This window comes from Oncorhynchus tshawytscha, linkage group LG16 (genome assembly GCF_018296145.1).
Source record: "Oncorhynchus tshawytscha isolate Ot180627B linkage group LG16, Otsh_v2.0, whole genome shotgun sequence".
NCBI classification, from domain to species: domain Eukaryota; kingdom Metazoa; phylum Chordata; class Actinopteri; order Salmoniformes; family Salmonidae; genus Oncorhynchus; species Oncorhynchus tshawytscha.
Window position 1 is genome coordinate 55,133,988 of NC_056444.1, and position 144,179 is coordinate 55,278,166.

At 42.7% G+C, this 144,179-nt stretch overlaps 7 protein-coding genes across 14 annotated transcripts in view; 2 read left to right on the forward strand and 5 right to left on the reverse strand.

Annotated features, from left to right (window-relative positions):
• LOC112215941 (serine/threonine-protein kinase 38) overlaps positions 1-1,583 on the reverse strand; it is a 14,121-nt gene extending 12,538 nt beyond the window's left edge. For both annotated transcript variants that reach the window (XM_024375453.2, XM_024375452.2), the window contains exon 1: positions 1,413-1,583. The gene's annotated coding sequence lies outside the window, so the exon portion shown is untranslated. The remainder of the gene's footprint in view (positions 1-1,412) is intronic.
• Positions 1,584-6,415: 4,832 nt separating this feature from the next.
• On the forward strand, positions 6,416-25,690 carry LOC112215942 (choline/ethanolaminephosphotransferase 1). Its single transcript, XM_024375454.2, has 9 exons — positions 6,416-6,681; positions 7,289-7,822; positions 13,873-14,020; positions 14,465-14,606; positions 16,482-16,566; positions 17,044-17,175; positions 17,578-17,736; positions 18,144-18,269; positions 22,605-25,690. Exons 2-9 carry the CDS (start codon positions 7,403-7,405, stop codon positions 22,851-22,853), a joined length of 1,461 nt encoding a protein of 486 aa, XP_024231222.2. The 5' UTR covers positions 6,416-6,681; positions 7,289-7,402; the 3' UTR covers positions 22,854-25,690.
• Positions 25,691-25,868: 178 nt separating this feature from the next.
• Positions 25,869-30,921, forward strand: LOC112215943 (DNA damage-regulated autophagy modulator protein 2). Of its 2 annotated transcripts, none has more exons than XM_024375455.2 (8): positions 25,869-26,452; positions 26,736-26,910; positions 27,303-27,370; positions 28,455-28,597; positions 28,991-29,168; positions 29,530-29,612; positions 30,006-30,098; positions 30,330-30,921. In XM_024375455.2, the coding sequence occupies exons 2-8, from the start codon at positions 26,780-26,782 to the stop codon at positions 30,450-30,452; spliced, it is 819 nt and encodes a 272-aa protein (XP_024231223.1). In that variant the 5' UTR covers positions 25,869-26,452; positions 26,736-26,779; the 3' UTR covers positions 30,453-30,921. The 2 variants fall into 2 exon arrangements, with proteins under 2 accessions (XP_024231223.1, XP_024231224.1); XM_024375456.2 differs by having other exon boundaries at positions 26,775-26,910.
• A 104-nt stretch (positions 30,922-31,025) lies between these two features.
• Positions 31,026-65,344, reverse strand: LOC112215944 (DENN domain-containing protein 2D). Of its 2 annotated transcripts, XM_024375457.2 has the most exons (17): positions 64,981-65,344; positions 61,389-61,461; positions 60,978-61,064; positions 60,743-60,847; positions 47,709-47,768; positions 47,041-47,130; positions 40,330-40,505; positions 39,720-39,832; positions 39,537-39,606; positions 39,354-39,431; positions 38,155-38,295; positions 35,013-35,161; positions 33,866-34,037; positions 32,519-32,569; positions 32,249-32,330; positions 31,538-31,786; positions 31,026-31,376 (listed from the first exon to the last, which is right to left on the reverse strand). In XM_024375457.2, the coding sequence occupies exons 2-17, from the start codon at positions 61,444-61,446 to the stop codon at positions 31,309-31,311; spliced, it is 1,749 nt and encodes a 582-aa protein (XP_024231225.1). In that variant the 5' UTR covers positions 61,447-61,461; positions 64,981-65,344; the 3' UTR covers positions 31,026-31,308. The 2 variants fall into 2 exon arrangements, with proteins under 2 accessions (XP_024231225.1, XP_024231226.1); XM_024375458.2 differs by lacking the exons at positions 60,743-60,847; positions 60,978-61,064; positions 61,389-61,461; positions 64,981-65,344 and adding an exon at positions 53,861-54,084.
• Positions 65,345-96,659: 31,315 nt separating this feature from the next.
• On the reverse strand, positions 96,660-105,813 carry igf3 (insulin-like growth factor 3). Its single transcript, XM_024375460.2, has 4 exons — positions 105,314-105,813; positions 103,620-103,764; positions 99,233-99,420; positions 96,660-98,462 (listed from the first exon to the last, which is right to left on the reverse strand). The coding sequence occupies exons 1-4, from the start codon at positions 105,368-105,370 to the stop codon at positions 98,208-98,210; spliced, it is 645 nt and encodes a 214-aa protein (XP_024231228.1). The 5' UTR covers positions 105,371-105,813; the 3' UTR covers positions 96,660-98,207.
• A 3,300-nt stretch (positions 105,814-109,113) lies between these two features.
• Positions 109,114-113,599, reverse strand: si:dkeyp-110g5.4 (uncharacterized protein LOC561637 homolog). 5 transcript variants are annotated; one of them, XM_024375461.2, is made up of 4 exons: positions 113,449-113,599; positions 111,210-111,836; positions 110,782-110,964; positions 109,114-110,353 (listed from the first exon to the last, which is right to left on the reverse strand). In XM_024375461.2, the coding sequence occupies exons 2-4, from the start codon at positions 111,807-111,809 to the stop codon at positions 109,730-109,732; spliced, it is 1,407 nt and encodes a 468-aa protein (XP_024231229.1). In that variant the 5' UTR covers positions 111,810-111,836; positions 113,449-113,599; the 3' UTR covers positions 109,114-109,729. The 5 variants fall into 5 exon arrangements, with proteins under 5 accessions (XP_024231229.1, XP_042155304.1, XP_024231232.1 ...); XM_042299370.1 differs by having other exon boundaries at positions 113,541-113,557; XM_024375464.1 differs by lacking the exon at positions 113,449-113,599 and adding an exon at positions 113,212-113,442.
• A 9,594-nt stretch (positions 113,600-123,193) lies between these two features.
• Positions 123,194-136,571, reverse strand: lrif1 (ligand dependent nuclear receptor interacting factor 1). Its single transcript, XM_024375465.2, has 4 exons — positions 135,813-136,571; positions 125,933-127,757; positions 125,061-125,324; positions 123,194-124,868 (listed from the first exon to the last, which is right to left on the reverse strand). Exons 1-4 carry the CDS (start codon positions 135,878-135,880, stop codon positions 123,423-123,425), a joined length of 3,603 nt encoding a protein of 1,200 aa, XP_024231233.2. The 5' UTR covers positions 135,881-136,571; the 3' UTR covers positions 123,194-123,422.
• Positions 136,572-144,179: the final 7,608 nt, after the last annotated feature.

The following is a 144,179-nucleotide window of genomic DNA, read 5'->3' on the forward strand; positions in this document are numbered from 1 at the left end:
AGCTCCAAGCATATACAAAGCCCTTGATTTGTCTCTTGCCGATGCTAGAAGGTCAGGGTAATTCAATTCTGTCAGACATTCCGTTTGGCACTGAAAAATGTCATTAAAAGGAATGACTGGTGTCCTATAAAACGAGAATTAAAGTCGCCATGTGTATAGTACTACAATAAAGCCTGGTCAATAATATTGTGACAGAGCAGTTAAAATGATGGTGTGTAAATCAACTTCGTGCACCCAACTCTGGTGCGCATTACTGTGACTCAGACGGGTAGGCTGTGTGCACAATCATGGAGTGTAAACTGTGCAGAAAGGATACGTCACCTCGTCTGTCCAAGCGGTTTAGAAAGTCCTACAAGACATGCAAACAACTCAAGCATGCCTTACTCACAAATAGCTACTTAATATATACAAATAAAATAGGCTAGCCAGCTGCAAGTCTGTCGTGTAGCTAGCTAAGCCAGAAATAGCTATGAATCTACTAGCTAACTAGTTAGCTAGCTAGTCTGGTTTAGGTTGACTGTCTGCCCTGGATAGATGCATTCGTTAACTTTAGCTGCATGTAAATAGCTAGCTAGGTAACAGCAAGCCGTTTAGAGTTATTGGCTAGCTCAATGACAAGTACAAAGTGGAGAGCTTCATCACATATGAATGACAATTGGCTAAATAGCTTAAGTAAAATACCATCCAAGTTAACCAACACTATCAAACTTGTCACAACAAGGTAAGCGTGTCTAGTTAGGTAACGTTAGCTAGCTAAGAGACCAGCCTACAACCAGTCCACCCGGCTAGTTATCAGTATCTTTGACCAAGCCAACAAAACCCATTTTTGACTTTGCACACGTTTGTATGTCTATTGATGTGATGTAGTCATCTACATCGTGGAGTTGAGGGAACACGCTTGGATAGTTAGCGGTATATAACTAGCCTGTGTTGTTGTGGCATTAAAGACAGCTTGCTAACTAGCCTAGCAGTTTACTGCTGCCAGGTAACGTTAACTAGTTCCGCAAACCCAATCAGAACGTAACTAGTAATGTTAGCTAGCAAACAAAACGTACTAAATTCCACACCAAAGTACATTGTATATGCATTTCTTTTTTTTTTAAACCACAGCCAGGTAGCTAGCTTAATCTAGCTAAGGTTAGATGGCATAGCTTCAACCAAGGTAGCTAGCTAAAATAGCACAGCGTAAAAGTGGGAAAATATCACTTAGATAACTGGCTACACTACAACTGATAGTTAGTCATTGATGCCTGGCTGGTACTACTGTAACGTAACTAGCCCAAGAGACAACTAGAAGATAAGACGGGAGGGGACATATTGACCATAACATTTAATTTCACAAAACTAGTAGACGTGTTATCGTATAGAAATTATATTCGGTTTCTCAGCAGGTTTGTCTTCTGTTATCTTACCTTCGCAGGGACGTCTCTCCTCTCTCTATCTGCTCCGCTGTGTGTGGCTCAACCTTGTGTTTCCCTTTCGCTTTAAACTCATCATGACGCTTGGTGGCCAACAAGGCAAAGCGCAACGATTTGATATTTGCCACACCGCTTCTTCTTCCGGTCACTCTCTCTATTAGTCTCTGCCGACTCACATTGATCCTCACCCTGTACCCATCTTCCTCTACCTCTCTCTACACTGCTTCAGCATACGACACATCCTGTACTACCTGACCCTAGCAACCTCAACATGACTTTCTCTCAACGGACACCTCTGATCTCCAGCCCCATGGGTACCCCCACAACTAACACACAACTTTCTCCACCGAAACTACACATTCCTTCGTATCATTTCAACGTTGAAATGCCTGAGTTAGATGACCTGGTGACAATATAATTTAGAATGGGCTTTTTTAAGAAGGAAACTCGGTAGTAATAACCATGTTATTGTTTTGCCCCTACTTTTTAATAATATGGTTATTATGTTCTAAAAGAGCAAGTATTTCCAATCCCTATAATGATCTAATACACTCGTTCAAACAGGCGTTACTGCGCACTCACGTTTATCAATCGAATAATCTAATAACTGGACATTTCAGACTATACGCATACACTATTCTAACCTTCATTGTGCGTTAAGAGAACAAACAAAAACACGTTATTGGAACTGTCACTGAATGCTAAGAAAACTGGGGTTCAGTCCCTGTCAGTCTGCCCTCCAAATTCGCTACAACGTTCTGCTGTGTAGCCAAGGCCAACACCTTGCATAATGGCAACTATTAACGATCTTGTCCATGGTGCTTTACTGACAGTAGTATTTCCCTCTTATGGAAACTGTCCTTCTAACAACTATAGGCTAGTAGACTACGTGAGCACACCAAATAAAACACGATCCTGGAAAAAGTGTGTATGTTCCATGTCAAGCAAGCTGCTCTCCAAATTCGCTACAACGCCACTATTTTGCAGCCCATTATAAAACTAAAGTGGCCCACTAGATTGAGTACCTTGACCTGTAGGCATATCGTAAATTACAGTGGGAGAATGAAAGTAAATTATAGGCCTATCCAACGGCTGCGGGAGAAATTAACAATTAAGCAGGGGTTTTACGCATGTGTCTGTGGGAGGAGAGGCAACTCAACGACCACTCCTGCATGCGCATCTAAAATGCTAAAATGAGGCGCTGTTTGATTGTTTCGTTACAATATATTCATGGATGCATTCTCCCTTTCTTGAAATAATCATTGATCTAAATATACTGCAGGCCTATTAGATAAATTATGCTAGGCTATATAGGCTATAAATAAATAATAACTGATCTGACATGACTTGGTTCGTAGCCTAGCGTAATTTCTCACTTCACTATCCATCTATCGGTCATTATGGATGGGAGGAATGAAGGATTCATAGGTTATCCCAAAACAGGGGCATCGTCTACGTTATAGGCTATTTGTCTCAGTTATAACGTTAATTTAGTACACCACTTTCCCCCTTATAGAGACTAGTGGCTAGACCTGTTGGCTTTTAGGTTAAAATAATAGGCCTTTACCCAAACCCCTGCTCTCTGCTCAGTGACACGGTCCATGACAGGGGTTTAGGGGCAGCCCTTGAGCCCGACAGGAAGCGCAATTCTTCTCCATGCAATCAGTGACCTACATTCATAAGATAATAAGCATAGGCCTACGAGGCTACTTCATTGAAAGTGTAGCCTACATAAAACACTGTGCCATTACACACACATTTGTAAGTTAACCTTTCATTTCGATATACATTATATATACAAAAGTATGTGGACACCCCTTCAAATTAGTGGATTCGGCTATTTCAGCCACACCTGTTGCTGACAGATGTATAAAATCCAGCACACATCCATGTAATCTCTACAGACAAACATTGGCAATGGAATGGTCTTACTGAAGAGCTCAGTGACTTTCAAATTGGCACGTCATAGGATGACAAATGTCCAACAAGTCAGTTCTTCAAATGTATGCCTTGTAAGAGCTGCCCTGGTCAACTGTAAGTGGTGTTATTGTCAAGTGGAAATGTCTAAGAGCAACAACGGCTCAGCCGCAAAGTAGTAGGCCACACAAGCTCACAGAAAAGGACCACCAGGTGCTGAAGCACGTAGCATGTAAAAAGGGTCTGTCCTCGGTTGCAACACTCACTACCGAGTTCCAAACTGCCTCTGGAAGCAACGTCTGCAAAATAACTGTTCAACGGAAGCTTCATGAAATGGGTTTCCATGGCCGAGCAACAGCACACAAGCCTAAGATCACTATGCACAATGCCAAGCATCAGCTGGAGTGGTGTAATGCTCGCTGCCATTGGACTCTGGAGCAGTGGAAACGCGTTCTCTGGAGTGAATAATCATGCTTCACCATCTGTCAGTCCAAATGACGAATCTGGGTTTGGCAGATACCAGGAGAACACTACCTGCACCAATGCATAGTGCCAACTGTAAAGTTGGGTGGAGGAAGAATAATGGTCTGGGCCTGTTTTTCATGGTTCGGGGTTAAAAAAATCAAATAAAAAAACACCTTTATTTAACCAGGTAGGCCAGTTGAGAACAAGTTCTCATTTACAACTGCAACCTGGCCAAGATAAAGCAAAGCTGTGTGACAAAAACAACAACACAGAGTAACACATAAATAAACATACAGTCAATAACACAATAGACAAATCTATGTACAGTGTGTGCAAATGTAGAAGAGTAGGGAGATAAGGAAATAAATAGGCCATAGAGGTGAAATAATTACTATTTAGTATTAACACTGGATGTGCAGATGATGTAGAGACACTGGGGTGCAAAAGAGCAAGAGGGTAAGTAATAATATGGGGATGCGGTAGTTGGGTGTGCTATTTACAGATTGGCTGTGCACAGGTACAGTGATCAGTAAGCTGCTCTGACAGCTGATGCTTCAATTTAGAGAGGGAGATATAAGACTCCAGCTCCAGTGATTTTTGCAATTCGTTCCAGTCATTGGCAGCAGAGAACTGGAAGGAAAGGCGGCCAAAGGAAGTGTTGGCTTTGGGGATGACCAGTGAAATGCTGGAGGGTGGGTGTTTCTATGGTGACCAGTAAGATGAGATAAGGCAGGGCTTATCTAGCAAAGATAATGACCTGGAGCCAGTGGGTCTGGCGACGAATGTGTTGTGAGGGCCAGCCAACGAGAGCATACAGGTCGCAGTGGTGGGTAGTATATGAGGCTTTGGTGACAAAACGGATGGCACTGTGATAGACTACATCCAGTTTGCTGAGTAGAGTGTTGGAGGCTATTTTGTAAATGACATCGAAAAAGTCAAGGAATGGTAGGATAGTCAGTTTTACGAGGGTATGTTTGTCAGCATGAGTGAAGGAGGCTTTGTTGTGAAATAGGATGCTGATTCTAGATTTAATTTGGGATTGGAGATGCTTAATGTGAGTCTGGAAGAAGAGTTTACATTCTAACTAGACACCTAGGCATTTGTAGTAGTCCACATATTCTAAGTCAGAACTGTCCAGAGTAGTGATGCTTGTTGGGTTGGAGGGTGTGGGCAGCAATCGGTTGAAGAGCATGCACTTAGTTTTACTAGCATGTAAAAGCAGTTGGAGGCCACAGAAGGAGTCTTGTATTGCGTTGAAGCTTGTTTGGAGGTTTGTTAGTGTAACGGATGTGAAACAGCTAGCTTAGTTAGCGGTGCCCGCTAAATAGCGTTTCAATCGGTGATGTCACTTGCTCTAAGACCTTGAAGTAGTGGTTCCCCTTGCTCTCCAAGGGCTGCGGCTTTTGTGGAGCGATGGGTAACGATGCTTCGTGGGTGACTGTTGTTGATGTGTGCAGAGGGTCCCTGGTTCGAGCCCGGGTATGGGCGAGGGAACGGTCTAAAGTTATACTGTTACATTGATGCTGTTGACCCGGATCACTGGTTGCTGCGGAAAAGGAGGAAGGTCAAAAGGGGGGTGAGTGTAACGGATGTGAAACGGCTAGCTTAGTTAGCGGTGCGCGCTAAATAGCGTTTCAATCGGTGACGTCACTTGCTCTAAGACCTTGAAGTAGTGGTTCCCCTTGCTCTGCAAGGGCCACGGCTTTTGTGGAGCGATGGGTAACGATGCTTTGTGGGTGACTGTTGTTGATGTGTGCAGAGGGTCCCTGGTTCGAGCCCGGGTATGGGCGAGGGGACGGCTTAAAGTTATACTGTTACATTAGCACAGTGTCCAAGGAAGGGGTAGGCCCCTATGAAGGGAAATCTTAACGCTACAGCATAAAATTACATTCGAGACGATTCTGTGCTTCCAACTTTGTAGCAACAGTTTGGGAAGGCCCTTTCCTGTTTTAGCATGACAATGCCCCTGTACAGCAAGCAAGGTCCATACAGAAATTATTTGTTGAGATCGGTGTGGAAGAACTTGACTGGCCTGCACAGAGCCCTGACCTCAACCCCATCGAACACCTTTGGGATTAATTGGAATGGCGACTGATAGTCAAGGCCTAATCCCCCAACATCAGTGCCCGACCTCACTAATGCTTTTGTGGCTGAATGGAAGTAAGCCCCCACAGTAATGTTCCAACATCTAGTGGAAAGCCTTCCCAGAAGAGTGGAGGCTGTTATAGCAGCAAAGGTGGGACCAACTCCATATTAATAGCCATGATTTTGGAATGAGATGTTTGACAAGGAGGGGTCCACATACTTTTGGTCATGTAGTGTATCTATACAAAGATGTTGTGTCTCAATCCAAAAGCAAAAGCAATTTGGATTAAGGTACAAAGTAGTTGACTTTGGGTATTTCAAAATAAGAGTCCATAATACCACAAGGCCTTCATTTGACATACCACTGTTCATTCCATTTACAGTTCATTTAAGTTATTTTGATATAAAACTAATGCAATGGTTTATTAATATATTATTGTAATATATTGTATGTCATACTAAATGATCATAAAAAGATATTGAATGCAGTCAAGGAGCCGGTCTTTTTAAATTGTGCGACGGAAGTGGGAAATCCCTACGCCTGCCTGTCAAAAATATTTCCGCTCTTTCTCAAAGCCGCGGTCGAGTTTCGTGATATTCACCTGCATCAGCTGATCCTAGTCTTCCCGAAAACGGTTCTAACTCGTTGGGAACTAGACTGCTGTCGCTGCTCTATGCACTTGTTAGCTACATATAAGCTGACAGAAGAGGCCGAGGTTGCCGTAGTGTAGTAGGCACTAGCTGTTAGCCAGACAACCGTAGAGGCCACCGCTTCCGTGTAACGGAATCAAGCTAGGTAAGAGATTTCCGAAGGACAACTGCATGTCAACTCAGCTCTTTATAACATTATTGTGTTGACAACCTATGTTAAATTTTATACATATGGTAATATGATAAAAATATATGTTGTGACAGTTGCCTTTAGTTAGCTACAGATAATATTGATAGATAGATAGCTAGCTTAGCAAGGGAACGTTAGCTAGCCAGCCAGTTGATTTTGTTGGTAGCTAGCTAACGACGTTACCTAACAAGTATTGTAGGGCAACATGACATGAACCTCCTAACTAATTATTCAACATTGTTTTTTAAAATGTATTTTTCGTAGACATGATTTGGTTATTATTCACTATGAGTAAGCATACAAATATCTACCCAAGGTATATACCCTTGTAATTCAATGCTTTAACTATGCAAGTCTTGCATTTATTTATTTATTTTGTCTCACTGACTGCTGTTTGCAGTATTAGCAGAATCTATCAGGAACATATGATAAGCATGTATGGTTGATGAGTTCCTGTTTTACCAGCCCTCCCACTGCAGCTTGTGCTCAGTGTGCTGCCACAGTCAAATTATGCTTAACATTACGGTCAAATAAAAGATAAATATTTCTTTCTCCTCATTAGGCTTAAACCCAGTAAAACGGTTGTGGCCCCACTGTGGATTCCCTGGATTGGACCGGGGCGGAGGCAGTCGTAGGCAGAGCAGGTGCCACGTGAAGTGCGGTTTCGACTTCCCCTATGAGTAGCAGCACCGGTCAGAGAGCACCACGGACCCGGGCGGCGAAGGCAAGCCAGGGGGCAGGGGGGACAACGACATGGACCCCTCAGGACCAGAGTGTGGACCCTTCATACAGGCCTACTACCACTGCAGGTCCAACTACAGCCTGCAGTGGTGGGGGGAGTTCCTGTGTCCTGAGTAAGCTCATCCAACTGCCAGCTCCGCCACTGTCGCGCCACCAGCTGAAGAAGTTAGAGGAGCACAGATACAGCAGTGCAGGTCGCTCACTTCTGGAGCCCTTCATGCAGCACTACTGGGAGTGGCTAGTGGCATGTGTGCCAGCATGGATAGCCCCCAACCTTATCACTATTGTGGGCCTGGCCATCAACATTCTCACCACATTGGTGCTGGTGTACTACTGCCCCACTGCCACTGAACAGGTAGGTCTATGCAGGGGCACGCTTTGCTTTTCCTTTCTCTTGGTCACTGTGGCCAGGCTTGCACAATGCTCCATGTCATGTATGCTTGTTTTGCTGCAGTACGTGGAGGATGCCTTACAGGGCTCTTGGGGACAGGCACCCCGTGTCCCCGTCCTCAGGTTTCACATCTAGCCTCAGGCCCCTTCTCCCGCCTCCCGAGCCGTAGAGGGTAGGAATAGGCATTTAGAATGGTCTCCATCAGACTAGCTTACTCAAGCTGGCTTAATTGTGAATCGATTAGAATCGGATGTGGGTTGTTATGTATTTTTTAGCTACACAGTCGCATGGTCTTTAGTATTTGAGTCATATACATACATACAGTACATTCAGAAATTATTCAGACCCCTTGACCTTTTCCACATGATGTTTCGTTACAGCCTTATTCTAAAAGGGATTAAATCTACACACAATACCCCATAATGACAAAGCAAAAACAGGTTAAAATACATTTTTGCTAATTTATAATATACTGAAATATCACATTTTACATTTTACATTTTACATAAGTATTCAGACCCTTTACTCAGTAGTTTGTTGAAGAACCTTTGGCAGCGATTTATCGCCTCGAGTCTTCTCGGGTATGATGCTACAAGCTTGGCACCTGTATTTTGGGAGTTTCTCCCATTCTTCTCTGCAGATCCTCTCAAGTTCTGTTAGGTTGTACTCTCTGTACTTTGCTCTGCTCATCTTTGCCTTGATCCTGACTAGTCTCCCAGTCCCTGCCACTGAAAAACATCCCCTCAGCATGATGCTAGCACCACCATACTTCACCGTAGGCATAGTGCCAAGTCTGACGTGACGCTTGGCATTCAGGCCAAAGAGTTGAATCTTGGTTTCATCAGACCAGAGAATATTGTTTCTCATGGTCTGAGAGTCTTTAGGTACTGTATGGCAAACACCAAGCGGACTGCCATGTGCTTTTTACTGAGGAGTGGCTTCCGTCTAGCCACTCTACCATAAAGGCCTGATTGGTTGAGTGCTGCAGACATGGTTGTCCTTCTGGAAGATTCTCCACAGAGGAACTGTAGAGCTCTGTCAGAGTGACCATCGGGTTCTTGACCACTTTCCTGACCAAGGCCCTTCTCCCCCGATTGCTGTTTGGCTGGGCGGCCAGCTCTAGGAAGCGTCTTGGTGCTTCAAAACTTCTTCCATTTAAGAAGGATGGAGGCCACCGTGTTCTTCGGGACCTTCAATGCTGCAGAAATATTTTGGTACCTTTCCCCAGATCTGTGCCTCAACACAATCCTGTCTCGACGCTCTACGGTCAATTCCTTCGACTTCATGGCTTGGTTTTAGTTCTGACATACACTGTCAACTGTGGGACCATATATATAGACAGGTATGTGCCTTTCCAAATCATGTCCAATAAATCTTATGTACCACAGGTGGACTCCAAGTTGTAGAAACATCTCAAGGATGATCAATGGAAACAGGATGCACCTGAACTCAATTTTGAGTCTCATAGCAAAGGGTCTGAATACTTCCGTAAATAAGGTGTGTGTATATATATATTTTTTTAAATAATTGTGCAACGTTTCTGAAAACCTGGTTTTGCTTTGTCATTATGGGTATTGTGTGTAGATTGCTGAGGATTCAAAAAAATAAACAAAACTTTTTTTTCTTTTTTTTAGAATAGAGCTGCAACAAAATGTGGAAAGTCAAGGGGTCTGAATACTGTCAGAAGGCACTGTATGCCATTTATCAGACACTTTCATCCAAAGCAACTTAGTCATGAGTGGAGATTTTTCATAATGGTGGCCCCATTGGGAATCGAACCCAAAACACTTTCTCTACTGACTGAGCCACACAGGATCAGTGGAGAAATCAAGTTCATGGGTTTGTTTTGATCGTCTAAAGCTTTGGAGCTGGAGGCTTGACTGTAATATAGGCAAGGTTGTTAAGTTATCTTGTTTCTGAAAATGAGATCACTTGAGGATATTGTTTAATCTGCAACTGACTCAACCTCCCCTCCATAGTGTTACATTTCTTAGTCTACTGTATGTTGCGTCCAAATATTATCAGCTACAGTTTGTTATCAGGGAAGCTTGCACAACGGATACTAGATCCCTCCATGTATTCCTCCTCCCACGGCTAGTTAAGGGGCAGCTGTTCAAACAAACTGGCACTCTTAGTCTGATATTAAACACACTTTTGTCAATACTGTATGCTGACACATGGGAAGGTTTCGGTTACTTTCAACCCAATCAGTTGAAAAATATTTTTAATGGATCTGTTGTTGTCAGGGGTTAAATTGGGCCGGGTCAAATGAAAGCCTGGTGGCTTTCAAATTGTTGCCATTTAATTTTCCTCAGCCAACAACACAAATAAGCAAAGGCAAAATCAGACGACCCCATCTTGGAATAGTTTACCTTTTCAATTGGCCAGCTTGTCACATTCTATGCGAGAAGTTTCTCTCCGGAGCTTTCAAACAGTGAGTGCTGCACAGCGCATAGGGAGAGAAACATGCATGCCCAGTTATTGCACAACATTGTTAATGCAGTCATAAGAGAACACACCTTCTGATAGCAGTTTTGATGGCCACTGTATGACCTGAGAACTTTCTAGTGTTACTACACTTTTCTTTCTCAAATCCCCAACATTTGTGAACTGCAGCTTTTCAGAACTAGAGTTTTAACAGCGTCAGCGCTTGCCAATGTCGTTTTAATGCATAGGGTAGACTGGGGCTAAATGTAACACAAGTCAGGTGCAACTGGTAGGCCTACATTAAAGTAACTGTACAGGGAAAATGTCATATTCTGGTAACTCCTTCCCAGGTAATGTTGTCAACTCATCCTATACTTGTATTTGTGGCCAAAGCATACATTGGGGAAAAAACACAACTCAAACAGACCCGGGACACACTTTTCACAGCATTCCACCTGGTGGGAGGTACTATACATCATGGTGGGCTTAGATTTCAGTGCGCGTACGGGGGCACACAGTATCGAGTCCGAACCGAGTACTCGCTCATGTCCGGATTGTGGAATTTAGTCAAATATATCCAATTTTCTCTGAAGATTTACCTCGGTGTTTTAGCTTCTTGTGGTCAATTTGCAGTTTTGTAGTTATGTTTGCAGTTATATTTGTAGTTATGTTCTATATCGTGGAGCTTCGGCCCATAGGGGAGCTCTGCTCCTAGTTGTTTACCCCACTGCCTAGGCAGTGAATAGCCTGAGAGAGAACTATGCACACACCTGCAGCCAATGGGAGTACAGGTGTCCCTATATAAGGGGATGCTTCCCCTCAGTCAGCCTCCCATTATTTTCAGCGACTTGGACTAGACTGAAGAAGCCGAGAAGGGAAGATAAGTCTTAGGACGAACCCGCCGTCGATATCCAAGTGTTCGACGTCGTCCCTCTAGAATGAGCATTCCAGATTTTCCACCTAACTCAGAAGCTCTTGAGCTCAGTGTCGCTGCCCCACCATGGCGGCTGTGGACTCACACGACTTGTGTTTCGTGTGTCTAGGATCACAGCACTCTGGGGGCGGCCTCACAGACCCCCGGAATGCACAAGCTGCGTCCTCCTATCTTTTAAAGGAGAGGAAACAGTGATGGGTGTTCTTTAGGGAGGATATCCCTCGAGGACGCCATGTCTGTGCTAGCCTCAGGTTCTGAGGCATCATATGATGATGCAACCTCTAGAGAAGACGAGGATATTGGGAAGTGTGTGGATGTTTCTCCGGAACAGTCTAACCCACTGACTGATTTTGATCATAAAAAAACAGAACTCCCTATGGAGAGTGCAAGGATGAGACGGGCTCTGAATTTTCAGCAGCCCTCTCCTATGCAACCGCCTCTTTGCGCTCTGATTTTCCAGGGCTCGTTGAGCGGGCTGTGAGTCGGCTTGAGATCATGCTGCCCTCCAACCCGGAAGTGGACATGATGTAGGGCAGCCCCTACTCTCTAACAAGAAGGGTGGCGGTGCCACTGGCACCAGCTATGCCCTTGCTCTGAAAATATGTGGATGGTTCATGGGGGTCACCTTTTGAGGGTGAGAGTGCCGGTAAAAGCTAACACCCCATTCACCAGAGGGATTGCAGATGGCCCCAGGGGATCCCCAGGCTCGGGCACACCATGGCTGCGTACCTCGTCCTGGTTAGAGCTCCTGGCAGTCATCCAAAAAGCCCACTCTACCTACTACAAAGGACAGGCTCACAGCTCAGCTGGTAGAGAAGTCCTTTGCATTAGGTGTCCAGGCTGTAGCAGCAGTGAACAATATTGCCAACAATATCCTGGCAGCCTCTCTATCCCGTCTCACCACGGACAAGACTGAGCTGTCATGAGAGGAGATAGGAGCCGTACTTCATCTCACCCAGGAGTCGGCTGTGTATGCGGGGAGGTCGGGAAACGACACCTTTGGCTGTCTCTGACGGCCATGAAGGAATCTGACAAAGCCACCCTGTTGAACGCCCCCATCTAACAGCGGCCTCTTTGGAGCCGGCGTCAAAGAGGCAACAACGCGTTTCGGAAAGCTGGAGGAGGGGAGGGAACAACTATCTAGATACCTGCCATTGGCAGGAGGATCTAGATCGCTTTCCAGAGAGCCACCTAGTTTCACCGTCTCCAGTAGATCCTGGTCTATGGCCAGACGGATAGCCCGAGGAACAGCAGCATCCAGCTCACCGAGAGTGGGCCTTTCCACTCCCGCAGCGCAAGAGAGAGCAGCTGCTTCACCGGCGAGAGAGGTGGTCATGACGTCACCCTGGCGACAACCTAAGGGCAGCCAGAAGCGACCATGACAGGATGAGGGGGAGAAGAGAGGGAAGAGCGCAACGCTCTGTTCAACAGCGCCTACTACCCCCCCCGCTCCCCTGCAAAGAGATGGGGGAGCCAACGTGTTTGTTGAATAAAGACTAGATTCCAATTGTATTTGTCACGAGAACCTCTTTTCCATAACAAACCAGAGATCGTTCAGGTTCTCTCTCTCCACTCTGTGTGTAGTACAGCCCACCATGGGTGCGTAGCTGAGCACACACATGAGGACGCTATGAATGGCAATGATAAGAGGGAAGCAAAGCGGACACTCTTGATGAGCCGCCATGCTATACCTCATAAAAACCCTAGACCCCAGACTCCTAGGAGTAATGTGGCTCAGGGTTTAAAGAACAGCCTGTGTACACAACCCCGTGTTGGGTTGATGACTCAATCGCTGTTGGAGACTGCGCACTAACTCAGACAATAGCCTCAGTGCAGTTCAGACCCGTGCTGCGTTCACGGAGTGCTGGAACCACAAGGTTACAAGTGTAACCGTGTTGTCGCTCCCTTTTCTCACAGAACGCGCTAGATATTTCCTCCCCCCTGGTATTACAAAACTATTATACCAATTGTTTAATATTGAAGTATCATCTATCTGCTTGTACAGATTAGTATGGCTCATATTGTGTTTTATCTGCCCACTAGTCATTGGCAATGCCTTTAGACTGAGTAGGGCGGATTGGACTGAGGACGCAGTATATTGGGACAGTGTGTTACAGTACTGCGGGACTTAGTCGCAGCCATGGCTGAGCCCGACCTTTTCATTAAGTGGGAAGTGTTAGGCTCGGCAGGAGTACATTTTGGAGCGTTGTGCTCCGCCTTAAACCGCTAGGAGCGGCGCTCCCCTTTGGGGCGGGTTCCACGATATAGAACAATAGTTACCAGAGTTGTAACTCCAGTTCTATGAGTGGAGCGGAGCCCCATGGGACTTATTTCTAGAGGGGGAAATTATATTTTAGATGTCAGTATAATTTTATTTTAATTCATTTTGGAGTAGAATGTCCTTTTTAAAAAGTCACCTGAACTGACCTGTCTTTCTCACAAAAATGAAAAGCTCCACCCCCCCGGGTGTGGCTATGAACTAGTAGGGACTTCCCAATTCCAATTTGACCTATGGATTGGACATAACATCCTATAACCCAAACATAGAAATTGTGTTCATAAAGGCCGAAACCCATACTTTTCTGTGGAAGTCGAGGAGCACTAGTAGACCGTCTATTGTAAATGTTGAATGTTTGTTCCCTTTACCTTTCAGGCACCGCTGTGGGTGTACCTGTCTTGTGCAGTGGGCCTCTTCATCTACCAATCACTGGACGCCATCGATGGGAAACAGGCACGGCGCACCAATAGCAGCACCCCACTGGGAGAGCTCTTTGACCATGGCTGTGACTCCCTTTCAACAGGTGTGTGTGTGTTGGAGCGTGTGTATACCGTCTCAAACTACCATAAACAACACACTCACAGGCTACAAATTACATGGAAGACTGACACAACAAATATGCACTTAAAGACAGACACAATATACCCATAAATGTACACAACACACTTACAGATGTAAACAACATTAATGATTTAAGACTGAGAAACATCATGTTGTGTATTTGAACTTTCTCTCTATCACTCTCTCTCTCCCTCTCTCTCCCTCTTTTGCATGCATTGATGTCACTGGTACTAATATTTTTTTCATTTCCACACACAATTAAGACAAAGTGAGGAATCAGAATATACCTGCCTCTTTAACTCTTACTTTCTATCACCCACCTACTCTCTTTCTCTATGTCTCTGTCTCTCTCTCATATTCTCTGTCTCTCTCTCATTCTCTGTCTGACTTCTCTCCCCTCTCTTAGTGTTTGTGGTCTTGGGCACCTGTATCGCCGTCCAACTTGGAACTAACCCTGACTGGATGTTCTTCTGCTGCTTCGCCGGCATGTTCATGTTCTACTGTGCTCACTGGCAGACCTACGTGTCAGGAACCCTGCGCTTTGGCATGTGAGTGGGTGTGCACCCCCATCTGAGCTTTCCTTTAAACTACAGTCTAGTCAAGAGTTTAGACACACCTACTCATTCAAGGGTTTTTCTTTATTTAAAAAAAACTATTTTCTACATTTTAGAATAATGGTGAAGACATAACTATGAAATAACACATATGGAATCATGTAGTAACCAAAAAAATGTAAACAAATCAAGATATATTTGAGATTCTTCAAAGTAGGCACACTTTGCCTTGATGACAGCTTTGCACACTCTTGGTATTCTCTCAATCTGCTTCACCTGGAATGCTTTTCCAACCGTCTTGAAGGACTTCACACATATGCTGAGCACTTGTTAGCTGCCTTTCCTTCACTCTGTGGTTCAACTCATTCCAAACTATCTCAATTGGGTTGAGGCCAGGTCATCTGATGCAGCACTCCATCACTCTCCTTCTTGGTCAAATAGCCCTTACACAGCCTGGAGGTCATTGTCCTGTTGATAAACAGATGACAGTCCCACTAAGCGCAAACCAGATGGGATTGCATATCGCTGCAGAATGCTGGTTGTGTGCCTTGAATTATAAATAAATCACAGACCGTGTAACCAGCAAAGCACTCCCACATCATCACTCCTCCTCCATGCTTCACGGTGGGAACCACACATGCGAAGATCATCCATCCGTTCACCTGCTCTGCATCTCACATAGACACGCCGGTTGGAACCAAAAATCTCACATTTGGACTCATCAGACCAAATGACAGATTTCCAAGTCTCTTCTTATTATTGATGTCCTTTTAGTAGGGGTTTCTTTGCAGCAATTCAACCATGAAGGCCTAATTCACACAGTCTCCTCTGAACAGTTGATGTTGACATGTCTGTTGCTTGAACTCTGTGAAGCATTTATTTGGGCTGCAATTTCTGAGGCTGGTAACTCTAATGAACTTATCCTCTGCAGCAGAGGTAACTCTGGGTCTTCCTTTCCTGTGGCGGTCCTCATGAGAGCCTGATTCGTCATAAGGCTTGATGGTTTTTGCGACTGTACTTGAAGAAACTTTCAAAGTTCTCGACATTTTCTCGATTGACTGACCTTCATGTCTTAAAGTAATGATGGACTGTCATTTCTCCTTGCTTATTTGAGCTGTTATAATATGGACTTGGTCTTTTACCAAATAGGGCCATCTTCTGTATACCACCCCTACCTTGTCACAACTGATTGGCTCAAACGCATTAAGAAGGAAAGAAATTCCACAAATGAACTTTTAACAAGGCACACCTGTTAATTGAAATGTGTTCCAGGTGACTACCTCATGAAACTGGTTGAGAGAATTCCACGAGTGTGCAAAGCTGTGATCAAGGCAAAGGGTGGCTACTTTGAAGAATCTCAAATATGAAATATATATTTTTTTTGTGATTACTACATGATTCCATATGTGTTATTTCATAGTTTTGATGTCTTCACTATTATTCTACAATGTAAAAAATAAAGAAAAACCCTTGAATGAATAGGTGTTCTAAAACTTTTGACCGGGTGTGTATCAACATTTGCTTATCTGTTTGGCTTTTGGGAACCGCCACAACAAGGACAAGGGACAAATGTCCTGGGAGTATGGTTGATTTGATATGATGTAAGCCCTTGACAGAGTAAGTAAGAGGTATAGGTTGTCCGCCAGAAAAAAACCTTATCAGATCAGGTTCCTCTCAGCCTTTTGAGGGACATGTTCTCTACATCCCCCCCCACACACACTCACAACTAACCCACAACCCAGAGGAATGGATGGTGTTTGTGCAGGACCTGCTAGGGGGTGCTATGTGCATGTTGATTTTGATAACTGTGTGAAATGTGAAATCACTTAACCGTTTGCATATGATTCCTCTGTCTCTTTGCCTGTGCAGCATTGATGTGACTGAAGTGCAATTCTTCATTATAATCATGTATTTGCTGGCTGCCATCGGAGGACCAGCTTTTTGGCAGTTCTTGGTAATTAATTTAACCCATTTGATTCACCAAATTATGGCCTGTTCCTACTGCTTGGAAATGAAAGAAATGACCTTAATGCTAATTGTTACATGCATTGTAGTTTGATGCATTTTCTATCCTTTTTGTCCTGGTATTGAATCTAGTGTAATACACTGTTATACATGCAGTTAAACATTTATAGCCTCAAGAATGTCAAGACTTTTGAAAGTAATGTAGGGAAGTTATAGCATGTTGGTTAACGTGTTAAGACTCGTGTCCTTGTTGCCGATTTTGCTGAATGCATCCTTTCCTTGTTTCCTGGAGGTAAGCACAGATCTATAAGGTATTGGATAGGTGAAAGCCCAGTTGCCGCCCTATTACTTCCACCAATCCCACCAATTGAGGTCTGTGTTTACTTTAAGGAAGGTAGGAAAGATGGATGTGTTTCTAAAATATTGAAACAGGGCTATGCTACTACTAATCCCCCCAAACACACAGATCCCTGTGGTGAACATCCAGATTAAGCTCATTCCAGCCATCCTCACTGTGGCGGGAGCCATCTTCTCCTGCACCAACTACTTCCGGGTCATATTCACGGGAGGAGTAGGAAAGAACGGATCCACCATAGCGGTGAGGATGACGTGATCCGTCCTGACTAACGAGGGTTGAATTGTATGGCTGATAAAAGATGACTTGTTGTGTGGAAGTATACAGTGCGTGGGAATTTGTCACAAAACCGTACGATTGGTTATTTCAACTTTGGTTTATAATATGATCCATATTACATATTACAATTTTGGGTGAAGTAGCCAGTCTTTTCTATTGCTTAAATACCAAAGCACTTGGCATGCTTCATTTCTAGGCCTCCATAAAATAGTGACATGGATGACTATCATGCCCGTTTCATTGATATCAGCCAAGCTACTAGTCAGAACTTTACTTTGTGGTTTATTTATCACTTTAGAGACAGATAAGGATAGTGGCATTTTCAGCTGTACAGTGATTGTGACAGCCGTGTCCCTTCTTCCTCAGGGAACGAGTGTCCTGTCGCCGTTCTTCCACATAGGGTCAGTCATCATTCTGGCCGTCATGATCTACAAGAAGTCTGCGTCCCAGCTGTTTGAGAAGCACCCCTGTCTCTATGTCCTGGCCTTTGGGTTTGTGTCGGCCAAGATCACCAACAAGCTAGTGGTGAGGAACCAGGTGACCTGGATCGTGTCCGTTAGGGCACACTGTAGCGAAGTGTTGTGTAACGGAACACAAGCGTTTTTTGATTGGACAAGTTCAGATAGTACCTCTGTTTCGCATAGATTTCTTCCATTCTGTGCCTACTGAACATGATCGTGAAACATGAAATGCTGAAAAAGCCAGTCTACATTCCAATATCCACACCCGCCACTTGTTTTGGTATAACTGTCGGCTCAAGGGTAAATTACTTTTAAGTCTGTTATAGTGCGCTGCGCTATAACGTACCTTGCATTGAATTTCAGCCCTAGTCCAATGTCTTTAACTGGACTCAATATAGTTATTTGGTCTTTACTCTATTTACTCTATTATACGTTGCCGATTCTCTCGTTTTTTGTTTGTTTGTTTTACAGGTAGCTCATATGACAAAAAGTGAGATGTATCTCCATGACTTGGCTTACCTGGGGCCAGGGCTGCTGTTCTTGGACCAGTATTTTAACAGCTTCATAGACGAGTACTTGGTCCTCTGGGTGGCACTGGTAAGTCACCATAGCCCTTAATAGCTTCATCCATGTGCACGTATAGTACCAGTCAAAAGTTTGGACACCTACTCATTCAAGTTTTCATTTATTTGTACTATTTTCTACATTATAGAATAATAGTGAAGACTACCTCGTGAAGCTGGTTGAGAGAATGCCAAGATTGTGCAAAGCTGTCATCAAGGCAAAGGGTGGCTGCTTTGAAGAATCTCAAATATATAAAATATATTTTGATTTGTTTAACCTTTTTTGGTTACTACACGATTCCATATGTGTAATTTCATAGTTTTGATGTCTTCACTATTATTCTACAATATAGTAAAAAATAAAAACCCTTGAAAGAGTAGGTGTGTCCAAGCCTTTGACTGGCACTGTACGTGCCAAGTAGGGGTGTGATTGTTTAAACGTTTAAACAACATTTTATCGTTAATGTTAAGAAAAAACTGTGTTTTCGCCACAGAATTTAAATCACAGTGCAGTTATCACAAAACTAACACTAACAGGTCCCGATCATCATCAAGGGAAAAATGTAACAAATAGGCCTACCTAACGCATCAATGCTGTAACTTTATTAAGGGGGATATGCATCTTTCAAATTATTTGCCTCGGATATGAAGTGCTCTGCACGTCATCATTGTTAACAGTTAGGGTTTAAAAAACACTCAATACAGAAATTGCTGCAGTTGATATGCAGTCATTGTCAATGGCCTACTTGAGTTGAGGTCATTTCCTAAATGAAAGACTGCAAGCTTCATTTGAGCCGCGACTCGCGCTACTGAAAATGTTGCCTCGTTCTCGTCAATATCACTGTTCACCATTTACTCCATTTTCTAAATGGGACACTATAGCAGTTCGCAAAAAAAACAGAAAATAAACGAGACAAATGTATTATTCCTAAACTGTAGCTCATAGTTGGAACACGTTTCCCTACTTTAATCAACCAGTCCGTTTTTAATTTGTGATGAGGCTGTCATGATTTAGCAAGGAATGTAGCTTGTTTACAGTGTTGTTTGTGCCCATCGGCCCATCAGTTGGATACATTTTTATAGGCACTAATTTCTATAGGCCTAATGGGAGCTTGTGGTCGCGGCACCCGTGTGTGTGTGTGTGTGTGTGTGTGTGTGTGTGTGTGTGTGTGTGTGTGTGTGTGTGTGTGTGTGTGTGTGTGTGTGTGTGTGTGTGTGTGTGTGTGGAGGGAGCGGTCGGATCGGAATTGGGGTGAGAAACGCGTAACGGAGGTAAAGGAGAAGAACTGTGATAACTTGGCTAGGTTTATTTTTTTTGTTGCGAGTCGCTAATGTATGTAACAAATGGAAAGAACACTAGAGTGAATTAAATGCTTTTCTTCGGGACAAAATTTCACCTGCCTGGAGGACGGGTGCAATTGTGGCCCATAATTCGGCGTGTTTCTGCATGTTGGCATTCCTGCATCTGCAGGAGCCCTTCATACTTTTATTGATCCATTTTTAAGCCGGTACACAGGCGGGAGGCAAGGGTGCTCCTGTACAGTAGGTGGCGGTAATGCACCATAACGTTGGATATCAACCAACAGAAGAAGAGGCAGGGGTGACAACGGTAGCTAGCTTGCTAGGACAACGGTCGGGTTCTGTTAATGAGGGCAGTTGTAAGGCAGTCGTTTAATACACTGGATGCTAGCTAGTTAGCAAGCTAGGACTCCAGTACATGGTGGGTGGGATAGGTAGCTAGCTATTTTGCCATGAGGCTGAGTGAAAATGTTGCTGTATTTAGAGCGCAGAGATTCTTGAAAGACGGGACAATCTCAACTTTTTCCCCACAAATATTTGTCTTACTAACTAGAATGACACTCTATGGAAAGATGAGACTCGCAACATGTAAAGTGTTGGTCCTATGTTTCATGAGCTGAAATAAAAGATCCCATAAACTTTTCATATGCACAAAATGCTTTTTTCTCATCCCTGTTAGTGAGCTTTTTTGTCACACAACACAATGCCACAGATGTCTCAAGTTTTGAGAGAGTGCAATTAACATGCTGACTGCAGGAATGCCCACTGTTGCCAGAGAATTGAACGTTCATTTCTCTACCATAAGCCCAGGACCTCCACATCCGGCTTTTTCACCTGTGGGTCTGACAGCTGAGGAAACTATGGGTTTGCACAACTGAAGAATTTCTGCACAAACTGTCAGAAACCGTCTCGGAGCTCATCTGTGTGCTTGTAGTTCTCACCAGGGTCTTGACCTGACTGCAGTTTGGCGTCGTAACGGACTTCAGTGGGCAAATGCTCTTCGATGGCCACTGGCATCTTGAAAAAGTGTGCTCTTCACGGATTAATTCCGGTTTCAACTATACCGGGCAGACATTGTGTATGACGTTGTGTGTGTGAGTGGTTTGCTGATGTCAAAGTTGTGAACAGAGTGCCCAATGGTGGAGTTATGGTATGGGAAAACATAAGCTATGGACAACGAACATAATTGCCTTTTATCGATGGAAATTGTAATGCATAGAGATACCGATTCTCATGCCATTCAACCGACGCCATCACCTCATGTTTCAACATGATAAACGGTTGTCATGGCCACATGTCGCAAAGATCTGTACACAAATCCTGGAAGCTGAACATTTCCCAGTTCTTCAATGGCCTGCATACTCACCAGACATGTCACCCATTGAGCATGTTTGGGATGCTCTGGATCGACATGTACGACAGCAGGTTCCAGTTCCCGCCAATATCCAGCAACTTCGCACAGCCATTGAAGAGGAGTGGAACAACATTCCACAGGCCATATCAACAGCCTGATCAATTCTAAGCGAAGGAGATGTCGCACTGCATGAGGCAAATAGTTGTCACACCAGATACGGAAAGGTTTCTGGATCCATGCCCCTACTTTTCTTTTTCAAGGTATCTAAAGATACAAATCTGTATTCCCAGCCATGTGAAATCCATAGATTAGGGCCTAATGAATTTCTGTCAATTGACTGATTTTCTTATAGGAACTTTAACTCAGCAAAATCATTTAAATTGTTGCATGTTGTGTTCATATTTTTGTTTAGTGTAGATATAGGTACAGACACATCAACATTATTCCTTATTATTTATTTTTGACTGTCACCATTTATGATTGTGTTATTCAATGTGTTTCTATGGGCTATAGTAGTAAAGGCCAAATTAAATATTTGATCAAATAATATAAAACATGTTTGGGGGGAATACCTACAGGGGTCCTAAAATTCAAAATCAAATAGCTAAAGGATGGATCCATGGTATGAACATCTTAAAACAATTCCATATCTTAGCTTAGTATAATATTTGATTAATCAAATATGTTATGCAAATCTCAACTTATTTTTGTTTTGTCTTGTCTTCTATTAAATGTTCCAGAGCTAATTTCTTTAGACTTTCACTTCTCTGGAAACAACTTTGATGGACATTCCTGTAGTCAGTATTTCAATTGCACACTCCATCAACTAGAGACATCTGTGGCATTGTGTTGTGTGATACAAGTGCACATTTTAGTGGCCTTTTATTGTCCCCAACACAGGGTGCACCTGTGTAATGATCATGCTGTTTTAATCAGCTTCTTGATATGGCACACCTGTCAGGTGGATGGATTATCTTGGCAAAGGAGAAATGCTCACTAACAGGAACAAGAGAAAGCTTTTTGTGTGTATAGGAACATTTCTGGGATCTTTTATTTCAGCTCATGACACATGGGACCAATACTTTACATGGTGCGTTTATATTTTTGTTCAGTAGCTAGGAAGACTCCGGTACATAGCAGGGGAGGTGGGAGTGACACCGTGCATTTATATTTTTGTTCAGTAGCTTGGAAGACTGGAGTGACACCGGTAGCTAGCCAGCTAGGACACTATGTCCTTCACGCCTGAAAAACTCTGATGCTTTTATTTCCCTTAGACCCACATTTTAAATTGCATAGACAATCAGGGGTGCGTTCCTGAAGATTCAGGAATAGCCACATGCAGGAACGCCCCGCAATCACACTGTTGCCTGGCAGGTTCAAAGCAGATTCCAGAAGCCTAAGCCTACTGTAGGACTGCGAGAGAACTTCATTGCCCCCTATCGGTCATACCACACACAATAGAATTTCACGAACATGACAAGGAAATTGTCATTTTGCAGATAAACATTTGACTTCACAGACTGATTCTAGCCAAAGTAAGATGTCAAAACCCCATAGTTGAGTGGTAAAGTAGTATACCAAAGTCCATCACTGTTGTGTATATTCATGCAATTATTTTCAGGGGCAAAAGAGGATTGACATTCAACAAATTCTGTAAATAAAGAGCCTTAAATGTACTTTATTTGACATCTATTCTGTCTCTTGTTTTATCTCCAGTTCCTGTCCATCTTTGATCTAGTGCGCTACTGCGTTAGCGTCTGCAACCAGATCGCCTCTCACCTGCACATCTTCGTGTTCAAGATCAAACCCCCAACCTACGGTCCGCCTCTGCCTCCCGGTCAGGCAAAGACGTCTGGTGTAACTGGTCTGGTGACACTACTGACAGGTGGTGACACCGTCCGGCTGGAGCTGGTGGAATTACCTCAACCGCCTCCCCCTTGTCTCCACAGGGTTCCCATTGGATGAGACGAATTGGAGGCAGTCTTTCTACGAATGTATAATGCTGCGTTCACAACATCTCGTCATTTCGTAAATACCAGCATACAACTGGGAAAAATCCACATGAACGCCCCACCAACTGGTAATTACTAGTGAGAAACTATCATCCCTGTGCTCAGTTTCCCACTTGCACCTCTCTGACGTCATTTGTCAACAAACAAGACAGCAAGCTTGTCGGTATTTTCAGCAGTTGTTTATGGTAAGAACAAAATACAAAATTGTTAATACAAAATTGATCTTCCTTTAGATTTAGAAAGTGAAATATGGATATACTTTTTATGGGCAAAAAATAGCGAAACAATCAGAAGCCTTCTAATAACCTCCATGTTTGATAATATTTCCCAGTTCAAAACGTGAATACACCCAACTGATAATTACTACCTTCCCACTTGGTTATGAACGCAGTATTAGCCAATTAAATTATGAATACATTGAGGGCGGGGAAAATTAGATTTATTTTAATGAAGATAATTTATTTCAGCCTGGTGTGCAATAGTGATCAGTTTTTGCAGATGTGTGGTGTAAAAGGTACCTAGCCGAACAGGAGAATGAGGAATATGTTTTCTGTTGAGGTTTAGTTTGTCATAAAAGAAGAACCTGGTTATTTGGTAACAAACTATTTGAGATTTAGAAGTTATCTAACCAAAGGTTATGGATAGGGGTTAATGTTGCTTACTATAACCATGCTACCACTATCCAAATGCACTGAAAATAAAATGTTATCCATAGGAAGGAGCAGGTTATACCTAACCAAATGATATACTTAGCTATGAGAAAAACGCTTAGTGTATTCGCGTGTTTCTGTCCGAGCAATATGACTTAAATGCCGGTCTGTTCTTTCAGTAATGGTACTTGTTCAGCACATCTACATACAATTCCCACCTGTATTCCACTCCAGAGAAAAATGCTAGTTCTCTGTTTAAGGTGTAGCACAGAGTATTTCTTTATAGTATTTCTGCATTCTGTTTGAACCATCTGAAAAGCTGTCATTAGAGATTGCGAATAGCATTGTGGAAGAACACATGGTCATGAGCGAAGACTGCCTTGCATTTCTGTTATTGATCCTATGTCATCCTTGTCCTGTATAGCCTACATCAGGGTTATTCAACTCTTACCCTATGAGGTCTAGAGCCTGCTGGTTCTCTGTTCTACCGGATAATGAATTGCAAACACCTGGTGTCCCAGGTCTAAATCAGTCTCTGATTAGAGGGAAACAATGGGGGGAAAAGCTTTGGAACTGGCTGCAAGCTCCAGGGTTGAGTTTGAGGGGCCTGCATGATCTATGACACTGAATTGTATTATGTTCAATAAGCCCCAAACAAGGGGACCATTGTCTCATCATGTTTACATGATATGGCTATTTACTTCATTTTCTCCCATGTGATTGCAGTACAAATGGACCTGCATTAATACTACTGTTTCTGAGATGGAACACAGTTCCTGCTGTATGCTTCCAGTTAACTTGTGCCATATGTGATGCAAGTCAATGGAGCACTTCTCGTTATCTGTTACATGCGTTCAGACTCTTAACCGTTAGGAATCTAGCTCATCATTATGATATTCAAGCAACAGTTATGAATACCGGTATGTGTTCTGTCCACCGCAAGTCATTTTTGTCACCATGGATGACAAAAAATATGTGTTTGGAATGTTTTAGTGATACGTGTTACTCCAACCTCCTCACACTCCTTTTACAATATTCATCTGTTTTTTCTCTTTAAAAAACAAACATTTTATATATATATATTTTTTAAAATTAATTCAACTGTGTTGCTTTTTAGTTGAGCTTTGGTTATACTGTAGCGTTGATGAAATAGGAGTCGATCAGGCTGGCACCAGTGTTAATCAGTTCCTCCAAGTGGGGATGTATATGAAAAATGCAATAGTCGGTATGCAGCAGTTGCCTTAAATGCTAAGTATTTGCATTAGATGGGAAGGTTTCAAAACTACGGCCTGAAAAGGCTAGTGTTAGACCTAAGTGTTGTGCTATAAATGCTTGATTAGTAACTGATGAATACAATGATGGGGGTGTTTAGATGTTCTCTTCTACTTCACTCCCTGATGTTACCCCTACAGCCACTCCAACTCCCCCAGAGCAACACTGGTGTCATGGCAGCTGCATCCCCATTTAGGTTTCTCTCTGTTCATAGTTAGTGAACTTTGGTCTGTTACACAATAGCCCATCAGTTATCTCTCCTGTGTGGAACAGTTCAATCCACCCATTTTGTATGGGGTCTTATCATTAACCAAGTATTTAACTATACCTGTAGGGACGCAGTACCGTCCATGGTCAAACATAAGGAATGTTTTTTTTTAAAGCAAAAATTAAGGAATGTCTACCCTACCAATTTAGCTAATATCAAACAGTGATGCACAGAGTATTAACATGTCTACCGTTTAATGTCTCTTCATAACAAGAGAAGAGCTTGTCAATGTTTGTATCCGATGCATGGGATGGGCATTACAACCCACTGTAATGTTCAGTCAATGGCCACATGGATATGTAACTGATAGTGTTCAACCAATTGAAACACCGCCTCAAGCATAACAAATTTTCCCTTGGATTGTTTATTTTCTGTGCAATGCAGAGTTTTAAGATGACTTGCAAAGGGTGCATCAGTGGTCAGTGTAAAAAAAAAAAAAAAAAAAAAAAAAAAAAAAAAAAAAAAAGCTTTTTAGTGTTTAATGATGTTCAATGGTTTTAATTTGTTGTTTGGTCAAAATTGTTACTTTTCTGTAAAAGAAAACCATTCATTTTTGAATAAACAAGCCTGTAAAATAAAGATTGCTATATTTATAACAGGGGATCTAGTCTATTGCTAGCAGCCTTTTGTGTCTATCATGACCTCTTCTTTAGTATTCTGCAATATTGTTCTCCAGTACAAATGTATTAGTGTGATGAAGATGGACAAAGTGACTAATGATCTATGTAGTCCTTTGACCTTTTGACAGACTCCGCAAAATTGGAAACAGACTTGGGGTTTGATGTGTAGCGTTGTGATATTCTACTTGTGTTTTAATTACCATATGTATAAGTGCCATAATGGGGCAGTTTCCCTTACACAGATTAAGCCAAGTCCTGGACTAAAAAGCACTTTAAATGAGATGCTACGCTTAATCTGGATCTGGGGAACTGCCCCACTATTTTAACTCTTATTAGGGATAATTTATGTATTTTTTGTCATAATGTGTATGCCTCTTTGGCACATGCGTGCGTGTGGGGTCAGCCAGCACTAAGTTAAATGAAAGTCATACTGTCTGGGAGTCAGCTGGTTTTAGGCTGCGCAAAGAACAGCAGACTAGTCACAAGTCCTGTTTGAGGGGAGGGGTGTGTCTGAGTTCTTAGACTGTCTGTATGGAACAGACAAACACACATTCTCTTGCTCTCACACACACATTTCTGTGCTCTTCATCTCCCATCAAAGCAGTTTCCCAACTGACTAATAAAAGCAGGGTTTCACAGAGACCGACCAACTTTTCTCACGCTTGAAACCCGTGTCTATCTAGAGCTATACTGCTCTTGCTGCGTTGAATGGCGTCCTGAGTCTCTCGCTCTGCCTACTACTGTGAGTGATACCACCATTGAGATTATGTGCTGCGATTGAATGAAAACAGTGGGACTAAGATTGTGACTGGTTGTATGGTGTCAGTAATGGGTTAGTGTGTGTAGTAGGATGTTGAAATCTGTTTGGTTGAGAAAGTGTGGGTTTTTAAGAAGATGTGATTTGTATAGTGGTGTGTGTGTGTGTGGGGGGTCTTTTCAACAGGAGGTTGACTTAGTGACTAATAGTGGAATTTGGAGTTTGCACATGATTATGTGATCTGTGTATTCACTTATGTATGTGTTAGGGACTGCTCTGACAGGACCCCTTCCTCCCCCTGTCCCAGGGGGTATGTGGTGGTTCCAGAGGGGGGTATGTGCCCTCCCTGCAGCCTTGGTCACCTGGTCCTTGTCCACCTTTGTCGTCAGCTATGTCACCGCTGTGCTGCTGGGCCACGTCGACCTACTAGTGCCCTACATCAGGTACTGGACCAGGGCCTGCCAAACTGTGTGTGTGTGTAGGGCGAATCCTAACTTCTACTTAGTCATGCATTGATGTCTGAAGTTGGGATTCGCTCCTATGAGAGGAAGATGAGATGCTTTTGGACAGTGCACCACAGTCGAGACAACTTCTGGTGTGTGCTATAAATAATTACAGGATGATTCCAATACCAAAAGGTTTGAAGAACGCAAAAAAATGTTTACCCAGTAACGGAAAGGTTGCTGGTTCGAATCCCCGAGCCGACCTAGGTGATAATTCTGACAATGTGCACTTGACCCTAATTGCTCCGGATAAGAGCCTCTGCTAAATGACTAAAATGTTGCCCTTTTGGTCCTGTGTATAACAGAGATGATTGTGGTGTGTTTCCTTACAGTGATGCCAGCGCAGTGGTTCCCGAACGCTGTGTCTTTGGGTTCATGCTGAGCATCTCTTCCTTTTTAGGTAAAACAAAATGGACACACCATATCAGGTATAATAGTTAAGTGGTCCCAAAATAAAAGGGGAATGCAAACTCCTTTCACTAGAATTTAGTGGCTGAAAATATTAAAGTGGGTGACAGTTTGCAGGACGACTACGTCTCCTCTGTGACCTAGTTCAACACGCAGCTCAAACACTGACTTGATTGTATTCCAGGTTCAACATTTCCAGGGATTTGTCATGGTTGGAGAAAGAGTGCCTTTGAATGTCAGCCAATGAAATGACTGCTACATACAAATCTAGTTTCATGGATGTTATTTGTGAAGCAAAAAGTATGTGTTGGCCCTGTCAGACCTAGCAGGGGATTGTGGACGAATTAGTGTGATCTGTGGTTTCGTTGTTAAATCAGTTAAGTGGGGATTTTTGTCAGTGGTTCACACATCAAAGACCAAGTAAGAATCACTTAAATTCATATTCTGTTAACTACTACCCAAATAATGTTGTTGAATCATCTGCTGGTCGTAATTGTGGTCAAAATTAAACTCCACCTCAGACAGTTTAAAAAATGCTTACCATTTCCTCATGATCTGGCCAATCAGTGGACTACTCGCATACATTTTATTCATGATTTATACGCCCACACCATTCCAACACAAAATCTTGTTTTGAACATACTTAAAGATGTTGTAATCGCTCCGCCATTTCCTGGTTGCAAAAATTGTAGTTTGTGACAAAGCAAGTAGAGTGTATAAATCATTGTACCATCTAAAACGCGGTGAAATATATTTTCCATAACCAGCTGTCGAAACTGGTGTACAAGGCCGGAAGTAAATTACGCAAAAACGAAATTTAAGAAGGCGAAGCATAGAAATAGCACACAGAACAGATCTATTGCCTCTTAGACTTACTTTCAATTAATGATCTATAACACGTGAATTTGGTCAGGTTACTTATTTCAGCTTTAATTGCCATTTTTTTGGGGAAGGAAAACGTTCACTCATTGTAATTGGTCATATTTTATCAATCTGGAGACACTGGACAGTTACTATAAAGCGCACACTTCCCATTAATCTTGTGTCCATCCCTCTATATGTGGTTGACCCTGCAGGTGTAGCCACTGTCTATGTGCGATACAAGCAGGTCCAGGCTCTGGCACTAGGGGGCGAGCTTAAACTGCATCGACTTAACTGTGCTGGCATGGTCCTGGGTATCATGAGCTCAGTGGGCATGTGCGTCGTCGCCAACTTCCAGGTACATACAGCGTTGCCTACCCCACTTTTCCATTATAACTATCCTCTTATATAAATACCCAATTCCAAATCAACCCTTACCCCTTATAAGCAATCATTTTGCCATATAGCTTACACTTATCAAACCCTCTCAGATCTAGCATAGGGGGTAAGGAATGGGTTGATTTGGAATTGGACGAAAGAGCCAGCTGTTAGTGTTGAGAAGGAACACACACACACACACACACATTTCAGTGTTCTCAACTCTTCATTGTTCTCTGAATGATGATGGGCATATCACATTTGCTCCCTCTTTCTCACCTCTTGAGTCAAATACCCTGGATTTTCTTCCTTCTGGAAAGTGTGAAAGCTTGGGTCGGGTATAAAATCCATTACCACCTCTGCCCTTTTGCAGAAAACCACCATCATGTCAGTGCACCTGCTGGGGGCGGGGCTGACCTTTGGCTGCGGGGCGCTCTACATCCTGGTTCAGACGGGGGTGTCATACCACATGCAGCCTCGCTTCCACGGCCGAGACATCCTGTGGGCGCGCACCGCCGTGGGGCTGTGGACAATGGCCAGCGTCATCATCTGTATCCTTCACCATACTAGTCTGACTCTGGAGCACACACAGATCAGTGTACAAAGGGAAGTTGCAGACATTGACACATTAGAAGGGGATACAACAGTGGGGAACTGAATGGATTTTGGATGAAAACAACCGTGAGAAATCATTGCATTTTGGGGATACTTGGACCACCTGTAGGACCAGTTTCCTGGGCTCAAATTAAGTCTACTCCTGGAATAAAAAGCATGCTCATTGGTTTGGGGAAACCGACTCAGTCCTCGTTTAAAATCTGATACTGTATTGAAGTGTTATGTCTGTCCCTCAATAATATGACTACATCTTCCACTGCTGCAGTTCTAGCCCTTGACCCTTTCGCCGTCTCTCAGCGTTTGTGTCATCAGCCATTCTGTATGATGACCTACCAGGCGTGGACGTGGACAGAAAAATACGCTGGAGACCAGAAGAAACGGTGGGCAAACATCAGGGTCCTCTACACTGTGATCCTACTAAATATTATAAGATTGGAAATAGTGGCTACTAGTTTGTTCTATGTAGAGATTGTTGTCCAGCAGCACCCAAGTACAATGTGAAGTACGTACAAATACATGAGGCACGTAGGAATGCTACTTCCTACTAAAATACTAGAACATGGAGATCCTTTCCTTGTTAATATATTGCCTTATATGGCTCAGCAAGAGACCATAATATCCCTTTGTCCATTATAATTTCCATAACAATGCTACTATATTGGTTGGTATTTTACTAATTGAACTTAAATCATAGTCGTTCAAATTACCTTTGTCAACTGTTTGAGTTTGACCCCAGAGGAAACCATTAGAAACAATGGTGCCATATCTTGCAGGGTTACACAGCCCATCTGGTCAGTGCTGTGGCTGAGTGGTGCCTGGCCTTCTCCTTTATCTGCTTCTTCCTCACTTACATCCGAGATTTCCAGGTACGGTCTTCCTGCTCTCCCCAATGGCAAAGCAAAATAAAGCACTACCATTGCAAGACTTCATTCTCAGATCTGTTTCGTATAACACATTACATTTGTATGAGTAGAGCTAAATGTGATACATTTAATATGTTACAGCTCATTCTCAGTTGTTTCATCAGCTAAGGAAGATGGGTTGAATGGCCTCTCACCATAGAAGTCTCAGTTGTATTCATGTTCTTTGCTCCCCAGAAAATCCAGTTGCGGGTACAAGTTGTCATGCAGAGTAATCACCTGTACGACTACGCCCATTACGACGTGAGAGAGCATGCCCACCATGGAGAGCATTCGCCACTGCTGGCTGGGAGCATCTGACTACACTGCCCCTTTTCTGTGTCCACACTGCAGTCCCACCCCAGGAAAAGCATCTCTGTGCCCTGAAATGACTTCCCTTCTTCATCTCTTGCTAAATGGAAGGGTGAATAGGCTGGAACAATAATGCATTTGCCCACGTGATTTGGGGTCTGTGATTTAAGGAAAGGAGGCAAGAGGATGCCATTGGAGACTCAGCACTTCATTGACTGAACTGTGTTGTGTTCATTACGTCACACAATGGAACATTTGTTTCCTTATTGGACCAGTCCAGGCAGTCCCTCCCTGCTTCAGTTTGGTGCCTAATGAACACAAGTAAAGATATTTAGTGGGTCAAAATGTTAATTGAAAGTGTGATGCATCAGCTTTGACTTACGGTCCATGAGTTAGCTTTTGCTGTATCTGTATTGTACAGTTTGCTGGAAACATTTCTGGTATTTTACTTTTCTACAAATAAATCTGTTTTTAATGACTTGTCAAAATCTCCCACTCTGACCTCTTGTGCATGTATGCACACACGTGCTTATTTAGCAACTTCATTCTTGAACCTGACTGAAAAAAACAGGAAAGTTGGCATAAAGGTTCAAAGATTCAGTCTTTATTAGAATTTTTTTCTGCTTAATAATAGCAGGTTCAGATGGTGACAGATTTGAGCCCAACACTCATTCTAACAAGTGGTCTTGTCAACCGTCTATCATATACAGTAGCAACACATAAAATACCCACTGTTACCCCAACACATAAAACTATAAATACAAATTATTCACTTCCAATATTTACATCTCAAATCTATTTTTATCACATCTACAGTAAATCCCTTATATACACAATCAGCCTCGTTTAGTATATTCACAAGACACTATCTCTTCTTTGCCTTCTCTTTTTTCTTCTTTTCCTGGTATTCAACAATCTTTTTGTGGAAAATCCCTGAAAAGATGAGGGGGTGATGATAAATGAGTAAATTAATGATAAGCGAACAAGAGGCATGTTATCCCCCAAGAACAACCCAGCCTCATTATCTTAAACTTTAGATATGTTATATAGCTTTCAAATTCTCATGTTATGCAAGTATGTATTGAAGCTCTCACCTTGCTGGGGGCTCGCTGGCTGCTGCTGCTCCAACTCTTGGATAAACAGGTCAAACATCTGGGTCTGGAGGAACTTCTTGACAAAGTGCCGCGTGGTCTTGGACTCGATGGCCTTGTAGAAGGCCCTGCTCTGAAACACCCCCGGCTGCCCTCTTCCTTTCCGCGTCACGTATGAGGCAAAATGGCCGACAGTCTTCACGAAGAAGGGCAGGAAGGCTTCCGAGACCACCGTGTTCAGCTCCTCCACAGCTGCGTGGGAAATGGTACACACACACATTTAGCCACAGTCCAGGTGGTTTCAACCAAGGTGTGTTATTTGGCCGTGCTCGAGAGCCATAACGTCGACCTTGAGTGTGATCAACCAGTCTCTTATGATGACATGCTAATTTTCCTAAACCTCACATTACTTTGAAAGGATCGAATAGAGCATAAAACAATCTATATTCAAAGGTTACAGTTAATTCATCAGTATGGCCATCTGCACACCTGATGTGGTGCTGTAGGTGAAAAAGAACAATGCAATCTCTAGAATAAATAAATAAAATACCCCATGCAACAGCTCTTTTTCCTCTTGCAAAAACATCTGATGGAAAACCTATTTTCCAATTGTGAAATCAACTAAACTAAAATGCACAACATCTTATAAAGCTGTTTTCCCTTTCACATTTGTTCAGGCATTTGTTTCAAAGGCTGATATCAAAATATACTCACTGGCTTCTTCTTTCCTATTTCTTAGTGCCTGCAGTATTTCATCTTGGAGCTTAGGGGGCAGAATAGACTTCTCATCTCCGCTCTATAAAACAGTTACAATATTCAATGGTACGACAAAGCAAAATTCCCATTTCCCCCCATAGTATTAAGTGCAAAACAGTACAAATAACAAACTGAATTAATTCAAAAGAGCATACAAGGCATAAAATGTGACTTTTTTTTAAAACGCACATTTAGGCCATTGCTCCACTCTCGAGGCTAGACACTTACTCGAACTAGGAAAGTGTCCCCCTTATCCTCTGACAAGTCCACAACAAGCAGCTGTGTTGGGGAAAACAGAGCCTACAATCATTATTCCAACACCAATCCATCACTATTACTACCAAGACTCCCAAACTTCCCATCCAGTCATTCAGGGGCTCTTTCTCAATCTTTCCTTGATTCCTCGCCTCCTCCTCAAAATGCATTGGAGGTCTGAGGCTAGGGACCTTGAACCATCTCCTCCAATACATTGTGAAGGAGGCGAGGAATCAAGGAAATCAATTGAGATAGCGCCAAGGTCTGATCCAGGAACAACCCCATTGCCCCTACCCCTTCCTGTGCTTTCAGTCAAATAGGATAGCAGACTTCTATCCAGTCTTTTCAGATATATACATGGGGTTTAGGTGTTGTTTCTGGACAGGGCCCATGTCATTAGTTCTACGTTTGACATTTAACTGGTAATGTGCTAACTTTGGTGTAGTCTCACGATTTATTTTAAAAGCCTGGGGGAGAAGAATTGTATTGTTTGTGTAGTGTGACAAGGTGAAAGCCGTATTTTGTTATGATAGTTAAGTATGAATTTAACTGTTAGGAAATTAAATAAATCAAAAATAATCACAGGGCCATCCTTCCAAATCTCATCTCGTTGACGCAACTATTAGAAGTCACTATTGGATTTTTGTGTCTGGCAGTTAACACTCACATTTGATTGGCTCTGAGAAGACATGCCATATCCCCTCAGTAGAGGCATTTCACTTTTATTGTTTTGTCCGTGCCTCTTTATCTACCATCTAGGACAAATGTTTAAGTAGCCTATGCAGTGTTATTGTCCCCCACGATGAAATCGGGGAGGGGACTGTGAATCTGTCTCCGTCCGTTTCTATCTTAGTCACACGCGATATCTCTAGACAGCACTGGGACGATTTTGACGAAATTTGGGTGAATGATGCCATAGAGATCCGGCATTAACAAAATGACACGGATCGGCCTAAGGCAGTGGCTATGGTAATGAACTGAAATGTGTTAGTCACATAACTCAATTGGCCTAGGGGGAGGGGCTGCATCATTCATGGGGGACGACATGTTTACTGTTGCTTTGGGTTTTTTGTATCTTATGTTAGGCACCTTGTTGCAAGTCAGTCAAATGTTCAGAAACCACCTCTGTTGCAAAAATACGTGATTGGTTTGACAAGTGGGAATTCATCATTAGAGTTAATCTAGATTCTACCATACTCCACCCCTTTTTTGTGTGTTTTCCTGCCAACAACTTCCCCAGGCTTTCGTAACGAACGTGAGCGAAGCTGGTGTGTCGAAGCCAACATTTCTGTAACATTATCACAGGTGGGGCTGACTCACGTCGCTCTGGTCCGTGACCTGTTCCAGGAGCCGCTTCTGCACTCCCAGCAGGTAGGGGGTGGGGGCCATGACCACGTCAATGAGGATCTCGGGGACGATGGAGATGAAGGTGTGCTGCCAGGTGAAGGGGTAGAGCAGGGCGACCACGGCGTGGATCACCTGGGACAGGGTGCTGAGGAGAGACAGAAGTTAGACTTATTCAGTGCGTGTGTGTATGTGTCAGGGGAACCAGTTCAAGGAACAGAACCGAAAACAAAAGTCACCCATACTGTTCCAGAACAGAAATGTTATTTTAAAAGCATGAGAACCGGGTAACAACGTTATTTTAAAGTTCCAAGCATTTTTTTCTAGTCCCACAAAAAAAAGCACCTATGCAAAGCCCTCCCTCTGTCACTCAGAAATTTATTCCAGTGTCTGCCTGCCAGTTGAAAATCTTTGATAGTGTACGCTTAGACTACCTGCCCCTTCCCATCCAAAGCATAGGCTACTATACTGACGTTACGAGCGTTATTCAGAAGATAGAGATTTTTTTATTAGCTTGAGATGAATGGATCAACTTTTTCAAAAGCTAGTTAAGGACACCATAGGCCTAGATATCGCATTTCATGTTGGGAACAAAAGAAAAAAGGTAAGACAAGCACGCTTGTTAGCTAGCTAGCTCAAAGGACATTCGAAGTTCCTCCATAAAAGCCGCTCCTCCTAGGTATAATTCACTGATTGGCTAAGTAATTTAACGAGGTAAATGTAAAAAAAAAAAAAAAAAAATTAAACTTTATCACAGGTTAAAAAAGGAACGATATAAAACAGTACTTAACCGGGTTCACTACTTTATTTCGCTGGTCGGAATAGTGCAACAGAACGACAAAAATAGAGGTTCTGTTCAAAATGAAACGACAATTGAAAAATAGTTTTGATCCAACCCCTGGTTTGTGTGTCACTGTGTGAACTTCTAATACCCCCTTGAAGCTTCTCATTGTGATTTTAAGTTTTTATTTCTGAGTGGTCCTCAACGTGTAAGGAGCATCTCGATTCATATGCAATGACGTTTTTATAATAGGCTCCCATTGACAGAGTTGGTGCATTCGTCTCAGACGACTATGTTGATTTGACTAGTAAGTAATAACATGTGTGTCTGTGCTTGCAGTACCTGAGCTCCTCCGCTATGAAGACGATGCGTCGCTCCATAACGGCGGCAGCGAACACGAGCAGGACCTCCTCATCGGTCAAGCAGCGAAAGAGTGTGCGGAAGTCCACATGCTCTAGCCACGAGTCCAGCGGCCGTGTCAGACTGATGATCTAGATGGGAGAGAGTCAACTCTTTATCTACACGTCACCATTGTTGCCAACATGTTATGTACAGTAAATGTTACCACCGTCACCAACTTGTTATATACACCAAAGCAATACAAAGTTGATTTACTAACGGATTTAATTTCATGAAAATTGAGGCAAGCGAGCAGGGAAAATAATTGACCCCATGGAGATTTTAGCCTCTTAATAATGTTGGCTTGACTCTTGGTATAATGGCTAGGGTTTTGGAATGGAAGTCACAGGGACCAGATTTTGAGTGCCGGTAGACATTGCACCCTAATTAACTACAACGGTATCAGAAGTGGGATAGCACCATTGAAAGTATGTCCCGGCGGAGTTTGAGACAAAGTTTATTTTACAGAATGAGTGTGCTTGCTGAAATATATAGCAGTTTAACTAAAGTAATCAGATCTAAACATACAGATAATATACAGCAACCACGAAACAAATAGTGTGCGTGGGGGTTAACTGGGGGGAAAAAGGGCCTGAGAAATGGAATGTTGCAGGATAGGATTGGAACATCTCACCTCAGTAATACCTCTCCTATTTCAATGCAGTGTGTGTGTGTTATTATGACAACATCCGGAGGACGTTCTTCAACCTATCAAAGCTCTTGCAGCATGAACAGAGAGCAAGAGGGAGACATAATGGGCATGGCATTCACCACACTATAAATCATCTCAAGTGAAAACCCAAAGTTGGGGAACCCTGCTCTATGAAGATGCTTGTCTTCCCGGCTTAACATTGATGTTCGCTGTGTGTGTGTGTGTCACCAGCATTATTCCAGGACAATAGGACGTTTCCTTTTCATTTCAGTAAATACATCTTCAACTGATGACATTGTGTCTTCTTTTTCACTAGCTGTGTGTGTTCCTTGTCTTGCTCTGTGTCCGACTAGCTTTGTGCATCTTGTTAGTATTGTCTCCTCACTTTAATGTCTCCCCCCCTCTCTAGTGGTGTGCTTATCGTTATTTACTGTAGCTTGGAAGGTGAGTACCCTTCACCCAGGGGTGTATTCATTAGTCGCACACCATTGCAAAACATTTTACTTTTTGCAACAGAAACAATTTTTTGTAGGATCCTTCCCGTTCCCTTTGTTTCCTACTGAATACATCCAGCCCTTCTCTTCTCCTGGCCTGGATGATCACATTAGTGACAGGGCCTGGGTAGGTGTCTACCAGTGCTTTCCCTCCCCACCTGTCATTCATAAAAATAGTGAATAATTAAAAAAGTTCTCCTTTTGAGATACATTATTTGGTGACGTGAATAGATTTATTATAAGAACACACTGTTTTGCAATGAAGGTCTACAGTAGCCTCAACAGCATTCTGCAGGGTAGCACCAAGGTGTAGCAGGAGGACAACTAGCTTCCGTCCTCTTTTGGGTACATTGACTTCAATACAAAACCTAGGAGGCTCATAGTTCTCACCCCCTTCCATAGACTTACACAGTAATTATGACAACTTCCGGAGGACATCCTCCAACCCATCAGAGCTCTTGCAGCATGAATTGACATGTTGTCTACTCAATCAAAGGGTCAGAGAATGAATCTAGTATTGAAAGCATAAGCTGCAGCTAGGTAGCACTGCAGTGCATAAAATGTGGTGAGTAGTTGACTCAGAGGGAGAAAGATGATAGTTGAACAACTTAATTTCTTCAAACATAAGAAGCAAGAGAGCTATATTTTGTCACTTTTTACTGACTATAACTATCCAACACAAACTCTTCCAAGTAAAGGTTAGCTTTTGGTTTTACAAACGTATTGCCACTGGGGCCCACCGGTCTAACTGCTAAACTGCTTACTGACTCACTGTAATGAATGATTGTACCGGGTTAGTTCTATTACCTATGTTGAGTATGATGTTATATGGTTTGGCGTGGTTTTTTTTTCCTGCCTGGTCAGCTGACGTGTGCATTGAAGTCCACAAGCGAATGGATAAGGTGAGGAGGAGAGTGTGTAGATGCGAGAAGGAATACAACGTGGCTGCTATGAAAGTGAACTGTGTTTACGTGTAATCAGGGGTGTATTCATTCTGTCGATTTTGTTATAACAAAATACCACCCTGCATACCACTGCTGGCTTGCTTCTGAAACTAAGCAGGGTTGGTCCTGGTCAGTTCCTGGATGGGAGACCAGATGCTGCTGGAAGTGGTGTTGGAGGGCCAGTAGGAGGCACTCTTCCCTCTGGTCTAAAAAAAAATATCCCAATGCCCCAGGGCACACTGCCCTGTGTAGGGTGCCGTCTTTCGGATGGGATGTTAAACGGGTGTCCTGACTCTCTGAGGTCATTAAAGATCCCATGACACTTATCGTAAGAGTAGGGGTGTTAAACCCGGTGTCCTGGGTTAACGGATAAATAAAAATAACGTTTCGCAAACAGAATGAAACTGGGATAAACATACTCACATTTGTCCAATAGAAACTCTCGTTTGCAACTGTTGGACTAATGATTACGCGCTAGATGCAGGCATGAGTGTGCAAGGCGGTATTGAATGTGTCACTGTCTGTCCATGTGTCACTGTCGGTCACCTCAAATCTCTCTGGACTTGTGTGCACCTACTGTACGTTGTAAACTTTCATTCATAGGCTAGATTGTAGCAACCTCATGATGGGTATAGGGAAAAATAGAGTATCATGTAGTTGCCTAAACCTATATGTTACATTGAACTGGGTGAATGGAATATGAATAACAGTCACCCAATATGCTGTAACAGAAATAAGGCCATGCTCATAATAAAAAAAATATCCTCCCTCATCTTAAATGAAACTGACCGCTACTGCTATCAATGTGGATGTTTCTCAACTCGTGGAACTGTGTGTGCTGGTTTTCATGACATCTAATTACAACCAATTATTCCAATCCTAACATTTTGCTACAGTGTTCCCAAATTAATATGACCCAGGTCTCAAGGAACAGCATGTCATTGTGCTATGCCAACTTAGCCATGTGGCTACATCGGACACATCAGGGTGCTAACCTCAGTGCCTTTGTCGGGGATGAAGCTCTTGATCTTGACTGTGTTGCCTGGGGCGGGGAACGCCGCCTCCCTCAGGCTTTGCATGAACGGGTAGATCATCGCCATGGAGATCTGGCGCCGCTTCTCCACCTCGTCAAAGATCTACGTTAGAGAAAGACAGGAATAATCTAACTCTGATATCATGTGATTTTGCACCACTGTAATAAAATAATTAGCCTACACAATTTCCTGGGTGACCTTTTTCAAGGCAGAGACTGACAAACCACAGTAAATGGTGTGGCAGTAATAAGTATATAGTAATAAGTATATGATGAACTGTGGGGCTTAGTGTTTCCAGTAGCCGACGGGACAGTTTGGTGGTGGTGATAATGTGTGTCAATATTCACTTCACAAGACTTGGGGCACCACTGAAAGGCAGCAAATTATGAACAAAACAAATACAGCGACTTGGATCAAAGACAGAGGCTAATGATAAAGGGCCACTAAGGGAGAGAAGGTATGAACTGTGCTGCAAATAGGGCATTTCAAAACCCAAAGGCCAGTCTAAAAGGCTCATACTCGCTAAAGAGTAATTTGCTAGTACCATAACATACTGTTATATAAACACAGTAGTTACGAGAAATTCAATTTCACACCGATTAGCGTTACGAACGGCTGTCAGATTTACAAGATTTCCCCATCACTTTCAATTCCACGTCAGTGGAGGAGTGTCTTCTTCTTGTCGTTTTTTTCCCGATATGGGAGATTGTAGAGAAGTTATGAGCTGTTGACATTTTCAAGGGAGTACTGGGATAAGTGAGAGCTATCTTTTCTCTTTAAAGAGAAAGTAGACTTCATGAAAGACAAGAGTTGCCATTTCCTCAAGAATGTTAAGTTTATTAGCTGGTTAATTAAGAAAGGCCAGAAGATCCTGGCTAGCATTTTTGAAGCATGTAGCAATGCTAGTGGAAATGGCTTGTAATCCCTTTGAAATCTGAGCATGTGTGGTGTTATCCAATGTTGGCTTAATTCCTTTTTTTACCACGTGCACAATGTTGTCAGCATGATTCCTAACTGAAGGCCCAGGGAGAGATCTACTCAGAAGTATGAAGCATCGTTACAGCCAGGGATCCTCCCAGTTCAACTCATCCAGGCTTAAGTCTCTGGGTAAAACACTAATTTCTGACAGCCAAAAGCCAATGACATTCGAGGTGTGTTACCTTGGAGAACAGTCCGAAACAAGCCAACCTGCTAATGATGCAGTAGGCCTCAGGTGGGCGAGCGCCGTTGCCGTGGGGCTAGACGAGAACAATGGAGAAACAGAGAGAGAGAAAGACAGATAATGGGCATGGCATTCACCGCACTATAAATAATCTCAAGTGAAAACCCAAAGTGAAACATACCAGTAGCCTCCTACAGTATCCGTTCCTTCTGCTGCCGTCGATCTCAGTCAAGACAAATGAGAATGTCTCACTAGAGAGAAAGTAAGTCTATTGGTAGCTTTAAGACATCAACATTGGAATGACTCAACAATACACCCATCTTCCCACATTGATGATGATCCTTCATATTAGATGCAGTGTTACCTGTGGTACTCTGTTAGGGGGGCCCAGTTGATGCCCTCAGGGAAACAGAAGAGTGTGATGGCCTTCAGGGTCTTTTCCTCTTCCTCTCTTTGGAATCTCACCATCCCATCCCTCTGAGAAAGAGAGTGTGAGAGAGCAAGAGCAAGATTAACAGAGGGAGAGAGAGGGCAACAGAGAAATGGAGAGAAAGACCAATATATTTGTCAGAGGGATGTAACTTGGGCTCTTTCTCAATTAATATGTATTCAATTCCTCTCTCCTTGCCTCAAAACACAAGAAGGTCCTAGGGGAGAGACCTTAGACCTTCTCCTCCAATACAGTTGAGGAGGCGAGGAGATGGGAAGCGAGGAATCGCGTAAAGACAAATTTAAATAGAGCCCAAAGAAGACATGTCATGTGACGTTGAAACGTCAGTATATCTAATGGAATAAAGCCTGGAATTTAAAAAAATCTCAATAATCTTCCGTGCTGAAGGCCTACCTGAATTCTTCTCTCCTACCTCCCTCTGACCATTCAATGACTTCCCTTGCGCTTTTCATTTCTTATCCACATTTTTCTTCTTTATCCCTTTTGGGAGACATGCAGAGTTTCTACTAACTAGCGGACTCACTTTGGGGAACTGGTAGGTGATCTGTGGCTCGTAGGCCCCCTCTTTGGATTTCTTGAGGCTGACCACAACCAAGTACTCAAAGAAGTACTGCCCACTCATGTAGCGCTGCTCCTTGGCTGGGGTGTCCACCGGAGCTGGCTCCAAAGACTCCTGAAGGGGTGGCTCCTTCATCACCCCTGTCGGGACAACAGAGTGTTAAGGCAGAGGCTTACTAATAACATATAGTAAAACCAAAGGCTTATGGTCTGGATAGCTCAGCTGATTAGACCATGGTGTCAGCAGCGATAAGGCAGCAGGTTCTATCCCCGTACCGGACACATGACATCTTACTGATCATTTGATTTGAGTACTTTTCAATACATCTCTGTTGAAAGAAATATTTGAAAATACAATATCCACTTGAGGGTGAAAACAAATCCTTTTGAATATCTCTCCCTTTCTATCTCGTCCACTGTGCTTCCTAGGCAGCAGCAGATATACAGTACAATAGAAGAGGTATTGCTGCTCATTGCCTGAGGGAGAATCCCAGGAATGTGGCCAATAAGAATGCTATCTGGTTTGTTTCTTACTTTTCCAACACGGAATATTGAATGGAACTCAACTCATGTGCTGGTGCTGACAACCTCAAATCAAAAAACATAATGGCTGAGATTTGCAAAACTCAATACAGGTCGACTGACAAATACCTGTGCTGCCGTTGCACCATACAATGTGCACCATACAATGTGATTCCAGCCATAAGGATGTGTGAATATAAAAACAGCTATGATAGGCATATGTTTTTCCAACAACGTATACAATTATATTAAAAATGTACATTACATTTATTACCACTATGAATTGAAAGTACTTATCATTACTAGCCAGAAGACACGTATTATTCTGAGATACTTATAATACATGCATGTTATTTATGCAGTATTAATGAGAACAACCACATACCAGCAAAGTGAAAACAGGCGCAACAGACACCATGCCAAAATAAAAAAAAATGGAATGTTTTGCGAGGTTTCTAAGTATATGAGCACCAGCCTGTTTTAAAAGATTCTTATCAAGAGGTTTCTGAGATGTGAAATGAAGACACATTTGGTTCTTAATCTGCTTATTAATGTCTAGAAACTAAGGACATGCCCATCCCCCACCAACCTCTGCCACATGGTGTGTTTACAGTTGGGTAAACCCTGCAGTTTGACAGAGGACCTGCTGAACAGCAAACAACACCAAAGATAAATATTGGCTAATCTTTTCTCTCCTCTGAGTTTTGTGAAAATGTTACGGGTCTCTTGCTTTTTTTTTTCCATTGCTCCTTAGAAATAATAGTAGAGCCGGGCTGCCCAGACAAGTTCTTTATGCTGCACTGCCGCACACACTCAGTCTGTCTCTCGCACGGACACACACAAAAGAACCGTTCTGTGACTCAGCCTACTGTGACAGGTTTCACCTCCAACTGCTTTTACCATGGCAACAGTCCCTGTGTAAGGCATGACTAACCCATTACACTCCACATTATTGTACAGTACCAGACAAAAGTTTGGACACCTACTCATTCAAGGGTTTTTCTTTATTTGTACTATTTTCTACATTGTAGAATAATAGTGAAGACATCCAAACTATGAAATACACATATGGAATCATGTAGTAACCAAAAAAGTATTAAACAAATCACAAATATATTTGACATTTTTCCAAAGTAGCCACCCTTTGCCTTGATGACAGCTTTGCTCATTCTTGGCATTCTCTCAATCAGCTTCATGAGGAATGCTTTTCCAACAGTCTTAAAGAAGGAGTTGAAGGAGTTCCCACATATGCTGAGCACTTGTTGGCTGCTTTTCCTTCACTCTGCAGTCCAGTGATAAAGCTAAGCTAAACAAATGCATTACTGGGTCTGCAATAACTTATAGGTAATTGGCACAACTGGAAAACCAAACCAATCATAACTAGGGCTGTGGCGGTTATGAAATTGTCAGCCGGTGATTGTCAAGCAAGTATCTGCCAGTCTCGTGGTAATTGACCGTTAATTAACAAACACATTTAGCATCTCTTGGCTTCCACGCATAGTCTACTCGCTACTGGTGCACACCTTAAAAAGGTTCAAATTCATTGAATATACTGTAGCCTTCATCATCACAATGAACCCATTATTTTAGACAGGTCTAAAGAAACACGATGTGAAGAAAATGTAGTCTATTTCAGAAGACCAGAATAGCATACTCTGAGTTGTTCTTATGTTAGGCCCTGATATGGTTATACCATTTGGCTGTGGGCTACATTAGTTCATTTAGCAGACAAGATTTGCTTAAAATTCTGTGGCGTTATTTTTTATTATTTTAAAGTATAAAGAAGACAAATGAACATAGCTGAATAAAATTGAAAGGATATTTCCAAGGTAGTGCATGTGGCTACTCTGTGTTGAGCGGTTAACAAAGAAATAGGTTCTCCTATATGCTTAATTTAGAGTTATTTATGCAACTTTATTTGATATTTAATACATTAATACAGTCTGCATAATGAGACTAATGATGATTTTAAAAAATGTGCATGAAAGGCATGAACTCTGACTTGTTTCTTGTGCAGGCTGCACACACTTCATCAGTCTCTCATTCACAATTTGACAAGCACTTGATAATATTCTCACCAGCCCTCGAATTTCCCAGCGGCATCCCCCTTGTGTGGCCGTAATGCCCCCAAAAGAATCCATGCCTTTTGCAGCCAAAGTGGCCGTTGTACCCTTGGGCTGAATATAATAATTATAATTCCCTTCTCCTGGCTGCCATGCACCGAAGAACCTCTCACTCACATGGCTCTCTCAGATATCTCAATTCTTATTAGCCAATGCCTGTCACGTGACCAGGTCCTTCTCACAGGCACCTCAGCTATGAAGTAGGCTACAAGTGAAGACAAAGACATCGGGAACGCAACTGCGTGCATCCTCTTATCAAATTCTGAGGTGCATATTGAAGATGTTAGATGGACTGTCCACATTTAGCCTACTTTTTGTCAGCCAACAAGATGAGTAGGCCTAATGAACAGCAAAAGCACTAGTCTGTGTCAATCTACTACCCCCCCATAGTTAAGAAGTTTACCTATTCTATTGGACAACTTGTCCTTCTGTGCAATAAATATATATTCCAAACATACTCTGGGACAGTTGTGGGATGCGATAGATCCCAAATTAATACAACCACTCACATAATTTTTTTTTTTTAAAGCAATGAGGCTGATGTACTAGATCGGAACGTTTAGCTTAAAAATGTTGATCAACTATTAGCCTATTTCTTCACATTATAAGTGCAGCAATGCACACATGGCTGGCTGTAGGCTATAAGCGCAAATGTTCCAAAATGGAATCAATTAGAGGGAATACACTGTTCTCAAAAGTGACCACAAATGCGATTATGCATTTAATGCTTTATTATAAAAAGGTGCCTTTTTTAATCGTCCCCAAACTGCCTATGCATGCCAGTTAGGCTCTACACTGGTTGTAAAGCAGATTAAAGTTATTTGGACACTTTAGTTGTGAATGATGCCCAACGTGTTTGTATCATAAGTGACAATACATCATTCACAAGTGATAGGCTAATATTGTCACCCATCAGACTACTCTTAAATTGACTGTCTTTACATGTACTAAATAATATATGTGTGAAATTAGTTTGGATTAAGAATGGACCATTATCATTCAACTGTCTAGGAACAGGGGCATTGGAAATAAAATCTATGCACTTAAATAGCAAATGGAGGACACTTTTCCCATGGTTCATGCCAGCCAGGTAGGCTATACTCCTGTTGTAAAGCGAAGCAATGTGCTTATTATTAGGATAGTTGATAAATACAGTCGGCCTCGCCTATAGAAAGCTGATGGGATCCTCCTTTTTAATTGAGGTTTTCTCACGCAACTCTCATGAAGTGTTTGATTTGATTTTCCAAAACATTTGCATTGATGTCAGAGTTATCAGAGGGACAATAGAGTACAAGGCAATTAAGCAAGTTTGGTGGGCTAATGACCATCAGCAGCATCAGAGCTTGGAAAATCCTAGTTGCAGTAACTAAACGGTCAAACGGAATTTGACTACGGTCAAACGGAATTTGACTACGGTCAAACGGAATTTGACTACGGTCAAACGGAATTTGACTACGGTCAAACGGAATTTGACTACGGTCAAACGGAATTTGACTACGGTCAAACGGAATTTGACTACGGTCAAACGGAATTTGACTACGGTCAAACGGAATTTGACTACGGTCAAACGGAATTTGACTACGGTCAAACGGAATTTGACTACGGTCAAACGGAATTTGACTACGGTCAAACGGAATTTGACTACGGTCAAACGGAATTTGACTACGGTCAAACGGAAGTAGTCAAACGGAATTTGACTACGGTCAAACGGAATTTGACTACGGTCAAACGGAAATGACTTGCACCAGCCTATCCATTCTCATTCAGTGTCACACTAGTTAAAGATCTAATTTACTTTGGAGTTAGGCAAACCTGCTGGTCCGGTCTAAACAAATGACACCTAGCTAGACAGAGTGTAAGGTGAGGCCATTACCTCTGTTTAGCCTACATTCATCCAATCATTTATGATCTACTGTACACAAATGCCTATGCCCTAGGTGGGTAGGGGTTATTCTGGACAGGGCCTTGGTCTTGGTAAATTAGGAAGTATTTTTGTGTGAAATAGGAAGTACTTAATAGAAAATAAGAAGTGTTCCTAAGTAACACAGCGTTTCTGTGGAGCATTAAATAGTGATGTTAATGGTTAACCATGAATCGGTTAGCCACTGAAAATACATTTGACCAGTCATGCTTATCAGTCTATAGGTTCATTTGCATAATTTTGTGGAATTAAATTGGAGCGTGTGTATTAGTCATTAGTCCTCATGGATTTTATTTATCACACTCGCACAGCATACAGAGCCTAGTTTGAGGAGCGGAATATGCTATACCACCTGTCAGACAGCATGAGAGCAGTTCCTCAAAAAGCTGGTACTGGAGTGAAATGTGCTTTTGTAAACCTAGACATTGCACAACAAATAACCTAAATGCAATCGTGTGTTAAACTGTTTTGATGGCCATGATTAAAAAGTGCTACTATTTTTATTTCTCAATCTCAACTCGTAATTAAGCAGGCGATCAGCGCGTCACCCACCACTTTGCAATGTGAGTTTGAGGCAGTATAATTGTCTGAAACCTGAACCTTTTACCTTCCATCAAATAATGAAGCATGTCTTACCTTGCTTCAAAGTAGCCTAGCCAAAATCCAACCATAGAAACGTAGTGGCAATTATTTTCAATGAACTTTCTCATGCCATTAAGCAGCATTTCTCTATTGTTATATTGGTTTTCATATCAACTTTTTCGTTGTCTAGAAGCCAAAGGCACAGTCCTAGTCATATTAGCAACCCTTCCTAGTTGTTGCTATATGATCCCCCCTCTTTCTACATTTCAGAGATTTTTCTTCTCTGTCACATAGGAATCCGCTCGTATTAGGTGCGCTGTTTAGAACAGTGTTTTCCCGCGAATTGCATTTTGGCAAATGTTTGAAAATTACATTTTATTAGCTGCTTCGTTACAGGATTTTTATTTTCAATAATAAGATCGTTAATATGTGGCTCGTCCAATTGTCTAGGGGAAGCTTAGCTTCCCTTAAAGTAAATTGAATTTGCCAAAATTATATAATTAAGCTACTCCCGTCTATACAGAAATAAATTAAATAATTGAAATTATTACACCAGAGAACATGATTTAGGCATAGAGGATCATTAGCTTATTTTAACAAATAGCTGTGGTTTGTTTTAAATCACAAGCCCATAGACTTCAGTTGGGAAGTGCGCAATATTGGAAGCAGAAAATTTCAGAGCTGATTGTTGCGTTGCGGCAGGCAGTGAAACGCATCTAAAATAGTGCTAGGCCTATCAAAATATTTCAAAATAACAATCGCTGGAAAAACACATACGAGAAAAGACAAAAACAACTCCAATATGTATTTTGTTATCAAAATTCTCAACTCCCAAAGTGAACAATAGCGGCCTATAGCCTATGTTATTGGCACTATCGGAGAGCATTGCGCATACTCACTGTCTTTACCATTGGGTGAGTCAATGCCACTGGAAAGTTCTTTTAGGACAATATAATTTGGACGTCATATTGAACAATGTGTATCTCACCTTTTCGTGGGCCGAGATTAGATGGTTGCATTCAAGACAAGGTCGTTTTTATTGATGTCAGTTTGTCATTGTCAGCAGAGTAGGCTACCTTGTGATGTAAAGTGTTGTAGAATTGCATGAAATGTGTTTTTAAAAAGACAGATCTTCCTAAAATATGTTCCTCTAGCTGGGGCTGTGCAAAGGGAAAAAAAACGCATTGTCTATTTATCACCTTAGGAATATTAGTTGTTTTACATAAGTCTGAAAATGTGATGATGCATCCAATGCTTATTGGCTAAAGGTGATGTTTTCAGTGAAAAGATCAATTGAAAATGTTGTTCTATGGGCTTGCTATTGTTGCACGTTTCCATTAAGCTCCTAATGAAAAATGTAAATTCCTTGTATAGTATTTTCTGTTGGGCAGATCATTTGACTGTTTAGATTTTTTGGGGGCCATTTTGGGGGCCATTTTTTGGGGGCTATTTGTTGACCATTTAATAAGGGTCGGTTAGTCGGCAGTAAAATGTAACACATTTTTTTCATCCCTAGCCTTATACTCACGGTCTTTGTCGTGTTTGCCCCGGAATGAGGACCACATGGTGCTTAGCCTCTTGATGGCACCTCTCTCACCCTCGCTGGGTTGGACGGTGCCTAGAAGGGACCACAGGACCAACAGATCATTAGTACCTCCTACACAAGGATCGTGTTCATTAGGCACCAAATGGAACAATGTGGACTGTGCTCCTCTGACCTAATAGCTTAATCATCAGCTAACTAATCTAGGCTCAAATAGCAAAACTACTCATGGACAATAGGGTCTGAGCCCAGTGATTTGGCATCAACATAGCATCCAAAAATTTGCAAAACATCCTGAACACTAACTCTCCAAACTTTGATCACTACAATGCTAACGCACTAACATAATGCCCTGGACCAGAGCTAGGGCACAGACTGGTATGTCGAGTTCAGGCTGCGCACCCACATACCATATGAAATGCAAAGATACCATCTGAGACACACAAACATCCCCTTTGAGTTTCGCAGACCAGGCGGTATAAACCTGCATAACCTGCAGCTAGATGCTTCTCTCCACGGGTTCCCCCAGAGTTATCATTATGTCATCTCTAAAGTGTATATTTTCCCCTGACGTTACACTGTTGAACACACTGTTAGAGCTATAGGTAAAATCACAATTGAAAAGGTGTACCGTGCACAATGGGGCTACTCACTGAGGTCAAATGACAGGGCGTCTTTCTCTTTCCCATTGGCGGCGCTTTGAGGTTGCTCACCTGGACAGGAGAAAAGACACGCAGGTCAAAACACAACTCGCGCAGGTAGTTCTGTGAATGCAGTGAAACTGGGTTGTCATAACGTTTCCACAACATCAGATGTTCTACGTTATTTCAATACGGATCATAGATACTATGTTATCCAACACCACTACCTTAGGAAGTAATAGACATTGGCTTACTGCCAAAATACCCATATGGTTTGCCATGTCATATGTCTTGTCACACAATAGGCATTAACTAGTGTCTATGTGTGTGTAACAGCTAAACCAGTAATGGACACTAGTGCCACAGCCAGCCAACTGACTGAACAAGTGCCACATTTCACTTCCATGCTTGCTCATCATTATGGGTTGCAGATCAGCACTGTGGAAACACAAGGTCAAATACATGCACACCTCAGCTATATAATAAGTAGCTTTCAGTTATGCAGTTGCTCTCGTCAGTGACTTGAGCTGTTCCACAGTAGTGGTGCTTGGGTAAAATCACTGGGGAAGCCAAGCCATTAAAGAAAAGCCATACAGTGCCTTTGGAAAGTATTCAGACCCATTGACATTTTCCACTTTACAGCCTTATTCTAAAATGGATTCAAAAAATAAAAACCCTCAGCAATCTACACACAATACCCCATAATGAATAACTGAACAGGTTTTTCGAAAGTTTCGTAATTTTACTACAAATAAAACAGAAATACCTTATTTACATAAGTATTAGGACCCTTTGCCATGAGACTCAAAATTCAGGTGCATCCCGTTTCCCTTGATCATCATTGAGATGTTTCTACAACTTGATTGGAGTCCACCTGTGGTAAATTCAATTGATTGGACATTTGGAAAGGCACACACCTGTCTATATAAGGTCCGACAGTTGACAGTGCATGTCAGAGCTTCAATGCCATACAACACTCCTTCCGTGGCCTCCAACTGTTCTTAAACGCTAGTAAAACCAAATGCATGCTTTTCAACCATTCACTGCCCGCACCCGCCCGCCCGACTAGCATCACCACCCTGGACGGCTCCGACCTAGAATATGTGGACAACTATAAATACCTAGGTGTCTGGCTAGACTGTAAACTCTCCTTCCAGACTCATATTAAACATCTCAAATCAAAAATCCAATCTAGAATCGGCTTTCTATTTCACAACAAAGCCTCCTTCACTCACGCCGCCAAAATTACCCTAGTAAAACTGACTATCCTACCGATCCTCGACTCTGGCGATGTCATCTACAAAATAGCTTCCAATAGTCTACTCAGCAAACTGGATGCAGTCTATCACAGTGCCATCTGTTTTGTTACCAAATCACCTTATACCACCCACCACTGCAACCTGTATGCTCTCGTCGGCTGGCCCTGGGTTGAAGGTTCACCTTCCAACATGACAACGACCCTAAGCACACAGCCAAGACAACACAGGAGTGGCTTCGGGACAAGTCTCTGAATGTCCATGAGTGGCTTAGCCAGAGCCTGGACTTGAACCCGATCGAACATCTCTGGAGAGACCTGAAAAACGCTCCCCGTCCAACCTGACAAAGCATGAGAAGATCTTCAGAGAAGAATGGGTCAAACTCCCCAAACACAAGTGTGACTATCTTGTCGTGTCATACCGACGAAGACTCGAGGCTGTAATTGCTGCCCAAGGTGCTTCAACAAAGTACTGAGTAAGGGGTCTGAATTATTACGTAAAATGTGATATATCTGTTTTATATAAATTAGCAACATTTTCTAAAAACCTGTTTTTGCTTTGTCATTATGGGGTATTGTGTGTAGATTGATTTTTAAAAAATGTGTTTTTTCGAATAAGGCTGTAACCTAACAAAATGTGGACAAAGTCAAGGGGTCTGAATACTTTCCAAAGGCACTGTATTACAACCTGTGTTGTGATAATTACGTTGTTTTCTCTATATCCTGTTCATATGACTTGAGACTGATGTCTCAGCCTTAGGCCTACATAATAAGAAACAGTGGAAGAATAAATTCAACCACATCTTTGTTTCATCACAAAACCAGAGAGCAACATCTGTCCGGTGAAGTCCATAAAACATATTGCATGTAACAAACAGTCAAGCAAGTTAATTTGGTCAAGCAAAACATTTTTCGGACTATTGATTTAGAACCACGAGTCAAAGAAAATAGCCGCTGCTTCCACTATTCCAGCACCATTTCATCCTCTAATCTTAGTCTAATACAGTGACAACTAAAGGATACCAAAAACGATTTAGTCCATTTAGCGTAAGCTAAATATGATGTGGCTGTCCATGGTACTGTGTGTAAGTAGAAAAAACATGTTGACTCACACTATTTGTAGAGAAACGCCAATGTCAGCCTCCTCTTTCATGTTGCCTAAACGGTCTATGACTCTGTTATATATGCTTTAAATTTTTATTGTCCTAGGTTACCAGGCTAAATTGCTTGCTCGCTAGCCTAACTTCCATTCATGGGTAACACTGGTTAGTTAACATAACATTAGCCTAACGTTACTACATCTAGCTACATGTTGAACTTCCATCCTCTCAGGCCATATAAATAAACTTCCAGTAATTTATTGGGTAAAACACCAACATTTCGGCATCACTGTGCCTTCTTCAGGGTGGTTGAATCAGAATCGCCATTATAATTATTGGCCAGTACGGAGAAGTAAAAACACAAGTCCAAATCCCTATCTCCATCCATGCCAAATTTAGGAAAGGGGCGATTTTAGCTAGCTAGCCACAGGAGGACAATGACACAACAAGATGTAACGTTTGGCTTCAAATGTGATTGGTATGAAGCCAATTCCAAACTGCCTCCCCGTGACACTTTTTTTGGTGCACAAGGACCATTCACAGCTGAGCTCACTCAGTTGAGCTATTATTTTAGATTTGTTTTTTAATCAAGGGAGGCCAAATGCTCGCTGGCTTCCTTTGAATTCAATGCTACGGGCGACAGCAATGTCATACACTTTTTGACCAGACAGCATAGATGGGCTACACAAAGACAGAGGGGTGGTGTTTTGTTTGCTTGGATGCTTTCTCCGGTGAGATACATTCAGCCTATTGAAGGACATTTATGAAACACAGATGAAAGATAAGTTATTTTGCATGTTTTTTTTCCTTGGTCATTTTTTGGGGGAAGCCTGGCTTCCCTTGGCATTCACGTATACATACCACTGCTTTTCCAACCACCAAATGAATACCTTAACTATCTTTCCTAGTTCCTAAGCTGCCAAAAGAAAGATGTAAACAAACGCTGTCTTTTAGAGACTCGTGCTCTAATTCCTAAACCTACCACAGCTCCTACGTTTATCCATACTGATCTAAGTTCAACAGTCTCAGTATGATCACAAATGTTTGAACACGCAGAAAGAGATGAAACATTACCTAATCATTACCACATACCTACTCAACAGATTTTTACCAGAACACCTACAGTTTCTCGACAATTTACGCCTCTTCTCACAGTAATTCAAATGGCTCTCTTGCTAGCTGCACTGCACACACATTTACTAGGCACATCATTTGGACCTGACACAGTTGGGAAATAAATTGCTGGGAAACATGACAGTTGGGAAATTACTTTTTACCTATATTTGCTTTTTTCTGTCCAGCAATTGGATGTGGTCCAACCACCTTTTTCTACATATTTATTTACCACCAATTTCAAAGTTAAATACAGGGAACACACTTGGACCTCCAAGGAGGTTTTTCGTTCAGACCTAAACACTGAACAAATACTGACTTTAGTTTTTTTTTAAACTAAAATTGCACACCTAACTCAATTAGTCAACTAATCACCAAGCCCTTCAGTATTTGAATCAGATGGGCTAGTTCAGGAATTCATAAAATAAGTGGAACTGTCTGGGTTACTCGAAAAGAGGCTTGGGAAACACTGCACTAGAAGAATATATGAACAGCAAGGCTTACATACTGCGTAGGTGTAACAGCCATTCTCCATCATAGGGCGTGCTGCCTTTCCCTCAGGCTATATAACATGTTACAACATCATCTCTGGCAGCCAGCAAGCCTCAACTACATCCAAAGAGGGATAGGTAACTTTATTCTGGCATGACTCTCACTCCCTCTTTCTCTCAAACTCACTCTCTGCTTCCCTAAACCTTTACCTGAATGTAATCTTTTAAAGTATTATTGCACTTGAGATATGACCAAAATAGTTTGCTAAAGTCCATGCTTCATGGTTTTGGTCCTGCGGCTTCAAAAATGTACACCAAAACAGTCTCACTCATCTCTAATTCATTTTTGTGTCAACAGCCACATTCCAGTCCCTAATATGTGCAGTCAGCTGTTAAAGGTCCCCGTAATGCCATACTAGTCGACCAACTGCAATTTATTTGAAAGGTGCAATGGCCTTCAAAGGGGAGGGATCATCTGTAGCATGGGCAGTGGTGGAAAAAGTACCCAATTGTCCCCCAGTAACATACTACTTGAGTAAAAGTCTAAAAGTACTTGGTTTTAAATATACTTAAGTATCAAAAGTAAATGGAATTGCTAAAATATACTTAAGTATCAAAAGAAAAAGTATATATCCTTTCACATTCCTTATAATAAGCATACCAGATGGCACCATTTTCTTGTTTTTTTTTTTAATTTATGGATAGCCAGGGGCACACTCCAACATAATTTACAAACAAAGCATTTGTGTTTAGTGAGTCAGTCAGATCAGGCAGCATGGATGAGCAGGGATGTCTCTTGATAAGTGTGTGAGTAGGACCATTTTCATGTCCTGCTAAGCATTCGAAATGTAACAAGTGTATGGAGTAAAAAGTACCTTATTTTCTTTGGGAATGTAGTGAAGTAAATGTTGTCACAAATATAAATAGCAAAGAACAGATATCCCTGAAAATCTACTTAATTAGTACTTTCAAGTATTTTTTACTTAAAATTAAGTACTTTACGCCACTGAGCATGGGTTACTAAATCAAGGCAAAAAAACTAGCAGACAGGGCTACAAATAGAACAATAGAGTTAAGACATATCACAAGTGAGGTGGAAACATATGGAATGTATGTTTCAACAAGGAAGTGATTTACAATGTTAGAAAGAAGAACCCCCATCAAATATAGTGCTGTTAGATACATATAGTTAGGTCTACTCAACCTAAATGTATTTCTTCACTCCAGTCTGAACAGTTTTAGGCAATACCAAAATGTGGACAGCCAGAGGCTGGCGTGGTATATGGCTGGGGAAACATGCCTTAAATCAGGGGTGGAATATGTCGCTGTACTCCTAATTATTTTCAAATGAATGGTAAATCGAGATGATTGGAATACTGATCGTTTTTAAAAAATTAAACTGGACATTTCCATCAGCATGCTAGTAGCTACAGGAAGTGTTGTTGAATCCAATGGGTTGCTTTTACATTAGCTAGCCAAATGACAAAAAAAGCAGTTTAATAAAAAAAATTGCAGTACTTCAATCTTCTCCATATATAATTTCGGATAATGGTATAATTAGAGGAGTACAGGGCCCTCACACGTCGATGGATAGAGATATATTTCCCAAGGCATTCTCATGCCAGATCTTGCAGTGTCCTGATCATCTGGGAAGGTGCAATAATGGTGCTTTCAATCCATTTGGGAACTCGGCTCGGGTAAAAACGATGTCAAATCATGACGGCAGTGATGTACAGGTTGGAAAGTCGGAGCTCTAGAAGGATGCCCGAGTTCCCGACTTGAAATTCATAGTTGGATGACCGTTCAAAGCGATTTTCCCAGTCAGAGCTCGTTTTTCCCAAGTTCCCAGTTGTCTTGAACGCACTGAAGTCGAAGATTTCCGAGGTCCCAGTTGTTTTGAACGCGACATTATAGGCTACTCAGCCCAGCTTCATGCGTAGTGGCCACACCATGTTAAGTCAACAGAAAAGCTGTTCAGGTTATTTGCCTCTCTTAACAAGAGGATCGTCATTGAAAAGCATTTTCCCACGGCAAATAAACTTTTAGCCCGAAAATGACTACAATGTTGCGCTAGCCTATCACTTGTTGGCACTAGCGGAGTCGGACCGCGAGTTGTGACTTCATTGAAACAGCTTTAACAGTTGATGGAAACAATTTACATTTTTAAGACTATACATTAGGTTGATGTAATGATAGTCTACTCACTCCATCTCTGCTTCGTATGTTTTAGTCCATGTGTTTTTCGAATCCTCCTCTGCACTTCATCTCCACTCATGGCTCTCACAGGTTTAACACTCAATGTTATCTTATTTCTCTGGATCGTTTCCTCAGACTATTTGTTTTATCGACCTCATTCCGTTTGTAGCGTAAGGAGAGTACACAACGCATGCTGTTCACGGGTTGGCTTCGCTGGATGTCGAGTTACACTGTAACTGTGCGCATGCGCGCGCCTATGTTTTACCAATTGTCACCCTTTTCCCTTCACGTGGATGTGCTTCATCGGATACAATTACGCGCTACCAATGTGTATAACTATTCATTTGATAGTAACTGTAGAATTACAGGTCGTTGCATCTCGTGAGTCAAGAAGACAATAGTAAAAAATATAGCTGCGAGCAGCAATGAACGGGGTTCACAGGATGACAGAAAGGACACAAGATCAGTTGGATAACAAAGCAAGCACTCTGTCATGTAAGAACTATCTTACATTATGTGCAATCAGTGATGGCATTATTAGAAGATTAAAGTATTTTTTAGCTTTAGCATATGTGCTAAAGTGCATCTATAGGTACAGTGTGGCCATATTTGAATGCTGCAACAATCTTTTCTCAAAACCATTAAAGATGATGTAATGAGTCTAAATACAAAATCTGAAGTGAATCTGACTTATGGTTCAAGAGGAGAAGATGATTGCAGATGAAGAATGAGTTATTTATAGTTTCCTTGTTTTTTGACACAATACCAAATGTATCTTAAGGACATTCATGACAGCGATGAAATGTTTCAAGTTGATAGGCCCCTCTGGAGTGGATTTACAGTGGTTTAAATGGACTTTCTGATTTGTCAATAACTCAACCAACACTTAGATTTTCTCAAATTAAGTTAAAGACTTTTTATGGATCAAATCCCGTTAGCGGGATCAATTTGACAACATCCGGTGAAATGGCAGAGCGCCAAATTCAAATTAAATTTTAAATTTTATTTAACTTTCATAAAATCACAAGTGCAATACACCCAAATGAAGCTTAACTTCTTGTTAATCCAACCACCGTTTCATATTTCAAAAAGGCTTTACGGCGAAAGCAAACCATGCGATTATCTGGACAGCGACCCATCATATAAATGTATGACAAACATTTTTCAACCAGCCAGGCGTGACACAAAACTCAGAAATAACAATATAGTTCTTGCCTTACCTTTGAAGGTCTTCTTCTGTTGGCACTCCAATATGTCCCAGAAACATCACAAATTGCCCTTTTGTTCGATTAATTCCTTTGTTATATCCCCAAAATGTCCATTTATTTGGCGCGTTCGATTCAGAAAAACACCAGTTCCAACTTGCCCAACATGACTACAAATTATCTAATAAGTTACCTGTAAACTTTGTCCAAACATTTCAAACAACTTTCCTAATCCAACTTTAGGTATTTTAAAACGTAAATAATCGATCAAATTTAAGACTGTAATATACTGCGTTCAATAAGGGATAAAATGAAAGTGGAGCGAGTTCCAGGTCGCGTGTCCCAAACAAAACAGTCCACTAGGTTTGACACCCAGAAAAGAAAGGGCTTCTTCTTCATTTCTCAAAGGAAAAACATCAACCAATTTCTAAAGACTTTAGACATCTAGTGGAAGCCATAGGATCTGCAAACAGATGCCTCATAAATCTATTATCCCATAGAAACTAATTGAAAACACAGCCATCTCTACAACAAAAAATTCCCGGATGATTTGTCCTCGGGGTTTCGCCTGCCAAATAAGTGCTGTTGTACTCACAGACATGATCTTAACAGTTTTAGAAACTTTAGAGTGTTTTCTATCTAAATCTACTAATCATATGCTTATCCTAGCTTCTGGTTTACCTGGTTTACCTAGTTTACTTTGGGCATGCTTTTCATCCGGACCTGAAAATACTGCCCCCTTTCCCAAAGAAGTTAAGACATGTGCCATGCTGTAATTTGGTCCTATGGTTCATGAGAAGAAGATTTTTAAAGTTTATTTTTTCTTCATATTAGTATATGTGCTAATATGAATCTACTGATATGGTGTGGCCATCTTTGAATGCAGTAACACTATTTTCTCAAACTCTTTAGGGACTATTGTGATGATACAACATTTGGAGTGAATCTAACTTCTAGTCCATGAGAAGAATATGTTTTATGATTTTTTAAGCATTAGCATTACATAATCCAAAAAGTTAATTGTTAATAGGTTCCTTATTTTATAAGACATCAATGCCAAACCTAACATGGTTCATCATGGTAATAGGCCATTATGCAGTGGAATTACAAAGGACTTACATGGACATGTAATATCTGATTTCCTGATTTATAAATAAGTCAGCCATCTATTAACCAATCCACTTGGAGATATTTGGACATATGGTTCATGAGAAGACATTTTTCACCAAAAAAAAGAAAGTTCAATACAGATGAAAATCTATCCTGACAGACCTTATTAAGTCCCATTAAGGCAAATTTGGCCAGCATGAGGAAAGATACCTACAAACATAGTTTGAGTCTCTAGGTCAAACGGGACGCGGATATGAGGGTTTAAGTGAGACTGCTTATAACAGCGCCACCTATAGGACGATCAGTGACATTATTTTTGATCCAAGTTATGCATGACCTCTAGTTTTTGTGTGCCAAATTAGAACAAAAGTTACCAATCTATCCTTGAGTTTATATTTGTATTTATTATGGATCCCCCATTAGCTGCTGCCAAAGCAGAAGCTGCTCTTCCTGGGGTCCAGCAAAATGAAGGCAGTTTATACAATTTTAAAACATTACAATACATACACAGATTTCACAACACACTGTGTGCCTCAGGCCCATACTCCACCACTACCACATATCTACATTTCTAAATCCATGTGTATGTATAGTGCGTATGTTATGTGTGTGTGTGTGTGTGTGTGTGTGTGTGTGTGTGTGTGTGTGTGTGTGTGTGTGTGTGTGTGTGTGTGTGTGTGTGCACGTGTGTATGCATGTGTCTGTGTCAATGTTTGTGTTGCTTCACAGTCCTCGCTGTTCCATAAGGTGTTTTTTTATCTGTTTTTTAAATCTAATTTTACTGCTTGCATCAGTTACTTGATGTGGAATAGAGTTCCATGTAGTCATGGCTCTATGTAGTACTGTGTGCCTCCCAGAGTCTGTTCTGGACTTGGGGACTGTGAAGAGACCTCTTGTGGCATGTCTCGTGGGGTATGCATGGGTGTCCGAGCTATGTGCCAGTAGTTCAGACAGACAGCTCGGTGCATTCAACATGTCAATACCTCTCATAAATAAAAGTAGTGATGAAGTCAATCTCTCCTCCACTTTCAGCCAGGAGATTGACATGCATTTTATTAATATTAGCTCTCTGTGTACATCCAAGGGCCAGCCGTGCTGCCCTGTTCTGAGCCAATTGCAATTTTCCTAAGACCTTTTTTGTTGCACCTGACCACACGACTGAACAGTAGTCAAGGTGCGACAAAACTAGGGCCTGTAGGACCTGCCTTGTTGATATTGTTGTTAAGAAGGCAGAGCATCGCTTTATTATAGACAGACTTCTCCCCATCTTAGCTACTACTGCATCAATATGTTTTGACCATGACAGTTTACAATCTAGTGTTACTCCAAGCAGTGTTGTCATCTCAACTTGCTTAATTTCCACATTATTTATTACAAGATTTAGTTGAGGTTTAGGGTTTTGTTCCAAATACAATGCTTGTAGTTTTAGAAATATTTAGGGCTAACTTATTCCTTGCCATCCACTCTGAAACTAACTGCAGTTCTTTGTTGAGTGTTGCAGTCATTTCAGTCGCTGTAGTAGCTGACGTGTATAGTGTTGAGTCATTCGCATACATAGAATCTCTGGCTTTACTCAAAGTGAGTGGCATGTCGTTAGTAAAAATTGAAAAAAGCAAGGGGCCTAAACAGCTAACCTGGGGAATTCCCGATTCTAACTGGATTATATTTGACATGGTTCCATTACAGAACGCCCTCTGTGTTCTGTTAGACAAGTAAACTCTTTATCCACATTATAGCAGGGGGTGTAAAGTCATAACGCATACGTTTTTCCAGCAGTAGACTATGATCAATAATGTCAAAAGGAGCACTGAAGTCTAAAAAGACAGCCCCCACAATCATTTTATCATCAATTTCTCTCAGCCAATCATCAGTCATTTGGGCAAGTGCTGTGCTTGTTGAGTGTCCTTCCCTATAAGCATGCTGAAATTCTGTTGTCAATTTGTTTACTGTAAAATACCATTGTATCTGGTCAAACACAATTTTTTCCAGAAGTTTACTAAGGGTTGGTAACAGGCTTTCTGGTCGGCTAATTGAGCCAGTAAAGGGGGCTTTACTATTCTTGGGTAGTGGAATGAGTTAGTTGACATTGTAAAAATAAAAACAATTCTAAGAATAAAAATAGGTTTCATGTGAAGCCCAAATAAAATGGGTATATGCGGAGCCTCATGTTGGGATGTTATCTAAGATTTCGTCGCGTTTCTCTTTCCAGGTGTTGCTGAAACATGCCAAATCTTACAACGCCTGGATAGGTATTTTACATATCTGCTAACCACATGTTGGTCACGTTCCCCTGCTTAGATGTGGAATGCATCAACCAATGGTTGCGTGCCACATCATTGACTGGGCCATTGGGCACCAGATTGCTATAACATATGTGGTTAGCTGTTACTTAAAATACTTATCCAGACGTTGTAAGATATGGTATGTGTCAGCAAAGTTTGAGCAGGGGAGCACGACCCATATGTTATAGCAATCTGGTGCTCGATGGCACAGTCGATGACGTGGCATTGGTTGATGCATGCAACGTCTGAGTAAGGGAACGTGACCCTCATTATGTTAGCTGTTTGTCTTGCACATGCCTTTTTATGAAGGGATTCACTATTTTGAAAATTCAAACATAAATTTTATGGAAAGATTATGGTTCGATTTGAGCAGGGCGCGCCTCCCTCACCGGTTTGGCCCCAGTCACGTGATGGGCCATAACCCAATGCAACCCGGGCCAATTGAATCAAATCCCCTCTATGCATTTACAGGTGTGCTTCTCCTACTCAGGTAAACAATGATTAATCATCAAGCACATGACCTTAGGTGCAAATGATTCATAATTCAAGAAATTACACTGTTGTTTTCTTTTAAAGAAAAGTAGACAAAACATATTTCATCCCTATTCTTTAAGTTTTCTTCCTCAAATAGCCTAATATTGCTGGTTCACAGCCATAAATAAAGTGACACTTCTTGTTTTCAGTAGTTATGTAGGCATACTAGTGCACATAAAAACAGTGAATTATGACTGAATTGCAAGTGAGAGGAAGTTGAAGAACACACCAACATGAGGTCTCCAAACTCATTCCTAGATGTTATCAACTTGTATTTTGAACTATTATTTTGGTAGTAGCTTGTTTTTTGGTAGTAGCCTACATGATCAAATGCCACCAATAGTTCCATAATGATGGTTCTCACCATGAATTGCCCTCTCTCCATTTCCTCTTTTTAACGCAAGATCCTACATGCACAAGCTATCCTATACACATGTCCTATACACTTATTCTATACAGATTAGTGATTAGTGACATTATTCAACACATACAGTGAAGCATCATCCTGGACTTCCTGACGGGCCGCCCCCAGGTGGTGAGGGTAGGCAACAACACATCTGCCACGCTGACCCTCAACACAGGGGTCCCTCAGGGGTGCGTGCTTTGTCGCCTCCTCTACTCCATGTTCACCCACGACTACGTGGCCGCGCACAACTCCAACACCATCGTTAAGCTTGCTGACGACACGACAGTGTTTAGCCTGATCACCAACGATGATGAGACAGCCTATAGGGAGGAGGTCAGTGACCTGGCAGTGTGGTGCCAGCACAACAACCTCTCCATCAACGTTGGCAAGACAAAGGAGCTGATCGTGGACTACAGGAAATGGAAGGCCGAGCACGCCCCATCCACATCGACAGGGCTGTAGTGGAGTGGGTCGAGAGCTTCGTTCCTCGGTGTCCACATCACTAAGGAATGATCATGGTCCACACACACCAAAACAGTCGTGGACAAGGCACAACACTGCCTCTTCCCCATCAGGAGGCTGCAAAGATTTGGCATGGGCTTTCAGATCCTCAAAACATTCTACAGCTGCACCATTGAGAGCATCTTGACTGGCTACATCACCGCTTGGTATGGCAACTGCTTAGCATCCGACCGCAAAGCGCTACAGAGGGTAGTGCGTACAGCCCAGTACATCACTAGGGCCGTGCTCCCTGCAATCCATAACCTCTTCACCAGGCAGTGTCAGACGAAGGCCTTAAAAATGGTCAAAGACTCCAGCCACCCAAGTCATAGACTGTTCCCTCAGCTACTGCACAGCAAGCGGTACCGATGCAGTCTGGAACCAACAGGACCCTGACCAGCTTCTACCCCCAAGCCATAAGACTGCTAAATCGTTTGCCCACGTAGCTATTGGTTAACTATTTAACTATTTGCATTGACCCTTTAAACTCTTTTGACTCATCACATACTCTGCTGTTACCGTTTGTTATCTGTCCAGTTATCACTTTATCCCTACCTATATGTCCATATCTACATCAATTACCTCGTACCCCTACAGATCAACTCAGTACTGGTACCCTGTGTATATAGCCAAGTTATTGTTACTCATGGTGTATTTATTCCTTGTGTTATTATGTTTTTCTATTATTTCTTTTTTTTCTCTCTCTGCATTGTTGGGAAGGGCCAGTAAGTAAGCATTTCACTGTTAGTCTATACCTGTTGTTTATGAAGCATGTGACAGATAACATTGCTTTGATTTGATCATAGCATCCATGATGTTGAGAATAGTTAGGTGAATAGTAAGGTATGTTTACTTTTTAGCCGGTCAGCCATCGGTCTCAGCTGGACCAGATGTGTGGGTCCTCCTGAGGCGCCCGTCACAGGAGCATCAACCTCCTCCCTCTCCTCTAGAACCCTCTCTAGAAGAAGAAGAACCACAACAACAGCAATTCATCCTTTACTTGCATGTTCGGTATAACACTGTTCATGTTTAGAGAGAGAAGGAGAAAGAGAGAGCAATGGTAGATGTTTAGGTGACGGGCCACTCACCTTTTTTTGAGGCCTCACGCACAGAGGAGTAGAACTGCTGCCCTCTCCGTCTAAATCCAGTCTCTTGGCCATCTGTTAGCTGTTTACCTTGGATTGACATTAAGCATCAAGAAGTTCTACTTCAACCTCTTTTGGAATTTACACCAAACTTCTGTGATGTACATGTATATGAAGGAATGTTTAATCACAGTTTCGAAAAAATGGACAGTAATCATGAATGGTCATGCAAGTACTGTATGTATCAACTTAGCTAAAATAATCTAATAATAAATTAATAAATATGATTTAATAAATGATAACACTGACACACCGTCAAGACAGTTAAAAAAATTTTTTTTTTGTCAAGGCAAGTGCCATCTGCCTGTTTTGAACACCTGGGCCAGTGAATAGAAGGATGACATGGATGCTCACGTTTGGGATAGAAAGAGGAAAAGCTCCAGCTTCTTCTCTGAGGACTCTCTCCCTCCATCCTAGCTCTCTTTGTCTGGAAGAGAGGGGGAGAAATAGTTTAGATTTTTTTTTTAAGGAATACAATTAATTGAAAGGAATGACTCAAATGTCAACATCCAAACTTCAACTACTTAAGATTGTTTTGCGTTGATCATTTTTTGGTTGTTGATTTTAGTCCGAGATACCGTCCCTGAATGTCATAGCAGCATCACACCTGAACCTCAAGCACCTGATTCCCTGTCTCGTGAAGGTCATCCCTGTGTCACTACTATCCAGTATTCATGCTCTCCCATCTGTCTGCCTGTCAGTTTACATACTGTACCAGAGACACAGGCTGTATGTGCACATCATGGATCTGGATGGGAATGCATCTAGCTAGACTATTTATAGCTGACCAAAATGACAGGACACGGAATGCCTCATGGGAAATCTCCCTGATGATACAACCCCACAGTGTTGGGAGGGGACGCCTCCCCCGATGTTCCGGCTTACATGTCTGTTTTTGTTCCGGGGTCAGTTGGGACAGAGAGGACGAGACGGAAATGGGCTGTGCGTCACCGGTGACGTCACTGCCGTATCCGCTTGTTGCCCTAGCTAAACATGAGCACCGCATTTTAAACCCGTTTCAACCAAACTCGTGATTTGTTGAGAGTTGTCTGAAGAGGACCCTCCCTGCAAAATGTTTTCTCCTTTTGAAATGAGAATCTGACATCGTCCCAAGACCTTGTGCCATTGTCTAGCTTACGTTGGTCCAAGGTCTGGGATTTCCAAAACTAGCGTGGTTGTGGAAACATTGTAGGAATGTTGTGTGCTGTAGCTTAAGAATGACAGTTTGGGTTCCACTACCACTTTTTTCATTGAACAGGGTGTAGTATGCCCTGTGATGGTAATGGAATATTTAGTGGCCCAGTAGGCCTATAAAACATCATAAACAAGTGGACAGAGTCTTCAGTGTCTTTTCCTAATCTTTGTCATAATGTGATAATTTGAAGATTCTGAATTGTGGGCTAAATCAGAGGCTAATAGAGTGTGAATGCCAACACACAAACCCTTCACTTCAATGATAGATCCAGGTCTATTTTTACTGACACCTAAGTCAAAACAATAACTTTACTGAACAAAAATATAAATGCAAAAATGGCAAATTTTTTACTGAGTTACAGTTTATATAAGGGAATCAGTCAATTGAAATATTTTAATTAGCCCCTAATCTATGGATTTCAGATGACTGGGAGGGCATATGCCCACCTCCTGGGGAGCTAGGCCCAGCCAATCAGAATGAGTTTTTCCCCACAAACTGGCTTTATTACCGACAGAAATACTCCTCAATTTCATCGGCTGTCTGGGTGGTTGGTCTCAGAGGACCCCGTAGGTGAAGAAGCCAGACGTGGAGTTTCTGGGCTGATAGAGAAATTAAATGAAATTTTCTGGCAACAGCTCTGGTGGACATTCCTGCGGTCAGCATGCCAATTGAACGCTCCCTCACAACTTGAGACATCTGTGGCATTGTGTTGTGCGACAAAACTGCACATTTTAGAGTGATCTTTATTGTCCCCAGCACAAGGTGCACATGTGTAATGATCATGCTGTTTAATTAGCTTCTTGATATGTCACACCTGTCAAGTGGATGGATTAGCTTGGCAAAGGAGAAAGGCTCACTAACAGGGATGTAAACACATTTTTGCACACAATTTGAGAGAAATAAGCTTTTTGTGCATATTTCAGTTCATAAAACATGGGACCAAAACTTTACATGTTGTGTTTCCATTTTTGATCAGTATGGAATCTGCATCCGTGCTCTTCTGAGTTATAGAGGGAATTGCTCCTAACCGTCCATTCTAGATTTGGGTCATGCTGTCCTCTTGGGATCCCCTGTCCAGTGAAATGTGACTTGGTGTACAACTAGGACCACCCCTCATCGCAAGTGCAAACACTGAGGGGGTATTTTAAGCCTCTGGGAACTCGGGGGCTGGGCATTGTGTGTCTGAACTGTCAATGACTGGATTGGCCTGTACACATTCGCCCAACCTGGGGCTCTCTGTCCACTGTTCACTTTGAATCTAACCAGTAGCCTACTGTAGGTACTGCACCTATTCCCAGACTCAACATTTGGGACGATTCCAGATTGTGTGAAATTAACTTTGGTCAGATTCTGTGTCCTGTTCTCATACACACTACCCTCCTAAAAGCCAGAGTTCACCAACTGACAAGCCCCTACTAGTCCCAGTGTCGATGTCATTCATTATCTCAATAACAGGTTACTACGTATCATGAACACCTGCTTTTTCCCCCACTGAAGTGTATTAGGGCAAATAAAATATCTGACTTGGTGTTAACTCTCTCTCTCTCTCTTTTACCTCAACTCCTAAGTAATTGTAGTTGCTGGTAATCTGACTGAATATTAGGTTCGAAAGCTTATCTAAAATCTGACGTATTGTGTTTGCCGTATCCTGCAGCTCGTGGTTGTGCAATGTTAGAACACTAGGAAAGAAGACACACATCGAACACAATATTGTTCTGTCATGTATTATTTTATTATTACCTACCTTTTATTGTATTATTTGATCATATGTGTTCATAAATAGCTTACATGCAACAAGCTAACTCAGTTGAGCTAACAATTAATCAAGTCTATATACTGGGCTTTTACAGTGGCTGCAATGTAGTACAGTATTGCTCTTTGCTGTATATAGTGAGTTGTTCCCTGCGCCGAAGACGTGGAAGTTGATTAATGCAGCCCTCCGCACCTCTCTGATTCAGAGGGATTGGTTTAAATGCGGAAGACACATTTCAGTTGAATGCATTCAGTTGTACAACTGACTAGGTATCCCCCTTTCCCTTTCCCATCAGCATTGCAGAGTGTAACCCAAACCTATGGAGGGCACTGAAACACAAGCACAGCCTTGTGTTTCAGTCACAACCACCTGTGGCACAAATAGTCCTTTTTATACTCAAATAGGACTGTACTCAAAAAGGACTGTATTTATGGCAAGTCTGATGTCTTGATTTCGTTATAACAAGAGGAAGTCACCAAACACAGTTGTTGTGCTGTTACCACTAACCACAGGAAGTAAAAGTAAAATTGTGTTAGTTTGATAGCACCAGCATCCTGTCAAGTAGATCACATATTTCTCCACCCTTCCCATCATGTGATGTTTATTGACGGGAAATATTTTAAATGTGCCTCTTACACAACTATTGAGATGATTCTAAAGAAATCTGCTATGGCAAAAATGATCAAGGTTTGATAAAAACAGAATAGACAATACACTTTCTCTTGATCTAATAACCCCCCTGCAAACTGTGCAATGGTTTATACACTTAGTGATTCTTTTCAGGTTTTTGTCCTCTTTCTCTATCAGGTATTTATCTTACTTTTACAGTGTATTTACCAATATCCATTTAGCTTTACTTTGCCTGATGCAACATTATTTCTGTGCCTCTGATCATAGGCCTAGGTCAGAATCCCACAGGTAATGCTGCGTAGTGCAACCTTGAACTCAACACATGTAGAACACATGTTAGTCAGACCGACTAACATACCGGTACTCACCAATGTGCAATCTCTTGCCCAATCAGAATCAACCTGTAGGTATATCCACTGATCGTGTCCTCAAATTGTGTTTGATAGAACAATCCACTGCTTGGTTCGTTTTGCAGTTCACCTCTACCCAGGCGGACACCACTGCTAGAGGAAATGGCAGCGGATCATTTGGTCAAGTTGAAGTCCCCATAACTTTCTCTCACTCTCTCAATTCTATCCTTCCTTGCCTCTTTACTTTCAACCTATATTTTTTATTTCCTTTATTTTTATTTCACTTTGAAGTCTTTTGTTCGTACTCTCCTTGTCTCTGTATGTTTAGCAGTTCCAAAGGTTGCTGGTGCCCTACACTATGAGGAAGTGTGCATGTTGACAGTGTGTACAATGCACGCCTCAGTTAGTAGAAGTCGACTTTAACCCAGGCCCAGGGGAATTTCCTCTTTCAATAGGAGTTGTGACTATTGCATATGCATCTGTATGCATAATACATAGACAGGTGTGTATCATGTATCACCAATCTCTCAATTTCACCCCTTATCCTCCCTTCGCAGTATATCGTTGACAACCAAGTAATGCTGCTAAAAGTTGCTACCCTTTCTCTAACCTAATCATTTCTGACACACCTTTGTCTATCCATTTGACACACAGCACTCTACTTTATGGGAAGTTAAGTCGGCCAGCTAAATAGGGTTACTTTTATTTTTGCAAAATGGGCTACAACATGAATGTGAAATGGATTACAACATGAATGCAGAATGTTCTTCATTAACATATAGGTCAATGGTAACCTACAGGAAGTAGCTGTAGACAAACTAAACTGCACCGCATACTGGTCCTCTTCTATATGAGAGTGTGTTACGATTTGTTATCTCAGTCATCTGCATGTTGTTGTTGTCTTCCTTCTACTGTATATGACAAGACCAATGTCCACCAACTCCCAAGAAGCAGTTTCCTGGCACCAATCTAACCCAAAGGGTTGGTGGGGAGGAGGAGAGCGGCTCTACAATATTGATCTGTGACCAGGTGCAAACTAGCCCGAAGTACTCCAAGCAAAGTATGCTTCACTATGCATAAACAATGCATCCTTTTCGCCCTAGTGTCTTCATATTATATAACCCGTGCCAACATCTACTAAGCATCTAAGCTAAGCACATCTCTTAACATTCAGCTGTTGTATGTTGGAATGACACATGACAATTCTGATAGAGTATCAAACAGGTGTGTGTGTGTACAATAACTATACTGTAGGCAGGTCTGGGCTTCATGCACTGAATGATACACCCTATGACTGCTTCTGGTGTATTGACGGGGTGGGATCTGAAAGGAAATTAGTCCTTTCTGGCATTTCGCAAAAGGCTCTATGTGATACTGGTCGCACTATACATTTTTTGTGCGTGTCGATATGGTTGTTGTTGTTCGATAGAGCCATTGGATGTCTTTCAGTGATGTTCCTATCAGCGGATTAATTTCTAAATATACAAGCTGACAATTTTTTTCCAGTCTCTGAAAGACTAAAACACGTGTGGGGCGGTGCTTCGTGCTCTGGCCCATTCCCTACCCAAAGGCAGGCTTTTTTGAAGCGAGGCGGACACTAATAACAATCCTTTGGGCAAAACTGAAAGAACTGACCAGACCACAATGGCTTCGAGTCAACCCTCTCATCAACACCAATTTGATAATAGAGCATTTTTGGATGCTCTATTAGCTACGTGGTGACATTCAACTATACATGTTTCAACTGGAATATAGTGAAGAGGATTCGAAACCGAGTTGGATTTAGCTAGAAGCTCAGCTACAGCCGATGCTGTATGAAAAATATGGTGGCTAGCTAAGTCGTTTTTCCTGCAAGCCACCTAGCTAGCTAGCTAGCTAACTTCAGTTTATTTACTGAACCCCACATTGTGTATTGCTGGCTAACATACTACTGTGTTACAGTGGGGGGGGGATCTAATTATTTTTTTCTGTTTGCAACTTAGGTAGCTAACTTGCTAGCTAAGTTAGCTAAACAACTACAGGTAGCCATATCTATGACTAAAATAGAAGAGGTTTTAAAATCTGAGATCTATTGAATGTTGATTAAAAAACGTCTTCTCTTTTTAGATATGACTACTAAACAGCGAACTACAACATTACAACCAGCCACCTAAAGCTAGGTTTACCAGCAAACATTAGCACGTGACTGGAGTTGGCTAGCTAGTGAGCAGGCGCTAGGGTAACTTGTTATGCGCCACGCCTCGTGTTTGTAACTTGTTAGAAAATGTGTAACATAATTGACGAGGGTTGACATTGGTTATGATTATGACTGTGAATGCATTTCAATCTCACATAATTATAGGCATTATGCAAGCTAGGATTCCAAACAGATGTAAATAACAATTATTGGCTTACTAGGTAACAGTGATGAGAAACAATAATACAACAATTTACTGTTTAAATCTGAAACTGATAAGCTGGTTTAACTATAAAAATATTTGCCTAAGCATGCCTGATAGACATGGCTGTAGCTAGATAGTAAAAAAAAAGTAGCCAGACTATTTCTACCATGACCTGTTCTAATTTTTGGTACTGTTAGAAGCAAATGAGAATGGGACCGTAATTGCTATTCATTTACCAACCTGACTAAAAAAGAACAGAGATAAAATGGCATTTTACCCAATGGCCTTATAAATCAGTGTATACCAGTGTTTAAGGTCAATGACGACCAGCCAACAGCACTGTAGAGATCCCAAATGATGTGTTAGACGTTTTTGAGGGCTGCATGATACACTGAATCAAGTGCTCTCAGGGTAGTGGCTGAGGCCTACATATATATAACATCACTAAAATCTAAAACCACCAGTAATGTACATCGTACCAGCTCCTTCCTGGCCTCAAAAGAAAAACAAGTCTTATGCCGGTAATAAAAACCTATTCTCAGCTTGAGCCTCCTTATCAAGTTCTCTACATGCAGAGTGAAGTTCAGCTAATCATCAACCCAGACACCCAAATATTTGTACACATAAACTTGCTCTATAGTATGTCCAGCCAATGTAGCAATGACATGATTAGTAACATGCCTGGCATTTGAAAATACCATGCATTTTGTTTTACCTGAGTTTAGAACCAGCTTTAAATCATACAGATTCTGTTGTATGATGTTAAATGCTCTTTGGGCATTTTCAAAAGCTGAAGATAAACTAATACCACTTGAATAAAGAACAGTATCATCTGCATATAAATTAACATCCGCTGTTTCAATAAGATCCCCAATGTTGTTGATATACAAAATGAACAACAGTGGGCCCAAAATAGAACCTTGCGGAACACCTGAGCACACCTCTATGGCCCTAAAGTATATATACAAAAGTATGTGGACACTCATTCAAATGAGTGGATTCAGCTATTTCAGCGACACACGTTGCTGACAGGTGTATAAAATCACACAGTCATGTAATCTCCATAGACAAACATTGGCAGTAGAATAGCCTTACTGAAGAGCTCAGTTACATTCAACGTGGCATTCTATGCCACCCTTCCAACAAGTAAATTCATAAAATGTCTGCACCGGTCAACTGTAAGTGCTGTTGTGAAGTGGAAACATATAGGAGCAACAACGGCTCAGCCGCAAAGTGGTAGGCCACACAAGCTCACAGAACGGGACTTCTGAGTGCTAAAGCACATAAAAATAGTCTGTCTTAGGTTGCAACACTCATTACCGAGTTCCAAACTGCCTCTGGAAGCAACGTCAGCACAAGAACTGTTAGTCGGGAACTTCATGAAATGGGTTTCCATGGCTGAGCAGCCGCACACACGCCTAAGATCACCATGCGCAATGCCAAGCGTCGGCTGGAGTGGTGTAAAGCTTGCCGCAATTGGACTCTGGAGCAGTGGAAATACGTTCTCTGGAGTGATGAATCATGCTTATTGCTTCAGTACGATGGACAAATCTGGGTTTGGCGGATGCCAAGAGAACACTACCTGCTCCAATGCATGGTGACAACTGTAAAGTTTGGTGGAGGAGGAATAGGAGGTTCTTTCATGGTTCAGGCAAGGCCCCTTAGTTCCCGTGAAGGGAAATCTTAACGCTACAATGACATTTTAGATGATTCTGTGCTTCCAACTTTGTGGCAACAGTTTGGGGAAGGCCTTTTCCTGTTTCAGCATGACAATGCTCCATGCACAAAGTGAGGTCCATACAGAAATGTTTGTTGAGATCGGTGTGGAGGAACTTGACTGGCCTGCACAGAGCCTTGACATTGACTGAAGGGCTTTAGAAATAAATTAATAATTGTCGAACCTCAGTGCACAACCTCACTAATGCTCTTGTGGCTGAGTGGAAGCAACTACACTCAGCAATGTTCCAACATCTTGTGGAAAGCCTTCACAGAAGATTGGAGGCTGTTATTTCAGCAAAGAGGGGACCAATTCCATATTAATGCCCATGATTTTGGAATAGGATGTTCAACAAGCTTTTGCTCATGTAGTGTACCTAGGTACATTTGTACAGTCTGGTCACTGTGCAAAGTTTGAGGGTTACGCCATATTTCTTTCTATTAGGCTAGACATTGTTTTAAATGTCTGTGCACATGTATGCATGTTCAACTGTTCTACCCTAATGTTGATGTTATGCTGGCACAGTTCAACTGTCGTTCAAACTGTACAATAGAGTATAATTTATTATATTTTTTTATCTTGCAGACAATATTGTTTGGTGCCTGGGTTCTAGATGGAGAATTCCTTTGCCTGCATGTGTCATTGTAGCTGTATTCCATGAACTGTATCCCTCTCGATAGATTGAACATTATTCTGGATTTCAGGCAGAAGATGACTCGAGGAGCTGAATGACAGTTTGATCATGACAACACTCCTGCCACAGCTGTATAAGCATTCCCTGAACTCTACTACACTGATCATACTGTATTTTCTTACTCTGTTTTCTTTGTGAATGGCAATTTCATCATGAACACCTCTCCCATCATCTGCTGATCACCAGTTCTCATAGCTACAGATTATTACACCAGATAATGTGATTTAACTGTCAGGATTTGGCCAGGATTGTCCTGGTTTTGGCCACTAGATGCCCCCATTGTGCTTTTTTGACCCTTTTGTTTTCCCCTGTTTCCAGATTATTATTTGCACCTGTGCCTCGTTTCCCTTAAATGTATTTAAACCCTTAGTTTTCCTCAGTTCTTTGCTCTTTGTTTGAATGTTAGCACCCAGCCCCAGCGATGCTGTGAACATTTGTTACTCCAGTTGGACTCTCTTGTGGTACTCTGTTTTTGTTCTCGTTTATTTATTTTTGATTACGTTTTGAGGCTTTTCCCCTGCTGTACCTACCGCCTTGTGAATGAACCTTTTCACTTGGAGGATTACCTTTTTCTCTTGGAATTACTTTTGACGTTGTGTATTTATATTTTTGCCTGAAGTACTATCCTTTTTACTTTATTAAAACACACTTGTCTCAAGTACTGCTTTGTCTGCCTCATCTCCTGGGTTCTGCCGACTATTAGTGGCTCAGTTTGCTAAGTGACTGTTTCTCACACCGGAGACCCGAGTTTGTAACCGGGTCCTGACAGAAACACAGAGCCAAAATGAACCCAGAGGCAGCCAGTTCCCAGGACCTTTTTGCCACGCTGTTCCACCACGAGGGGACTGTCCACGAAGACCCTCTGGTTCAGTAAGAGGCCTTAATGGCTAGACATTCTCAACTTCTGTCGGAGATGCTGACTTCCATAAAGCAGATATCTGATCGACTTCCCCCGGCAACCGCTCCCACCCCAGTACCTCAGATTCAAATGCTCGTGGCAGTTAACCCCCTGGCTGAACCTTGTCTTCCACCTCCCCAATGGTTCTCAGGTGATCCGAGTGCTTGTAAGGGGTTTTTCACCCAATGTTCTCTCTCCTTCGAGCTGCAACCCTCCCTCGTTTCCCACCGACTGGTCCAAGATCGCATATATCATCACCCTGCTGTCGGAAAAAGCCCTGGCCTGGGCTACTGCTGTGTGGGATGCCCAAAGTCCCTGCTGTGCCAGCTACTCTGCCTTTGCTGAGGAATTCAAGCGAGTGTTTCAAGGTCCAACCAGCGGCCTGACTCAGCCAAACAGCTCCTGACTCTCCGCCAAGGTCGGCACAGCGTGACAGACTATGCCATCCAGTTCCGCACGGTGGCAACAACGAGTGGCTGGAACGACGAGGCGCTCACAGTGTGCTTTCTGAAGGGTCTTTCCGACACCATCCAAGATGAACTGGCCACTCTGGAACCACCGGACAACCTCGAGTCCCTGATCAAGTTGGCCTCACGAATAGACCAGTGTCTGAGAGACAGAGAACTCAACCGTAGACCTCTCACCCTAGCTCCTAACGGTCCCAGCTCCGTCCCCACATTTATCCTCGCTGGCTCCACTGGAACCCATGCAGATTGGACGCATCTCCCAGGCTGAGAGAGACCGCCGGATGAGGGAGCGATGCTGTCTATATTGCGGCAATCCGGGCCATTTCTGCTCCACGTGTCCCGGGCTCCAGGCAAATGCACTGTCCCGTGCAGGCCTGGGGGGACTGTAATGGGAAACATAACCTCGTCCCATCCGTCCAACTCCCGGCTGCTCATTCCAGTCACCCTTTCCTGGGACAACCACGAGCTTCCCCTTCAAGCCTTGGTAGACTCTGGAGCCGCAGGAATCATCATGGATGGTATCTGGGCAAAGGAGAATGGCGTCCCCTCTGAACCTCTAAGGGACCCCATGAGGGTTACTACATTGGATGGAAGCCCTCTGGGATCTGGACTTGTCACTCACGTCACTACCGCCTTGCGACTTTCAGTTTCCCAACACCAGGAAGTGATGAACTTTCATCTGATCCCCTGTTCCGATTTCACTCTCGTCCTTGGCTACCCCTGGCTTCACAGCCATAACCCTCACATCGACTGGTCTGTGGGCATCGTTAAGCAGTGGGGCCCTACGTGTCAAGCCACTTGTATCTTCCCGAGTTCCCCGAGTTCTCCTCCCGAGTCTTTAGAATCCATCGACCTGTCCCGAGTTCCCGACTGTTACCATGACCTCAAACCGGTATTTAGCAAACAGAGGGCCACCATGCTACCACCCCATAGACCTTACGATTGCACCATCGACCTGTTTCCGGGCACCTGCGCCCCCAGGGGTCGGATCTTTTCCTTATCTCCTCCCGAACGAGCTGCTATGGATACCTACATCAAGGACGCTCTGGTAGCAGGCCTCATTCGTCTGTCCACCTCGCCTGCGGGAGCAGGGTTTTTCTTTGTGGCCAAAAAAGACGCAAGGATTACGTCCTTGTATCGACTACCGGGGACTCAATGCCTTAACCGTCCGTAACCGCTACCCGCTACCCCTTATGGCCACAGCATTTGAGCTGCTCCAGGAAGCAGTTGTCTTCACTACGCTTGACCTGCGGAACGCATACCATCTTGTGCGGGCCAGACACGGTGACGAGTGGAAGACCACTTTCAACACGCCTACTGGTCACTACTAATACTTGGTGATGCCCTTCGGCCTGACCAACGCCCCGCTGTGTTCCAAGCGCTCCTAAACGATGTGCTTAGGGATATGCTTAACATCTTCGTGTTCGTTTACTTGGATGACATCGAGCTCCCTTCAAGAACACACAAAGCATGTCAGACAAGTGCTCAAACGCCTCCTAGACAGCCATTTGTACGTTAAGCCGGAAAAATGTGAATTCCATTCCTCCCGAGTACAATTCCTGGGATTTGTAGTGGAACCCGGTCGAGTCCAAATGGATTCCAGGAAGGTAGCGGATTGGCCCACCCCCAAGTCCGTTAAGGAAGTTCAGCGTTTCCTGGGCTTCACAAACTTTTACCGCAAGTTCATCAAGAACTTCAGCTTGGTGGCAGCCCCTCTCTCAGCCTTAACCAAGGGTGGCAACGCAAGGTTTCTGTGGGGAAAATAAGCTGAGACGGCCTTCCAAGGACTCAAGCAGCACATCCTCTCTGCTTCCATCCTGACACTACCGACTGCGGATTAACCTTTTGTGGTGGAGGTAGACTCATCAGAGGTTGGTGTTGGAGCTGTCCTGTCTCAGAGGGGTGAATACAAGAAGCTCCACCCTTGTGCCTTCTTCTCACACCGGCTTACCCCGGCCGAGAGGAACTACGATGTGGGGGATCGTGAACTCCTAGCGGTTAAGATGGCATTGAAGGAATGGAGACACTGGTTCGAGGGGGCTTCTCAACCGTATCAAGTGCTTACGGACCACAAAAATCTGGAGTATATCCAGCAGGTGACGCGGTTGAACTCCAGACAAGCTCAATGGTCTTTCTTCTTCAATCGATTCCAGTTTATCCTCCCCTATCGGCCCGGGTCGAAGAATCTCAAACCGGACGCCTTGTCCCGAGTCTACGCTCCTGCCATTCGAGAAGATACTGACATGCCTGTCCTTCCTGCTGCTAAGATCGTAGCCCCGATCTCATGGCAAGTTGAGGATACCGTGAGACGAGCTCAAGCTATCGAACCAGGTCCGAAAGGAGGTCCTGCCAATCGGTTGTTTGTCCCCAAGGCAGCGAGGACTCAGGTCCTTCTGTGGGGGCACTCCTCTCGCCTCACCTGTCAACCGGGCGTAGGTCGCACCTTGGAGTTCATCCAGCGAACGTTCTGGTGGCCCACCATAAAGGAAGACGTTACCACTTTCGTCAAGGCCTGTCCCGTGTGCTGCCAGGGCAAATCTTCTCACCTCCGCCCTCAATGACTCCTTCACCCTTTACCTGTTCCCCACCGACCCTGGTCCCATATCTCGTTGGACTTTTACTGGCCTTCCTCCGTTCCATGGCAATACTACAATCCTAGTCATCATCGACAGGTTTTCTAAGGCGGCGAGGTTCGTTCCCTTGACTAAGTTACCTTCTGCTAAGGAAACGGCTGAGTTGGTAATTAACCATGTGTTCCGAGTCTTCGGCATTCCTCAAGATATGGTTTCCGACAGAAGTCCCCAGTTCACTTCAAGGTTTTGGAAGGCCTTCTGCCAACTCATAGGGGCCATTGCCAGTCTATCTTCAGGGTACCACCCGGAGTCCAACGGCCAAACCGAGAGGATGAATCAAGAGCTGGAAACTGCCCTCAGATGTATGGCCTCCAACAACCCATCCACATGGTCGTCCTTCATTGTTTGGGCCGAGTAAGCACACAACATCATGTGCTCCTCGTCCACTGGTATGTCCCCGCACGAGAGTCAGTTTGGCTATGCCCCTCCATTGTTCCCGGACCAGGAGGCAGAAGTCGGAGTGCCTTCAGCCTTGAAGTTCATCAGACGCTGTCGGCTTACGTAGAGGAAGACCCGTCTTAATCTTTTGCGTGCCTCACAGCGGTACCAACGACAAGCCAACAGACGTCGCCGTCCCGGGCCTACCCTGCACCCCGGCCAGAGAGTCTGGCTCTCCACACAAAACTTACCACTACGGGTGGAGTCTTGCAAGCTGTCCCAGAAATACATCGGTCCCTTTAAGGTTGCCAGGAGAGTGAACCCCGTTACATATCGCCTGCACTTACCCAGATCCCTTAAGATTAATCCCACGTTTCACATTTCCTTATTAAAACCTGTTGTTTTTTCTCCCCTTGTCCCGGCAGACAGACCTCCCCCTCCGCTCCGTGTCATCAGAGGCCAGCCGGCTTATACCGTCCATCGGATACTGGATTCCCGCCAGGTGCAGCGGCCCTGGCAGTATCTGTTGGACTGGGAAGGTTACGGTCCCGAGGAGTACTCCTGGGTTCCTACCAAAGACATACTGGACCCTGACCTCATTCGACAGTTCAGGGCCCTCCACCCCGAGAAAGCTGGTAGGAACGTCAGGAGCCGTTCCTGGGGGGATTCTGTCAGGATTTGGCCAGGATTGTTCCGGTTTTGGCCACTAGATGCCCCCATTGTGCTTTTTTGACCCATTTTGTTTTCCCCTGTTCCCAGATTATTATTTGCACCTGTGCCTCGTTTCCCTTGAATGTATTTAAACCCTTAGTTTTCCTCAGTTATTTGCTCTGTGTTTGAATGTTAGCACCCAGCCCCAGCGACGCTGTGAACATTTGTTACTCCAGTTGGACTCTCTTGTGGTACTGTTTTTGTTCTCATTTATTTATTTTTGATGATCTTTTTAGGCTTTTCCCCTGCTGTACCTACCGCCTTGTGAATTTACCTTTTCACTTGGAGGATTACCTTTTTCTCTTGGAATTACCTTTGACGTTGTGGATTTATATTTTTGCTTGAAGTACTTTCCTTTTTACTTTATTAAAACACCGTCTCAAGTACTGCTTTGTCTGCCTCATCTCCTGGGTTCTGCCGACTATTAGTGGCTCAGACTGTTTCTCACACCTGTCGTGGCGGAATCAGAATTATTTGGGTAACATTTATAAATAATATGTTTTATTTTTATTTTTTTGGATAATACTGTTGGACGGTTGCAGTTATCTGTTCTCTGTCAGGTTTCAGTTACTTGGGCCGCAGAGAGGGGAGAGGTCAAGCTTGTCTTATGTAAACATATCTTTTAAACCAATTATCTCTTGGCTCCACAATGTCTGTGTGCCAGTCACTGTGTCTCTGTGATCTTGTCCAGGAGGGGTGTATTTGATATATGCCTGTTGAGGTTTTGTTTTATGGTCCTGAGAGCGAGATAAGAACATAGTTTAGGAGACAAAGCTGAACGATAATTTATAGCCAATGCTGTCTGGCTATGTGTGTCTTTGCAACTGAGATCCTTTATAGCAATGTGTAAGGGCTCTCAGAGAATTCATTGATAGACACTGAATTGATCTGAGAGTCACAGGGTTGTGATGGATCTCATATAATTAAAGATGGACTTTATGATAACTCTGACTTGTGTGTGGTTTGCTCTCATGATTTGGTAAATACAGGAAATTTCCACTACACACCGGAGACCCGAGTTCGTAACCGGGTCCTGACATTAACCAAAGATTTTTGGTAACCATTACTAAGAGTTATAGGATAGGTACTGTTTGATGTAGCGCAGAGAATTTTCGACCAACAGCTTGGCGATGCGGTCTTCATCATATGTTGTTGTGTATGGGTGATTGAGGAGAAATGGCACATTTCAATCATTCTCAGACACAACAATACATTTACTGTCTCTAAGCACAACCCTGCACAATCTAAAAAAAACTCCTCACTTCAAATGCCTATCTAAAAACCTTCCCAGGACATTGACTGACAGGTCATTCCTGTCAATAGTTGCCCTTAGCAGGGGATTTTTGTAGACGTATCTTGATATTACATTTTGAGAATCTGCAGAGAGAAGAATGAGGTGGTTGTGTCATTACTGTTGTAGTCTTGATTTGATACCTTTCAGTGTCGTTTTTGTCCCACAATCTTGTGGTGCTCCATAACCACAAGGTGTGTATCCCCTCCCTCATGCTCGTGTACCCAAAATTTCACAGCGTTGGGGTATTTTTCAGCAGGGCACTGTGGAAGGACTCCAGATAACCTGAGTTTTACAAAGAGAAAAGGTGAACTAAATGTATTACATGGTCTGGAAAGTACTCTGTGTTTCCTCAGGCTTCATCTAGCCACCTGTAACTCCATAACACAAACCCATACAAACACTACCTATTTCATGTTTATGCCATTCTTACTGTAAATGTTGCTATCTTAGCCGTCAGCTTGTAAATATATTTGCCAACTTACCTTCACCTTGTGCAGAGCCAAGAGTTGGAAGCACATGCTGGTGTAATCAGATGCTGTACCACCTACAACAAAACTCACAACAATTCACAATTTAACCATCCCACTAATTGTATCGATCTCTATTAGACTGGCAAGCTTAGCACACCTAACATGGACATTTCAATATTTTCAGCTTGCTGTTAGCTAGCGTCACTAAATTGACAGCAAGATTGCTAGCCAGCTGAGAACCAACTAATCAACCATAGACGATTTATACAAATGCATCATTGCTACCAACACATAAACAGAGAGTGAGTTAGCTAGTGACAATTCAATTTTTAGGAACAGGGTGTTGTGCATAAAAGGGTGGAATAGATTGCTACCAGATCGAGCTACTCTAATGTTAGCTAACATTAGTCAAAGATAGAATGAACAAACAAAAATGTTCACTCTGCTGAAGGTACCAGTCTAGCTGCTAGACATGCACCACTTCCTGTGAGGAAAGGTCATACTCTACGGATGTTGTAAAGCATGAACCTATAGGAGCAAGTCACTGCTTTGATGTTTGTACAGAACAACAGGATGTTGTCCAGGGCCATGCCAAGGTTCTTTACACTTTGGGAGGGGGACACTGTGGAGTTGTCAACCGTGATGGAGAGGTCTTGGTGAGGGCAAGTCTTCCCCTGGAGGAAGAGCAGCTCCATCTTGTCAAAGTTGAGGTTGTGGGCCAACTTCCATGCTGAGATGTCCTCCAGATACGCAGAGATGCGTGTCGCCACCTGGGTGTCAGAAGGGAGGAAGGAGAAAAGTAGTTCAGTGTCATAGCAATGATAGGAGAGACCATGTGAGGATATGAGGGAGCTGAGCAACTGGGTGTATAGAGAAAAGAGAGGGCCTAGAACCGAGCCCTGGGGGACACCAGTAGTGAGAGCACATGGTGCAGACACAGAGCCTTTCCACATCACCTAATAGGAGCGACCTGTGTAGAGCTCTTAGATGCCCAGCCCTGAGATGGTGGAGAGGAGGATCTGATGGTGTTGAAGGCAGTGAATAGATCTAGGAGGATGAGAACAGAAGAAAGAAGCAGCTTTGGCAGAGCGGAGAGCCTCCGTGACACAGAGGCATTTCAGTTGAGTGAACCGTCTTGAAGCGGTTAAGGTCAAGAAGATCATTCTGGGAAAGATAACGAGAGTTGGTCATAGACAACACGCTCAAGTGTTTTGGAAAGAAAAGAAAGAAAGCATAGCAGTCTGTAGTTTTTGGTGTCAGAGGGGTTGTCGTCAACCTTTTTTTCAGTGGTTGACAAAGTTGTCCGCAGAGAGGGGGGAAGGGGTAGAGGACTAAGAAGGGAGGGAGAAGATGGAAAAGAATTTGCTAGGGTTAGAGTGATAGAAAGTGGGTTTAACAGCGGATACAGACAAAGAGAAGGTAGAGAATAGGGAGTGGAAGGATGATGGGTCCTCCGGAGGTTTAGTTTTCCTCCATTTTTGCTCAGCTGCCCACAGCCTTATACTGTGAGCTCGCAGTGAGTCACTCAGCCACAGAGCGGGAAGGGAGGGTTGAGCTGGTTGAGAGGAAAGGAGACAGTGAGAGTCAAAGGATGCAGATAGGGAGGAGAGTAGGATCAAAGACACAGGAGGAAAAGGATTTAGCAGAATGGAGAGATGATAGGAGAGAGTAGTGGGAGAGAGAGCGAAGATTGCACCTACTGGAGAGCTCTTATTGGTGTACACCAGTGACAGTCGCTGACGTTTTAAGATGGAGGACGATACATTTATTTCATGAGCATGGCCTTATTTCTATTAGAGCATATTGGATGACTGTCATTCATATTCCATTCAGCCACTTCAATGTAATGTCGATAGGTTTAGGCTACTACATGATATTTGAATATGCCCTATACCCATCATGAGGTTGCTTTAACCTAGCCTATGAATGAAAGTTTACAAAGTAGGCGCACACAGGTCGAGAGAAAATGTTGAGGTGACAGACAGTGACACATGGACAGACAGTGGCACATTCAATACCGCTTTGCACACTCTTGCCTGTATCTAGCTGCTCTAGGGTGTAATCATTAGTCCAACAGTTGCAAACGTGAGTTTCTATTGGACAAAGGTATGTTTATCCCTATATTGTTCCGTTTGCTTCTGTTTAAGAAACGTTTTTCAACAGAATCGGCAGAATGAATACACCCCTGATTACACGTGAACACGGTTTACTTTCTGTGAAAAGATTGGCTCCAATCCCAGCCTCGGATGCGTCCACCTCCACTATGAATGCCAACGAGGGATCCGGATGAGCCAGCACGGGAGCCAAGGTAAACAGAGCCTTCAGGCGACCAAAAGCTCTGTCCGCCTCAACCGACCACCCCAGACACACCGCCCCCCCCTTCAGCAGTGACGTAATGGGAGCAGCCACCTGCCCAAAACCCCGGATAAACCTCAGGTAGTAGTTGGCAAACCCTAAAAACCGCTGCACCTCCTTTACCATAGTTGGAGTCGGCCAATTATGCACGGCTGCAATGCGGTCACACTCCATCACCAACCCTGATGTGGAAATGCGATACCCAAGGAAGGAGACGGCCTGTTTGAAGAACAAGCATTTCTCAGCCTTGACATACAGGTCATGCTCCAACAGTCGCCCAAGTACTTTGCGCACCAGAGATACATGCGCGGCGTGTGATTGCAGATTGTCATCGATATACACCACCACACCCTGCCCATGCAGGTCCCTGAGAATCTCGTCTACAAAGGATTGGAAGACTGCTGGAGCATTCTTCAACCCATACGGCATGACGATGTACTCATAATGGCCGGATGTGGTACTAAATGCTGTCTTCCACTCATCTCCCTCCTGAATACGCACCAAGTTATATGCACTCCTGAGATCCAGTTTTGTGAAGAAGCGTGCCCCCGTGAAATGACTCAATCGCCGTGGCAATGAGAGGTAGCGGGTAACTGTACCCCACCGTGATGGAATTTAGACCTCTATAGTCAATGCACAGACGCAGACCTCATTCCGTCTTCTTCACAAAAAAGAAACTCGAGGAGGCAGGTGATGTGGAGGGCCGAATGTACCCCTGCCCCAGAGACTCAGAGACATATGTCTCCATAGCTACCGTCTCCTCCTGTGACAGGGGATACACATGACTCCTGGGAAGTGCAGCGTCTACCAGGAGGTTTATCGCACAATCATCCTCGTCAATGAGGTGGTAATTGGGTCGCCTTCCTTTTACAGAAGGCGATAGCCAAATCGGCATATTCTGAGGGAATGCGCACGGTGGAGATTTGGTCTGGACTTTCCACCGTTGTTGCACCGATGGAAACCCCTACACACCTGCCTGAGCACTCCTCGGACCACTCCTTTAGAGCCCTCTGTTGCCACGAAATCTTGGGGTTGTGATGGGCCAACCAGGGGATCCCCAGCACCACCGGAAATGCAGGAGAATCAATGAGGAAGAGACATTCTCTCCTCATGACCCTCCTGCGTAACCATGCCCAGTGGAGCCATGGCCTCCCTGACTAGCCCTGACCCTAATGGTCGGCTATCTAAGGCGTGCACTGGGAAGGGTTTATCAATCTGAACCAGGGGGATCCCAAAACTATGCGCATAACCGCGGTCAATAAAATTCCCTGCTGTGACTGAATCTACTAGCGCCTTATGCCGGGAATGAGGGGAAAATAAATTAACACATACATGTGACCAACAGGGGACTCTGGGTGAGCCAGGTGCCGACTCACCTGGGGTGTCCGAGCAATGCTCGGCCTGGCGTCTCGACTCCCAGAAGGACCCCCCCAGCACCGGTAAGCAGTGTGCCCTCTACGACCACAGCTGGTACAGGAAAGGGCTCCTCCTCTGGTCGCCCTCGCTGCAGCATCTCCTAGCTCCATGGGCGTTGGAGCGGAGGGGCTGGGGGATGAAACTGACAGGGCCCGATCCGGATGTCCGCGGGTCGCCAGCAAGTTGTCCAGCCGAATGGACATGTCTATCAGCTGGTCCAAGGAGAGGGTGGTGTCTCTACAGGCTAGCTCCCTACGGACGCAAACTGCACCTTTAGTGATTGATCAGGGCCCTGTCGTTTCATCCCGCGCCAGCGGCCAAGGTCCCGAACTCTGGGGCCCTGTGCGCTCCTCTTCTCCTGCCTTAGATGGAACAGACGTTCAACTCGGCCCGAAAGCGGTGGGTGAACTCTGGGTAGTGGTCCCTTGCCGAGTCTGTATCTTTCCACACCACGTTGGCCCACTCCAGGGCTTTGCCTGAGAGGCAGGAGATGAGGGCGTTCATGCTCTCACCTCCCGAAGGAGCCGGATGAACGGTTGCCAGGTATAGCTCCATCTGGATTAAGAACCCCTGGCACCCGGCGGTCCCATCGTACTCCCTCGGGAGCGTGAGTCAAATTACACTGGGACCAGGCAACGAAGGAGAGGGTTGTGGTACTGGTTTGTAGTGTGGCTGGTGGAGGTGTAGAAAGGCCACCTCTCTCTCATCTTTCCATCGTCGCCATCACCTGATCCACTGCGGTCCACAGCCGGTGTAACACCTGTGGGGTTGAACACGCTCCTCCATAGACGTTGGGAGCGCGTCAGCTCCTGCTGACTCCATCGATGGTGCAGGATTCTGTGAAAGATTGTGTTTAAAGGTGGGTGAAGGAGTCAGGCGCAGGAGAGCAGAGATGTCCAAGATGCGTAATTTTAATGGGCAAGTCCATCAACATACAGGTAAGGTATGTACAATACCAAAATCAAATGCCCTCAACAACAGAGAAACCTGTTACTCACGAAAGGAGGAACAAACAAAGCTCCTAAATATATACATACTCAGTATAAAATATGTGAAGCAACATGGGCACAACCTAAACGAGCAACATCACAATAAATAATCCTGCACAAACCTAGGCAGGCAACAGGGTTAATTCTACACAGAAATTAAGGCAAATGAAACCAAGTGTGAAAGAACCAAAGACAAAACAAACAGAAAAGGAAAAAAGGATCGTGATGGCTAGTAGGCCGGAGACGCCGACCACCGAGCGACGCCCGAACAGGGAGAGGAACTACCTTCGGTGGAAGTCGTGACACTTTCATAGCAGCCACGTTGTATTCCTTCTCGCATCTGCACACTCTCCCCCTCTCACCTTTTCCCTTCACTTGTGGACTTCAATGCATAACACACCAGCTGTACATGACCAGATGAAAAAACTTTTCCAAGCCAAACCATATCATAACCGCAACACACAGCCTACATCGCTGTCACAATATTAGCTAAGGTAACGTCATAGTCAATATAGCTAATAGAACAAATGCATTAGTAAACCCGCTACAATCATGCAGCGCAGTGTATGGTTAGTAAGCAGTTTAGCAGTTACACAAACGGGCCCTGGTGGCAATAAATTAGTAAAACCAAAAGCTTACCTTGGAAGAGTTCCAGTGTTGTGTTGGATAGTCATAGCCAGCTAGCTAACATAGCATCCCTCTGTTTGAGACAGGTGTTTGAGCAGGCTAAACTAGCTAGCTGCATTTGCTAGCTAAGTAAGTGAAAGTGAAAATAAATGACAAAATATCTCACTGTCTCTTGCTTCACCTTAATTTTAAATTAATTTGTTCAAAACTGTTAAACTATTGTCTTTCTCTCTCTTTGAGTCAACTACTCATAAAATGTTATGCACTGCAGTGCTATCTAGCTGTAGCTTAAGCTTTCAGTACTAGATTCCTTCTCTGATCCTTTGATTGGGTGGACAACATGTCAGTTCATGCTGCAAAAGCTTTGATAGGTTGGAGGACGTCCCTCCGGAAGTCATAATTACTGTGTAAGTCTACGGAAGGGGGTGAGAACGATGAGCGTCCTAGGTTTTGTATTGAAGACAATGTACCCAGAGGGCGGAAGCTAGCTGAAAAATTAAATGTTTTAGATGAATGCCAGCAAAGCCACAACACAACACTAAACAATACATTAATTGCACTATAACGGTGACAAACGGTGCCCACAAACTGTTGAGGCCTACATAAAGCTGTCCCAACAGCAGAGTCCCAACACCTTACCACTGCTACACCTGGCTATCAGCGAAAAAGTTAATTCAGTTTCATTTACTGCTTTAAAAAAAAGCATAGCTGATATGGCTGACTTGCTTAAATGAATGTTGTTTCTACTGACAATTGAGATGTACAAACTATAGCATAAGGGGATGACTAGCGGAAAAGAGGCAATCCGTAATTTAGATTAAGACATTAATGAGCGAGCAAGGAAGGACGTAGACAATATAACTATTTGTTCAGCACTTTTGAAATGTACAGCGGCAGAATTCAGAACATGGGCTGTTCATACAGATTTCTCCCTGTACACCAAGTCAGAAACGTAGAATAAATAAAGGGGGTATATAAGCAGACAATGAAAGCTCTTACAATATATATAATATGATTCCTTCCAAACCACTCATTACTGAATTTGTGATTTCCAACTTGTTGTGTATTGTGTATGTCCAATGGCCGATGAGCACCAATTTGTTTTATCCATAATTTCTCTTCATATGACAAGGATTGAAAAGGATTTGTCAGTAGATTGTTGACTTGATTCATGATGAATGTACGTTTATTTGTCACATGCACAGGATACAGAAAGTGTAAACAGTACAGCGAAATGGTTACTTGCATAGTGGAGTCTTTTGTTTAGACATGTAGCTAGCTGGCTAAACAATTAACCATAATCCCAACTCATACTACAGAGGTGGGCATCTTTGAGAAGCATTTGATAGCCTTCGATAGTGGCTGTACTACAGAATTTAAAACCTTTATTTGTAAGAACATAGTATATGGGACTGATTCTATATTATGGTGTTTCAATTCCAATAAAAACTAAAAACCCTCTGGGTTGCCGTTAGGATGGAAACGTGACAACGGGAATAGGCTACAGTACCGGGCTATTTAGCTAAAGAATCCCTGTGTTGTGTGGGCATGCGTGAGACTGTGCTTCAATTCCCTGACAGGAAGGAAGGAGTAGGCTGTCCATATAAATAAGAATTTGTTCTTAACTGACTTGCCTAGTTAAATAAAGGTTACACTAAGAGCATAACATTTCTACACACCAATTGTATAATTGTAGTCTAATCAATTCCCAAAAGGAGATTCAGTAAAAATAACAATCTTATTGATTATCAAGACCAGTCCCCATGCTTGTCTCAGAGCAGTGTGAAACGGTCTGAAAGAGTTGTAGGCTATTGCTTCAAATCCTATTGCTTCTAACTTCAATATGCTCTTTAAATAAATGAGACCTACACAACTTATTACTCAACACTAGTGAGACTCATGTGTCAGCCATTGTTGCCAGAATTGCGCAATTTTCCACCATCTACCACAAACGGTCTCGGCACAAGCTCAAAACTTTTAAAGGAAGAACCACTGAACATAACAGCAGGACTGTGAAGAGTCTCACACACACAGGTACAAAAACACACAACATACACTCTATACACACATGGACTGTGTGTTGTAGTAGAGTAGTGGGTGGAAGGCACACGATGTATTGGGAAATCTGTTGTAAAATGTATTTTAATGTTACTTTTTTATTATAATGTATATTATGTATATTACTGCCTTCATTTTTGCTGGACCCCAGAGAGAGTATGTGCTGCCTTAGCAGCAGCTAATTGGGATCCATTTAAATATAAATACAAATGAAAATGCCTTCTGTTCTCTTTTCGACTTTTCGACTACACATTTGGCAATCGTATCTCTGATTCCACTGATTTCAAAACTCAGTCAACTTCTTCTGTGACAACAACACTGTTGATTACCATTTCTTCCCCATCATTGTCAACAGAAGACTCTACAATGTCTGGTTCAATTATAATGTTTTGACCTAATCCAGGGATTTCCTCATCGTCTGATTTATTTTTTTATGCAAGATCGTCCTCCAGAAAGTAGTCCATCACAACTTTTCCCCACTGATCTTTGTCGATAGTGCCTGTTAAATTCAGCGCAATGTTGAGAGCAGTAGCAACCCTTTTTCAGTTCTTCATGATATCTTTCAAAAAAAGCTGCGGTAGAAAGGATTACAGTGCCTTAGTAAAGTATTCAGACCCCTTGACTTTTCCCATATTTTGCTACGTTACAGCTTTATTCTAAATAATTTCCCCCCTCATCAATCTACACACAATAGCCCATAATGACAAAGCAGTTTTGCACATTTATAAAAAATAAAAAACATAAATACCTTATTTACATAAGTATTCAGACCCTTTCCTATGAGACTCGAAATTTAGCTCAGGTGCATCCTGTTTCCATTGATCATCCTTGAGATGTTTCTACAACTTGATTGGAGTCCACCTGTGGTAAATTCCATTGATTGGACATGATTTGGAATGGCACACACCTATCTATATAAGGTCCCACTGCTGACAGTGCATGTCAGAGCAAATACCAAGCCATGAGGTCGAAGGAATTGTCTGTGGAAATCCGAGACAGGATTGTGTCGAGGCACAGATCTGGGGAAGGGTACCAAAAAATGTCTGCCGCATTGAAGGTCCGCAAGAACACAGTGGCCTCCATCATTCTTAAATGGAAGAAGTTTAGAACCACCAAGACTCTTCTTAGACCTTTTTTATTTTATTCATATGTACAGATAGCATACAAGTTTGTTATTAAAGCACATGAAAGTTCACATATTCCAGATGGAATTTCTGCCAAAAGATGCATTTTGATTACATTTTTTTATTATCTTCAAGTGTCTCCTGTGAGGTGGTGACGTGCGACACAGGCCTAGTTTCCTGAAACCGGTCACATATTTTGGGTTCTGATGGGGTACGACAGTTCAACTAAGGTCATAAGGCATTTATAAGTTATATTTTTCAAGAACCAATAGGTACATATTAATTTATAAGTCCAAAAATGGCTGTAGCAACTATTGATTTCTTACCATTATGAAAATATTGTGCCAACAGTAGGAATAGTAACACCAATGATGGTAACACTAATGAGACATTTTAGTTTGTTGATGAGGTCACAGATGCTCACATCTAAGGTCATTAACCCTTAATAATAATTTACTAAAGTGATGTGATTGTAAGGACCGACGCCAGACAGGAGAAGCAGGTAAGGGGAGTCAGACATTTATTCGGGAACAGACAAGGGAACAGACAAGGAAACAAGACAGGAACAGTGTCGGAACACAGGTAACACAGACATGAGACAATTAATCCTGAAGCAGGGAACAGAGCTAGGAAACAGACAGATATAGGGAAGGTAATGACACAAGTAATTGAGTCCACATGAGTCCAATGATCGCTGATGCGCGTGACGGGGGGAAGGCAGGTGTGCGTACTGATGATGGCTTGAGTGCACAATGCTGGGAATCCTAGCGTCCCCGAGCGCCGGGGGAGGAAGAGCGGGAGCAGGCGTGACAATGATTTATAATTTTGCCCACAATATAATTTCCCTTCATTTAAATTGAGTAACAGCAAATTATCAATGGAATCCTCAAATTTATGACAGGTGTGATTAGCTAATAATTCAATTTGATTTAATTTGATATCGACCTCTTCCCAGAGGAAATGCTCAAGGTCGTTGTATATGTTTGTAGTGAGTGGTTTTCAATGAGCGCCATACCAGTATTTTTATTTTATCTGAATAGTCTTTGTTTTTATTGAACTATGCAATATATCAAATACTTTTGTTCACTTTCTAGCATTTAAAATAATAGATATCTCTAAATGTCTCTACAACTTTAGTACTTTACACCATGCATAAACAAAGTTTTGCAGTATAAAGGACTTGCATTATGTTTTATCATTGATAAACAGTTCAATATAAACAAAAACATGGACATTTTTGTTATTTTAAAGTGTTTTTCATGGTTGCAAAGACAAGAGATGCAAATGCCACCACAATTCATGAACGACTCTGTAGTATGAACAGGAGTTAATGGCCAAGGACCCCATCTAGTGGACAAGTGTGGCACGTTCTCTAACGGGAAAAGCTGCAGTACATGATGCATAGTCTCAATCTAGCCTATCAATGTGTCTTTCATGGTATCATTTGATAACTGAAGCAACCAGGCCATTAATTTCATTCTAGTTCATCAGTAGATTAGAACAGAATAGAATATAACTTACATCCTGTTAGAAGTAAAGAAAGTTAAAACATTATATATTCTTCTGAACTGCAGCATAAATCCATAAAATCTATACAGAGAAAAAAAGCATCCATAAACCCTTAACCTGTTCCATATATCCTGAACAAAAATATAAAAGTAACATGTGAAGTGGGTGGACCTGGCTTCCAAGTGGGTGGGCTTATGCCCTCCCAGTTCCACCCATGGCTGTGCCCCTGCCCAGTCATGTGAAATCCATCGATTAGGACCTAATTCATTCATTTCAATTGACTGATTCGCTCCTATGAACCGTAACTCAGTAAAATCTTAGACCAATGTAAAGGGAAACAGCCACCACTCTGATAAAAAAATATATATACTGAACAAAACTATAAACGCAACATGCAACAATTTCAAAGTGCATGCATCACTCGGATGCTCAGGGTAAATCTGTTGCAGCATGAATGTTTTGAAATAATCAGAAATGAAGATATACAATGACATCAACATCCTTACACACACACACACACACACACACACACACACACACACACACACACACACACACACACACACACACACAAGGAGATTGAGGTTGCTCTTCATAAACAAGCTTTAATCATACATCCCGCAAAAACTAGTGGCACAAAAATGGCCTAAAACGCACTAAATGAGACAAGATTGACTGGTGAAAACACATATAGGACCACAGTCATGTCTGTTCTGTCCCTAGAATCTTCATGTCATTCCCTCTCCTTTAATTAATCTCAATGGTCTTGCTCATCCTGTCACTCATATCATTCTTACCCTTCAGGCCCTGTTTTAGATAACAGAGATATTTATTTTTTACCACGTCTGTCACTGTGCGTTCTGCAAGTGCCACTAAGTCTGGTCACTCCCCCCAGAAAAGGTCAATGTCTAGACTTGGAATTTAACCGCCATCTAATCAACAGCGAATGGTCCTTGTCCTTTTTTCAAGCATTTCGTCATGTTTCTCCAGTAAACCAACCAAGACGTTTTGTTTTGGACTTGATGTTAAACAAACATATCAATAGTCAGACTGACAGAATAACAAACAAATATGTTTCAATCAGATGCCCCTGAAGAATTCCTACAGTATGTTCCTATTCAGGACATTTAGTGGTTTTGCCCTGTCACACTATACAAAGATGATTAGGGGCTCTATTCAATCGACAAAGTGGAAGTTCAGCTTTACAGCATGACTGGAATTTAAAGGCAATGTTTCAGCTTTAGCAGAGACTGCATTCATGGTAAATGCTGCTATGTTGGCTCAATCGGAAATTACCTTAAAATGTATATAGCGGAATCTGTAGCACTTTACAGATTGAATAGAGCCCTTGGTCTGTGGTTTTGAATGGCCAGCTTTTCCCACTGTCCTGGCTCAATTAGAAAGTTGTTGACAAAAACTCCCATTGCAACAAGCACAGCTGTGTGACACAGCAGGTGCGTTTATCAGGACCAGGTGGGTTTCAGTTGACCATGGCTCTGTTCACACTCAAGTTGTTCAAATCCGATTTCCAACTCATGTTATATTGTGCCTGTGTGGACTCAAGTAAGCATTATTCATATGGGTAGAATTTAATTCCTCTGTGAAATAGTACCATCCTATAGCAAAAAGAATGGTTTGTAGCATGTAAGCCTATTTCCTTGAAGTCAGTAGAATGATATGTTCCTCCCTAGTATTGCAGGCCAGACCTTTTTTGTGTGATTTTCATATGTATTGAGAGTTTGCAGTGAATTTTCATTTAGAAATTGAGTACCTTGTTACTTTCTATGATTTACCTTGGTTTGCTGTGTTTCTCTTCGTTGTTTTCTTAATTGATTTATTGTAGACTCCTGATGAGAATTGATCAACTAACGAGCTACCTTAAAATGGAGCTTTCAGTTTATTCTCGGGCTGCTGCTGGAGGGATAACACCAATGCAGAACCACAGCTGCCAATGACCTGCATCCAGAGGGGGACCAAACGTGTGGTTGAATACTTGTGGTCAGATTAAGTCCCTGCTCATGCATGTTTTTTTCTCTCCCATCTCTTTCGCCTGCATGGGCCTGGCTCATGGTCTGAGTGCCATATACACTTGATGACAACGGACGATGCAGAAAGACTGGCAACCGACTACTGACGAACGAATGAACCAACCAACCAACCAACCAACCAACCAACCAACCAACCAATGGAGCGATCGTCAAGTGGTGGCAGTGGCCATCTTGATGACCCACCAGCAGCATGGGCAGTATTCTCTGGGACTGTGTTTGATGTGCGCGTGAATGGGGTTTTTGAACGTGTCCTCCACAGGAATTTCCAGATAAAGAAAATGTTTTTACCTTTATATCCTGATATCTCAGAACTTGCACATTGACAAATACATTGGACATTCCTGTGCACATCTTACAATAGGTGAAATACAGTGATATTTAAAAACAGTACTTCATTATATTGAGAAAAAAAACATGTTAAAAACACAAGACAAAAGGCTTTAAGATAAATGATGTGTGGTACAGGAGCAGCACAGACACCAGACACAGGACTTGTACTTAAACGTGCCCATTGACTTTGAGGATTCTGACAGCTGGTCCCAAATTGCTCTCTAGCCCTTGCCATTGGCTCAAACCCTTGGATGTTGGCAGATCGAAGCAGTCGGTTAAAATCCGTGCAGTGGTGGAGCTTACACCATCTTTCTTCCACCTTAAAGATACTTTTGGTCATGTAGTGTATGTGGACACCCACTCGTCAAACATCTACATCCAAAATCATGGGTATTAATATGGAGTTGGTCCCCTCTTTGCTGATATAACAGCCTCCACTCTTCTGGGAAGGCTGTCCACTAGATGTTAGAACATTACAGCAGGGACTTGCTTCCATTCAGCCACAAGAGCATAGTGAGGACGGGCACTCATGTTGGGCAATTAGTCCTGGTTCACAGTCGGCATTCCAATTCCTCCCAAAGGTGTTTGATGGAGTTGAGGTCAGGGCTCTGTGCAGGCCAGTCAAGTTCTTCCACACCATTTCAATGTGGAAGAACGGGGGCAGTGTCTTGTTGAAACAGGAAAGGGCCTTCCCCAAACTGTAGCCACTAAGTTGGGAGCACAGAATCGTCTAGAACGTCATTGTATGCTGTAGCGTTGATATTTCCTTTTACTGGAAGTAAGGGGCCTAGCCCAAACCATGAAAAACAGCCCCAGACCATTATTCCTCCTCCACCAAACTTTACAGTTGGCACTATGCATTTGGGCAGGTAGTGTTCTCCTGGCAGCCGCCAAACCCAGATTCATCGCTCGGAGTGCCAGCTGAAGCTCCAGACGAACAGTTATTGTGCTGACGTTGCTTCCAGAGGCAGTTTCGAACTCGATAGTGAGTGTTGCTCCCGAAGAATAGACCATTTTTACATGGTACGTACTTCAGCAGTTGGCAGTCATGTTCTGTGAGGTTGTGGCCGACCACTTCGTGGATAAGCCATTGTTGCTCCTAGACATTTCCACTTCACAATAACAGCACTTACAGTTGACCGGGGCAGCTCTAGCAGAGCAGAAATTTGACGAACAGACTTGTTGGAAAGGTGCCATGACGGTGCCACTTTGAAAGTCTCTGAGCTCTTCAGTAAGCTCATTCTACTGCCAATGTTTGTCTATGGAGATTGCATGGCTGTGTGCTCTATTTTATACACCTGTCAGAAACGAGTATGGCTGAAATAGCCAAATCCACTCATTTGAAGGGGTGTCCACATAGACTTATATATACACACACAAGGGTATATATACACACAAGTATGTAAACATCAAATGGTTAGGACTAAGGGAGAGGGGTAAGGAACAAATTATCTGTTGAAGGCAGCACTGGCAGGCAGGGCCCATGGCCATTCAAACTGTGTGTGCACTGTGCAGCTGGTCTGCAGGTTGATAACTGAAGTGAGGCTGAGATTGTAGCAGGAAGGGGAGAGCGGCATGTCCTCAGTGCCTCTGTTTTTAATTTTTCCAAAGGATTCTTTCCAACCACATTGAAAGACTCTTTGCAGCCCAACGTAGATAGTGGTTTGCGAAAGTATTCATCCCCTAGGCATTTTTCCTATTTTATTACCTTACAACCTGGAATTAAAATAGTTTTTTGGGGGGGTTTGTATCTTTTGATTTACACAACATGCCTACCACTTTGAAAATGCAAAATATTTTTTGTGAAACATACAAGAAATAAGACAAAAAAACTGAACTTGAGCGTGCATAACTATTCACCCCCGTAAAGTCAATACTTTGTAGAGCCACCCTTTGCAGTAATTTCAGCTGCATGTCTCTTGGGGTATGTCACTATAAGCTTGGCACATCTAGCCACTGGGATTTTTGCCCATTCAAGGCACAACTGCTCCAGCTCCTTCAAGTTGGATGGGTTCCGTTGGTGTACAGCAGTCTTTAAGTCATACCACATATTCTCAATTGGATTGAGGTCTGGGCTTTGACTAGGCCATTCCAAGACATTTAAATGTTTCCCCTTCAACCACTTGAGTGTTGCTTTAGCAGTATGCGTAGGGTCATTGTCCTGCTGGAAGGTGAACCTCTGTCCCAGTCTCAAATCTATGGAAGACTGAAACAGGTTTCCCTCAAGAATTTCCCTGTATTTTGCACCATCCATCATTCCTTAAATTCTGACCAGTTTCCCCAGTCCCTGCCAACTAAAAACATCCCCCTCAGCATGATGCTGCCACCACCATGCTTCACTGTGGGGATGATGTTCTCGGGGTGATGAGAGGTGTTGTGTTTGCGTCAGACATAGTGTTTTCCTTAATGGCCAAAAAGCTACATTTTTGCCTCCCAGGTGGCACAGTGGTCTAGGGCACTGCATTGCAGTGCTAGCTGTGCCACCAGGGACTCTGGGTCCGCACCCAGGCTCTGTCGCAGCCGGCCGCGACCGGGAGGTCCGTGGGGCGACGCACAATTGGCCTAGCGCCGCCCGGGTTAGGGAGGGTTTGGCCCTCATAGCAAAAGGGGGTGAATTCACATGCACGCACCACTTTTCAGTTTTTTATTTTTTGAGACAAGTTATTTTATTCATTTCACTTCACCAATTTGGAATATTTTGTGTATGTCCATTACATAAAATCCAAATGCAACAAAATAGGAAAAACACCAAGGAGGATGAATACTTTTGCAAGGCACTGTATGTCACCATCAAAGTCATGCACTGACTTATTCCATTGCACAAGCCCACTGTCTCACAAACTCTGCCTCACTGCTAAATGTCACATCTTAGATTTGCTGAGCTTGGCAAAACTCAACTGTCTGTTGTGCAACAGGTTACTGAGAGAGAGTTATTACTATGTAGCCGTTGGTGACAGTGCACACTTTCCCTTCTTGTTTTTTGCCCTGGGAACCTGGGTTCATTCCTGGCTATGGAGATCAAATATAACTGTGGGCATTATCAGAGAAGAGGACCGAAGTGAAATAGGGGAGTGAACGGCCCTATCTGGAGTAGCCTAATGACGCAGGCAGGCGCAGGGAAACAGGCTCTTTACTTAGGCGGTTATCAAGTGCCTGAGCAGCTGTTACTCAGTCGCTATATTAAAAAGGCCAGTTCCATCTCCTTGTGCTGGAAAATGGATGTTTCAAACTGAATGAAAGGGTGAAATCCGGTTTGGACCAGTCTTGTTGATGTGTCATGTCGGTGTCAGGAGAGGGGAATTCAGTGAATATTATGTGAGACGACAGACAGTTTGCGTTGGCGACAGTGTGTGAAATGCAGTAGTCACAGTTATGTAAAAGAAGGAAGCTATACCTGGGTGCTCAACAATAATCTAAACACTGTTGAATTGAACGTGTTTAACATAGAATTTCAACTTGCTCTGCACCTGCAGTTCTGAAATAAACCAAGTATTTTGCAGGCTGCTGTTGTTGCTTTCAGCCTTTTAAGGTGCAACATGTTGCCCTCCAGCCCATGCAATATTCCCATAAAATCCTACTAATATCCTGCAGAAAATCCACTCTCCACACTAGGTGCATCTAGTAGAAGCGCCATAAATTCTTAGAGAAAAGCTTCACTGCCCTTTGCACTCCTAACCGGAACTCAGAAACAACTGAGATTACCAACAACCTACTGAGGAGAAAGGGCGCAATGCTACCCAGCATGGTGCAGAGGTCTTATAAGCCCTGTTTATATCTGGTGCTGACATGCATCCTTTGCTGACATGCATCCTCTGATTTAGGCTTTTCATCCAGTAGGATTCGCTGCACACTATTGAGGAAGAGAATTGTCTTGTCACACTCACGTGTGTTTTGACAACAGCTGTTAATAAAAATAGGGGACGAGCTCTACAAAAATGTATGAATGGCGAGGAACAAGCGGGATTGTGTATTGTATGACGCCTTCTCAGTATGGATTAGTAGTATGTTGATATTTATTTGCATGCTTCCATATCCGTGGGAAGTCGGGGTGTTGCAGCACCCCTTGAAAAATCAGTTTAAAAAAAAAAAGAATAAAAAATATGGTTTTCTTCACAAATGTAGTGCACTGGGCCTTTACTAGTCCTTCTGAGTGGACTGACATAGCCATCTGTAGAGCATGCAAAAAAAACCAACTCCCACCCCCTTCCTGTAGCTATGCATACTGCATATGTTTTTACTAAACAGTACATTCCAAATAGTATGTAGTACTATTAGTACAGTATGTAGTTTTAGTAAGTAGTAGGCAGGACCAATTTTGGACAAATCCCCTGTTATTGTTTAGTGGGGCAGCAGGTAGCCTAGTGGTTAGAGGGTTGGACTAGTAACCGAAAGGTTGCAAGATTGCGGCAAGGTAAAAATCTGTTGTTCTGCCCCTGAACAAGGCAGTTAACCCAGTGTTCCTAGGCCATCATTGAAAATAAGAATTAGTTCTAAACTGACTTGCCTAGTTAAATAAAGGTATAATAAATAAATAAAAATTGTTGTGACATTTGATCTATTCAAGTGTACATGGATCACTTTTGGACTGCTGTAAGCATCCAAGTTAAACCATCTCTGCCTCATTTTAGGTCAATTTCCCACTGCCATCAATTTTGACCAGATTTGCCACAATGGACTGCCATGAAGCAGATAGCACCAAAAACCTTACAGACACAATGATTTGTAACAGTTACACTATGTGACACATTTGTGTCATTCCGCTCTGCATCCCCTTCCTCTGGCTCTCTTTTTGCCACCAGTGATCAACCAATTTTGCTCTGGGAGGGAGGGAGAGGATGTAGTGTTTTGCTTATTCATATGTGAAACCCCAGATAGCACACTATTCTTTATGGAAAATGATCAGGGTAAACCCTAAACCTTCTCAACTCAAGCGCAGCTAAAGCCTTGTTCACCCTGGCGTAGTGGGGTGTAGTGACTCAAATCAAATAAAAAAAATCTTTTTTTTTGCATATCTGATTCGAATCTGTTCTTTTTCTTGCAGTCTGAACACCAAACAGCACTTGGAATCAGATATTTTAAGCCACATTTAAAACCACCTTCAAATGGTGAAATATGATTTATTTGCCTTCAAGTGGTTTTTAGATTATTTGTCATATCTTGCTGCTTGATAGCTACTTTGTTGACAGCTTTGACAAGAACATATGGTAGCTAACTAGCTAATTGTTTACAAACAATTGTGTGAATGTGCTCGAAAGTTAAATGGCTACAGTGCCTAGCTAGCTAGTTGTTTGATGTGGCTAGCCAAAAATGACTTGTTTTTGAAAATTGGATCATCTTAACCTTTGAGGCTTTAAAAATGTACTTACACTATGATTTTGAACATTCAAAGCAACTGAGAAATGACCATGGCAGGAATGTTGTCACCTTAGCTTGCCTCATAACTGCTGAGTGATAGGAAGCATGAGCACCACCACCAATCAGCATACACCACTGTGCACACCCGTCATTACTATGACAACTAGCGTAGACATGTCGGCAAATAACTGCTGTCTGAACACACACATCCGATTTGGTCACTTCTAACTTACTGTTTGGACAGTCAGTATTTTGAGTTTGCAGTGACCTTTTATTTAACATAGTTTGCGTGCCTTATTCTAATTTGCATGAACTTCCATGGTTTGCTGTGTCGGTACCTCCTTATGAACTTTCTAATTGATTTATTGTAAACCTCCCCCTTGGCTGGTCTCCTTGGAGACCGGAGTTGGCTCAGGCCTGTCACACCTGGGCCTGATCAACTAACTTCCAGTTCTGGAGCTGCTGCTGGAGGAGGTGCCAGTGGGCAAGATGGCAGCTGGTGAGATGACACAAGGCAGAAAGAAGGGTGAAAGGTTCAAAGGTTAATCTGTGAAATACAAGCTGAGTACTTTCTCCTTTGAGTCAAGTACAGGAGAGATAATTACATGTTCCGCTCCTGAAAATGTTGAGCAGTTGACGGACAGTGAACTCTCAGAAATTTAACCTGACAGAAATGAAGAGGGAAAAACCGCCAACAGGTGAGGTGAAAGCTTCCGAGCCTCACCCCAATTATCAGGAAAATGCCCGAGATGACTCTGGCCCAGTGGGAGTATGGTTTGTGGAGAAAGTGGATCCATGTCTTTTGGTGATCCATTTGTGGTATCGGGCTGGGTGAAGAAGGATTTTGGTTCTTTCAATTTGGGCAAAGTATCCAGAAGTGGACTTGTGTTTATTACATTTTTTGTGTGTCTGCTGCCCAGAGGGAGAAGGCGCTTACGTGACTCTGGGCGAGAGCTGTGTTCTGCTCTCCAGAGCAGAGCGCCGCTGAAAGGAGTGATAACTGGGGTGGCGCTGAGGTGGATTGACTGAAGTTGAGGATTCTGTGTCTGATGCATGCCGTTTGTTTCGATGCAGACCAGGTGAGGGCCTTGAGACTGACCTGGTCTGTCTTTCTGAGTTTTGATGCAGAGTGTTTGCCGGATAAACTCATGCTAGGGTATATAAGTTGTGTAGGCCGTCATTGTGAATAAGAATTTGTTCTTAACTGACTTGCCTAGTTAAATAATGGTTAAATAAATAAAAGTTATCCTGTGGTAACCAAACCCACTATGATGTTTCAGGTACCAAGTTTACGGTTTTGTTGCAGCAGTATGTTAAAGGGAGATTCTGAGGTGTGAGAAGTGTGTAGGAGGGCATGGGACAAAGGAGTGTGTAGAGTCCGTGGGGAAAGTGTTTCAATTGACCATGTTGCTGGGGACCAGAAATGTCCTGTGCAAGTGAGACCGGTTGAAGTTTCCAGGCTGAAAGCAGTGCAAAAAGTGTTTTATGTTGAGGTGAGGAAAGTAGAGGATCTGCCGGAAAATCACAGAGTTTGAAAGCTGCCGCTTCCGCCACAAACTTCACTGGGACCATGTCATACCCAGCCACCAATGACCTTGCAGCCAGAGGGGGACCAAACGTGAGTGTGGTCGAACACATCTGTTCAGAATGGCTCCCTTGTCATGCTTGTTTTCCTCTCCCCCTGCAATGAACCAGGACATGGGCTGGGTTCCATAGACGCTTGATGACAACAGACGACAGGGAGCGACTGCCAAACTACCAACAGTGAAACTAACCAACGGCAGACGAGCAACCGACGGGAGTTGGCTGTGGCCATCCTGGACACTCGTCCAGGAGCACAGACCTTTGATTTTGGTTTGTGATTGTGTACTTCTGAGATTTGAAGTAAAGAACTCTAAACATTTAAACCTTGTCTGTGTGGTGGCCTGTGATCCTTAGAAACCTATTGTGGACATTTACTCTACATTCCACTCGACACAATTATTGATGCTTCTTAAACAGATTATATTCTAATTGACTCAAAGTAACATTTGGAGTTGTTTATGGTACAATGGAGTTCTACTGGGGGTCGGGCTCTTGACTGTAGCAAATTACAGTTTTCTGCCCTGCACAGCCTTCAGACAGGAGGAAGGTAATGGAAAGATTAATAATGAATGTAGTTATTGTGGCACTTGTGAATTGTACTAGCCTCTAGCAAATTACATAAAATAGGATTTGAATGACAAGACACAAATAGCCAGAAGTCAGGTGGTGGCATACATTGTATTACATCAAATATTGTGAACACTTCCAAAGTAGTCAAAGTACAAAACAAGAAGCGTTGAACAAATTGCAATCTACACTTTTTGTATACGTCAAGCACTCAAATGCGGCTCGGATGGGTTGTTTCGGAGGGCGCACGGCTCTCGACCTTCGCCTCTCCCGAGTCTGTGCGGGAGTTGCAGCGATAAGACAAGACAATTGTACATTGACATTATTTTATACTCCCAATTGGACACCACGGAATTGGGGAGAAAGGCGTGTAAAAAAAAAAAAAGTTAACAAAAAAAAAGCATTCAAATACATAGCAGCATAATGGTTCACTCTTCATTCACTCTTCACTTTGGCTTTAAAGCAGATACATTGTAATAAATAGTTTTAAAAAGATTGTCTCCATTCATAAACATTAGCCCTGGCCTGAGGCATGGCAACAGTAAATAATTATAGTAAGTCATCAAGTCACAGAAGGGGCCTGTACATAAGGCACATACGATTCATATTCAAAGATAAAGACATGGTGAGACAAAATACAGGTTAAACGCAAATCAAGTGTACTGATGCTGTTTAAATTGGAACCCAGTGCTGCTATTTGCAGTGCTTGTGGTGATACTAGTATAAAGTGAGGTTATCAATACAAAAGTCATATGCATATGAAATATGGTAGTGCTTTAATTTATGAAATACAGTGGGGTCTGAAATGATTGACAGCCTTAAATGAGCAAAAATGATTGTATAAAATAAATAATTTAAATACTGAGCTACTGTATATTGTACATTTACATTATTTTATAATACAATTGTTCAGAGAAACTTTAAGTAACCTTTTTTTCCCTAAAAGTTAGGGGTAAAAATTGACACCCGTTTTCAATACCGCACCTTGCGAGGATAACGACACTGAGCCCTATCTAAAATGTTTAAGATTGTAGAACACATTGGGAGGGATCTTGGACCATTACTCCATACAAAGTCTTTCCAGATCCTTGATATTCATCTGTGCTTATCGACAGCCCTCAACACAAACCACACATTTTCAACTGGTTTCAAGTCCAGAGAATGAGATGGCCATTGTAAAATGTTGATTTTGCAGCCAATTAACTGTTTCTCTGTGGATTTTGTGTGCTTGGGGTCATGGTCTTGCTGGAAGATCCATTTGCATCCAAGTTTTTGATAACTTCTTCCCCTTTATTTATAATGCATTCACATAATTGTGCTATTGTTAGAATGCAAGAAGAATTTAAACAAATGTACACTATTTGGCATGCTGCTAAAGAACATCAGGGGTACTGAACATTTCCAGGACAAGTCCTGCAACTTAAGCATAATTTATTATATACCCAAAATAATGTTTAATTTATAACATGACAAAGCAGAACTAGATCATTGCATTTTTTCTCTTAGTTCCTCTGCCTAGAGTTTTAAAGTGCATTGGGTGTACTGGATTGACTTGTCAGTCTCACAGCTAATAATAAAAGGATCAGAGATATTTTGCACCCAGTTCAGACTGTTCATCTCAGTTTCTTGAAATGCTGGACTCAAAAAAGGTCAAAGATCACAATGGCCACAGTGTTGTTGCTGCTGCTTTGAAGGGATTTCTTGAGTCTGAGGGAGTCCTTGTCTGGTGTTTTTGCTGTGTTCCCCTCAGCACTAACCCTTTGAGGTCTCCGGTGTCCGTAAGGCACTTTATTTTGATGATGCACACTGTGGATCTGCCGCTCTTCATCATGACTTGACTCAAGTTTCCAGTGGTTCATTATTCTCCTCCGAAAAACAGTCTGAAATTGCTCCTCCTAGAAATGACAAAGAAAATACAGGTTGTTTTACATTCAAGATTGAGGGAGCTACTGGTTTGAAATAGTAGCCACACCCTGTGGATGTGCTGTCCCCTCTAGTATGTGTGTGCATGTGTTAAACTTAATGGACGTGCTCGACAGATGGTTGGACTCAACTTTTCAAACACCAATTCCAAGGCCTTCCAAGTAAGAGCTTTAGAATGAGGTTGACTTAGCATTTCTATGGGACTGATACCAGCAGCGGTTCTAGCTTGTACAGCACCCTGGGCAAACCCTCCCTTTTTATTCAGACATTTGGAACACCACAAATATATACAAAAATAAGACTCAAATATCAAAAAGTAGTAACAAACACAAATAAAAACAAATTTGCGATGATTTGGCACTGGAGCATCAAAACTATATATTCACAGTATTATGAATGCATCGTGGTTTATTTGGTAGCATTTTGTAGTGTGACTGATTTTACTAATTGCATTAGTACTGTACAAAGTAAACCCCCGCCCACCTCGTACTTCTGAGTGGGAGACCTTCCCAGGCAGTAGCCTGCCTAGCTCACAAATTAGAAATCAGGGCGCCCAATCCGACAAGGTTAATTGACTCACAGTCCCACACGGTGACAGGATATCATTGACGTAACGTGCAAATGAGCGATAGAAAACCGATCGCGCAAATGACACCATTACAAAAAATGTGCGGGCAGCCCGGGCAAGATGCCGCTTATACCTAAATCCGCCACTGGTTGATACTCAAGTGAGGTCTCTTACCATAACTTGCTGAGGCGTGAGGGGAACGTGTCGTCGGCTCCGCTTTGGCTTTGCGCAGTAGCTCTCCAAATGCTGCAGGTCACAGGCCTTTAAGCAACACTGCTCCACAATTCCCTTCCCTCTCATCCGAGTCCCATTCCCTCTGAGGCGAGGACCATTCCCTCGGGTGGACCGAAGTCCATTCGGTGCTGTAACAAGAAAAAAAAGTATTTGGATCAGATCGTGAAACAATGCACCGTCTTGAAGAGTTGCATACACATCTAGTAGGTGGTGGGCTGAAGCTGAAAAATCAGGAAGTTGATCGACCTACGTCGAGGGAGGAGCTGTTTTTTTTTTAATATGACAATTAAATATTATTATAATTACTGTTAGTTTGTTGGCACCTTCAATTCTTGCAAATTTCCTCAGAAAGGTATATGTCAACTGTCTGCTCAGGCAAACTTGCAAACTGCTAAACTTGGAACCAATCAGAACTCCCGTATATACCCCTCGTGATGAAGGCAGCCAATGGCCTGCTTCTATCTAAAATTTAAACACAGCCTACCATGAAATCGTGATCTGCTGTCAGTGTTTTAAGAGGAACTAACATTAGCTCCAAAAGACTGAAATAAGATAAATATCTGTTTGAGTGCACTTTAAATATGTAGCATGCAAGAAGAATGGTCTTGATCATATGAAGTACTAACGCCATTGACCAATTAGCAGTAACATGAAGTACTTAAGTACAAATATTTCATAAACCCAGGGTCGTTACAGTACTTACAGTTGAAGTCGGAAGTTTACATACACTTAGGTTGGAGTCATCAAAACTTGTTTTTCAACCACTACACAAATGTCTTGTTAAATTATAGTTTTGGCAAGTCGGTTAGGACATCTACTTTGTGCATGACAAAAGTAATTTTTCAACAATTGTTTGACAGATAATTTAACTTATAATTCACTGTATCACAATTCCAGTGGGTCAGAACTTTACATACACTAAATTGACTGTCTTTAAACAGCTTGGAGAATTCCAGAAAGTAGGTCATGGCTTTAGAAACTTCTGATAGGCTAATTGACATAATTTGAGTCAATTAGAGGTGTACCTGTGGATGTATTTCAAGGCCTACCTTCAAAGTCAGCGCCTCTTTGCCATCATGGGAAAATCAAAAGAAATCAGCCAAGACCTCAGAAAAAAAATTGTAGACCTCCACAAGTTTGGTTCATCCTTGGGAGCAATTTCCAAAACACCTGAAGGTACCATGTTGATCTGTACAAACAATAGTACACAAGTATTAACACCATGGGACCACGCAGCAGTCATACCGCTCAGGAAGGAAACACAATCTGTCTCCAAGAGATGAACATACTTTGGTGCGAAAAGTGCAAATCAATCCCAGAACAACAGATGCTGTGAAGATGCTGGAGGAAACAGGTACAAAAGTACCTATATCCACAGTAAAACTAGTCCTATATCGACATACCCTGAAAGGCTTCTCAGCAAGGACGAAACCACTGCTCCAAAACCGGTATAAAAAAGCCAGACTACGGATTGCAACTGCACATGGGGACAAAGATCGTACTTTTTGGTGAAATTAAACAAAAATAGAACTGTTTGGCCATAATGACCATCGCTATGTTTGGAGGAAAAAGGGGGAGGCTTGCAAGCCGAAGAACACCATCCCAACCGTGAAGCACGGGGGTGGCAGCATCATGGTGTGGGGGTGCTTTGCTGCAGGAGGGTCTGGTGCACTTCACAAAATAAGATGGCATCATGAGGTAGGAAAATGATGTGGATATATTGAAGCAACATCTCAAGACATCAGTCAGGAAGTTAAAGCTTGGTCGCAAATGGGTCTTCCAAATGGACAATGACCCCAAGCATACTTCCAAAGTTGTGGAAAAACGGCTTAAGAACAACAAGGTCAAGGTATTGGAGTGGCAATCAAAGCCCTGACCTCAATCCTATAGAAAATTTGTGGAAAGAACTGAAAATGTGTGTGGAACAAGGAGGCCTACAAACCTGACTCAGTCACACCAGCTGTCAGGAGGAATGGGCTAAAATTCACCCAACTTATTGTGGGAAGCTTGTGGAAGGATACCCGAAACGTTTGACCCAAGTTAAGCAATTTAAAAGGCAATGATACCAAATACCAATTGAGTGCATGTAAACTTCTGACCCACTGGGAATGTGATGAAATAAATAAATCATTCTCTCCACTATTATTCTGACATTTCACATTCTTAAAATAAAGTGGTGATCCTAACTTTTACTATGATTAAATGTCAGAAATTGTGAAAAATAGTTTAAATGTATTTGGCAAAGGTGTATGATGTGTAAAACTTCTGACGGATATTTCTTTTGGCCATCTATATACTTTATATTTGACAAAATCATAAAAAAAATGTACTGGTTACCAACATAATTAGAACAGTATAAAGTATGTTTTTGTATGTAATTATAAACTGAGTGGTTCGAGCCCTAAATGCTGATTGGCTGACAGCCGTGGTATATCAAACCGTATACCAAGGGTATGACAAACGTTTATTTTTACTGCTCTAATTACGTTGTTTACCTTTATTTAACTAGGCAAGTCAGTTAAGAACAAATTCTTATTTTCAATGACGGCCTAGGAACAGTGGGTTAACTGCCTTGTTCAGGGGCAGAACGACAGATTTTTACCTTGTCAGCTCTTGGATTCGATCTTGCAACCTTCCGGTTACTAGTCCAACACTAACCACTAGGCTACCTGCTGCCCAAAACATCACAGTTTTGAAAACATAGCTTGTCCAAAAGGGGTCTCTTGGCACAACATACCCTGGGTATGGGGTAAATTGAGCCAGGTTAACTTAAGCAGGATATACATTTCTGTGTTGAATTAAATATTACCACTGCCTTTTTAAAACCATCTATATCTTTATCTCCAACACTTTGTGCTTCTTTTTTTTTTAACATGACATAGGCCAGGCCCAGATGTTATCTCATACCCAAGCGTTAATGCCTTGCTTGCATTACGCCTGGGAAGAAAACACTTAAATTCACTCAACCATTAGCTCAACTTACCCCAAGCAAACATTTAGACTATATTAGCCCACACAGCTATACTGAACAAAAATATAAAACGCAACATGTAAAGTGTTGGTCCCATGTTTCATGAGCTGAAATATAAGACAGACATTTTCCGTACGCACCAAAAGCTTATTTCTCTAAAATGTTGAGCACACATTTGTTTACATCCCTGTCAGTGAGCATTGTATAATTTTTCAAGTTAAATCTAACCATCTGACAGGTGTGGCATATCACAGCATGATCATTACACATATGCACCTTATACTGGGGACAATGATAGGCCACTAAAATGTGCCTCAAGTTGAGGGAGCATACAATTGGCATGCTGACTGCAGGAATATCCACCAGAGCTGTTGCCAGAGAATTAAGCATAATTTATCATCTACTGAAGGGTGCTGAAGAGTATTTCTGTCTGCAATGAAAAAAAAATTATTCTGATTGGCAGGGCTGCACCAGTGACGTGAAATTGACTGATTTCCTTATGAACTAACTCAGCAAACTCTTTGAAATTGTTGCATTTATATTTTTGTTCAGTATACAGTAGAAGGATGCACTTTCTTGCTAGGTGTAGGACATCATGTTGAAGCTTAGAGACCCCATTTGATGTATAGAACAATATTGAAATGATCTACTTTGATGTAGATACAAGAATGAAACTCCTAACACAAATTCATTTGACTTGGTAAAAATACATGTTTTTTGGACCCAACTTGCTTACCAAATTTTCCATGTGATTTCTTTCTTCACATACTACATAAAATGATGACCCCTTCCTAAATATTTGGTCAAATGATACATTTTGTGTATGGTTTCCTAGAAACAAGCGTGGCTCAACTTACCCCACTCTCCCCTACTGCAGTTCTCAAAGCTTTTTTCCCCTGTTTAATACACTTCCCTTTACATAAAATTGCACATAATCAGTTGTATTATTTATTGTTATAGCTACGGCTATCGCTCTAGTGTTGGCAAAATGTTCCTTGTAAGCACTCTGTCATCTTGTTGGATGAGAAAGAAACATGATATCAGGCTGTGAAAGTGGCCTTGGTGGAATAAGGGTAAAGGTGATTAGGTGAGAGGGCTTATGGATAGTAATGTCTGGTCTTACTGCTAAAGTCTCAGCATGGATACTTTTTTCCCCCTTCAAATGAATGGCTATTTGCCTGTAAGAAATGTCCCAGTATACGTTTTCTTCTGAGCATTGAGTTGTAACACTGGTGTCAGCAGTGGGATTCAGTGACCATATGGCGTTTCTCTGACAGAAAGAGGGAGCATACTATCTAAACAGCAGGACATTAAATGGCAAGTAGCAGCACAAAAGGGGACAACAGGGAACCATACCTCTGTAAAATCCACGGTCTCCGCACACAAACTCTAGGTGGGCAACAAGTTCAGATCCACAACGTGCTCTTGACTCTGCATGGTCTGGTAGAGCTGCAAGGCACAAGATGGAGTACAGCACACCAACACTCCGCCAACATAGCACCTAAGAAAGAATGCACTTTAATAATCAATATCTAGCACCACTCATCTGACTGAACACAACGGTCTTGTCCAAGCTGCCACTACATTATTAACACCAGCACATTAACATATACAAAAACATTAGGCTCTATTGAGTTGAAGATAAAACATTTTTTAGCGTAGGCTTAATCATACTTTTCCACAATAATTTGGGCAAACAGGTGGCATAAAACCTAAAAATAATAATTTATTTTCTGGTTATAAGTTTCACTGTAATAAAGCTTAACAATTGGCAGTCAGTACTTATAGATTATTATTTAGTTGATAAGCAAGGAAACTCATCATCATAAATATTCAAGACAAAAGACATTCAACCCAACAAAGTAGGAGTCTCCATGTGCACACTATCAAAACAGCTATTACAAACCAAAGCATGGCAACAAACATTCCCCCCAAAATTATCCTTATCAAGCAAAGAGCACATAGCGGTTACCCCGTATTAACCTTGATGCTTGTTTTAGTACAGTGAGTTACAAAATAAAGATTCATAATTCAGCTAAGATAGAATTATGGATGATAGCAGCCTTAAAATACAACCACCGCCTCCCACGCTCTTTCTGTCACTCTGGCAAGGCTACTCTGCCCTCCCCTCTAGAAAGATACCGTAGAGAGGAGGACGCTCCATTTCTACTGAAGCCTACATTACACCTGTAAACTTCATTCACATATACACATCTCAGGGACCCAAAAGTAGACAACATTGCATCCAATCCTCTGATGCTTTACAACTGAGGACATAATTGCTCCTTCAATACCAAGTTCTTCCTTGCAGAAAAAGCAGCAAATATGCATGTAGATTAGATATGGCATCATAATGAAGTGTATACATCGCTCATAGAAAGTACATTATTAAGGGTGACAAGCAGCACCTACTAATTTTGAGCTGCACTAATGTCAAAATTGTCCATGCAGATAATTATTGCAATACAACAACTGAATGAACCCACTGGGCAAATGAGTTGCAGTGCAGAACATAAATATATTTTATTTCTATGGTGCAATCTGCTGATAGGAATGTCATGAGCTGGAGGTGAAGGGCCTCCAGCTCATAACATTCAAACAAATACAACACTTTGCAGCCACTGGGTAGATGTTATTTCACTGCATCCCACACAGCCAAAGATGCATCATGTGAACTTGCTAAACTGTGCATCCCTAAATTTGCCACCATGTAGGTGGATATTTAAATGCTATGCAGTGAAAATATCACATTTCAATTTCTGCAAAGCCACAACTCCACATAAGAGCAAGGATATTGTACTGTTTGTAACCTAAAAACTGTTTTCAATATCTGTAAAGAAAATACATTGGGTCACTAGGGACCAATAGCTTTATTCAACTTCTACTTTGGGCCAGTTTCCCAGACAGATTAGCATAAATCTATTCCTGGACTAAAGCATGCTCAATAAACTATCTCCAAATCAAACCTCCTGAAATTTCACAGTACAAATACATGTCAATAACCACTGTTCCAGAATTAGTTCAATGTTCTCCTGAGTGACCGCACATACCTTCAGTGTACATCCTTTGGCAGACGACCAGTGTAGTGAGGGCTCAGAGGAGTGCATCTTGTCTGTCTGTCTGTCTAGGCATAGAGAAGGTAAGGCCTTGGAGCTGCAGTCTTATACTCAACCAGAGGGGAAGGACCAGTAGCTCAGTAGCTCCCTCCCTCCATTCTAGGCATTCTCCCTGGCCGAAAGAGGAAGGGTGTAAACTATTGAATCGTGTCCAAATCAAAAGTACTATCATGCCAACTTCCTGCCTCTCATTGTCATGCCAAACAAGATCAGATCAAATCGTGGACCAGGGTAATTGAAAAGGTTTCGCAGGTTGTAAAATACTTTAACCTAGGCTGACCTCCAGTACTTACAATGACTTACACTGTATAGGCCAAGGTAAGCCTTTACTTTGCACACTATGATTGATTAGAGAAAAGACACTAAGGGCCGGCTCTATTCAATTTGCAGCGCTGAAGATCCACTATTAAAAGGCAAAATTTCCATGGTTCTGGAGACTGCATTCACGCCACATCGTTAATTACCTTCACATATCTTCGGCGATATGGATTGAATCCAACCCGTGTCTAATTTTACTCGATTAGTTAATTGGCCAGAGTTCACACATCTGGCCATGTTCAGTACGAGAAAATGCTTTGAAAACGAGGTACTTCCTGAAGTTCTATTTTCCCATTGCCAAACAGAATAGTTTGATTCAGTGTGCCATAGACATGACCCCGGTATCCCAAGTCTAAACTTGCTGATTAAAAGCCCAATAGAAGCGGCTGGCCTCAAAGGCCAAATTTGGTGTAACAAGAGAAAGAGATGGACTTACATTACATTGTATGTTCACCACTGCCATCATTTGGGTCGAGCCAGGTCTTTTTTTTTACTGTCAAACTGTGCAACTCAGAGGATTGTCACATATAAAATGTGGTTCCTGATAAGTTAGACAGTTCCAGAGATTTTCTCCGTCACACAACAGCCCAAAAAATTACGACCCCATTGACTGCTGTCATGACTTTCGACCCATGGCCCTTCTGGGCAACCATCCAAATAGTAAACTGACAACACTGTACGTTCGTCATTACAGCACACTGTCTGGGAGTAAGAGTGAACACATAGCACGTGGCGTTCAGGAGAGATGTTACTGGTGAGGAAATGCAGATCGTGTGTGATACACAAAACCAAAAAAATAACAAAATGATGCCTTCATACAAACATTAGTTGCTTTATTGCACAAGGTCAATGTAATGAGACTACACAAAACAAAGTTATTTGGCAGAACTCAAACTTCCCATTGACTAGTCTATCACAGTAAGACTTTGCTGCCACAGGTGGCGACCTGGGTGTTGTGCTTCTGAAGGATTCCTCCACTTATAAATGTAACAACTTGAGAGGGACTCATTTTCAGCATCTAGTAATAACTTGTGCAGTATCATCTAACAAACATCTTGAAAACAGAAAATATTCAACCCGCAGTATAAATACTGTTCCAACTGGGGGGAGAATAGGATACAACTTATACTTTTAACACAAGTGACAATGTTCAAAATGTGAAGGGGGAAAAAAATGTAACTAATTGTGTCTCTAAAGGGGGAATTCAGACCAGTTACACACATGTGGATGGAACTTTATTCCGTTTTTAGGCACTTCTCTCTGCGTATTCTGACCTTGATCTTGTGCTAGGGGAAATGCCAGTGCCAGCTAAGGTAAGCATTTAATGTGGCAATCAAAGAAATGAAGGTGTGGTGGTGTCTCTTACAGGTACGCTGTATTCTGAACTTGACTGAATTCCCTCATAATGCCACCACCTTTAATCATGAGGAAACTGTGATGATCGAGCAACCTGCCAGTTCCAAGTGGAAAAGCTAATTATTTCCCCCCCAATAAAAATAACACCAATCTCCATGCACTCTCATTTATACATTGATAAGAGCTAGGTAAATGAGTAATCCATTTGGATAAGGGGATAGTAAATATTATTTAATTGCTTTAGATACATTTTACCTTATGATCACTGGCGACAAAATGTGAAACTAGTCATATTTCAGCAAACTGAAAAGCATGTAAACTTGTCAGGTTTTTCCACGATGAATTATAAACAGCAGTGATGTTATTCAAAATTATAATTGTAGGCCTATGGCTTCATCATTTGTGGGGGCTGAATTTGGAGATCCAAGCCGAGGCTGGAGCCTATGGTAACCTGTGCACACTGACAGTAACTCCGAACCTACCGAGATGATTTATGCACTCTAGAATGTTTCAATTATATGCCCCAACTTATCAGTGGTTTGTTTTGACAATTTCTATTGAATTAAATATTAGCCACCGTCAGTAATACCCACATACTATCACTTTAGTTAGTCCTAACCATTACATGGTTAGTTTACCCGTCTTTCCTGTCACATAAGTGTGGTTAATCCAGAGGGTCACTAGCAATAGGCTTACATACATTGCATTCGGAAAGTTCAGACCCCTTCACTTTCCACTTTGTTACGTGACAGCCTTATTTTCCTCATCTACACACAATACCCAATATTGACAAAGCGAAAACAGGCTTAAACATTTTTGCAAATATATTAAGACCCTTTGCTATGGGATTTTAAATTGTGCTCATTGATCATCCTTGAGATGTTTCTACAACTTGGAGTCCACCTGTGGTAAGTTGGATTTGGAAAGGTACACACCTGTCTATATAAAAAGGTCCCACTGTTGACAGTGCATTTCAAAGCAAAAACCAAGCCATGAAGTCAAAGGAATTGTCCGTAGAGCTCCGAGACAGGATCATGTCAAGGCACAGATCTGGGGAAGGCCATCAAAAAATGTCTACAACATTGAAAGGGACCTCCATCATTCTTAAATGGAAGAAGTTTGGAACCACCAAGACTCTTTCTAGAGTTGGTTGCCTGGCCAAACTGAGCAATCGGGGGAGAAGAGCCTTGCTCCGGTTGGTGACCAAGAACCCAATGGTCACTGACAGAGCTCCAGAGTTACTCTGTGGAGATGGGAAGAGCCTTCCAGAAGGACAGCCATCTATGCAGCACTCCACCAATCAGGCCTTTATGGTAGAGTGGCCAGACAGAAGCCACTCCTCAGTAAAAAAGCACATGATAGCCCACTTGGAGTTTGCCAAAAAAGCACCTGAAGACTCAAACCATGAGAAACAAGATTCTCTGGTCTGATGAAACCAAGCTTGAACTATTTAGTCTGAATGCCAAGCGTCACGTCTGGAGGAAACCTGGCACCATCCCTACTGTGCAGAATGGTGGTGGCAGCATCATGCTGTGGGGATGTTTTTCAGTGGCAGGAACTAGGAACTGTGAGACTAGTCAGGATTGAGTGAAAGATGAATAGAGCAAAGTACAGAAAGATCCTTGATGAAAACCTGCTAAAGAGCGCTCAGGACCTCACACTGTGGCAAAGGTTCCCCTTCCAACAGCACAACAACCCTAAGCACACAGCCAAGACAACGCAGTATGTGACTTTCATTGATCCCTATTCTGATCTCGTTCTCTCAATATATTCTATATTCGAGAACATTTGAATTAAAGGTGCAATATTCAGAAACCGCTCTGCCATTTTATGGTTGCTAAAATTTAAAGTTTGCTTTATTTCAGATTGTGACAAAACAAGCAATGTTTGGTGTAGAAAACCATTGTACCATCTAAACCAGCTGTCAGCGGTTTGAATCTGGTGTACAAAACCGAAAGACGCAAATTCTAAACTTACGAACGGGAAGCATAGAAATGGCACACAGAACTGCTTCTTAGACTTACTTTCAATGAGAATGACAGATCTATAAAACACATTTCTATGAGAATTTGGTCTGGTCGCCACAAAAATGTACATATTGTAGCTTTAAAAAAGGTACACTGTATTTAAATGGAATCCTCAACAAGAAAATCTGTTGCCCAGCAAGTGGGTGGGGTTTCAGTATTTTAATTATATAAATGTAGTGAGTGCAAGGGAGCCACACCTGTAAAGCCCATCAATTCTGAATACCAACAACTGAGAACTGCGTAAATCAAAAAGTGTAAAAAAAAGTCTGAATCCGGCCCTTAAAAGAATAACTGCAACTCTAATAACTAATCTTCAAATTCGATAGCTGGGCAAGTTTAAGCAAACAAACGTTGCTTTCACATCAGATATAATCAAACAAAAAGTAAAAAGTCCTTTTGAATTTTCTAATAAAATTATATAATTTAGATTTGACTTATTTCTAACGTAAAATATTTTTGCCCATCAAAGATGGATCACAGGTCTTGGAAGATAAGGAGTGGAGAAGTTTATGGGTTCCAACATTTAAAAAAAAAAGTTACAGAATGGATGTTCTAGCAGCGCTTAACAAATGAAAGTGTGTGGAATAATCGTTCATGGCATTCAACATCTGAGGGCCCTTGAAATAATTGTTTCCCACTTTGAAGACAGTCAACTTGGAGAGCGCAGGTTGTTGAGGGCAGCCTCGCTCTCTCTCAGTTTGGCCCTGATACGGTTGATCCTCTCCTCACGGGCCGAATGCTCAAAGTCAAAACCATGGTGCTGTTTGGGGGTGGGGGCTAGAGCGGGTATGATTGGGAACTCCGCCGTCCAACTCTGAACACTGTCCCCCGTGAAGTCAACTTGCATAACCGTATCACTGCTTTGGTCTGCATTCAGGGCCTCTGGTGGAGGTAAGCTGTCACTCAAAGCAACAGCCGTAACAGAGAGATCTTCCACCTCAGACTCATCCCCATTGGTGGCTTGGCCCTCTGCCCCACTCTTACCTTTGTCCCCAACTCGTCGTTGTTTGACACTACCCAAATTGTGACATCCCTCTTCCTCAGGCTCCTCCTCAGCATCATCATATGTCTCACTGGTAATCCCACCTCTGCCCTGAAAGCCTTCGCTTGAGCAAGGGTGCCGATTTGCTGTCTTTGATAATGATTCTTGGGTCTCCTCATTCAAAGGCTTGTTTTCCTCTTGAGTCACCAACTCCATCTCCTGTTCAGGACATCTGCCAGGTGTCTCCTTTAACAACCTGTTGGCGTTCAATAACTTCCGTATAACTTGATCCTATGGTGGAAAAGAAAAAAAGAAAATAGGTAGAGACAGGAATTAACATTTTGACTTAGACCAGTTTTCTTGATCTCTATGAGAGGAGATGTGAGAATTGTACATGTGTGTTAAAGGACAGCTCCCTGGAAACTTTACCAACAGGCTAAAAAAGCAACAACAAAAATAGCTATATTTAAAGTCCAATAAGTGACCGACTACCTTTGTGGGGTTTATCAGCAGCATATATTCATCTCAACCTAGCCTTTATTAACTACAGCACAAATACCACAAGGTGGAAATAGGCTGTCCATTTTGTAATGATTTATTTGCCAAGTTATAAGATATTAATTGATCAGCAAAATAAATAATGCCGTGCCAAGGAGATTCATATCACATACACATCTGGTACTGACATGCTATGGCACAGCTGAGACAATAGTACCCACTTGCTCTGTGTTATGATCCTCTTCCGCTGAGTGACCCTGTTCGCCAGACTGCTGTGGCTCAATGTCCCCCTGGGGGATTCTGGACAACTTCACCTGGACTTGGTGGGTCAGGCCGAACCTCTGCAGCAATGCCCACTTCCCCTGGGGCTTTTTAGGAGACTGCTTTGGAGATGTGGGGTAGGACTGAGGTGGTAAGATAAGGTGGTGGTAAGCCAAGGGGGTGGGGAAGAGATCAAAATACAAGAATTCAGCTTTCTGTAAAAATATACACCTCACAAGGACGTCTAGTTTCAAGCAAGTAGATCATGTTGATATCACAAACAGTTTCAAGTCTCATATTAACATACATAAGCAGACATTTCTCAAGAGCATGGGGTACAGTCAGGAGGGAGCAACAGTAAGGATAGCAGGAGATGGCAGGGTCTTACCTTCTTCTGGCTCTTCCTGGCAGGTGAGAGGAAGATCAGTTTTCGCTGTGTGGTCTGAGGGGCCTCGGAAGACAACAAGTTATTCAGGTCAGGTCTGTGCTGCCTCTTTCCTCTGATAGTCTTTGCTTTCTTGATTGACAGGAAGATCCTCCCCTTGTGGATGATGATGGCATCCTGGTGGGGGACAGGGGGCAGGCCATGAGGGAGGGGGTCAATCTGGGTGGCAGTACCCTGCTGGAAGTTCTGTCTGGAGGGCAAGAACTCCCTGAGGACATTGAAGGCTGTGCCGCTGGAGGAGACAAATGGGATCAAGAAGGGACCCTGGGCTGCCTTGGGTTCCTTGGTCACCATTGAGGTCAGGTTAATCTTGGCTGTATCCACTGTGGGGCTGGCCGGTGAACAGCCTCTCTCTCGGATGACCACTGGCGAGATCCACGTGGCCAAAGGCGAGGAAACGCTCTTTGCACTGCCACCCTGAGAATGGGGCACTCCCATCCTTCTCAAGATAGAGGTTGGCAGAGTCAGAATAGAGGTGATTTTCACCTCTGCCTCTTTGGGGATGTAGATCTCAAAATTCTCCAGGATGTCTATGCCCCGCATCTTTCCACGTCTACAGCTGGCTGAAAGCTATAGCAAAGATGGTTTACACTTATGTCGCATATAGTAGAATATTGCATAGTTACTGGCAGTGCTCAACGTGGACTGAAATAGGTGCAACTGTTCTAACCTGTTGTGGCCATGTGAAAATGTAATGAAGGGATTTGCTCCACTGTTTATGTTTTATGATCCGCTATTTGAGGGTATGCATATTCCTGGCTAGTTCCTGAGATTGACTTTAAAATTAAAGGTGCAACATACAGAAACCGCTCCTCCATTTCATGGTTGCTAAAATTTGAAGTCTGCCTAAGTTCAGTATATGTGACAAAACAAGCAATCATTGTACAATTAAACCACTGTAAAATATATTCTCATTAACAACAAATATTGTCTTTTCAGCTGTTTGAAATTGGTGTACAAAATAAAAGACAAAAACTACAGTTTCGGGAAGCATAAGGACCTTTTCTTTCATATGAGCAATAAATATATTTCTTAAACAAAAGTTGAAATTGATAGACGCCTTGATAGGGTTAGTGTTCCTACATGGCCATATCGCCATGTTCCAGAACTTGTTTACGGAAGACAAGGGGTCCACCTGTGCTAATTAGCTATCTAGGATGCTCCAAACACCTGAATGTAAGTGTAACTTGGGAAGTGTAGAGAAAGTGTAGTTTAGTCAGATGGAGGCACCTACAAAGCAAATGTAATTTGTCAGATGCGCCGAATACAACAGGTGTAGACCTTACAGTGAAATGCTTACTTACATACAAGCCCTTAACCAACAACGCTGTTAAGAAAAACAGAGCAGCAGTAAAATAACAATAGCGAGGCTATATACAGGGGGCACCAGTTAGATTGATGGAGCTGTACCTCGAATATGTAAAACTGGTGAGTAAGTGTAACTTTTTTATTTTAAGGATTCTCTCTCGCTGATAAAAGGGCCATATGTTTCGAAATACGAATCACAGCGATGATGATTGACTTTTTAGAAAACGTTAAAACAGAGTAGTTCAGATTGTAGTTCACACAGTAATCGTGGGCGAAGTTAATGACTGAAAATGCCGCCTAGAGTTTGTGAGACTACACTTACCTTAGCAGTTTTGCACAGATCCACATACTGTGTGCCTCCAGCTGACGAACTACACTCACCAGTTATGCTTATACACAGGGGTTCGGAGCACGTCAGATAAGTAATTAGCACAGGTTAGCTGCCTATTTTTTTCTGTAAACAAGCGATGTAACATGGAGATATGGCCATGTGTGAACACTACCCCTATAAAAAGGTGTAGTAAATGTCACCTTTTGTTTTTTGAAAATTATTTCTCGCCGATATGAAAGCGTACAATAAGCGATGCGTGTTAATGTTTAGAGAAAGTGTGTCAATAAATATATGCCGCGTTCACACCAATTTGCAAGTTGGACGTTTCGAGTTTCCTAGTTCCGACTAGCTTGTGAACGTGGCATAAATGTACACGAATAAAAACGACTTGATAGTTGATGTACTACAGCCAGCCCAGCTGTAGCTAGTTGACTCATTACGTAGCTAACTGTTAGCTATGCAAACTATTTATAATGCGACGCACCTGCTAACTACAGTCGTTAGCTAGGTGACAATACAATACACAGTTCTTTTGCATATTACCTGAGCTTAGAGCGTGGACCCGATAAAAAACAAAGCAAATGGTTAGTTAAACAGAAGCCTGACTAAACTTGAAAAAAACTAACAAGAAGTACCTAACATGTTTCCAGCAGCTAACGCTGTCACACAGGCAAGGGTAACGATGTACTTCCGGGTCACAGATTTTTGCACTCCTTCAGAGTCCCGTCCGGTGTACTTTGTAAATTAACATTTACGGCGAAAATTATGGAAAATGTGCACAGTGAATGATATATTGGGTATATCGAACTGTATAAATCAAATCGATACAAACAAACCTGTGTGAAACTAGCGTCAGTAAAGAATCACTTCCGGGTCACGTTTTTTAAAGGTCTTCAAAAAATAGTCACACATTGTATGGCAAGCTGTAGGCCTACAGTATATTAATTATCAGTGGTGTGTATTCATTGATGCCAAGGGAAGAATACAGGCTTCCCCAAAAATGTTTGCTTTAGTCTCTCTGTGTTTCAGAATGTTTCTTCAATTTGCAAGAGGCTGAATGTATCTCACTGGAGAAAGCATCCAAACGATCGAAACAGCACCCCTCTGTCTCAGTATGTGTGCTGTATCTATCTGATGCTGTCTGGTCAAAAAGAGTATGACATTGTTGCTGTCCATAGCATTAAATACAAGGGAAGCCAGCAGAGAAGGTGCAATTGTGGCCCGCAATTCCTGCATGTGGGCGGAAGCCACTCCTCAGTAAAAGGCACATGACAGCTTGCTTGAAGTTCGCCAAAAGGCACCTAAAGACTCTCAGACCATGTGTAACAAGATTCTCTGGTCTGATGAAAATTGAACTCTTTGGTCTGAATGCCAAGTGTCACATCTGAAAGAACCCTGGCACCATCCCTACGGGGAAGCATGGTGGTGGCAGCATCATGCTGTGGGGATGTTTTTCAGCGGCAGGGACTGGGAGACTAGTCAGGGTCAAGGGAAAGATGAACGGAGCGAACTACAGAGAGATCCTTGATGAAAACCTGCTGTAGAGCGCTCAGGACCTCAGACTGGTGTACACAGTCAAGACAATGCAGGAGTGGCTTCGGGACAAGTCTCTGAATGTCCTTGAGTGGCCCACCAGAGCCCGGACTTGAACCCGATCGAACATCTCTTGAGAGGCCTGAAAATAGCCGTGCAGCAACGCTCCCCATCCAACCTGCCAGAGCTTGAGAGGATCTGCAGAGAAGAATGGGAGAAACTCCCCAAATACAGGTGTGCCAAGCTTGTAGCATCATACACAAGAAGACTCGAGGCTGTAATCACTGCCAAAGTTGCTTCAAAGTACTGAGTAAAGGGTCTGAATACTTATGTAAATGTAATATTTCAGTTTTAAATTTTTAATAAAAGTGCTCAGCATATGTGGGAACTCCTTCAAGACTGTTGGAAAAGCATGACTCATGAAGCTGGTTGAGACAATGCCAAGTGTGTGCAAAGCTGGCATCAAGGCAAAGGGTGGCTACTTTGAAGAATCTCAAATATAAAATATATTTTGATTTGTCTAACACTTTTTTGGTTACTACATGATTCCATATGTGTTATGTCATCGTTTTGATGTGCAATGTAGAAAATAAAGACTAAAACTTGTTACCAGTAGTGTAGCTATAAAATCTGGCTGTAGTTTTGACACAGCGAGATCAACAATCGGGGAAATAGCATACATAATAAGATCATCCAAATATAGATGAAGTTCACAATTTTTTACTGATTGACCAATGGTGGTTATATAAATAGTGACGAGAACAGGTCCCAAAATCGACCCCTTTGGTACACCTTTATGCACTTCAAGAAATTCAGATTTAACCCCATCCATCACGATAGCCTGAGTTCTGTTACTAAAATAATAATGAAACCAAGAACAGGCTCAGAGCTCAGGCCTATCGAGGACAACTTATTCAATAAAATTGCATGATCAACAGTATCAAAAGCTTTTGACATGTACACAAACAAAGCAGCACATTTTATTTTAGTGTCTAAAGCATTGACAAGATCATAAACAACTAAAGTGGTTGTTGTAATAGTACTATGCCCAGGCTTAAACCCTGATTGATTTATATTCAAAATACATTTCTCAGATTAAAAAAAGAACAAAGCTGTACATTTACCAATGATTCAAGAATCTTAGCTAGACAAGGAAGTCTTGAAATGGGGTGATCATGTTTAATTAAGATCATTACTATCCCCACCTTTATGGAGTGGCAGCACAAAAGCCTATTTCCCTAATGTTAACAATGATAACAATGTTAAATAAAACATGTGAATTATTGAGCCAACAATGATGGGCACTGCACACTTAAGCAGACCAGGGTGCAATTGGTCAGCCCCTGTGGATTTAATGTTGTCTATTGCTAGCAAAGCATCCAAGACATCTTTTTCTCTAAATAGCCTAAAAGAAAAGCTTAAAACTCACTGATCAGTGACGTTTAAGATGAGGGAGGCCAATTTTTTTAAATGAACATGGCCTTACTTCTATTTTAGCATATTGGATGACTGTCGTTCATATTCCATTCACCCAGCTCAATGTAACTGCGCTAGGTTTTGGCTACTACATGATACTCAAATTTTCCCGATACCTATCATGAGGTTGCTACAACCTAGCCTATAAATTAAAGTTTACAATGTAGGTGCACAGGTCGAGGAAAAAATGACTAATCAAGTTGACAGTGACACATTCAATACTGCCTTGCATACTCTTGCCTGCTTCTAGCTGATCTAGGGTGTAATCATTAGTCAACCAGTTAAAAACAAGACTTTTGGGCCTCCCGGGTGGCGCAGTGGTCTAGGGCACTGCATCGCAGCGCTAGCTGTGCCACCAGAGGCTCTGGGTTTGCGCCCAGGCTCTGTCGCAGCCGGCCGCGACCGGTCCGTGGGGCGACGCACAATTGGCCTGGAGAATAATCCCTCCTCCTCACAGCTGCCCATGTCCCTTAAAGTTGATGATGTGGTTGTTACTGACACAAAGCACATGGCTGAGCTTTTTAAATCACCACGAAAATTAAGTCAGGATTCCTATTTGACTCTATTTGATTCCTATATGCCTCCTTGCCCATCCAATATGTCCTCATCTCCCACCCCTTCTAATGCAACTAGCCCTGATGCTCCTCCATATTTTTCCCCTGTCCCGCTACAAAGTTTCTCCCTGCAGACGGTCACTGAGTCCGAGGTGCTAAAACATCTCGGTCAGATGGTTTAGACCCTTTCTTCTTTAAGATTGCTGTCCCTATAATCACCAAGCGTATCTCTGACCATTTTAACCTGTCTCTCCTCTCTGGGGAAGGCTCCCACTGCTTGGTAGGCAGCCATGGTTCGTTCCTTTATTTAAAGGGGGAGATCAAGCTGATCCTAACTGTTATAGGCCTATTTCTATTTTGCCCTATTTATCAAGTGTTGGAAAAACTTGTCAATAATCAATTGACTGGCTTTCTTGATGTCTATAGTATTCTCTCTGGTATGGAATCTGGTTTCCGCTCAGGTTATGGATGTGTCACTGCAACCCTAAAGGTCCTCAATGATGTCACCGTTGCTCTTGATCCTAAGCAATATGTGCTGCTATTTTTATTGACTTGGCCAAAGCTTTTGATATGGTAGACCATTCCATTCTTGTGGGCCGGCTAAGGAGTATTTGTGTCTCTGAGGGGCCTTTGGCCTGGTTTGCTAACTACCTCTCTCAAAAAGTGCAGTGTATAAAGTCAGAACATCTGCTGTCTCAGCCACTGCCTGTCACCGAGGGTGTACCCCAATGCTCGATCCTAGGCCCCACGCTCTACTCAATTTACATCAAAAACATAGCTCAGGCAGTAGGAAGCTCTCTCATACTTTTATATGCAGTTGATACAGTCTTGTACTCAGCTGGCCTCACACTTGGATGTTGTGTTAAACGCTCTACAACAAAGCTTTCTTAGTGTCCCAACAAGCTTTCTCTGCCCTTAACCTTGTTCTGAACACCTCCAAAACAAAGGTCATCTGGTTTGGTAAGAAGAATGCCCCTCTCCCAACAGGTGTGATTACTACCTTTGAGGGTTTACAGCTTGAGGTAGTCACCTCATACAAGTACTTGGGAGTACGGCTAGACGGTAAACTGTCCTTCTCTCAGCACATAACACAGCTGCAGGCTAAAGTTAAATCTAGACTTGGTTTCCTCTATTGTAATCACTCCTCTTTCACCCCAGCTGCCAAACTTACCCTGATACAGATGACCACCCTACCCATGGTAGATTATGGAGATGTAATTTATAGATTGGCAGGTAAGGGTGCTTTCGAACGGCTAGATGTTCTTTACCATTCGGTCATCAGATTTGCCACCAATGCTCCTAATAGGACACATCACTGCACTCTATACTCCTTTGTAAACTGGTCATCTCTGTATACTCGTCGCAAGACCCACTGGTTGACGCTTATTTATAAAACTCTCTTAAGGCCTCACTCCCCCCATCTGAGATATCTACTGCAGCCCTCATCCTCCACATACAACACTTGTTCTGCCAGTCACATTCTGTTAAAGGTCCCCAAAGCACACCCATCCCTGGGTTGCTCTTCTTTTCAGTTCGCTGCAGCTAGCGACTGGGACAAGCTGCAATAAACACTCGAACAGGACAGTTTTATCGCAATCTCTTCATTCATAGACTCAATCATGGACACTCTTACTGACAGTTGTGGCTGCTTTACGTGATGTATTGTTGTCCCTACCTTCTTGCCCTTTGTGCTGTTGTCTGTGCCCAATAATGTTTGTACCCTGTTTTGTGCTGATGCCATGTTGTGTTGATACCATGTAGTTGTCATGTTGTGTTGCTACCATGCTGTGTTGTCATGTGTTGCTGCCATGCTATGTTGTTTTCTTAGGTCTCTCTTTATGTAGTGTTGTCTCTCTTCTCGTGATGTATATTTTGTCCTATATTTTTTATTTGAACCCCATCCCCGCAGGAGGCCTTTTGCCTTTTGGTAGGCCGTCATTGTAAATAAGAATTTGTTCTTAACTGACTTGGCTAGTTAAATAAAGGTTAAATAAAAAATGAACTTTCATAGCAGTAACATACAAACAGCATGATCATTTTACTTGTTGTAGAATTCCTTCTCGCATCTATGCGCTCTTCTCCTCTCACCTTTTCCCTTCACGTGTGGACTTCAGTGCACAACACGAGCTATTTGTGACCAGGCGAAAAAAACATAACATGGTTTATCATTGTAACCATATTAGCTAACGTCATAGCTAGTCAACATAGCTACTAGAACCAACACGTTAGTAAACCTGCTACAATCATACAGTAGAGTGTACAGTCAGCAAGCAGTTTAGCAGTTATACTGGCAGGCCCCGATAGCAATAAATTAAGCTTACCTTGACTTGGAAGAGTTCCAATGTTGGAAAGCCAGCTAGCTAACATAGCATCCCTCTGTTTGAGCTGAGTGTTTGTTTAGGCTAAACTAGCTAGCTCCATGTGCAAGTATAGAAAATAAATCTCTCTCTGGCTTGACCTTGATCTTTAAAGAACTGAATTTGTTCAAAACCATTAAACTATTGTCTTTCTCTCTCTTTGAGTCAACTACTCACAACATTTTATGCACTGCAGTGCTAGCTAGCTGTAGCTTATGCTTTCAGTACAATATAAATGATCTGATACAGTGTGTTTTAATCAACTATTTGGTGACGTGAATATATTTAGTATAGTTTAATCTAAAAATTACAACTTTTTTAATGTTTCACAATTCTTTTCTTCTGAAATTTACTGAGGATATTTCTCCCTTTCCTCTTCTGAGGAGCCTCCACTGCTACAGATATATGGTATTCTGACCTTGACTTAATTCCAGAATAATTCCACCACCTTTACGCATCAGGAAACCATGAATAAGGTCTTGTGCACCTACCGGTTCCGAGTGGAAAAAGCACCTACTTATTTTTTCCGGTAGAAATAACACCATTCTCAATGCACTGTAATTTACAACTTGATAAGAGCTATTGATAAGAGCTAGGTAAATGAGTAATCCGTTTGGATAAGGAAATTGTAAATATAAATTACTCTTGTTCTAGATATACTGTATTTTACCTCATAATCGCAGGAGACAAATGTGAAACCAGTCATTTGGCAGCAAAATGAAGCATATCAACATATCAACTTTCCCACAGTAAAGTTTAAGAAATAATGTGCCATTATGCAGAATTTAAATTGTACAGCCTTTTAACATGCAGGGATGGGCCCTCTCGAATGACTTAATTATAGGCTACACCGGCATTCTCTGTTTCCTATTTCTATCATGTTAAATATTAGCCACTATCAGTATCGACCTTCAGTAGGCCTAATAACCACACATATCCAGCTGCCAATTTAGTGTTAATTCCCTTTGGTTGGTATAGCCTAAATTATCATTAAATTAAATTGTTTAATTTGCATTAATTTGCTTCCTCTGTAAATGCTTTCACAGCAATGTGGTTGTTGCTGAGGATCATTAGTAACAGTTGATAATATAAAAATGTAGGCTAATTAAATCATTATGGAGCGGAGCGCAGACCAAGCCATAAGTTTTAAAGAGATACATGGCGCAATACTTGGCTGTCATCACAGTTCCATGGTTAATGCAGGCAATAGACAAGGCTATAGCTTACTATTGTACACTATTCTCCCTATTATAATTATATGTACACTAACCTTCCAACATTACCATGGGTTGAAGAACTGAATGTGGCAATTCTCAGAATGAATCAAACCACCGTTTTCTTTCATGGTCTTTGTGGTTGAACCTGTGTTTGTAATTCACTGTTCGACCAAGGGACCTTACAGACAATTTTATGTGTGAGGTACAGAGATGAGGTAGTCATTCACAAATCATGTTAAACACTATTATTCACACAGACTGAGTCCTTGCAACTTATGTTAAGCAAATGTTTACTCCTGAACTTATTTAGGCTTGCCATAACAAAGGGTTTGAATACTTATTGACTCAAGACATTTCATTTTTTCATTTATTTGTACAATTTTAGAAAAACACAGCTGTTTAACTACCCCCCCTCCCCCTTTCGATTGGTTGAAATGTAAAAGGTTAAGGGTTATTGTTAAAGGGTGTGGGTGTATCACTGACTATTCACTGCAGTCACTGTGGTGGTAACTTCCTGTGTCCACTAGGAGGGCTGTTTTCAGAGCCAGTGAAAATGTACAGTATAGTCACAGTCATAAGACAGATATTTCACCAGATGAATAAATGTGAAGCATCCAGTTGGAGTTTTCATACACTATCAAATATGGTGTTGAGAAGAAGCCCAGTGGCCGGCTTGATGGAGTGAGATGGATTCTGGCCGAGACTCTACTTTTCTTATCGATGAAACATTTGATCTCAATAAAGTTTTGTTTCCAAAACTAGAATCTGTTATGAACAGAGTGGACTTAGTTTTGTAGACTTTACCCTTTGCCAATGTTTCAAACAGCATTGCTCAGAAGGAGTACAAGGGCGTATTGAGTTAATGCAGAGTAGGCGTTCCCAAACGGAAATATGCAAATACTTGTAGTTAGGCTCTCGCTAGCTCAAGCTTGGATCTGCCCACCTCCTTGCTTATTCTGTCCATTGTGACAGGCTGTTGTCTATCTTGGGTGAGTTATAAAACATATTTGGTAGAGTCTACATTAGCCATACACTTGGGTGTATCACTTCTTTCGTTTTAGCAAGCTCTGTACATTATTTTGATAGTGCACAAGTTCTTACAAATGCAGTCATTACAAAAAGCCAAATACACACATTTTATACTAAGTTTTCATTATACAAGTCCTGTTGCACAAAATTATTGGATATATTCAACTAAATAATCCATTTGTAGTAACATGTAAACATGTTATTTAATACAAAACAAATATAAAGCAAAAAAGTACTCTATATTAAACTGAGGATTTTCAGAATATGTGCACCAGGTTCTGTAAAATATACTCAAGCCTTTCAAAACAGTCCTGGAGTCTAAATTTAGAAAACTTCAATAAAATAGTCATTCTCCAACCACCCTTCTGTTCCATGTTCCTTTGAGTGAGTCCAGGCCTACACATTTTAGTCATTTAGCAGACGCCCTTCTCCAGAACGACTTACAGTTAGTGCATTCATCTTAAGATAGCTATTTGGGACAACCCCATATCACAGTAAGTACAGTTTTGCTCATAGCTATCAGCAAAGTCAGAGCTAGTTTCTGTACAGCACTTTGAGATATCAGCTGATGTAAGGGCTATATAAATACATTTGATTAGTAAGAGGGAAGAGTGAAGTGCAAGTCTTAGGTCATGAAAGGCTTTTCTTGGATGGAGGGGACAGGGGGCTGCAGTGGGATTATTTGAAAAGTTCATTTTCAAAACATGGGCAGGGACTCTGCTGTCTTAGCTTCAGGGGGAAGCTGGTTCCACCATTGGGTGCCAGGACATAGAAGAGCTGGACTGGGCTGAGCAGGAGCTGCCATCCTGTAGGGGTGGGATGGCCAAGAGATCAGAAGTGGCAGATCAAAGTACTTGGGTCGGGGTGTAGAGGAGAGCAGAGTCTGAAGGTGAAGAGGGGCAGTTCCTCTTGCAGCTCCATAGAATCCAACAACACTGCCATCTACTGACAATTTTATTTATTACATATTTTTTTAGTTACAATATTTTTCTTCGTAGACAGGAAAACACTTATGCCTACCTAACCATATGTTAATATTACATTAGTCCATTATAAAATAAATTACTCTAAAAGGGAGCCAAGAAGTATCTGCATGCATTTTGTGGATAGAATTGTGATCAATCTTTGCAGAACAAATAGAAAACCTAGGTGCAAAAGCAGAAATACAAACATTGTAAAAATGCTAATCAGTAAAATTGAAATATTTTCAGAAAACATATCTTAAGATGCTTAGTCAATGCATCAACATACTCAATTACCTACCCCTCTAGAACAAAACAGGAAAACCTAGGATCATAGTCATAAAAATGTAAATGACATGTTATCACTGGAATTATTGTATTTTGGAACTAAACATTCAATACAGAAAATAAATGCATTTCCTGCAGGTAATAGAACATGACATACATTGCATTTGGAAACTATTCAGACCCCTTGACTTTTTCCACATTTTGATACATTACAGCCTTATTCAAATTGATTAAATATATTTTTTACCCTCATCAATCTACACACAATACCCCATAATGACAAAGCAAAAACAGACTTAGAAATGTTAGCAAGTGTATTAAACCTAAAAAAAAACATAACATTTACATAAGTATTCAGACTAGGGCTGACAAAGTTAACGTGTTAACGTGACTAGTACTTGACTTTATTATTTTGATAGCATACAAAGTGCTTACAAATGCAGTCATCACAAAAAGCCAAATACACTAATTTCATAGTAAGTTGTCATTATACAAGTCCTATTGCACAAAAATCGTTGGATATATTCTACTAAATAATGCATTTGTAGTAACATTAATGTAAACCTCCCTTCTACCCAGTTTGGCAGCTCTAGGAAGTGTCTTGGTGGTTCCAAATGCCTTCCATTTAAGAATGATGGAGGCCACTATGTTCTTGGGGACCTTCAATGCTGCAGACATTTTTGGTACCCATCCCCAGATCTGACATGCACTGACAACTGTGGGACCTTATAGACAGGTGTGTGCCTTGCCAAATCATGTCCAATCAATTGAATTTACCACAGGTGAACTCCAATCAAGTTGTAGAAATATCTCAAGGATGATCAATGGAAACAGGATGCATCTGAACTCAATTTTGAGTCTCATAGCAAAGAGTCTAAATACTTTTCATTTTTCTACATTTGCAAACATTTCTAAAAACATGTTTTCGCTTTGTCATTATTGGGTACTGTGTGTAGATTGATGAGGATTTTTATTTATTTAATCGGCTTTAGAATAATACTTTCTGAATTAACTGTAAATATGACAATTCAAATAAGAGTTCTACAAGGCTGAAGTTATGCAATGCAACACATTGGAATTTGGAAAGCAATTCAGTCCAACTCAGCCCATGTTCTTTCTAATCATTGCAAGAGCAGCCTCCTTCTCCTTCAAGAGTTCTTTCAGTCGTTTGATTCTCTCATGACGCTTGATTTCTTCAGGGTCCATGAGTGCTGTAGAGCAGAGATAACTGGTTGGGATCTCTCCAGCCGTACTACTTCCCTGCTCACTCACAGTTGAAGGACATTGGATCTCCACAGATGTTAGCTCTTTATCTTCCATTTGAGCCTTTGTGGACTTTCTACCCTTTCGTTTAGCTGATTTTGCAATTGCGAAGGTACTGCTCCCTGAGGACCTGGTGTTTGGTGGTTTAGATGAACTAGGCTCCTCTTGTGAAGTGGATGATAAGCTCATTGCTTTCTCTTGTACTAGTGTTCCAGTCACCCCACACGGACACGCTGTGCATCTTTTCCCTTTTCCCCTTCTTCTTCTAGAGTTCGGCTTTATGTTGCTTGCTGTGCCACAGAAGGGCCCAGGAGCGCAATCCATAGCTTCAGCGTTTGTTTGTGGGTGGACAGATGGAACGGGTGAGTTTGAGCTTCTTTTTGAAATATGTACTGAATTGATTTCTGGCAGAGGTTTGGAAGGGACCCCTGTTTCAACTGCAGTGGAAATTAGATAACTGACAGTCGGTTCCTCATAGCCAAATATATGTTCAGCATCAGATAAGATGTCTAGCTGAGGACTTGGACTGGTGAGGGGCTGCATTTTCAACTGAGGACTTGGACTGGCGAGGGTCTGCATTTTCAACTGAGGACTTGGACTGGTGAGGGGCTGCTTTTCCAGCTGAGGAGTTGGACTGGCGAGGGGCTGCATTTTCAACTGAGGACTTGGACTGGCGAGGGGCTGCATTTTCAACTGAGGACTTGGACTGGTGAGGGGCTGCTTTTCCAGCTGAGGAGTTGGACTGGCGAGGGGCTGCATTTTCATCGGAGGACTTGGACTGGCGAGGGGCTGCATTTTCAACTGAGGACTTGGACTGGTGAGGGGCTGCATTTTCAACTGAGGACTTGGACTGGTGAGGGGCTGCTTTTCCAGCTGAGGAGTTGGACTGGTGAGGGGCTGCTTTTCCAGCTGAGGAGTTGGACTGGCGAGGGGCTGCTTTTCCAGCTGAGGAGTTGGACTGGTGAGGGGCTGCTTTTCCAGCTGAGGAGTTGGACTGGTGAGGGGCTGCTTTTTCAGCTGAGGAGTTGGACTGGTGAGGGGCTGCTTTTCCAGCTGAGGAGTTAGACTGGTGAGGGGCTGCTTTTCCAGCTGAGGAGTTGGATTGGTGAGGGGCTGCTTTTCCAGCTGAGGAGTTGGATTGGTGAGGGGCTGCTTTTCCAGCTGAGGAGTTGGACTGGTGAGAGGCTCTGTGTTTTCTGAACTTTCAGATGCATTTTTTACTTTTTCTATTTTCTGTCTTTTAGCATCTATTGGGCAACTACCATCCTTCCTAGTTGCAGAGACCTGTGAAACAACAAGGTGCTTAATTTATAGAGTGGGGAAATACAGTAATACATCTTGAAAATGCTGTTCAAATTAATGGTACAACAATATACATTTTGTCTCGAAATTCAATCGTGAATCTATTAGGCTAAGGTAGACCAACAGTACCTCATGCATTAGTAAGCTTTAGAAAATTAGAAAATCATCAGTTACCTCTGTTTCCTTGTGTTCCCTCTTTTTTATCAAAATGTTTGATCCCTGTAACAATTTGCGAATAGCCTCTATGGTACGTTTGTTTGTGGTCCCAATCCGAGGAAACGCCTTAGGGATAGCCTTGGGTTTAGCGTCAATCCTCTCCAAACATATTTTCACATCAGATGTGATCCCAAACATCTGTTTCAGCAGGCGATCACAAGTTTCCAAGGATTCCATGTCCAACACAGAAGTCCGCTGCTCAGGGATGGGATCTGATGAGCTCTAAAATTGGGGAATGATCAAGATTAAAAGCCTTGGTGAGTTTACTTTATTATACTGAACAAAAATATAAATGCAACGTGCAACAATTTCAAAGATAGTACTGAGTTACAGTTTATATAAGGAAATCAGTCAATTGAAATAAATGTATTAGGCCTTAATCTATGGATTTCACATGACTGTGCAGAGGTCCACCCACTGGGGGAGCCAGGCCCAGCAAATCAGAATGCGTTTTTGCCCACAAAAGGGCTTTATTGCAAACAGAAATACTCCTTGCTCCCTAAATACTTGAGACATCTGTGGCTTTGTGTTGTGTGACAAAACTGCACATTTTAGAGTGGCCTTTTACTGTCCCCAGCACAAGGTGCACCTGTGTAATGATCATGCTGTTTAATCAGCTTCTTGCTATTCCACACCTGTGAGGTGGATGGATCATTTTGGCAAATGAGAAATGTTCACTAACAGAGATGTAAACAAATGTGTGTACTTTTTGTGCACATGGAACATTTCTGGGAAACATGGGACCAACACTTCACATGTTGCGTTTATATTTTTGTTCAGTGTAGCCATTCTACCGATCATGTAGTAATCTGAGTAGTGGGTTGTCTTACCTTTTCTTTGTGAGTCTCCATTTCTGTTTGTAGAGAGGTACTTCCAGTAATGTTGTCCATTTCTTGCGTGGCAGGATGGTGCTGGCTGTTTCCAATTCCCTGGTCAGTGGCATCATCCTGGACATTCCCCATTTCTTGGGTTGAGGAACTGGGATGACTGCTTCCCATTTCCTTGCTAGTGGCATTACCTTGAATGTTCTCTATTCGGATTCCAGTTGCACGGCCATGAAATCTTTGAAGAATTTTCCTATACTGACCAGTGATGTCATGCTGGCGGGAGTTCAACTCTTGGCCTGTTGCACTACCTTGACAGCCTGCCATGTCTTGGGCAGTGGCAATGCTCTGACACTTTTCTATTGACAGGCCAGATACTTTGTTCTGATTATCCACTATCTGGCCATTCAAATGATCTTGACTGCATAACACTTCTTGTTCAGCTTCCAAGTCATTCAGCATATGAGCCATTTCCTTGTCTTCTTCAGCTACTTTAGACACTGTTTTGGGTGGAAGGTATGAGACAAATATTACATTGGAGTCTTCATCCTCATCGACTTCAGACTGTCTGAAAGGTTGCCTTGTTACGTCCCTTGTTGATATTGCCTGATATGCAAGGTCATCTTGGGGATCATCGTCACAGAGGTCAATGATGTCATCTGGTATAACAATGTGTTTAGGATCTGGTCTGGTTTTATTTGAAAATTGTGATCCAAGTGAGGAGCTTAAGGGTAGGGAGGGCGGTAAGCTGATTCTCTGATTGAATCCAACACTTTCTGCTGCCTGTGTGGTGGAGTCACCCATGTTCCTACTGGCCTCCAAGGGCTTTGATGGTCGGTTACAAAGCTCAGGGGTTTTCTTGGCAACAAAATACACCTTCCCATTGTACATCACTAAGGCATTGTCCTTCTCTTGGCCAATTCTTGTCTGACTCTCTTGGGAAGGTGAACACTTTTTTGCTGTGTTTTCACAGGGTTTGGTGGCTTTTTCCATCTCTGCCAGAGTTTTCAAAATATCTGAGGTCATAGAAGAGGAATTCACGGGAACAAGGCATTGAGCAGGTGAGCCATCTGCCTCCTCAATCACCCACTTAATAGGAGTGACCGGTCTTTTGCCATCCTTAGCAGTAGTAGAACACGGTGTTGAGCCTGATGATGAGCATTTAGAATGTGTCTGGCCAGATGGCCTTGGAAGTCGGCTGAGGGAGAGGGGTGCCTTCTGAAATGTTGGACATAATGGAGTACCACCCGGTTTCATGGTTTGGACAGGGGACACATAAAGAACCATTGGCAAATTCGAATTTGAGGCACAGCTCGTTGATGAAGTAAATATCTGCCTCTTTATGGCTGGGGGGAGTGCGGATGCTGGAAGGGTTTTCACTTGAGCATTAGGAGGAATTTGAAGGTATTGTCCATTTGGAAGCGCTGGAGATTTCACAGTGACTGGCAGCTGATCCTTATTCAAAAGTGTTAGCTCAGGTGATGTCAAGGATAACGCACTTTGGGCTACTTTTGTTGTTACTATAGGAGTCTGGATGCTCACTGATTTATATATTCCTGTCAGATTGGTTGGATTTTGAGAGGTACTCATGTAAAATGACCTTTTATTCACAGATTGTCCTCTAGCTGTGGGTCCCAGAGTAGACATGTTAATCTTCGAAATTGATGGCACGTCCAAGGTAAGATCTCGTTGAGGTTCAGAGATGTCCTTCATAGTGCTTGTTGGTGATCGAACAAACTGTCCGTTTACTTTTTGAACAGGGATCAGTTTCATAACATTTCTCCCATCAGTTCCCACAGCTGGCATCGCTTGGTAAAAGACACCTGTCCCACTGAAAAGGAAAAATGTAATACATAAGCATTTCACAGCAAGACAGTTCGGGCAATTCAAATCAATTTCTTGAGCGTTTTGATCATCTGTCCCTATAAAAAAAATAGGCCTTTGTGTTCGATACAATAGACGAACAATACAGGCCACCTCTTAATTGAGATCAAATCAATGCAGTTAGATTTGCTTGTATAGAACAGCTGCTCGCTTAATCATGCATTGACACATCACACACTTTCCTTTTGTTGAATCTCACTTCCTACTTATTTGTTTTATATTTTTCCTTTGTCTTTAGTCTGACATTTTTATATAGGTTTTTGATTCTTGTGTTTCTTTAATACCCTCTAAAGCATCTTTGGATCTTTGAAAAGCGTATTATTATTATTATTATTTATAGTGGTGGCTGGAAGCTTGCCTGATGACACATCCTGAATGTAATTCCGCTGCTCTATAGATTCTTACATACATTTAGTCTGAACCTGCCATTTTTGAAATAATTTGTGTGAGGGATGTTCATTAGCGATTGGTTAGATCTGTTAGAGACGATCCAGAGTATCAAAGAATCATCATGTACACCAGCTCTGGCCCAACCCATCGGTTTCTGGGACCAATCAGAATGTGTTCTCATTCTAGAAATCATAAGGGGAGGGAGGCAAATCCAGAATAATCGTGGAGAAGAAACGTCAGTTGGCCGGGGCGATGTGGATGGGTAGCCAGGCAAGCCAATGGGGCCAATATCCATATGGTTCCATGGTTGCCATGGCACCATGTGGAATGTCCATATAGTTCTGTGGTTGCCATGGCTTCATATGGCAGCGTTGACTGTTTACTCCTGCTAATTTAATCTATAATGAATAGTTATAATTGTTTTCTATGTCACATTTTACATCAACTTCTATTTTATGGTAGCTTATCAAGTATAGATGGTAAATATATAGAAATTCTATCCCAAAATGCTAAACTGGATGATTAATCAGACTTCATAAACCTGCTCAGCATCCCAGAGGTACTCATTGACATTCTTAACAAGTTTTCAAAAGAAGCAGACACCCATTACTTTGGACTTCAAGGATTTCGTTAAGGCTCTGGATATACTTCGCCAGAGAGGAGGCCGGAGAGGGAAGAAAGCAGGTCATAACTCCGGCTATATTCAAACTGTTGGATATAGATAGACCCTCCTCTCATCTGAGTGTACAACCCCCCTCCCCACCTTCAACCAGTTTTGCAAAAGCACACACCCAAGGAAAGTAAATACTGTCTACACTCAGTGTTTTTATCAAATGCACAGTCTCTCTTAAACAAGTTGGAAAAGTTTGAGTGGAGAATGAGTGAATCAAAATCTGACATTGAAATTATTTCTGAGACATGGTTTAGTGGCAACTCACCCACTGAAATGTTTGACATTTAGGGCTTTACAACTTTCTCCTGCGCTCCTGAGGAAAGGAATGAGGGGGAGTGGCAATTTTTTTGTTGTTGAATTTTACCCCTTTTTCTCCCCAATTTCGTAGTGTCCAATTGTTGTAGTAGCTACTAGCTTGTCTCATCGCTACAACTCCTGTACGGGCTCGGGAGAGACGAAGGTTGAAAGTCATGCGTCCTCCGATACACAACCCAACCTAGCTGCACTGCTTCTTAACACAGCGCGTATCCAACCCGGAAGCCAGCCGCACCAATGTGTCGGAGGAAACACAGTGCACCTGGCAACCTTGGTTAGCGCGCACTGCGCCCGGCCCGCCACAGGAGTCGCTGGTGTGTGATGAGACAAGGACATCCCTACCGACCAAGCCCTCCCTAACCCGGACGACGCTAGGCCAATTGTGCGTCGCCCAACGGACCTCCCGGTCGCGGCCGGTTACGACAGAGCCTGGGCGCGAACCCAGGGTCTCTGATGGCACAGCTGGCGCTGCAGTACAGAGCAGTACAGCGCCCTTAACCACTGCGCTACCCGGGAGGCCCGGGTGGGGGCTATTATGTAAACAACAGCATCCCTGCATCTTCAGTGCCACCTGAGTTAGTGCATAAGGATTCATACTGGGGGTGGGCAGTATCCAGATGTTCATTTCAGTGGGTGAGTTGCCACTAAACCTTCTCTACAAGAAGGCATCATACCATACCAACGCTATTTATTTTCAAACGTAAAAATTATACATTAATATTTATTATTTTTGGGGCATTAGGGTCCCAACAAATTACTATCAAATTCCCATAGTGGTCTCTAGCTAAATGCTAACAAGTGCAAGCGAACATAAACTAATTGCAAGAATAGACTGCTATCTCAAATACTGGAGCCCTGAGACATATAATTTATTTGGCACATCTTAGAGGGTTAACTTAAGTTATAAGCAGTGAGGTTGCATGCAACACAAAAGCCCCTGCGACACGGGGGCTTAAAGCTTTAGGTGGCCCAGGGACGGTATTGAAAATCATAGTCTATATTTAAGGATCACTTCCCAACAAACTCCGTTTGGCTCCATTTCCATGATAAGCCATGGATAACCCCAGAGATAAAGGCAATGGTCAGAGACCGCCAGAGACCATTCCATAACCAAATCACAACCCTATGGAAGGAATTAAGGAATAAGGTGCAAGGGACATTTTTTTACTGGAAAAGCAAGATCCTGCCCAGTGGCATAAGAACATCAAAGACTTAGCCAACCTCTCCCAAACTGAGGCAACCTGACAATAGACATGGTACAGAAAATTCATTTAAGAAAGCACTATCAAAAGCAGGGATTGTAACCGGTTCAGGGAACAGAACCAAAAACCAGAAAAATACTTTTTTTTCAAGGAACAGAACCTGGAACGAAAGTGCTCCATACTGTTTCAGAATAAAACTTACTTTAAAATCCAGATGAAATCCCAGGCAGACTAATAAAGGAGTTTGCATATGAACTGAGCAGAACAGTGGCTGACATTCTTACCTCTCTCTACAAGAAGGCATCATACCTGAAAAGAAGCTACAGTGGTCCCCATTCCTAAAACCAAACCACCCTCCATCAGTGAAATACGGCTCACTACATCACCAAGCAAAGTAGCTGAGAGCTTTATCACAGAATGTGCTCTGACCAACATCCTACCCCAGATAGACACCCAGCAGTACAGATGGCTGCAAGGCTGATCAACAGCACACTGCCTGGTGGGTCTAACCAACAGAGCTCTTCAAGTCCGAGGATAAGCATAGTTCCACCTGCTCCCTGGTGACCACTGACTTTGGCAAAGCCTTTAGCCGTGTCTGCCACAACCTCACCACCACCAGGATGTTAGAGCTCGGGCTTCAACAATCGCTCGCCAGATGGATATGCAACTTCCTCTCCAATAGACACCAGGGGGTGAGGTATCATTGTATGCTGTCTGTCAGTAATCTCTTGGCCTACCTCAAGGAACTCTGCTTGGTCTGCTGAATGTTACGGCATACATCAGTGCAGCCAGGAAATCAGCAGTCAAGCAATGGATATTTGTGGATTACCTTAATTTATTAGAAACAAGAATACCAAAATCCACTTGCACCATCCAAGAAGACCTGGCTGACCTGGAGAAGTGGTCAGTGGGGAGACACATGCTCCATGCGCACTTCACTAAGTCACCACCCACAATACCACCTGTCAATCAACAACACAGAACTCTAGAAGGTAGAGGTTATCAAGATCCTAGGAATCTTCATTCAAGGTGATCTAAGAATGACAACACAGGTAGAGCACATCGGTGAAAAGGCCAGCCGACGTCTGTTCCTCTTCCGACGCCTTAAACACTTCCACATCCCTAAGAAGGACCTGGTAATGGTATTCACCACCTAAGTCCGACAAGCGGTGGAATATGCTGCCCCAGTGTGGCATGCAGGGCTAACCAAAAGTCTGACACCATCGAGAGGGTCCAGAGAAGAGCAATATGCATCGTCATGGGCACAGACTACATCTCCTTACTCAGATGCATGCACCAATCTGGACCTACCATCACTCCACAAATGCAGGGAAAGTCTCTAAAGATCCATCGCAAGAGCTTATCTAAAATCCGATCCCTACCACCACAGTTTAGTTGAGACCAACTCCTCAACTAAACTGGAACTGAATCATTGCAGCACTGAGCGTTTCCATTTTAGTGCCATCCCAGCCATGGTTCGCCTCAACAGTTGACGATGAATTTTTTTTTTAAATTTCCATGTTCTATTGTCTACAGCTGTTGCATATCATTTTAATATTCAAATGTTTGTTGTACTCACAATTCAGCATGTTGCTGCCACTTGTACAATGTTCTGTTGAAAAACACTCTCAATATCTCAAGTAGAGGTCGACCGATTAATTGGAATGGCCGATTAATTGGAATGGCCGATTAATTAGGGCTGATTTGAAGTTTTCATAACAATCGGAAATCTGTTTTTGGACACCAATTTTGCAGATTATTATTATTATTATTTTTTTTACACCTTTATTTAATCTTTATTTAACTAGGCAAGTCAGTTAAGAACACCTTTTCAATCACGGCCTAGGAACGTTGGGTTAACTGCCTCGTTCAGGGGCAGAAAGATTTTCACCTTGTCAGCTCGTGGGATTCAATCTTGCAACCTTACAGTTAACTTGTCCAACGCAATAACGACCGTTGCACTCCACAAGGAGACTGACTGCCTGTTACACGAATGCAGTAAGCCAAGGAAAGTTGCTAGCTAGCATTAAACTTATCATAACCACTAGTTAACTACACATGGTTGCTGATATTACTAGATATTATCTAGCGTGTCTTGCGTTGCGTATAATCTGACTGAGCATACAAGCATCTAGGTATCTGACTGAGCAGTGGTAGGCAGAAGCAGGCGCGTAAGCATTCATTCAAACAGCACTTTCGTGCGTTTTACCAGCAGCTCTTCGTTGTGCGTCAAGCATTGCGCTGTTTATGACTTCAAGCTTATCAACTCCCGAGATGAGGCTGGTGTAATCGAAGTGAAATGGCTGGCTAGTTAGCGCGCGCTAATAATGTTTCAAACGTCACTCGCTCTGAGCCTTGGGGTGGTTGTTTCCCTTGCTCTGCATGGGTAATGCTGCTTCGAGGGTGTCTGTTGTCATTGTGTTCCTGGTTTGAGCGAGGAGAGGGACGGAAGCTATACTGTTACACTGGCAATACTAAAGTGCCTATAAGAACATCCAATAGTCAAAGGTTAATGAAATACAAATGGTATAGAGGGAAATAGTCCTATAATTCCTATAATAACTACAACCTAAAACTTCTTACCTGGGAATATTGAAGACTCATGTTGAAAGGAATCACCAGCTTTCATATGTTCTCATGTTCTGAGCAAGGAACTGAAATGTTAGCTTTCTTACATTGCACATATTGCACTTTTACTTTCTTCTCCAACACTTTGTTTTTGCATTATTTAAACCAAATTGAACATGTTTCGTTATTTACTTGAGGCGAAATTGATTTTATTTATGTATTATATGAAGTTAAAATAAGTGTTCATTCAGTATTGTTGTAATTGTCATTATTACCAATAAAAAAAAGTCTGATTAATCGGTATCGGCCTTTTTGGTCCTCCAATAATCGGTATTGGTATCGGCGTTGAAAAATCATAATCGGTCGACCTCTAATCTCAAGCCCAGACTGTCATAAAGTTATGTCATGCCAGGCAGTGTTACTTTGCGAGGTGGGATGTAGGTTTCCTATTTCTTTGTGCGATTAGCAGCTATGAAACAAAATAGCAGAAATACCTTAAACATCTACTGCAGCATTTTTCTAACCCTAAATCACACTCCTAACTCATACTTGACTTTTGACTATTTATTTGCAAATGTAATGCTCACACTGTAAAGCCCTGAAAATTGACCACCCGCCAACATGGCAGGTGAAATAGACAATCTTACCCACCAATATCTAAATCTACTCACATTTGGCAGGTGTTCATTTTATGCCCTGCTATTATTCCCGACCACATTTGTGAAGGAATAGTGGCAACGTCAAACATAGCTACTCCAAACCAGTTGATGGCGCTATAAAACCTTCACCAGTAAATTTACTGAACAGATTCATTTGAATTGTTATGCGTGCACTAAGGAAGGATTGTAACTAGTATTAATGATATTAGAATAAATTCACATGGTGGCACTGTTGCAAACATCTTTGCTATTGTGCTAAAATTTGAACACTTCCAGTAAAATGTTCCCTGAATCAAGTGTGTGTGTGGTATTCAAATAAAATAAAACAGTTGTGTCTAGGAGCCTTCGTTGCTACTTGCAGCTATATTTACAACTTGAATTTGTAGCATGACAATTGATTTTATAAACTCCTTGCTTCAATCAGTAGTAGAAGAGCAATATTGTTATAGAGCAGTAGTCCATTGTTATAGTCTCTGTTATAGCTCAATACATGTGTGCAATGTGATGGATAGCCTTGCATAGCCTAATATTTCCTTTCATTGTTGGGGAGTAGCTTCAGTTCAGTCTACTTTCAGTGTAGTTCAAACTCCTGATGTAGGCAAACCCTTGTGGGACATTGATTACAGTATGTTGCCCTAATCCTGTAGAAAAATGTATGGTAGCCAATAAATAATAAATTGCCAATGTATTATTTCATTTAAAATCATTAAGTTGTCCAGTAAAGCCAAATATAAACTGGGCACTGTGGAATAAAGCTACCGCACCCCCACAAACTGTTATTGGTATAGGCTACAGCTGAGGGATGAGGTTGGGGAATCCCTCTCTCATAGAAAGTGTTCTAAATGCCAAGGACTGACAGTCCATTACATCCAAGAGATATACAGTTTCAACACATGGTTAAAACGTGGCCTATTGTTTTCATTCTTGCTGTTTGTAAACAATGGAGTAATAAAACCTTGTATATTTTGGGTTATGATAAAAAGAGGGATAGAGGTTAGTCTTCCAGAATCAATGGCTTAATATCAAGAACTTAAATGAACATCAAACAGCTTCCCAAATTCCGGACTGTACATTTGTTTATTTTGATTGCACAAGACTGGGTCTTTAAAACTTCTTTGAGATCGGTGGCCCCTGCACGGGACGATTGAGCTAACGTAGGCTAATGCGATTAGCATGAGGTTGTAAGTAACAAGAAAATTTACAAGGACATAGACATACCTGATTTTGGCAGAAAGCTTAAATTTTTGTTAATCTAACTGCACTGTCCAATTTACAGTATCTACTACAGTGAAAGAATACCATGCTATTGTTTGAGGAGAGTGAACAATTTGAACATAAAAAGTTATAAATTAACAAATTAGGCATATTTGGGCAGTCTTGATACATTTAAACAAATGCAATGGTTCATTGGATCAGTCTAAAACTACACATACATTGCTGCTATCTAGTGGCCAAAATGTATATTGCACCTGGGCTGGAATAATACATTATGGCCTTTCTCTTGCATTTCAAAGATGGTACACAAAAAATACAAAAGAACAGTTTATCTTTTACCAAATCTATTGTGTTATTCTCCTACATTCCTTTCACATTTCTACAAACTTCAAGGTGTTTCCTTTCAAATGGTACCAAGAATATGCATATCCTTGGTTCAGGGCCTGAGCTACAGACATTTAGAAAAAAGGTGCGGATCCTTAACAATAGCTAAACCTAATCTCATTGTTTTAAAATCTGTCTAATTTTAATGCAGCAATCAGCAGTTGAAACAATAACAAACCACTCAAATTCATAGAGTTATGGATACAAAGACTGGCCATGATATTAATATTCTAGTTTTAACCATGTTTTGAGGCTTTATTCGTGTGTTACATTTACTTTGGAGTAAAACAAGGTTATATTCTGGGTTCTGATGGGATAGTTTAACTAAACTCATGAGGTATTTAAATTATACAAGTTATATTCAAGAATCATTGGGTACACATTAATTTATAAATCCAAAAATGGATGTAGCTGTCAGATTGTCCCTTAAATGAAATGTATTGCATTTGAATCGTTTAGGCAGGGCTAGGCTACTTCCTTAAATTCCAATGTAATCCTTTCTTAAATTCAATTGAATTCACCCATTTCAAAAAAGATTGAGACCAATCCTCAAATACATGTTTTGATACACATACAGATGAACTGTTTATTCTTACCTGCGACACGCGCCTTGAGATGCCATCGTTTTGCCTTGATTACTGTATGAGATATTCAAGTTACTCATGCTATCCAAGGTAGCTAGCTAGGTAGCTAGCTAACTAACTAGTCTATCGAACCAGACAAAGTCGGCAGTGTGAAGCGCCAAAAAGCAGCGGGAACCCCTTCTTGTAGTTTATTTCAAGTTACATGCATGCCTAACAGAAAAATATGGTAACGTCGTAGGCTATCTAATGTCTGGTAACGTCGTTTGTTGACGGCTGCGCCATCTAACGTTAGCTAGCTAGCCTAGAGCTGTCGGTCTCAGTGATTGAACAGCTCAGGCCAGGGTAACGCTCGTTACGTTGCTTTTGTATAAATGACTGTCTAAATAGCTAACTCATCTAACTTACATTAGTGCCTACCAGTGATGTACTTTCTCCTGGAAAATAATGTCACTTTCCAAAACTAACGTTATCCAACTGACTAAATAACATATAGCTATCGTCAATCAATTTCCGTAGATATCCTTTTTTTTTGCGTTACACTTCCGTGAAACGTTACCAGGGTGCACATTCAAGAAATGGAATAATTCAAATTCATCAACAGCATCATAATTCCGCGTATAAAAGGCTGTTTGCAAGAGTCAATTGAGACCAGTATTTGTATCAAACTGTAGAAATCAATACAGCAGTATATTTCTCTCATCTCCATTCAAACCAGAGGGCGAACAGAACAGACCAAAACAACGTTCATAAAACATCGACGATCTTGAATCCCCACTTGAGACGGCTACAATAATAAAACATAACTTCCGGGGACAAAATACAATTTCCGGTGTGATTTGGAGACATCTTCGGGCCGTTTTTAGAAGCGTTGCAGAAGCAACTGCTCATGTTATGTTCAGTTATTTAATTGTACCCCTCCCCCTCCCCTATAAGCTTGCAGGGCTGGGTTTGCATTGCTTGCAGGAAGCAAATAGCCTACAGGGTAGCACTAGCAGTGCTATAGGATGTCTGAATGGGTGAATCGATTAACCCATTTTCTGTATTTCGGGGGCATTAATTTTGTGGGATCTTTGAATTTTCCAGTGCAAATTCCCCAAATTCAAAGAGGTGGCCGATTTTTATTCAATTTATGTGACATGCAGCAGAACAATATTCCTTAAATATATTGAAACACTAGCCCGTTTATAAACCAAACATTTTGTTGAAATGAGCCAAAACGTTTTAGCCTTGTGTTCTAGTCATGGGGCCAGGGTTCCGGTCTGGAAGCATGCTTTCCACTGTGCTCAGAAGGCACTTTCGGTACTGCAGTTTAGATGAAGTCAGGGGCGCCACCCTGATTTTCGAAGTGGGTGGGGCATAATCAGGTCAGGGTCCTCCCCCAGAAGTTTCTGGGTATTTAAAGCTCATTTCCTCTATTTAGAACAAAAAGTAAGCAAAAATGGCCGCAGTCATCAAACTGGGTAAGAGATCAATATTAAATATGCTAACTTAGGGATAGGCATCCCGTCAACGGGGCAGTTGCAGCGTCGTGTGTCACGATCGCAGATTTTAGAGAAACAACAAATGTCGGGACATATCATATAAGTGTCTGAAAGCTTAAATTCTTGTTAATATAACTGCACTGTCCAATTTACAGTAGCTATTACTGAGAAAAAATGCCATGCTATTGTTTAAGGAGAGCTCCTAACAACAAATCACATTTTTCACCGCGATAGGTTTGATAAATTCACCTCTAAATGTGAAATGTGTACTTGCATTCTGAAATCTTGCTCTGATTTATCATCCCAAGGGTCCCAGAGATAACATGAAGTGTCTTTTTTTTTTATATCCTAAAAAGGTCCAAATAGCATGCACGATCGATTTTATATTTCCACTCGTTCAATTTGCAAAGAAAGGAATCTGTGAAAATCTAACTCTAAACGTTGTTTCAACCAGTCGAATTACATTCGTATTTATTCCTCAGAGATTCTAGAACATAACCAGACTTCTCACTATATCATTAGGAGTGTAGTATATCCTATAGGACACCAAATGTGGGCAGAGAACGATGCCTTCATGGCGTGCTGATGACACGGGCGGTCTTCACTTGATTGACTGTAACTTTGTAAAATAAGCACCAATCGGGGTCAAACAAAGCTAGCTAGATTGCCAATGAGCTGGGCTTTACGGGTGTATGCGGAACCACCCTATCTGACGCACAATTTTGCTTCTAACCTCGTGCGACAGCAAGCCTTTTCCTTCTGAACAAAAATTGCAAGAACGTGGAAGTTATGAAGTTATGAAAACTGGGTGTTTTGCAAATGTTGAACTTACAATATGGCTACCAATACTGAGAAAGCTCAAACAAAGTCCAAGTATACAGATTTGACTATATTCTTGCAGAAAAATGCAATGTAAATGTAAATGTCTCCTTCACAATCTTCCCAAATGTACCTGGGTGACTTCACACTAAATGTCATGTAGCTCGCTCGTACTTCAAATTATCAGTCTGAAACTTTGCACATACACTGCTGCCCTCTTGTGGACACCATCGGATTAGATGGAACATTGTATCATTCACTGATATTGCTAATATACTGCGAAATTCACCTGAGCTCCATAGACTGGTCTTCCCTGGCTGTCTGACCCTGCTGGGACTCCTGTCACCATCTGATCCTTCTAAAACATGATGATAGTATAGTATAGGTGTCGGGTACTGACTGCACTAGAGGGCTGCATTCCCGTGGGATGCCTGCGACCTGCGGGTCCCGACAGAGATCATTTTTCATGATGCTGGAGTGGGATGTCAGACAGATGACTTTGGGTTGAAAATATTTTTGTTGTCCCACAGACTATTTGGAAACGGTCCTCTTTCTGCTTTGTATGCTTTAGCCTACATATTGTATTAAAAACACATTTTTCGCATTATTCACACAGAATTTGCTGCTTCAACTACAGTAGCCTACCTCTCCTAGTTGGGCGTTATCAGCTCTCTAAAGCAGATGACAGCTACCAAGAAACCACAGAGAACAATGACTGCAGTCCAAACAATTAAAAGACACACCCTATCCCCTCAGCCCTCAAATTAAGTGGATACCTCTGGTGACGTATCATTACGTCTGACGAGTATACACTTGTAGGGCAAGGGGCGAGGGAGGGAGGACAAGGTCCCTGTAACACCCAAAGATTTTGCAATTGTTTCAGATGCCATTCCCTCAGGTGTTGCTTTATTATTCAGGAACGTGTCAAGACCTGACCCTCAGAGCCTACGTTGACCCTGTTGACTCATCAGTAGGAAAGATTTGTTTCTCTTTTGGTCCATTCAACAACATAGCGATACGAACCTTGTTTCAGCAGGATGTTTCATCTTTACCTTATGTCATGCCTTATTGGAATGGATTTATTGATAATATTTATTGGAAAAAAGTTTGGATGTTGCCACACACATACCTACTTGTTAACAAAATTAAGGAAGTTTCCTTTAAAATTATTCATAAATATTATCCTGCCAACCACTATATGAAGAAGTTTAAGGAAAACATCAAGTCAAATTGCTCCTTTTGTAATGACCACCCAGAAACAGTGTTGCATCTTTTTTTGGTATTGCATTCATGTTAGAAAACTGTGGTAAGACATCAGTAGATTTATAATTGAACACATTTATGAAGATCTTACACTATTGTGGAGAGATGTACTGCTTGGATTCTTTACCTACGATAGAAATAAGCTGAAACATTATGTAATTAATTTCCTTATTCTTTTGGCCAAATTTCATATTCACAAATGTAAATTTACAAACAAAAAAACACATTTTCTTACCTTACAAAAATAAATTGAGCTGTATTTTAAGACAATTAAATACCCTACTAACAAAAAAGCTGTTAGAATTATAAGTGTATGTGTAAGTGCTGTGTAACTGGTAGCAGGGAAGTCAGGCGCAGGAGAGCAGAAATGGGTAACAGCCGGAGCATTTTAATGATGCAAAAAACAAACGGCACCCAGAACAGCAAAATACGGGTTGACACAACCCGTCGCCAACCAGACAGAAATGCACAAAACACTTACAACAAAAAATTCCACACACAGACATGGGGGGAACAGAGGGTTATATACGCATCAAATAATGACGGAATGTAAACCAGGTGTGTGGGAAAACAAGACAAAACAAAAAGAAAATGAAAGGTGGATCGGCGATGGCTAGAAGACCAGTGACGTCGAACGCCGCCCGAACAAGGAGAGGAACCGACTTCGGCGGAAGCCGTGACAGTACCCCCCCCCTTGACGTGCGGCTCCAGCAGCACGCCGACACCGGCCTCGGGGACGACCCGGAGGGCAAGGCGCAGGGTGATCCGGACAGAGACGGTGGAACTCCCGCAGCATTGAAGGGTCCAACACGTCCTCCACCGGAACCCAGCATCTCTCCTCCGGACCGTACCCCTCCCACTCCACGAGGTACTGAAGGCCCCTCGCCCGACGCTTGGGAAACCAGTATGGAGCGATTGGCCTATGCTGGGACCTATGCCGGGCAGAGGAAGGAGACGGTAGGACTTGGAGAAACGGCCCACAACGACCAGGATCGTGGTGTTCGCCTGTGAGGGAGGGAGATCTGTGAGAAAATCTATCGACAGGTGAGACCATGGCCATTGTGGAACAGGTAAGGGGTGTAACTTACCTCTGGGCAGGTGCCTAGGAGCCTTACACTGGGCGCACACCGAGCAGGAGGAAACATAAACCCTCACATCCTTGGCCAAGGTGGGCCACCAGTACTTCCCACTCAAACAGCGCACTCTCAGACCGATACCTGGATGACCAGAGGAGGGTGACGTGTGAGCCCAATAGATCAGCCGGTCACGGACAGCAGACAGAACGTACAGACGCCCAGAGGGACACTGGAGGGGAGCGGGCTCTGCACGTAACGCCTGCTCAATGTTTGCGTCCAGCTCCCATACTACCGGCGCCACCAGGCAGGAGGCCGGGAGTATGGGAGTGGGATCCATGGGCCGCTCCTCTGTGCCGTACAGCCGGGACAGTGCGTCTGCCTTGACATTCTGGGAACCTGGTCTGTACGAAAGGGGGAAAACAAAACGGGTAAAAAACATGGCCCACCTTGCCTGGCGAGGATTCAGTCTCCTTGCTGCCTGGATGTACTCCAGATTGCGATGGTCAGTCCAGATGAGAAAGGGTGTTTAGCCCCCTCAAGCCAATGTCTCCACGCCTTCAAAGCCTTGACGACAGCCAACAGCTCCCGGTCCCCCACGTCATAGTTTCGCTCCTCCGGGCTGAGCTTCCTCGAGAAGAAGGCACAGGGGCGGAGCTTTGGTGGCATACCCGAGCGCTGAGAGAGCACGGCTCCTATCCCAGCCTCGGACGCGTCCACCTCCACTGTGAACACCAAAGAGGGATCCAGCCAACTTGACACAATTGACACAAACTTGACACAATTTCTATCACCCATTGCTCTTATCGACGCCATTTCCGGTCACAACTTGCAGACTTGTTACGTGTTGCTGTGCGTTTTGTTGCCAACCTTACTTTGCTACCTGACAACTTTACAAATTTTACTTTTTAATTATCGTTTATATTTTTGGTTTTTCCCTCAACTTTTGTTTTTCCATTCAACTTTTTCACTCCGGACGCTTTATCTGGACATGGTTCGTCAGGACCTCCAACAGCCGAAGCTAAGTAGTAACATTAACATGATGCCTTCTAATTGCAGTCGCTGTACTCATAATATACAGGAGAACGATCGCCTTACGGCGAGGATAGCTGTGCTGCAAGCCCAGCTTCAGACGCAATCGTTAGGCAAGGGTCATTTCAGTGTAGGAAAGGATGAAATAGCGTCTGTGCCACCAGTAAGTACAGATAGTAACGTTAGTATAAATCCCCTCGCACGGTAACAGCAGCAGGACAACTTTCTCACGGTTTCTGGAGGGAAATGCTGTAGGAATGCTCAACCGGTGTCGCTCATTCAGCCGACAGAAACTTTCAACCGGTTTTCCCCATTAAGCAAGGAGTCGGAGTCAGTGGCCGAGCCTTCTCTTGTCTCTACTCCTCCCGTTACGGGGTCTGAGACACCGAAGCTTCCCACCATTAGCTCTGACAAATTGAAAACTCTAGTCATTGGCGACTCCATTACCCGCAGTATTAGACTTAAAACGAATCATCCAGCGATCATACACTGTTTACCAGGGGGCAGGGCTACCGACGTTAAGGCTAATCTGAAGATGGTGCTGGCTAAAGCTAAAACTGGCGAGTGTAGAGGGTATAGAGATATTGTTATCCACGTCGGCACCAACGATGTTAGAATGAAACAGTCAGAGATCACCAAGCGCAACATAGCTTCAGCGTGTAAATCAGCTAGAAAGATGTGTCGGCATCGAGTAATTGTGTCTGGCCCCCTCCCAGTTAGGGGGAGTGATGCTCTACAGCAGAGTCTCACAACTCAATCGCTGGTTGAAAACTGTTTTCTGCCCCTCCCAAAAGATAGAATTTGTAGATAATTGGGCCTCTTTCGGGGACTCACCCACAAACAGGACCAAGCCTGACCTACTGTGGAGTGACAGACTCCATCCTAGCTGGAGGGGTGCTCTCATCTTATCTACCAACATAGACAGGGCTCTAACTCCTCTAGCTCCACAATGAAATAGGGTGCAGGCCAGGCAACAGGCTGTTAGCCAGCCTGCCAGCATAGTGGAGTCTGCCACCAGCACAGTCAGCGTAGTCAGCTCAGCTATCCCCATTGAGACCATGTCTGTGCCTCGACCTAGGTTGGGCAAAACTAAACATGGCGGTGTTCACCTTAGCAATCTCACTAGGATAAAGACCTCCTCCAGTCGGCTCCTGGCTGACTGGCGGCTCTGGCGGCTCCTGGCTGACTGGCGGCTTTGGCGGTTCCTGGCTGACTGACGGCTCTGGCAGGTCCTGGCTGATTGACGGCTTAGGACAGACGGGAGACTATGGCGGCTCAGGGCCGACGGGGGACTCTGGCGGCTCAGGACAGACGGGGGACTCTGGGGGGACTCTGGCGGCTCAGGACAGCTCAGGACGGGGGACTCTGGCGGCTCAGGACAGACGGGGGACTCTGGCGGCTCAGGACAGACGGGGGACTCTGGCGGGCGGCTCAGGACAGACTGGCGGGGGACTCTGGCGGCTCAGGACAGACGGGGACTCTGGCGGCTCAGGACAGACGGGGGACTCTGGCGGCTCAGGACAGACGGGGGACTCTGGCGGCTCAGGACAGACGGGGACTCTGCTCTGGCGGCTCAGGACAGACGGGGGACTCTGGCGGCTCAGGGACAGACTCTGGCGGCTCAGGACAGACGGGGGACTCTGGCGGCTCAGGGACAGACAGGACAGGGGACTCTGGCGGCTCAGGACAGACGGGGGACTCTGGCGGCTCAGGACAGACGGGGGACTCTGGCGGCGCTGGGCAGGAGGAAGGCTCTGGCAGCGCTGGACAGGCGGGAGCACCTGTAGGGATGAGACAGAGAGACAGCCTGGTGCGGGGGGCTACCACCTGAGGGCTGGTGCATGGAGGTGGCACTGGATAGACCGGACTGTGCAGGCGCACTGGAGCTCTTGAGCACCGAGCCTGCCCAACCTTACCTGGTTGAATGCTCCCAGTAGCCAGGCCAGTGTGGCGAGGTGGAATAGCCCGCACTGGGCTGTGCTGGCGAACCGGGGACACCATGCTTAAGGCTGGTGCCATGTACGCCGGCCCGAGGAGACGCACTGGAGACCAGATGCGTAAAGCCGGCTTCATGGCACCTGGCTCGATGCCCACTCTAGCCCAGCCGATACGAGGAGCTGGAATGTACCGCACCGGGCTATGCACAGCACTGGGGAGACTGTGCGCTCCACCGCATAACACGGTGCCGGCCCGGTCCCTCTCTCTCGCTCTCCGGTAAGCACGGGAACCACACTCCCTGTATGCCCCCCCCCCAAAGACATTTTTGGGGCTGCCTCTCGGGCTTCCAGCCACGCTGCCGTGCTGCCTCCTCATACCGGCGCCTCTCTGCTTTTGCTGCCTCCAGCTCTGCTTTAGGGCGGTGATATTCCCCTGGGCACAGGGTCCTTCGCCGTCCAGAATCTCCTCCCAAGTCCATGAGTCCTGCGTTCTTTGCCGCTGCTGCTGGCCGTTACCACACTGCTTGGTCCATTGTTGGTGGGTTATTCTGTCACGACCGTCGTAGTGATGAGACCAAAGCGCAGCGTGATGTGAATACATCTTTTTAATGAAAGATGAAAAAACACGAAGTACACTAAACAAAATAACAAGACGACCGTGACTGCTATCAAAACTGAGTACAAACATACAACATCACATAGACAATAACCCACAAACCACAATACAAAACAGGCTACCTAAATATGGTTCCCAATCAGAGACAACGACAAACA

Excerpts from the sequence above, each read along its gene's own strand:
- LOC112215942 (XM_024375454.2), top strand. The coding sequence starts at position 7,403 with ATGAGTAGCAGCACCGGTCAGAGAGCACCACGGACCCGGGCGGCGAAG. Across the intron at positions 17,176-17,577 it reads AGAACGGATCCACCATAGCG|GGAACGAGTGTCCTGTCGCC; the intron begins GTGAGGATGACG and ends CTTCTTCCTCAG. Across the intron at positions 17,737-18,143 it reads AGATCACCAACAAGCTAGTG|GTAGCTCATATGACAAAAAG; the intron begins GTGAGGAACCAG and ends TTTGTTTTACAG.
- lrif1 (XM_024375465.2), bottom strand. The coding sequence starts at position 135,880 with ATGAGTAACTTGAATATCTCATACAGTAATCAAGGCAAAACGATGGCA. Across the intron at positions 127,758-135,812 it reads TCTCAAGGCGCGTGTCGCAG|TGGGACAGGTGTCTTTTACC; the intron begins GTAAGAATAAAC and ends TTTCCTTTTCAG. Across the intron at positions 124,869-125,060 it reads GGGAACACAAGGAAACAGAG|GTCTCTGCAACTAGGAAGGA; the intron begins GTAACTGATGAT and ends GTTGTTTCACAG.
- si:dkeyp-110g5.4 (XM_024375461.2), bottom strand. The coding sequence starts at position 111,809 with ATGCGGGGCATAGACATCCTGGAGAATTTTGAGATCTACATCCCCAAA. Across the intron at positions 110,965-111,209 it reads CCAGGAAGAGCCAGAAGAAG|TCCTACCCCACATCTCCAAA; the intron begins GTAAGACCCTGC and ends TTACCACCTCAG. Across the intron at positions 110,354-110,781 it reads AGGATCATAACACAGAGCAA|GATCAAGTTATACGGAAGTT; the intron begins GTGGGTACTATT and ends TTTCCACCATAG.
- LOC112215944 (XM_024375457.2), bottom strand. The coding sequence starts at position 61,446 with ATGGAGGGAGAGAGTCCTCAGAGAAGAAGCTGGAGCTTTTCCTCTTTC. Across the intron at positions 32,331-32,518 it reads GGGACACTTTCCTAGTTCGA|AGCGGAGATGAGAAGTCTAT; the intron begins GTAAGTGTCTAG and ends ACTGTTTTATAG. Across the intron at positions 31,377-31,537 it reads GCCAGCGAGCCCCCAGCAAG|GGATTTTCCACAAAAAGATT; the intron begins GTGAGAGCTTCA and ends TCATCTTTTCAG.
- igf3 (XM_024375460.2), bottom strand. The coding sequence starts at position 105,370 with ATGCACTCCTCTGAGCCCTCACTACACTGGTCGTCTGCCAAAGGATGT. Across the intron at positions 99,421-103,619 it reads AGACCGTGGATTTTACAGAG|CACCGAATGGACTTCGGTCC; the intron begins GTATGGTTCCCT and ends TTCTTGTTACAG. Across the intron at positions 98,463-99,232 it reads TCACGCCTCAGCAAGTTATG|GAGGAGCAATTTCAGACTGT; the intron begins GTAAGAGACCTC and ends TGTCATTTCTAG.
- LOC112215943 (XM_024375455.2), top strand. The coding sequence starts at position 26,780 with ATGTGGTGGTTCCAGAGGGGGGTATGTGCCCTCCCTGCAGCCTTGGTC. Across the intron at positions 27,371-28,454 it reads GAGCATCTCTTCCTTTTTAG|GTGTAGCCACTGTCTATGTG; the intron begins GTAAAACAAAAT and ends TTGACCCTGCAG. Across the intron at positions 29,613-30,005 it reads GCTGGAGACCAGAAGAAACG|GGTTACACAGCCCATCTGGT; the intron begins GTGGGCAAACAT and ends CATATCTTGCAG.